The 144,179-nt window shown below is 39.8% G+C and overlaps 2 protein-coding genes across 3 annotated transcripts; one reads left to right on the top strand and one right to left on the bottom strand.

The window, feature by feature from the left end:
- The first annotated feature begins 39,172 nt into the window (after positions 1-39,172).
- Positions 39,173-93,694, top strand: LOC131233007 (aminopeptidase M1-like). The gene is made up of 19 exons (XM_058229560.1): positions 39,173-39,521; positions 39,624-39,772; positions 41,249-41,351; positions 42,818-43,004; positions 43,083-43,176; positions 43,423-43,576; positions 44,481-44,585; positions 44,684-44,800; positions 50,028-50,141; positions 54,144-54,326; positions 57,951-58,278; positions 58,367-58,488; positions 58,625-58,722; positions 68,762-68,939; positions 69,027-69,141; positions 69,228-69,295; positions 69,388-69,465; positions 92,000-92,077; positions 92,990-93,694. Exons 1-19 carry the CDS (start codon positions 39,282-39,284, stop codon positions 93,173-93,175), a joined length of 2,697 nt encoding a protein of 898 aa, XP_058085543.1. The 5' UTR covers positions 39,173-39,281; the 3' UTR covers positions 93,176-93,694.
- A 19,870-nt stretch (positions 93,695-113,564) lies between these two features.
- Positions 113,565-129,635, bottom strand: LOC131232654 ((S)-coclaurine N-methyltransferase-like). Of its 2 annotated transcripts, XM_058229044.1 has the most exons (8): positions 129,402-129,635; positions 127,381-127,489; positions 120,250-120,474; positions 115,010-115,109; positions 114,808-114,918; positions 114,381-114,470; positions 114,104-114,162; positions 113,565-114,005 (listed from the first exon to the last, which is right to left on the bottom strand). In XM_058229044.1, the coding sequence occupies exons 1-8, from the start codon at positions 129,589-129,591 to the stop codon at positions 113,810-113,812; spliced, it is 1,080 nt and encodes a 359-aa protein (XP_058085027.1). In that variant the 5' UTR covers positions 129,592-129,635; the 3' UTR covers positions 113,565-113,809. The 2 variants fall into 2 exon arrangements, with proteins under 2 accessions (XP_058085027.1, XP_058085028.1); XM_058229045.1 differs by lacking the exon at positions 114,381-114,470.
- Between the last annotated feature and the right edge of the window lie 14,544 nt (positions 129,636-144,179).

The following is a 144,179-nucleotide window of genomic DNA, read 5'->3' as shown; positions in this document are numbered from 1 at the left end:
TACACATACATGTAATATATTAGTTATAACATATATTATAGCAGATCCTTCCACAAGAGAGTTGTCATACATACAACAATCATGTATTTTAGATTAATAGTCATGGCAAGCATAAATCATAATTCCATATACATTCAGACATTTCAACAAACACTTGGAATGTATTAAAATCAACATAGTTACACATGTGTAATATACGGAAAACATCGTATCTAAGCATACGTGATAGCAATCAAGTCAGTCATAAATCATTAACTGACATTAAAAGCCTTGAAAACCATAACCTAAACATTTATAGTCCGCACCTTTCACCGATAGACTCATAACGAACTCAGTTTAAACACTAAGTCTTCGCCTACGGCACAACGGCATCCTATAGCATGAAATAGGTTAGCTACTTCACCATTTACTCTACTTGAATCCCTAAAACAGATTAGGGTTAGGATTTTTTACTTAAGAACGGAGTTGGAATCACCGGAATAGTGATACAGACAGGGTGGTTATGCACGTGGAGCGATGGGATCGAATCCCAGGAACTCTGTCCCACTTTCTCTCTCACTTTCTCTCTCTTTCCGTCTCTCTTTGCTCCCTTCTCTCTCCTAGGGTTGCGAATTCGTATGTGAAGGGAGAGAGAGGGTTTAAGGCCCTTATATAGGCCCAGAACTGATGGGAATGGCCCCAGGGCCATGGTATACTTAGGTTATAGCCAAAGACTGGCCGTTTCGGTCTAACGAAGTTGATCTGGAGGCCCCTTTTCTTCATACAGTTGAGAGTAAGCCCCCTGACGATGGATCTACGTAAAGTTAAGATCTCGGTCCGATCGGATCAGTGGATCGATCGCGGAGGACCTGTTTCAATTCAATGGTCACCGATACTCGATCAGGGCCACAAGTATACTGACGCGTGCTGGAAATTTTTCCTGACCCAAGGGTGTATTTGGGTCAGAATCTGACGGTCTGAATCCTTAAAATTGGACTACAAGTGAATGGCTCAATTCACTTAAGTTTCAGTTCATATCCTAAAGATATTCTCGTTTCTCACACACTTCGCTCCGGTTCAAGTTGTGCGTTTCTAGACACTATCTGGTTTTGATGTTTGAGATGGTAGTCAAGCTCAACAAGGTGGTCATAACTGTATGGGTTCATAGTATTCGGACTTTCGACGTGTGGTACAGGTCTGATACGGAGTTTCGGTGTGCTCCCTAGAGCAATCGAGTTTTGAGATTAATCCTAGGTTTTTAGGTAATGTAGCGTTAGCGATTCTACTCATTTTTTGTCTTTCAGATCGTATGTAAAGTGGTTAGTGCTAATTTCACAGGTAATCTAGTTTAACACTTGGTTAATTCATGTCTAATTTCTAAAGGATTTGGTCCTTAGTGATTTCTGCCTGAGGCGGTATTTGGGTCTTTCTACGGATTTTTTTTGGGACATTACACTCGACCAGTCGAGTTAATAGTGCTCATCCAGTCGAGACCCTGGCTCAACTAGTCGAGGGTTATGCAGATTTGTGCGGATTTTGTGCGGAGTACGTAAATTAGAGGTGGTTTCGTAGAAGTGCGAAAGAGAAGTTGCCTAAACTATAAATAGGGGTCCCTAGGGCTTTTCTAGGACATTGAGAAGGTTTTATAAAGCTATTGTGTTAAGGGTTTTTCACGACCAAGGTGAGAGAGGGAGAGCGAGAGAGAAAGGGAGAGAGAGGAAGCTTATGGAAGGGAGTTTTCACAGTCGATGTCTCAGCGCTTTTACGTCCTCGTGATCGGTGATATCTCTTCATTTTTCATTATTCTCTTATTTTTTATCCACTCCTGCGTGAGTGAAGAAGGTTTGATCCAAGCGGTGTGTCTTGTGATCGGTTGTAACGTTTTACATAATGAATTGTTACTTTGGACTAGGTCCCATGGTTTTTACCTCTTCAAGAGTTTTCCATGTAAAAATCTCTTGTGTCGTGTGGTTTATACTTTAATTTATTTCATTGCTTTATTATCTTATAATTTTGGTATTTTGGGAGGCGAGATCCTAAGGTTTTTGTGCAACGCCCCCAACAGTTGGTTGGAGGGAGTGATCCATGACCACATTAAGGTTTATCGACCTTGATTTTAATATAATATTCATTTGTTGTTGTCTTCGTAATCTTGTGTATTTTAGATACGAGCTCTTGGTATATAATTATGTTGCTCACAAGGACACATTTTGAGTCTTCACCCTTGTACGAGAATTTCTCTTTTTTAAAAACTCACTCTTCTCATAAAAGCATAGGATGATGTAGAGAGCCAAATATGGGCATACTTGAAAAAAATGATTTTTTTATGAATAAGAAAATAAAAAAATAATATATATATATATGATGGGGTTTTTTTCACCCGTCGTCGACCGGTCGTGAGCCCTGCTCGACCGATCCTGGGCTGGTGTTCGACCAGTCGTGGGTTCATGCCCTGACACGACTCAAAGTCTAGCCAGTGTGGACTAATTTTCTCTGAGGTGCTCGACCAGTCGTGGGTGGTTCATGACCGGTCATAGGTGGCGCTCGACCGGTCGTGGGTGGCGCACGACCAGTCGTGGTTACACAGATTCGTTCCATGATTTTGCGCGAATTTCATGTCGTAAGTCCTTTCACAACTGGGATGCGGAAAGGAGTTTCCTAAAACTTTAAATAGGAGTTCCTAGGGCTTTTTAGGTATGACAAGAGGGTTTCCTAAAGCTTTACAAGGGATTTACTAAAGGGTTTAGGGGCTATCAAAGGTGTGAGAGAGAGGAAGCTTATAGAATGGAGATTATGCTCGTGGAGGTTCTCTACTATGCAATCTATATCTCAGTGCTTCTATATCCTCGTAATCGGTGAGATCTCTCTGTTCTTTCTTTGTTTCTCTTATTGTTGAAGAAGGTTATCACGTTCTACTTCATAGTGGATTGTTGATCTGGACGAGGTCCCGTGGTTTTTACCTCTTTGAGGGTTTTCCACGTAAAAATCTCTTGTATGGTGTGTGGTTTATACTTTAATTTATTTCATTGCTTTATTATCCATAATTCTGGTTTATTTTGGGAGGCTAGATCCTAAGGTTTTGTGCAAGGCCCCCAACAAAGTGGTATCAGAGCTAAGTTCATTGAACGGGTAGGATCGGTTTTAAATTATGGAAGGTGGCTCATCAAGGATGATCAGCCTCAATGGTTCTAACTAGATCATATGGAAGGCTAAGATGGAGGACTTGCTTTATTGCAAGGACCTATATTCTCCAATTTTAGGCATATCAGCAAAATCCAAGGATATGTTTGATGATGATTGGAAGAAGATGGACCGAAAGGCGGTGGAGTTTATTAGATAATGGTTGGATGATTCAGTGTTCCACCATGTGTCTACGGAAACCTCAACCGCTAGCCTATTGCTAAAATTAGAAGGGTTGTATGAGAGGAAGACAGTTGGTAACAAAATTTTTCTGATAAGGCGACTTGTGAATCTCAAGTTCAAGGATGGTGGTTCTGTGGCCGAGCACATGAATGAGGTCAGCAATATAGTGAACAAACTCTCCTCTGAAGATGGTCCTGGATGATGAATTGCAGGCACTACTTTTACTTAGTTCATTGTCTAATAGTTGGGAGACATTGGTGGTATCTCTAAGTAACTCCATGCCAGACGGAAAGATATCCATGGAACAGGTAACTAGCTGCCTCTTCAATGAAGAGACAAGGAGGAAGTCTCAGGGGTCTACTCAACAAGAGGCTCTTATGACACAAGAACGGGGAAGAGGAAAGAACAGGAAGGGCGGGAAGGCCTGAGATAAATCAAGAGGTAAGTTGAGTAACAGAAAAGATGTTGATTACTGGAATTGTAGCAAGAAGGGCCACTACAAGCATGAATGTCATGGTAAGAAGAACGATAAGAAAGGAAAAGGAAAGGAGAAGGAAGATGAATCAAATTCCACTGTGATCGCTTCAGATGGCGACGTTGTAGTTAATTTTTCAGCAGATCACGATGTATGTCTCACGGCTACGAGTCAGGACACCGATGGGTGATTGACTTGGGAGTTTCTTTTTATGTGACTCCACGCAGGGACTTCTTGACAAGCTACAAGTCAGGTGACTATGGGACTATGAAGATGGAGAATTCTGGCATATCGAAGATCATAGGAGTCGGTAATATTTGTGTGAAGACCGATGTGGGCTGCACATTAGTTCTCAGGGATGTGAGGTATATCCCAAACCTTTGGTTCAACTTGATGTCGATAGGAAGGTTGGATGATGATGGCTATGAAAGTCGTTTTGCTGGTGGGCGCTGGAAGCTCATCAAGGGTTCGTTGATCGTGCAAGGGTGGGTTGAACGCAGTAGAAGATTCAGCTATTGACATGTGGCACAGGCGTCTAGGCCACATGAGTGAAAAAGGGCTTCAGGTACTAACAAAGAAGCGGCTCCTTCCAGACGTGACAGGTATACCTCTCAAAACTTGTCTTGATTGTTTATCAGGGAAACAATATAAAGTTTCATTTATTAAAACCACTTCTCATGTTAATAAAGTGCATGCATTAGATTTGGTTTATTCTGATGTTTGTAGTCCTATGAGGACAAAAACCTTGGGTGGGGCATTGTATTTTATTACTTTTATAGATTATGCATCTAGGAGGGTTTGGGTTTATGCTTTGAAATCCAAGGACGGGGTCTTTGGTGTGTTTAAATTATTTCATGTTATGGTCGAGAGAGAGACAGGTAGATCATTGAAGTGCATCCGCACTGACAATAGTGGTGAATATATTGGCGACTTTCATGAATATTGTAAGTCCCTGAGTATACGGCATGAACAGACGGTTCCTAACACCCCCCAGCATAATGGTGTAGCTGAGCGAATGAATCGCACCATTATTGAGAGAATAAGATGCATGTTATCCCATGCAAAATTACCCAAGACGTTCTACGGAGAAGCAATGCACACAGCGGTATATTTGATAAATAGGTCTCCATCAGCCCCGTTGAATGGAGAAGTGCTTAAGAAGGTGTGGACTAGACATGATCCATCATACAGTCATCTCAGGGTGTTTGGATGCAGGGCATCCGTTCACATACCAAAGGACGAGAGATCCAAGCTTGATATGAAGATCAAGCAGTGTGTGTTCTTAGGGTACAGCAATGAAAAATTCAGTTACAGATTGAAGGATTCAAACGAGAGGAAGCCCGTTAGGAGCAGAGATGTGATTTTCTTTTAAGATCAGTGTATAGAAGACATTGGTAAGCCAGAGAAGAACCAGCCCAGTTCAGGTGAGCTAGACGATATAAATCCGGTTATTCCTCCCGTGATGCCTGATGACGGGGGAGTACAGTAAGGTGCAGAGGACGAGGGAGTTCCTTTAGAAGATGGACCAGGGGAGCAGCCCCCACTTGATCCACCTGTTTAGCCACAGGTGAGGAGGTCATCTAGGGACAGACAGTCATCCAAGAGGTACTCGCTGCATAAGTACATTATGCTAACTGATGGGGGAGAGCCAGAAGATTATTCTGAGGCCCTAGCCGACTAGCATAAGGGGGAGTGGTTGAAAGCTATGCAAGAGGAGATGAAATCCTTGCATAAGAACCACACCTATGATATGGTGAAATTTTCTAAGGGCAAGAAAGCTTTGAGCAACAAATGGGTGTTCAGAAAGAAGGTTGAGCAGAAGAATTCACAGACGAGGTTCAAGGCCAAACTTATGGTGAAAGGGTTTGGTCAAAGGAAAGGCATAGACTTCGAGGAGATATTCTCACTAGTGGTGAAGATGACATCCATACGGGTGTTGCTTGGGTTGGCGATTATCATGGATCTGGAGATAGAGCAGTTTGATATTAAAACTGTCTTCCTCCATGGTGACCTGGAAGAAGAGATCTACATACACCAACCAGAGGGGTTCAAAGTCAAGGGCAAAGAGCATATAGTGTGTAGGCTGAGGAAGAGCTCGTATGGGCTGAAACAAGCTCTAAGGCAATGGTACAAGAAGTTTGACTCGTTCATGTTACAGCATGGGTATGGCAGAACGGAGTCGAACCACTGTGTGTTCACGTGCAAGTTCTCAGATGGTGATTTCTTAGTTCTGTTGCTATACATTGATGACATGCTCATCATGGGAAAAGACATCAAGAAGATCGACAGGCTGAAACAGGAGTTGGGCAAGTCTTTTGCAATGAAAGACTTTGGCCCGGCTAGACAGATCCTAGGAATGGAGATAGCCCGTGACAGAAGCAGCAGGAAGCTTTGGCTATCACAAGAGCGGTATATTGAGAAAGTCTTAGAGCGCTTCAATATGAATGCAGCGAAGCCGGTCAGTACTCTACTGGATGGTCACTTCAGATTGAGCGACAGGCAGTATCCCAAGACGAAGGCAGAGGTGGAAGAGATGCAGAAGATACCCTACGTGTCAGCTGTAAGAAGTTTAATGTATGATATGGTATGTACACGCCCAGATATAGCATATGCGGTTGGTGTTGTCAACCGGTATCTTGCCAATCTTGGCAAAGATCATTGGGCAGCGGTGAAATGGATACTGCGGTATCTACGAGACTCATCCATGTTGAGCCTATGCTATAGTGACGGTAAACCTGTGTTAGAGGGCTACACATATGCAGATATGGCAGGTGACATAGACTCCAGGAAGTCTACATCGGGGTTCATGTTCACGTTTGCAGGGGGAGCGGTTTCCTGGCAGAGCAAGCTATAGAAGGTCGTAGCATTGTCGACGACAGAGGCTGAGTACATTGCAGTCACAGAGGCATGTAAAGAGATGCTTTGGATGAAGAGGTTCCTACAGGAACTTAACCTAAAGCAGGAGGAGCACGTGGTCTATTGCGATAGTCAGAGTGTTATACACTTGGGCAAGAATCCAAGTAAGCATTTTAAGTCGAAGCACATAGAGATTCGGTACTACTGGATCAGGGATACTTTGGAACAGAAGGTGTTATAGCTTGAGAAGGTCCACATGGACGATAATGGGTCAGACATGATGGCCAAGGCTTTGCTCAAGGGCAAGTTTGAGGTTTGTAGAAACTAGGCTGGCTTGAAGAAGGTGAATCCCTCCTGGGTCAAAAAGGGGAAGATTTTATGGGGGTTTTTTGACCCGTCATCAACAAGTCATGGGCCCTGCTCGACCGGTCGTGGGCTGGTGTTCGACCAGTCGTGGGTTCGTGCCCTGACACGACTCAAAGTCCAGCGAGTGCGGACTAATTTTCTCCAGGGTGCTCGACTGGTCGTGAGTGGTTTAAGACCGATCGTAGGTGGCGCTCGACCGGTCGTGGGTGGCGCACGACCAATCGTGGTTACGCAGATTCATTCCGTGATTTTGTATGGATTTCGTGTCGCAAGTCCTTTCGCAACTGGGATGCGGAAAGGAGTTTCCTAAAACTTTAAATAGGAGTTCCTAGGGCTTTTTAGGTATGACAAGATGGTTTCTTATAGCTTTACAAGGGATTTGCTAAAGGGTTTAAGGGCTATTAAAGGTGAGAGAGAGAGGAAAAGAGAAAGAGGAAGCTTATAGAAGGGAGATTATGCTCGTGGAGGTTATCTACTTTGCAATCTATATCTCAGTGCTTCTATGACCTCGTAATCGGTGAGATCTCTCCATTTTTTCTTTGTTTCTCTTATTGTTTATCCACTCCTATGTGAGTGAAGAAGGTTGTAATGTTCTACTTCATAGTGGATTGTTGATCTAGACACGGTCCCGTGGTTTTTACCTCTTTGAGGGTTTTCCACGTAAAAATCTCTCATGTGGTGTGTGGTTATGCTTTGATTTATTTTATTACTTTATTATCCATAATTCTGGTTTGTTTTGGGAGGCTAGATCCTAAGGTTTTATGTAAGGCCCCCAACAATACACACACACACACACACACACACACACACACACACACACACACACACACACACACACTGGTTAGCTTTGGATACAAGTAAGCAATCGTACTAGTTGATACATGTAAGATCACGGTTGGAAAGAGCGATCACTCTTTTTACAAGTGAGCGATTGCTATTGACAAAAGTTGGCATGAGGTTTAGGTGTTTTCTATTGTTTTCAATGTTCCTCCATTAAAACAAAACTACAACTATTTATCTTCTTATTTGTTATGCCGATAGAGTAGTCGTTACACTGGGGAGCAGTCGGACCAAGTAGATAGTACCCTGATGGTCAGTTTTTCAAGAAGAGAATGCTGGAGTGAGTAAGCATGCCGAAGAGTAGTGGTAGAAGAAGTTGCTGGAGAGTTGTCAGAAAAATTGTGGGGCCCATCGAGAGAGCTTCGAAGATGATTAAGCTTTTTCCTTCGAAAAATGGCATTTTGGCTTCAGTCGGTATCTGTGGGGCCTACTATACTGTGTTGGGTCATCATCTACGAGGCCCACTATGAGGTATGTGTCCAATCTACACTGTCCATCCATTTTGCCATTTAAAGTTAGGGCATGAGCCAAAGAATGAGGCATATTTAACTCACAAGTAGACCACACCTCAAGAAAAGTGGGGATTGAATGCCCACCATTGAAAACTTTAGTGCCATAGAGGGTTTGGATCAAGTTGAAATTTGCATCTTCTCCTCATCCAGATATGTGTGACCTTATGAATAGGTTGGATGGCTCCAAACATGGACCAAAGGTAGGTTTCAACAGTCCACATTATACATACCACGGCCCAATAAATCATCTCTTTGTTGCACTCGATGCCATGGGCAGTTTCATCCCATTAAAAATAATAAAAAATTAAAGAGTAGTTATGAGTCTATAAAAGTAATGTTTAAAAAAGGATATTTATTTTGGGGCTCCGACCACATCCTGGGTCGACTTAGGGAGAAAACCCTTAAATAAAAAGAAAAAAGAACCTAGCATCATGGAGTAGAAGCATTGATTTTTCAGCACTGATTAGTTCTTGAACAAAGCATTCATGAACAAATGTTTTCATGGGAGCAATGGCATGGTTGAATTTGGTTTTTCATACCCTAATATTTTCAAGTTGTCCATAGATAGTTTTTGTGCTGTTGAGTATTATTGTTCATGAGATGACCAAGTTCTCATATCGATTATCAATGCATCCCATGCTATAAATTTTGATTAATATGGTATGCTTGATGCTTGATTATCTCATTGAAGAGGCCTGATCCACCATAAAGCTTTGTTCTTTAAGCTTAACCTACAACGCAATATCTAGACTCACCATGATGTGCGAATGACATCAAATACGTTTGTCATGTGTGGCCCCCTTGTGTCTCCTTGGCATAAAAAATCTAGATGATCAAATGTTTGACTATCCACATGCAGTGTTTTAAATATTGACGATATTGGCCGATATATCCTATGATATATCTTGTATCTCACCCGTGCGATCTGTACAAAACACACAAGTAGTGGGATATATCCCACATGTTCTTTTTGGTGAGCTTTTTTTTTATCCTTTTTTTCTGTAAATAATGTTAAATTGGTGTCAAATTGTCACAATGCGTGAAAAATCATGGATTGGGAGCTTCAATTTTGAGATTTGGAGGAGAAGGCCAAGTTATAGAAATTTAAAAAAAAAAATCAAAAATTCTCAATTTCTTGTAAATTAGTTGCAATCTTTGTGTCCAAACATAAAATCAAACATATATGTAGCCCAGTCTAGTGATTCTTCTTTTGCTTTTGAATGTATTGCTTGTTTTTCCATACATCTTCTTATATATATAAATTATATGCATAGACTTTGAATATACCTGCATCAATTCAGTTAGATAATATATAAATAGATTTTGGGTCCTTACTCATGAGATCATGGGTTTGAATACCTATTGTGGTGAGTGCAGGGTGTGAGTGCGTGTGTAAAAAAAAGAAAAAGAAAAGACCCCATACAAAGAAAACCTATTGTATGCACTTGTTTTTTGTAATGTTTTGATTTATAACTATGTATTGATGTCTTTTTTAACAATCACTAAAGTTTCATTGAAAAATTCCACAAATTTCCCAATAATTCGCCATGTTTCCAACAACAACAATACATTACACGATACAACTAATATATCCCATGCGATAATCGATACATATTCATATCCCAAGTGTGTGATACGTAGCGCGATACCGATATTTCAAACATTGTCCACATGTATGGTAGCCAACACATGCACAGGCGTACATTCCTATGTTAAAATAATAATAATAATAATAAAGAAGAAGAAGAAAGAGCTTTTAAGTCTCTAAAACCCAATCACTTTAGGAATCCTGATATTAATAGGCTAAGATAAGAAACGGAAATCCTAGTAAATTTGATTTATACCGTTGGAGAGAACTAAGAGAGATTCTTGACCCTTTGTATATTAAACTCGAAAACATGTGAGGCTTCCTAACTCTAGCACACATATAAGAGGAAAAAAAATAGGGAAAAGGTGAACCAAGGTATGTGCTTGATCCCTATATCTATTTATGGTTTTCTTTTGATTGTCTGCATGTGTTTCAAGGTTCTAAACTTGGAACCATAATCATTCATCATGTTCCTGTTAAGTGTTTAACATCCAAAACTGTGGTGGCTACACCATATAAAACCATGCCTAAAACCTCTAAAATCATGTGGTGTGGGCCAATAGAGTTTTGAAATGGCTTTATTTTTGGGATGTCCATTTGTCCTAGTGGAACACGTCTTATTAATAGATTGGGTGTTGATATAGGTGGACCCTACACATAATTTCAAAGGTTTTTAATGGTGGGCATCCCCATCCCAATTGTTCCGTGTGGTGTGGCCCACTTGAATTTTGGATCCTCCTAATCTTTAGGTTCAAAGAGAACATGAGGGGAGGATACATGATATAAGGATCCATGTCCTTTGTACATCATGTTGGGCCCCACACATTATGTTGTAGGTTCTTGTTTGGATTGGTAGAAAACCTTTAAAAAAAATTTTGAATCCCCTTATTTTCCTTATCATTTCCTTTTCCAGATTTTCCTCAAAAAACAAGTACAACCCTTTCATACAAATAAATGTCAAATATATATTTTCACTGTTATGATGGACAACTCTTGTTGTTTGGACCTTTTAGCATTTCCTTTGAAAACATCAAATCCAAACCAAGCAATGCATTAGCCATTGAATTATATTGTTTTCAAGAATGTAGATTTACAATTAGGGTTCAGTTAGGCGTTTGACCCACAGCACAAGGCTGTGAGTTAAGGGTCCAACCATGCTTACAATTAGGTGTTGCACGTGGCACCGGTTTAGCTAGTTAGGATTAGAGTTGGGCTGGACCCGACTCGTCGAACTCAATCAAATCCTACTCGACCCGAACCGAATGGCAGAGTCGGGTTCGGATCGAGTAGCACTATCCCAATCTGAAACCCAACCAAGTCGAGTTCAAGTTACATAGTAACTCGACCCGACCCAAACTGAAACTCGATCCGGTCGAACTTGACCTGATCCGAAACCCGACTCGATCCGGTTGTCAGGTAGTATATAAACAAAAATTTTCTTTTCTTTTCCTCTACCTTAACCCTACCCACTACAACCGATCGAAGCAACCTGATCTGAAACCATTTCCAGCACAGTAGCAGTGGTCTAGTCGTTCCTCCTCCTCCTCCTCCTCCTCCTCTCTCTCTCTCTCTCCTCTCCTGTCCACTTCCTCCCTCCACCCGTCCTGCAGCAATCCAGCTTGAATCTCGATTAAGGTAAATTATATTTTTTTTATTAATTCCTAATATGTCGGCCAAGCTCGCTGGTGCATCCCTCCTGGCCTGGCTCGGGTGCGGACCATGTGGTGCAGTCAGGCTCCCTGTGGTGTGTCCGACCTAGCTCGGGTGCATCCAGGCTAAAACCTAACCCTTAACCGTAATCTCTAACACCAAACCCCAATCCCTAAACCTAAAACCTAACCCTAACCCTAAACCCTAAACGCTACCTTACCCTAACCCTAACCCTAAACTCTAAACCTTAATCCATAATATTAATCCCTAATCCCTAAACACTAAAACCTAACCCTAAACCCTAATCCCCAAACCCAAACCCAATCCCTAAACCTAAACCCTAAACCTAAAACCTAACCCTAAACCCTAATCCCTAATCCTTAAACACTACCTTATCATAACCCTAACCCTAACCTTGACCCTAAACTCTAAACCCTAATCCATAACATTAATCCCTAATCCCTAAACTTAAATCCTAAACACTAAAACCTAACCTTAAACCCTAAAACCTAATCCATAAAATATAAACCCTACGTTCCTACCTAATCCCTAAACCTAAACCCTAAACCTAACCCTAAACCCTAAATCCTAAAGTTAAACCCTAACCCTAATCTCTAAACCCTAAATTCTAAATTGCTAATGTGTTTTATTTATTTGAATTAAACAATTAGTAGTTAATTTTTTAGAAATATGGTTTACATTGCTTATTGCTTAGCTTATTATCGTGCATTAGATAGCTTAATATGTATGTATTATATTGTTTTTTTGCTTAGCTTATTCTTGTGCATTATATAGTTAGCTTAATATGTATGGATTACATTGTTTTTTTCTTAGCTTATTATTGTGACTTATGAGTTAAATAATTAGTTGCCCATTTGAGAATTTTTATGTGGTCAAACATAGATATAGTGTATTTTTAGTGGCATGAAAATCGCTTGAATTATATCATTTTGGACAATTCAAGGTTAGATAGATAGTATGCTTTCATATAACTTATTTAAATGCTCAGGCCTGATCTACGCTCCATCTCCTCATTTCTCTCTAGATATGTTTTTGAATGAAAGTTTTATTTGTCTGTATGTGTATATTGTTTATTTACTTTTGATTTTTTATAGTGTTTATTTACTTTGTTCATTTTATAGACATGGTCTATTTACTTTGGATGAAATGAAGATATAAAAATCACCATGATTCAGAGTTCAAGCAAGCCACACTACACTAACCTAGTAGTATTGGGAGCAATTTTACATTGTTTCCATTAGTGTGGCACATATGAGTTTTTAGTTGGGGTTATCTTCTGTATGAACGGTCCAAGTAATGGTTCTCACCTAACGGACAGTGTGGATTTTACGTATACAATTTGGATAGAACGAGGGTCTTTTATGTGCTTAGGGAAATAAGCTTGGGGAATTAAGCTCACCTAATGAATGGGTTGGATGACATATAAAGAATATGGTGGACTCCACATTTCATCTGTAAGTTGTCCCTACCCAATGTACCTAATTGCTCCCCACCTAGCTTCCCCCACAGGAAGTTACTACTAAAGCTTTGTCAAGCAATTCGCGTCCCATAATTACAGTACATTACGATATGTGGCCCACAGTTCAATGGTCCAATGTATTGATATCATACGTCTCAACATGGATGATGCTTCATGAAATCTCCCAAATTGAAATATCTTAACCTTAGATCTGTGATATTTTAACAGTTGAACAAGGACTGCTGTTTAATTTCTTTATTAACCATTTATTTGCTTGCCATCAATTGAATGGCTAAAATTTTCAAATACGAGATTTGCTAACATCATGTTTGGTCTAATCAACAATGAACCTATAAAACCTCGTCCATTCCGTACCATTTTCTATGCTTATGTGCATGATGATCGATGTCATTGACGAAACCTAAACTAGTCATGCATAGTGCACACCCAACTGACCGAAACCCCAAGGCCTCGAAACCTATTTCATATCGATCGCCCTATCGCCGTGATCGCGGAGGTACCACCCATGCATCTATACGACGCTCCGCTAGTGAGATACACCACGAAGAATCATTAGTGTATCATGTACACATGATGCCATATACTCCAATCCACACACGTGCACAACACATGCCATGCACACATGCACCATGCCACACATGAGTGAGAGAATCTCTACCCATGTGTGTGATATCACCCTCCCATACCATCCCTCTCTCGTGTACACCCCAAAGTCAACTCTTCTTCATACCATATATTATATATGACATCATCACACCATAACATCCCCTGTCCCTTTAATACACCATTAAGTCCTAATCATGCACAATTTCCATAATCTAGCCTAAGCTAACCATAATCACATTAACCTAAACTAACCACATTTTTATCCATTTCTCTACAAATACTCCTCAATCCTTCAACATTTTCACCCTTTCCTACCATAAGAGAGAGAGAGAGAGTGAGAGATGTGATCTTGGTGGGCCACTGTCACGCCCCGAACTCGGAGACCAGGCTCACAAAATTTTCGATCGCCGAATTCGGCGCCGACGGCCTCCGTAGTACCCCATTCTCGGCTCCCAGCGCCCATTCGTCAGGTTCCGATCCTGAGATGCTAGGAGGAGGATTTTTAACATCAGTTTGATTCATAATAAGCATAACCAAAAGCATAACCCACAAACAACAACCAAAAGCTGCATCACATTTTCACTATGATAAAAAAATTTATAAGTATAAAGCGCATAAAAGGAAATACAATGATGGTGAACAAAAAGCTCCAAGATGATCTGCTAAGCACTCCTGCCTTAACGCTGCCGCGGTCCAACGTCACCTGCATGCAACGGTCGTGCATAAGCTTATGAAAAGCTTAGAGGGTGATGAAAGTGTGTGTACAATGTAGTAATATAATTATGCAATATCAGAGTAATGCGAAACATGCTGATGAATCCATGCATACAATTGGCCGTACCAAGGTCATGCGATGCAAGGCATGAATGATGTCAGCCATACAAACGCCATGCAATGCGAGATGTAACTCAAGCATATGAATCCTCATCTAAGTCAACATATCAATACAGTTCAACTCTAGAATATCACCGGAGTCTAGTACACTCCAAGCCAAACTGTCGCCCCATCGCATGCAACAAGGTAAGTGAAAGATACCTTACTATCTGTCTACTAATATTAGGCCCGACTCATCGATAGTGGGACCCATTCCTCGAGCTGGTCAAACTCAGCCTAGCTTTGCCCCCTCCTCTCGGGCAAGTAAGGCCACACCCCCTTCCAATTGACCACGATACAGTGGAAAGCGCAGCCTTCTGGTAATCGGCACTCGGTGCTCATGCACCCACTCAGTCTAGACGTTGGAGCAACCTCGTAGTACCATAAGGGTTTAGGGACTTTCACCCAGGGACATCTATGGCACCCCATATAAAATAAGATTTTCAGTATCCAATCCTGCCAACCATGATATGCCTGTAGAGGCTATGGTCGTGATGTCGCTAGGGCATACGGTACACATGTCACACAATGCAGAATGCATGAATCACACTATCCAGTCATATAGTAAATATGCGCGTACCGCGTGCTCATGTGGGCAACACCCCTTACCAGGGAGTCCATAACAATCTGGGTTAACCCACGAAGAGAATGGGCCTAACAAGGCTTAAGGGAAGGTCAAAATGAGGACATCTAATCATCATTGCCTATCAATGTGGACATCTAACCAACATTGCTCACAAGGAGTGGCTGACATAAGAAATTCATACACAATGTAACAGCCGCACATACATCACATTGGACCTCGCTCATAGGCCTCACATAACTCGCATCGGACCGATCAAATGGGCCGATCGAATGGGCTGATCAAAAGGGCCGATTCAAATGGGCCGAATCGATGGGCCAAATGTATATTAAACCGGGCCGCACCAATGGGCTAAATGTATATCAAATCGGGCCACACCAATGGGCCAAATGTATATCAAATCGGGCCCACCCTTATGTATATTTGAGATCCGACCTATTCATAAGTTAACATAGAGATAAATGAAGTGAAAACAATATCAGCTTAATTGGAAACTACCATGGGCCTTAGAAGTTTGAACAGTGGATGTGACTGTCCACTATTTAAATGGTGGGGTCCACTTGAACTTTGGATCTGACTCACTCATTTTCTCATGCCATAAAATGAACTCACAAGTGGTTGGATGGTATGGATACAACACATGCGTCATGGTGGGCCCCACCACCCAAACAGTGGGTCGTAAAGATAAAACACATACATCCTGGTGGGGCTTGCACGTCGAATAGCAATGGGACCCACAGAGCTGGACGGTGTGGATTGTATCCACATGTGCAAGAGGTCCCACGGACCTAGTTGACGCCAAGGGAGCAGCTACATAGCTGCTGTGTGTGCAACTTGCTGCCTTAAAAAGAGCAGAGGTGGGTCCCACGTAGGGCCCACCACAACATGTAATATAAAATATATATATATATATATTTAATATATTAAAAATGTCAGCTATTGTACATGTATCTTTTCTACATATAAAGGGAGAGGTGGGTCCCACGTAGGGCCCACCCTCATAAATGTATAATATATATATATATATATATAAAACATATATATATTATAATATATAACATATTATATTATATATTAATATAATATAATATAATATATTAATATTATATTTAATATATCCCCATGTCCAGGCCCTGGATGACTTGGACATACACATACATCATGGTAGCCCCACACGTGGGGTGGGTCCCACCGTCTAGGTGTGGCCCATCTAAATGGGTGGACGACATGGGTGGGTCCCACGGACCCCACCGTCCGTACACACTTCACTGCTAGCCACCCATACTAGGGAATCAATGCCAAGACCTCAGCGTTGAAACAAGGTATCTTTCACCCAGTCTACCACTAGAGCTATAGATCTAGGTGTGGATAAATGCATCAAGGAGGGCCCCACACGGACGTGGGTCCCACCGTCCAAGGGCAGTGGACGGTTTGGATAAAACACATACACCATGGTGTGGCCCATAGAAAGGGATGGAGGGCATGGATTGGTTCCATGGACCCCATTGTCAGCCCACACTTCACTGTTAGTACACTCACTGTCAGTCCACGCTTCACTGCTAACCCACATCCAGCGTCCATAGACGCTGGACAATGTGAATACAACACAGGCATCATGGTGGGTCCCACATGGACGTGGCCCACCTGATTGGATCAATCTAATATTTGTGTTTTTCCTTCCGTCCATGTCCGGTAACAGGTTAGACGGTGTAGATCCAACTCATCCATCGAGTGGGTCCCATGAAGGTGAATGGCATGGATAAAATATATACTTCATGGTGGGCCATAATCATAGAAAGAGAGAGAGAGAGAGAGAGAGAGAGAGAGAGAGAGAGAAAAGAGAGAAAGAGAGATCGGAGATAACGGAGGGGCCTCGCCACAATGGGCCCCTCTTGGATACAAGCATACATCAAAGTGGGTCCCACCATATATGGGCCCTTAGATCACAAAAGACAAATATAAAAGGAATAAAAATGTGGGTTTAAGATCACCCACCGTCCACTTCTCCTTGGTTCAGTGGAAAGGTAGTCGCTTAAGCTTCGATTTCAACGGAGGATGATGAAGTTTTGATGGTTGAGATGGAAGATGAGAGGGTAGGAAGTGGGCCACATACAAAACTCTCTCATGGAGGTTTGGGAGAGCTTGGACGTGTGATGTTTTGGGTTGCTTGGAAAATGGTTTGAGCATGAGAGAGAGGGTTATAAAGAGAGAAAGAGAGAGATGGGTGATGGAGTAATGGATATGGTGAGTGACGGGTGTGTAAGAACTTTTGGACTTTAGGGGTAGATGGTGTAAGTAGGGTATGGGGTGTGTAAGAACTTTTTGACTTATGGGGTTGCTTGGGGATGAATGTGAGGTGATGTGTACTTGACATATACTTGACCATTGATGGGATTGATTGATTGATGGATGTGACATTAGGTAGAGATTCTCTTGGGTTTAGCAACGCGCGGTGTTTTCCTCGAACTGAACGCGGGCCCACATCTCCTAGCCAGGGTATCTGATCGACGCGCGAGAAGTGGCATTGGAACCGTGGCGATGGCGCAATCGCATGGTATAAGTGCCGACTTTGGTTTACAGGACTCAGCTTAGGATCGTACGCAAACGTTGGATACAGGTCGAGGGTTGCCGAAATTTGACAGAGAGGATCGCGGGAACCTATGGAATGGTATGGACTAAGATATGGGTCTTACAGCTCTCCCCTCCTAATAAAAATTTTGTCCTCGAAAATTATACAATCATCGCAACTAGACATAACTCATGAGGAATAAGAAACATAACATCATCATATAAAATCAAAAACAGCATACAGAATACAACACATAATCAATCATCAAAAAAATGGGGATAGTGCTCTCGAATCTCGGTCTCGTATTCCCAAGAAGCCTCCTCAACAGAATGGTGACCCCGCTGAACCTTCACCAACGGAATGACCTTGGTCCGGAGGACTTGCTCCTTCTGATCAAGGATGCGAACTGGCTGTTCAATATAGGAGCGTCCTCACGAACCTCTAACGGCTACCAATCAATAACAATAATGATGTCTGACCCACACTTCCTCAACATAGAGACATGGAAAACATTGTGGATGCCAGACAACTGAGATGGCAAGGCAAGCCGATAGGCCACGGCGCCAACGTGCCCGGTGATCTCAAAAGGTCCTATAAATCTCAGGGCAAGCTTGCCCTTCGCTCCAAATCGAACTACGCCCTTCATGGGCGAGACCTTGAGATACACAGGTCCCCTACAGCAAACTCCAAGGGACAACGCCAGTGATCAATAAAACTCTTCTGCCGGCTCTGAGCTGTGCGCATCCTCTGCCTGATGATATCGATAGTCTCTGATGTTTGCAGCATAAGCTCGGGACCTAGGAGATGGCGCTCTCCAACCTCGGTGATCTGTATAGTTTGCCATATAGTGCCTCAAAAGGAGTCATGCTGATAGTCACCTGATAGCTGTTATTGTATACGAACTCAGCCAATCGCAGATGCTCATCCCAACTACCCCCGAAATCAATTGTGCCAGCCTAAAGCATATCTTCAAGGATCTGATTGACCCTCTCAGCTGACCATCAGTCTGCGGATGGTATGCGGTGCTGAGCTGCAAATCAGTCCCCATCGCTCTGTGGAAGCTCCCCAAAAATAAGACGTGAACCTCGGGTCTCAGTCAGAAATGATTGAGACTAAAACGCCATGCAGTCTCACAATCTCCTCGATAAATAACCTCGTAAGCCGGTCCATAGACCAAATCGCACGCATCATAAGGAAATGTGTCGACTTCGTCAGACAATCCACAACAACCCAGATGGCATCATGACTACACTGAGTCCTCGGCAAGCACATAATAAAATCTGTCGATACGTGCTCCCACTTTCACATCGGGACACTCAACGGCTGCAATAGACTAGGAGGTCTCTGATGATCGGCCTTAACACGCTGGCACGTGTCACACTCGGCCACAAAACTAGCGATCTGGATCTTCATCCCCGCCCAAAAATACTGTCACCTCATGTCACGGTACATCTTCGTCAAGCCCGGGTGGATAGAAAACTGTGATCGATATGCCTCGATCATAAGGTCTCTGCGTAACTCAGGAACATCCGGGGCACATAATCGGCCTCTGAAGCGAAGCCCACCATTAAAACCAATCTGCTAATTTGACTAACTCTCAGATGTCGCCTCATTCATATAACTCTGTAAGGACTCATTAACCTGCTGAGCCTCGATCACCCTTGCGACAAAAGAGGGTTGAATCGACAGGCTCGATAACTGCACGATAGAAGACTACAGGACGAACTCAAAATCATACACTACGATATCCTTGAGTATCATCCATTCCCAGACCATCACATGCGCTACCAGGCCGCGTGGCTGACAGTTGAGGGCATCTGCCACCACGTTCACCTTGCCCGGATGATACTGAAGATTGAAATCATAGTCCTTCAGGAGCTCCATCCAGCGCCTCTGTCTCATGTTCAATTCAGACTGTGAGAAAAGGTACTTCAAGCTCTTATGGTCAGAAAAGAGCTCGAACCTAACCCCATAGAGATAATGCCTCCACACCTTTAGTGTGAAGACAACTGCTGCCAGCTCCAAATCATGCGTGGGGTAGTTCAGCTCATGGACCTTGAGCTGATGAGATGCGAAGGCTACTGGCCTCCCGTGCTATATCAGGACGGCACCCAAACCAATATGTGAGGCATCAGTAAATACAACAAATCCATCACTCCTCGAGGGAAGAGTGAGGATAGGGGCGGACGTCAGACGGTCCTGCAGCTCTGCGAATGCTTGCTCACATGCATCGCCCCAAACAAAATCTGTGCCTTTCCGAGTCAACCTGGTCAACGGGGCTGCGATATGGGAGAAGCCCTCAATGAAACGTCGGTAGTATCCCGCTAAACCAAGGAAACTGCGGAACTCGGACGCAGTCATGGGCTGGTCCCACTGACGCAATGCCTTGACCTTCGAGGGGTTCACTTCGACACCCTCCCTCGTCACCACGTGACCGAGAAATTTCACCTCCTCTTACCAAAACTCGTACTTCTCCAACTTCGTATACAGCTGGTGTGCGTGGAGGGTCTGCAATGCAACCTCTAAATGCTGCAATGCGTGGAGGTGATTTGTTCTTGACATGTACTTGAGCATTAATGGGATTGATTGATTGATGGATGTGACATTGAGTAAAGATTCTCTTAGGTTTAGCAACGCGCAGCGTTTTTCTCAAACTGAACGTAGGCCCACATCCCCTGGCCAGGGTATCGGATCGGCGCGCAAGACGCGACATTGGAACCACGGTAACGGCTCGGTCGCTAGGGTATAAGTCTCAGGTCTAGCCGACTTTGGTTTACAGGACTCGGCTTAGGATCGCCCGCAAACGTTGAATATAGGTCGAGGGTTGCCAGAATTCAATTGGGAGGATCGCGGGAACCTATGGAATGGTACGGACTAAGATACAGGTCTTACAGCCACTATCAACTCTATCAATCTCATCCCTTCCATCCATCTCAACCATCCATCTAATCCATCAAGGTGAGTATACCCACACCACTCATTCTTATTTTATTTTCATTGTGTTTATATATGGTGGAGATGATGTTGATGATAATGAAGTGAATAATGGTGTGGATGTATTGGAGAAAAAATATAATATATATATATATATTAAACTTCATGTGGGACCCATTGATAATGGGCCCCACTAGAATTTTTTCATCCCATCCAAACCCCTCCAAGTAAGGCCCATTAGGCTAGCCACACACACATACCCTTGCACACACATTTCACATCACACCACGAACAAATAAATAAATAAAACTATAGAGAGGGAGAGACGCTACTGCCAGTGTCCGAAGACCTGCTTTAAAAATGGGTAAGGGGGTTGTGGGACCACAACAGGCCCCACCCATGATGTATGTATTTGATCCACACCGTTCATTCAATTTTTCAGCTCATTTTAACCCTTGAACCGAAAAATGAAGCCAATCCAAATCTCTAGTAGGCCACACCACTAAAAACATCATTATAATAGTGATATTTTCTATCAAAACTGTTAGGGCCCGCTGTGATGTTTCTGTATGCTAAAAAAATTAAATATTGGGCTTACTGGACCCGTTACGAGCCAGAAAACTGATAGATGGAGTGGATCTTCTAATGTTGGGCCCACCTATGAAAAACCTCAAAATAAAAATAAATAAACCAAAGGGGCTAGATGCCATTGCTTACAGCGCCTAGAAGACGTCCTGCTGCTTGGATAGGCAGGGACCGTGGGTCCCACCACAGGCCCAACTGTGATGTATGTCGAACATCAGCACCGTGCATTTGATGGGTCCCCTTTAGAAAATAGAATAGCCAAAAGTCAGCCGTACATGGAACTCAGGTAGCCCACACCATCTAAAAATATGTGAAGACTTGGTTAAAACAAATAAAAGCATTTTCTGGGGTCCACCTAAAATTTGGATGCATCTTAAAATTGGTTTAACCCCTTAACCAAGTGGGACACACACAATGGATGGACTGGATCTCTCAAGTGGCCCACCTTGATGAGAAATATACATAAAAAAATAAAATAAAAATAAAACAGAAAAAAAAGGAGTATGGAGGAGGTGACCTCCACCCTGGACATTGTACGTCCAGAGAGGGCGGTCCCTGTCCACTTTTGGGGTAAAGTTTTGTGGGGCTGATCATGGACAGACCATGATGTATGTGCTAAATCCACATCGTTCATCCATCTTACTAGCCTCATTCATTGCATGGTCCCAAAAATCAGGCCGATTAGAAGCTCATGCATGCCATGCCACTTGGACAGTGGAAATTGTATTCAAAATGCTCAGATTTTTCTGGGGCCCACCTTGGTGATGAAAGGTATATTTGGGCCATTCATCTACTCCTTTAAACTGTTTTAAGACATGAGCGAAAGAATGAGGCAGATCTACGCCTTAGGTGGACCACACTATAAGAAACAGTGGGATTGAAAATCCCTACCATTAAATCCCTTGAGTTCTGCCATGATGTGTAACTGCCACCAAAGTTGGGCAGTCATTGGATAGTGGAGCCAACTTGATACATGTATTTTATATCCAGGTCGTTCATCATTTAGACCATCCATGTGTTGTGGGTCCCACCCGATGTATGTACCTTATAGCCATGCCATTCATCTAGTGGGTGGTATCAACTACGATGTTGTGTTTTGTACAGACTATTCATGGGGTAGACCCCACCATGTCAATGGGACCCACAATTATACAAAATATAATGATAATAATAATAATAAGGAAAGGGAATAGCATGCTTACCAATGAAAACTTCCCTGGACATAACGTGATGCATATGGAGCCCACCTACGTACATGTGTTATATACCCACACCGCTTATCTTTTCCAGTCACTTGGGAAGTGGGCCCACCTCCTGCCCATGGACACAAGATGAAGTAGAACTCAATTTTAGGTGGGCCACTCTGCAAGTAGAAACAGTGATAACAACCATTGGAAATTCTCTCCCCCCCCCCCCCCCCAATATGCTGGGACACTTCCTTGACCATGGACTCCACCTTGTAATATGATGTAGATTCATGCCATTCATTGGTTTATCCTTATTATTTTAGGGTATGGTCCTATAGGCTAGTCAAATCCAAATCTCATGCCACGGGAGCAATATTGATCACTTGTCCACCGTTAAATATTTCCTAGAGCTATAGTAATGTTTGTGAGAAATCTATCCATCTAACCTTTTTAACCAATCATGGGCCACCTAATATACATGTTTTACCAGTCATTCATCTATTTTGTTAGATCATTTTAGAGTGTGGGGCTGCCTGTATATTTATTGCAATCTAAGTTGTTTTCATGGTACCCATTGTAATAGTTATTCCTCATTTAGACTGTTAGTTGGTAGAAATCATGTGGATCACTACACCATAGGAATTTGGGATTTTAGGTGGCCCAACTAGCCATGTGAATTGGTGAAAGTTGTGTGGGCCACCACACCATGTGAGTGCGTGATTTTTATAGCCCACCTAACTGTATGAAATTAGGGCAATTGTGTGACTACTTGTCTAAGTAGATTTATGATTATTGTGGCCCCTAACCATAAGATCACTGACGGGATGAATGGTAGCTAGATTTGGCAAAATTATGTTGAATATGTAGCTCATAAATCTTATCATCATGTGTGACGTGGATACCCGTAAATCATGTGGGTATATGGAGAATGTGTGGCCCAACCATATGATCATGTGGTGCTTAGGTGACTACTAAACTCTATGAAATTGTGGTACTTACCGCCTGACCATGTGAAAGTTTAGTAAAGTGGTTGCCCCATTATGTGAGCTATGATGTAATGAAAGTGTGTAACCATCTAACCTCAAGTCCTTTATTATGACAAGTAGATTGACATTTGTGTGGCCTCTCAACTATATGGACTTCTGATAACGGAGTGGCCATAAGACGATGTGAGCATATGAGAATCATGTGGTTACTCAGACTTTTGAACTATGTTGATGGTGTAATCCCTTGGGTATGTGAACTTAGGATGTGTGTCAAATTGATTGTTAGGCCCATCTTGTTAATAGTATTGGGCTTGATTTGTGGACTCCACTAATATGTTCACAATGGCATTAGAGTGGTGGGCCTATTAGCCTTAAAGCCTACCTTGAGTGGACGCCTTGTGGGCCCATTAGCGGTAAACCTATCGGGCACATAGGTTACTTTCTCTTACTAAGAACATAAGACTCCATGAGAAGTGTATATTGGGCCTATGTTTGGGCTTCTTGATAAGTGCATGAGAGTCCTTGTGATGTATGTATGCCAAGTCCCATTTGGGGCCTTGTGAATAAGTTATGATTGAGTCATCAAATGAACCATTTGTGGAAATCAAATGGACCACCCAATAAGCCAGAAGATTAGGATGTAGCGACTCACTAACTGGCCCATTCAAGTGTGGCAATGAACTGGGCCTTAGTCCACTTGAGATGATAGCTAGACTTGTTGAGATGTTGGATTGAAATCGAATTATGAATATAGTGATGATATGTGTGCGGTGATTGTGTGATGTGATACATGTAGTTTGATACAATGATTGTATGTTATAATGCTAGCTTATGTTCAAATGTTATGGATCTTTATATGTGGATTTGATACATGTTATGGTATGTGCTCATTCCCTGCACATGTTTGATAGATAGTCTGTTGTGGTGACATTGTATGAGGTTTCGGCCATGTGATTGGTGCCGAGTGATGGATTGATCCTAGTTGTGCTATTGTGTGGTTGGTGCACACTTGTGACGTGGAAGTGTGGACACTCGCATAGCCTCATGATCATGAAGGAGAGTGCACATTATACCACTGTTTTGCTATGTTGGTACTGTGATCATTTTTGATTGGTTTGATGATATTTGTGCATATTGCATCTGCACGCACGTATACATGTACATGCATCATGGATGAGGAGTGCATGGTGTGCATAGTTTAATCATGCGGAGATCATATGCATGTGGCAGAGGATGTTGGTGCAGGGTGCACATGATGGAATATGTGGTAAAGGATGTTGGTGCGAGGTGCACATGATGGAGTATATGCGGATATTATCTGGTCTGAGAGACCGTGGTCTTGGTCCCTGGGTTGAAATCTCTAAGTGAATATATCGGGCACAATCCCTATGTTGAAGTCCCTAAGTGAATATATCGGGCACAGTCACTTAGTTGAAGTCCCTAAAGCTCACTTGATGCTATATTGTAATTTATGTTTATGTCGATGTTGATATTACATGTATATCCCTTCCACGATGAGCGTAGATTGCAGATTAGATGTGGTTGGCAGAGGAGCCCGATTGGTATCAGGGTTGCCTCATATGCATATGTGGCTTACATGCATAGCATTGCTTGAGTGCAATTATATTGCATAGTGTGCTTGTGGATTATCATTGTATTTTGCATATCATCCTCATGAGATGGATTGAACACCACAATAACATCGTGGTTATACTGATGAGACCACCACAGTGGCATCGTGGTTGGTATTTGTGGGCACCGAAAATTTGAGTTTCTTATACTGGGTCCCAAACCCTTAGGTGAAATTCCCTAAACCTCGAGCGGTGCCCTCGAGCCTCATCATCGAGACCAGGCGGATGCCAGAGGTCACCTGGTGCCAAAGACCATAGTAGGCCTAACTCCCGTCGATGTGGTCGGGTGAGAAAAAGTTCGACCACGCCTAGTTGAAGAGTTGGAGCGAATGTGGTTGGGTTTGACTAGCCCTCGAAGTGAGTCCACTACTAGCGTGTCGGGTGGGTATTGGCATGGTTATAGGCCCCGCACTAACAAGGCAGGTATGCGAGACATCTATTCAACAAGTTTCAGACCTGTTCTGGATACTAGGCCCTGATGATTCCCAGTATGATAATTGTATTGTCATGTGGACTTTTAGAGGAGGATTTGCATGCCTGCATACATCCAGCATACCTTTGCATACCATCACTTGCATTGCATCCTATCCTCTTGGCTTTATGCAGCATTACTTGGTCATTATACTTCAGCTTGTTTACCCTGATATTTTGATTGTTACTGCATGCTTGTACACTACGCACACACGAGTGTACTCACTAGGCTTTTTGCCTAAGCCTCCTATTTCCCTTTTTTTTCAGGGCAGGAGTAGCTTAGAGGACATAGCTTTCTCGATGTGTTGTATCTATCTTGTGATTTGGTAATATTGACGTTGTGTACCTTTTAGAAAAGCATTATACTTGTAACCATCAGGATTTATAATGGAGATTGTTGCTTTGTATTGTGATTACGGATCATCATGCTCAGGTATTATTATTTTTTTTAAAGCTGTAAAAAATCTTCCTATTAGTGCACCGAACTTGGGACTTGGTGTATGGAAGTCGAGTGTCGGATTCGAGGCATTATGAAAGTTGTCCATCCCCGAATTGGGAGCGTGACAGAACCTTATAGCATGAAATGTTTCGATCTATCGACATTAAATTGACGGTGAAAATAAAATGTTAATGGTAAAAAATGCAGTGAGATAAACTATAGAAAAGCTACCTGATCGGATTGTCTCCTGAGTTTGTTAAAACTCACTTGAACATGAAAACAAAATGTTAATGGTAAAAAATGCAGTGAGATAAACTATAGAAAAGATACTTGATCGGATTGTCTCCTGAGTTTTGTTTTTAAACAGTAAGCCATCCATCCTAGTTCCAGTAAATGGGTGGACCCGATCAATACATGACCCGGCTACGTGTTATGTGGAGAGATGGGTATACCATAGTCCAATTCTTCCTACTCTACTGTATCATCTTTTTCGAATGGCTAGCCAGCCAGCTCGATGACCCAATCTGAATCAGTGCCAACTCGATCCGACTCAGTATTTCTGACCGGGTCGGACTCAGTTTGGGTTAGCCCAGCCTAGACTCGGATCGAGTCAGGCATGCCGGACTCGGTACCGAGTCAGATCAAGTTCGGGTCAAGCATTTTTAAAAACTAGATCGAGCCAGGTTGGACCTAACTCGATCTAACTCGACTCGATGCCCACCTCTAGCTAGGATTAAGGTGTTAGTTCCACGATATGATATTCTTTGAATGACTATCTTTATCTAAAAAGATGATAATGAGATGCATTGAATGGTATACTGACTAGGCGAACAGTTGTGAGTGAAAGCGTGTGATGATGCGTATAAGGGGTCGTTTGGCACCATGGATTTGGGGGGGATCCTCGGTTGTTTGGCACCGTAAAGTAACCGAGGGTTTCAAATCCAAGGTGAAAGCTTAGATTACATCTAAAATCTTTCCAAGAGTTGCATGTGTAACATATGTATCACTAGACTATTAATCTATTGGACACATGACTCACTAATGATATTCAAAAATAATTAGATTATCAATTGTATCACTATAATTGCTTTAATATGATGATCAGAGATGCCTAAACATTGTCCATGTAAATCAACGGTTAAAAATCGTTGGTTAGTCACTCGGACGTTATCTTGTGCTTGTGGCCCATTCGAGACTTAGAATTTCATCATTTTCAGGCAAAGTATATATTTCAGCAGATTTATTACAACTATTGTGTCAAACATTACATATTTTCACTAATTAGAGATATTAAAGTCAATTTAGTAATTAAATTCAAACCCTTGTAAATATACTATGCATAACTACTTTTGGATTAAAGTTGATTATGAATTTAGGGTGTAAAACATAATAAGAGGATTTCAAATTCAGGGGGTTCCAAACCAATGCTCCCAAACGGGCCCTAACATGCATATGATTAACTGCCCAATCAACCACAATATAGTAAACGATCTATAAATCCTAGGCAATCCATTCCAATACTTTCTCACAATTTCCAACTTCATCCTGCCATTCCCTTTGGCATCTATTTCTGCCTTCTTTTTAGCTATCCTTTCTGTGGAGCATTTCTAATGTATATCAATGTCCAATACTTGAACATGGGTTCCAACGCTTAGAAGTGCAAATATTGAATATTAGATCTATAATTTCATTCCACACTTAGAATGTTGCTGGAGAGTTGTTAGAAAAATGGTGGGGTTCATCGAGAGATCTTCGAAGATGATTCGGCTTTTTCCTCTAAAAAGTTGAAAAATGGCATTTTGGCTTTGGTCTATCTATAGGGGTTGGCTATACCTTGTTGGGTCATCATCTATGAGGCTCACTATGAGATATGTCTTATCTAAACCGTCCATTTGTTTTGCCTTTTAAAGTTAGGACATGAGTGAAAAAATGAGAAATATCCAATTCACATGTCAATCACAGCTCAAAAACAGTGGGGATTAAACACCCACAATTGAGAACTTATGGGGCCACAGAGGGTTGGGATCATCCTTAAGAAAATTTGCAAATTCATTTCTTTGCTGTTGCTAGAATTTCGAAAAAAAAAAAAAAAAATTTAAAATCGAGGGGCAACAAATCTAACTAATGATATTGACTAGTTTATTCAATATTTGAACCCACCAATTTGCATTCCTACGTCTCTCCCAATCTCCTCATTTCCCCAAGAATAACACCATTCTTTCTTTCTTTCTTTCTTTTTTCCAACAGATATATATATATATATATATATATATATATATATATATATATATATATATATATATATATATATATATATATATATATATTGTAACGCCTTAAAAATCGGGAGTTGAGCAGGTACCCAACTCCCGAGTTTTAACGCATCACTTATGCAACATACATAATGATGATTTGATGTTGTCCATGTTAGTGCATAAAGCATGAATGAGATTAAGCTAAATCAGTAGATCATACTCTAGGGACAGTTGAATTTACACAAGCGGAAGACTGTGATAAGTAGATACAATATATATGCCATTGTAGGTCCCCAAAGTATGAACACATTGCCAGGTTAAATAGTTACAAGTATTGATTTAAAATACAAAATGTCAAAAAAGTGGTAGTATACAAAGTATTAGCCCTGAAGCCCCCTCGATTCAAAACGGTCTACGTAAATCCGCTTGAATACTGCATATATGAGAATGCCTCCTCGCCATCCTCAAAGTTTGGCTTCGCCTTGCAGGCAACACCATCATCTGAACCTACAACAGGGTCTGGTTGGTGTATACAACACCATCCCGTAACATGAGAGTGAGTGATCAACTCAGTGGAACAATAAAGCAAAGGTTAACATGTTATCAATTTAGTCAAGCAGTAATGATAATCCAATACAAGAAAATATCCCTAAGTACTGTGATTAATGCAAGAATGATATGAAATAATGATGCATGCCCTCGCCTACGCTCCCTTAGTGACTTCATCTCACGATCGCGTATGAAACACTTCCTCAGTGCTTGACCTACTACGCCAAACGCACACGTAATGCAGTGCATGAGCGTAATTACCAAGTTCTTATTAATCCTTTTCATACAGTAGGATTGAGAAGCTAATGTACCTCCCTTATATCAATTCCTAAACAATGATCCATTCTAGGGTCGTCAGTCCTAGCAATTCTCATACGATGTTGTAGTTCTAGGTTACTGCAAAGGGCTCGTCACCTTATCAGTGCAGGCCTAGTTTGTACTCTAGTTGCTACGGAAAGACTCGTCGCCTCAACGCAGTCTCAGAGTACACTCGAGGTCACTGCCACCCACACCCTACCAACTGACAGTCTATTTTCGAAGGTTCGTCACCAACCCGACTGGGGACCACAGCCAGGCTGCGTAAGGGTAGGCCGACAGCTCGAATACAGTATCCCATACTACCATATTCTACTCATGAGTTTGGATTGCTCACTGGTCACTACGAGGAGGCTCGTCACCCCAGCATAGGCCGACAGCTCGACCACGGTGTCCTATACCACCATGCCCGACTCATGAGTTTTAACGGATCGAGGTACCAAAGTTAAAGGAGTTTTTCACTGGTAAGTTTGGTACCTTAGATTCAAGCAGTAACGTCCATATATGGTGAACATACATCGGGTCAATCGGGTTACTTGACGAGCTCGACTGGTACGAGAGCACGTTGACTTGATTGACATGGAGTGCGTAAGCATTCCGCATGGCCTAACCACTGCCATCAAACGACATACGACTTAGATTCGTCGAACGTATCCATCGTGGCTAAATCAATTCAGCCACCCATCGTAAACCATCACTGATTGCCTGGACAACATCGTAGCCCTAATCACACTTCAAATACAATAGGCATTCATATGTACTAGTCAAAAGAGTATGTAGCAACAAATTTAAATATAAATCTCATATAAGCATTTAAACAAGCACCTGGAGTACATGTTAATATACATAGACATTTATCCATAAAACACGTAGTAATAAGATAGGTTATATGAAGGAAATTGTAACTATAGATAAGGGAATTGAGAATCATATCTCAACACCCTAATTAAAGACATTTCAACTAGTGTTTTCTCATTCAGGCATTTTAACAAATACTTAAACTATAAATATTACATACTTGAAATAAATTAGTTAAAACACATATTGTAGTAAATCCTTCCACATAGGAATTGCCACACGCACAACTATCATGTAGCCTCAAACATAAATAATGGCAAACACAAATCATAATTCCATACTCATTCAAACATTTCAACAAACACTTGGAATGTATTAAAGTCAACATAGTTTACATATATGTGTAATATACGGGAAACATCGTATCTAAGCATATGAGATAGCAATCAAGTCAGTCTTAAATCATTACTGACATTGAAAGCCTTGAAAACCATAACCTAAACATTTATAGTCTGCACCTTTCGCCGGTAGACTCGTATCGAACTCAATTTAAAAGTTAAGTCTTTGTTTACGGCACAACGGCTACCTGATTCATGAAATAGGTTAGCTATTTCGCATATTTCTCTTTTTGGATATCTATATCAGTTTAGGGTTAGGATTTCTTACCCAAAAACGGAGTTAAAATATACGGTGTAACAATGTGGGAGGGTGAATCGAGGCGTGGAGTAGTAGAACAGAAGGACGACAGCAAACTCCAAGGATCTCCCTTCGATCTCCACTCTTTTCTCTCCATTTCTCTCTTCTCTCTCCTAGGGTTTGGAGAAATTCGTATGGGAGAGAGAGAGGTGGGTTTAAGGGCTATTTATAAGCCCAGAATCAATGTCAATGGCCCCAGGGCCATGGTATACTTATGTTATAGCCAAATAATGGCTATTTCAGTCCAACAGAGCACTTCTGAAGGCCCCTTTTCTACGTGCGGTCGGACTTAAGCTCCCTGACATTGGATCTAGGTCAAGCTAAGTTTTTGGTCCGATCGGGTTTACAGATCGACCGTGGCGGACCAGTTTCAGTTCAACGGTCAGGGTCACGGTCACTCGATCAGGGCCACAAGTACACTGCCATGTATGGGATATTTTCTCTGATCCGAGGGTGTACTTGGGTCAAATTCTGTCGGTTTGAATCCTTATATTTGGCCCACCAGCGACACAACTCAGATTACTTAAATTCAGATTTTATTTATAAAGATATTCACGTTTCTCACACACTTTGCTCCGGGCTCAAGTTGTGCATTTCTAGACAGAATTAAGACTTGATTTTCGAGGGCGTTGTCAAGTCCAGTAATGCGGTCATAACTGTATAGTTTTGCAGTTATCGGACTTTTGACGTGCGATCCAGGTCCGATACGAAGTTTCGGTGCGCTCCCGAGAGCAATCGGGTTTAGGGATGGATTCTAGATTTCAGGGTAATATAGTGTCAATGATACTGCACGGTTTGGGTCTTGCAGATCATATTTAAAGTGATTAGTGCTAATTTCATAAGTACTCTAGTTTAACACTTGCTAATATTAACCTAATTTCTAAAGGTTTTGGTGCTAGGTGATTTCTGCCTGAGGTGGTACTCGGGTCCTTTGTAGTTTGTATAGAAAGTGATCGAAGCTATTAATACTTTACTAAATTATGCCTTAATTACAACAGAATAAGGTCCTAGGGCAGTTCTATGTCCAAGAACGTCCATTGCCAAGTTGGGAAAAAATCCGGGTTGTTATATATATATATATATATATATATATATATATATATAGAGAGAGAGAGAGAGAGAGAGAGAGAGAGAGAGAGTCATGCTCCTCTGCGCACCTACGCACGTGCGCACCTTTGCACACGTGTCATGGGTGTCTAATCTGAACGGTCCATGTGATGCGGAATCCCATGAAACCCCATGTGACAAATTTTCACCCTGATCTAAAATTCTAGTGGGCCATAGTAAAGAGAAATGCAACTCAAGGGAGGAAACTGTTTTCATTTTTCATGGCACATCAAAGTTTTAGATCAAAGTAAAACTTGGTCCTAGGGGGTTTCACGAGGTGCTGCTTCACATGAACGGTTCAGATTTTGGATCCACATTACGTATGGTGGGTTCTCCAAAAAGTTTGTATGTAGAACATACGAATTGGTTCGCAGGTGAGTGTTTCCATGTATATATATAGGAAACGCTCACCTGCGAACCAGTTCGTACGTACTACGTACGAACTTTTTTGAGAACCCATCATATGTGATGTGGATCCGAAATCTGAACCGTTCATGTGAAGCAGCACCTCCTGAAACCCCTAGGGCCCAAGTTTTACTTTGATCTAAAACTTTGATGGGCCATGAAAAATGAAAACAGTTTCCTCCCTTGATTTGCATTTCTATTTGCTATGGCCCACCAGAATATTATATCAGGGTGAAAATTTGCCCCATGGGGTTTTATGAGATTCCGCATCACATGGACCGTTCAGATTAGACAACTATGGCACGTGTACAAAGGTGCGCACGTGCGTAGGTGCGCAGGGGAGCATGCCTCATATATATATATATATATATATATATATATGCTCTTGAAAATTATGGATGTGGCATCCATGTAAGTCAAGCTAAACCATCCAAATCATCAGACCCTTTGTACATGGGTCATAAAACAAAATCACATTGATTCGACAAAATTCATTGAACTCCGAACATCAATTATATTTTAGATTATTACTACAAATTCATTGGGAGTTTGAATTTTACAAAATAATGCATCTGGGAATGAAAACATGGTGAGCATCTTTCAAGGGATGAAATAACAGAATTGTTCTCATTTTTTCTTTAAAAAGGAAGTTGGTGTAGGTGTATGACATCCAACCCATCCAACATATGAATCCTATCATGAAAACCAGATGAATGAAAATTGTGGCAGATCCAACCCAAAAGTGGGCTACAACATTTTTTTTTTAAAAAAAACCAACATTAACCAAGAACAAAATTCACATGCATCCCATCTTATGATTCAATGGATCAGATTTTTTGACCGAATCATCATCATGGTAAGATGCATATATTGGAAGGGTTGCATATCATACACAACCCACGTGGGCCCCATAACTCACTAATTTAACACTTTTTAAAGAAAAAATAAATATGGGTGTATTATAGTAATTTTGTTTTCCAAAATCACTATCCCATAAATAGTTGGTGGAGGCATTATTTGATAAAATAAGGATCACATTATATTTTTCTTTAATTGTGATGTTGACTAACTGGCCGATTATTAATAAGTTATGGGCCATTTGAAGTGACCTATGATTTTGACGGTTCACCTTGAGTCAGGCATATGCCATGTTTATAATTCCTGAGTGCGTGAATCAAATTACATGGCAGTCCAATCAAAGGTTTTCCCTTTGTTCTTTCTCAATGTGTTATATGGTTATGATTTAATGATGTGTCCCTTGGGGTGGAATCTATGTCCAAGATCCAGGCAAATGTTACACATGTCAGTGGGCCATTCATCATGTAGTGCACACTATTAATATACCATATTAAAAACAAAAACTAAGGTTGTATACCCATCAAGTGTTAGATATTTTTTTCATAACTACTTATTTTTTTCTCATACAATTTTAGCCTGCTTGATTAGCCAACTAACATTATTTTTGGTCCATGACATGTTGAGAATGTATACTACCTAATAAATGACCCTGATCTCTGACACATGCTGTCCACCTGGATCTTTGGCATGTATTCCCGCCCATTATACAGGGCCCAATGAATTGACTTAACTTGGTACGCGGGCGTAGAATCAGATGCGGCTTACTTTTTTAAAGAAATGTTCCAATCCCATAAACTTTAATATATCTGATAAGGATCCATGTCAAATTTATATGGACGAGGAATATGTAAATCAAATCAACCTTTTCAAATGATGGGATCCACTTTTGATGGGTTATGATCCCAAAATCGGATTGATTGACCTTTTAATGGGTTATGATCTCAAAATCAGATTGATTGAACGGTTCGATCCTATTACTTATGGACATTGTTTGTTTTGTTCATGCGTTGACATTCAATATTAGGTCTGTGGCCCATCTAAGCTGATGCATGCAATTGAGATAGTTTATTCTGCATTGAATGCCTGCCATGTGTCCTTGGTTGTATGCCTGTCCAGTCAATTGCACACGTCCATTGAATTTAGATTGTTGGACCTTTTTTCCGTGACCGTCCATTTTTCCCATACCAGTTCTCAATCAGGCTTATATTATTTATGTTCGGTCCAAATAATGGTGCTTTACTTGATGGATGGAGTAGATTTTACATATAAAACATAGTGGATCCCACAGAGCGGCTCTGCCTTAAAATGAGTTTTGCAGGGACTCGGACTCAGTAGTGACCCTCTAATACCGAGATATTGGCGGTGGTCGGTGCTATGGCCCCACCATGATGTACGTGTTTTATCCAATTTGTTCGTCCATTTTACTGCTCATTTTAAGGCATGAGCCCAAAAATAAGGCAGATTTAAATCTCAAGTAGACCACACCACAGGAAACAGTGGTGATTGAATGCCCACCGTTAAAACACCACAGGCGCCAAAGGGGGATCTCCAACTCGTAAACGGATTGGCTATTCCCCTGGTGGTCGGTGCTATGTGGGCCCCACCATGATGTATGTGTTTCATCCATTCCGTTCATACATTTTTATGGATCATTTTAGGATTTGATCCCAAAAATGAGATGGATATAAATCTTAGGTGGACCACGCCACAGGAAAACAATAGTGATTGGATATCCACCATTAAAATCCTCCTAAGGCCCGCTGTACTGTTCATATGACATCCCATATGTTGATTGGGTCATACAGACCCACGCGAAGGGAAAAAACAAATATCAGCTTGATACAAAACTCTCATGACCCCCAAAAAGTTTTTAATAGCCTACACTAATTCAACACGGCTTCCTGTAACGTGGTCTACTTGATATTAGGATATATCTCTTTTTTTTATTTTTTTCTTTTTTTTGGTATCATACCATAAAATGATCTGGAAAAATATATGGATGGCATGGATGAAATATATACATCATGGTGGGGCCCACAGAGCACTGGCAAGGGGACGTGGATTGGCTAGGTACGGGAAGTAGAGGTGGGCAACTTGGGCCCGATCTAGTGGATCCGACCCGACCAGACCCGACTCGGTACCGTTCCGAACAAAACCGACGATCTGATCAGGCCTGATCGATTCCGATCATCCAGATCCGATGTTATTTCGAGTCAAGTTCGGATAACACTGTATCCGGACAGATTCGGTCTAGTAACCCGGACCGAATGGGTCCGACTCGACCCGAACAGACTCGACCCGGAACGACATTGGGTATGCATAATACATTGATGTCTGAGCTGCTGTAGTTACGTGTCATGAGAAGGGAAGCGGATTGCATACCGAGTAACTCAGTACGGTAAGCGTACGAGTAAACTCCGTGGGCCCCGATGTCATTCATGCATTATATCCACTCCGTCCATCTCTTTTAAAACATAATTTTAGGACTTTATCCCAAAAATGGAGTATATACAAACCTCAGATGGACCACACCACTGGAAACAGTGTGAATTGAACATCTGCTATTGAAATATTTTTGGGGACAACAGAAGTTTTAGATCAAGTTAATATTTATGTTTTCCCTTCATCCATGTCTTTCTGATATTATGAACAAGTTGGATGACAAATAAACATCACTGGGGGCCTTAGAAAGTTTTCAACCATTGAAATCAATACTTCCACCTTTTCCAGTGGTATGGTCCACTTGTGGTTTATATATGAATCAATTTTGAGTTAAACACATAAATTGATATGTAAAAATGAATGAACGGCGTGGATAAACCACATACATTTGAGGTGGGCCCAGTTGAGTTTACTTAGTACGATAAGAGCGTACTGAGTAACTCAGTATGCAATCCGATTTCCGTGAGGAGACGACCAACGAGTACCGACGACCTGATGCTCCTCGAGCTCCGAGTCGTACGAACAGTTCAAAGGATGTCAAAGTTACATGGGCCCCACAGTGATGTATTTATTATATCTATACAGTTCATATACTTTTAGAGATCGTTAAAGGACATTATCCAAAAAAATGAATAATATCAAAAGATCATCTCGACCACACCACAAATAGCAGCAGAGAATGATTTTCGCCGTTAAACAATTCGTGTGGTCTACTTGATAGTTAGATCTGTCTTATTTTTCGTCTCAAGCCTTAATATGAGGTCACCTAATGAATGGACAGTTTGGATATAACACATACCCCATAATTAAACCCACACAACTCACTAATATATATACAAAATCAAAATTGTGCATGTACTTGAAAAGCAAGCCTTGAACTTCCTTGTCGTGCACGTAAAGTAATTAATGTCCAGTGAAAATATGAGTATGAAGGTGAAAAGCTCCTTCAGAGTCATGTGAGGCCCACCTTGATGTATATGTTTTATCTAAGCCGTTCATCCATTTTGACATATCAATTTATGCCTTGATAAAAAAAAATAGCATATATTAAAGGTTGAAGTGGACCACATTATATGAAAAGTTAAATTAAATTCATACATATCTGAATTGTATCCAACTCAATCCGACTCAGTTTCTCTGACTGAGTCGGACCCAGTTCGGGTAAGGCGAATCATGTATCGGATCTGTTTGGTTCAGGTGACCCGGATTTGATTCCGGATTTGATCGAGTTCGAGTCAAACCATTGCCATTTCGGATCTGATCGGGTTAAACCCAATCCGTTCCGATCCGGACCGATGCCCACCTCTAATGGGAAGTGATGTGATCAAGTTTTGTGGGGGCCACCATGATGTATGTGTTGTATCCACACCATCCATCCATTTTGTGAGATCATTTTCGAACGTTAGCAAAAGAATGAGAGATACAAAGCTCAAGTGGACCCCACCCTAGAAAGCGGCGAGGACAGTGACACCTACTATTGAAAGCTTTGTAGGCCCACCATATATTTATTTGAGAACGAACCTGTTCATATGTTAACACAGACATGGGTGAAGGGAAAAAACAAATATCAGCCTGATTGAAAACTTTTGTGGCTCCTAAGAAAATTTTAATGGTACGAGTTCAATCCTCACCGTGTTTTATGTGGTGGGGTCTACTTGAGCTTTGGATCTGCCTTGTTCTTTGGGTCATGCTCTAAAATGATCACTCCAAATAGATGGATAGTGTGGATATAACAGATATCATGGTGGGCCGATAGAACTTGATGATGTCACTTGGTAAGAGTAAGTTTTGATCAAACATTCTCTTAGAAGTGGAATTAATGGATGGCTGGATGCGGATTTCCTGTAAAAAATAAAAATAAAATTTTAAACAGATTTAAGTAGATTTGGTGTGGCCTTTGGTGGGCCATCTTTATAAATGTGTTTCATATCCATATCACCCATTGATTTTTTCAAATTATTTAACGTTATCTCAAAAATTTAAAAATTATAATGAGTAGGGATCACCTATGTCGAAGGCACGATAAAATTCAGTGCCATGGCTTCTTATTGATCCACGTCACCACAGATGACTCTAGTTAACAAGATACACCGGATTTCTCTCTCAATAAATTGCTTGCTGCACACCACAACTTTTAGTGTGGGGAACTTTTTGTGGCCCCACAATGATTTATGCTTTAGATCCACAATGTCCATCAATTTTTATAGATCATTCTAAAGCATGGGCCCAAAAATGAGGCACATCCAAAGCTTAAGTGGATTACACTATAGAAAGTAGTGGAGATTAAATGACTACCGTTGAAACCTTTTTAGAGCCCACTGTAAGGTTTATTTGCCATCTAACCTCTTCATAGGGTCACACGTACTTAGATGAAGGTAAAACACAAATATTAGCTTAACCAGAGCCTTTTATGGCCTTGAGAAGTTTTCAATAGTAGGCATCCAATACCTACAATTTGTATAGTGTGGCCTACTTGAGCCCTGGATCTGCCTCATTTTCTAAGTCACACCTTAAAATGGCATGGAAAATGGATGGATGGTGTGGATTTGATACATACATCATGAGAGGTCCCACAAAAGTTCCACATGTCAACACTTCTGATTTTCTTGTGTTGACATGGAATGTGATGCACAGAGGAGCGGATTAGGTGAGAGGGCACCCTCACCTGGTGTGCCCCTGACTATGGTGGCCACCTTGATGTGTGTTCTGTATCCACCTAATCTATTCTTTTTCCTAAATCATTTTATGGTATTATGCAAAAAATAAAGCAGATTGAATTATCAGGTGGACCATACCATAGGAAATAATGGTGATCTGCCATTAATGGGCCACAAAAGTTTTGGTTCAGGTTGACATTTGTCTTTTTTACCTAAACCCATGATCATGTGAACTTATCAATAGATTTGATGGCAAATAAAAGCTACGGAAGCATCAATTTGTGCCCTAAGAAGTTTTTAATGGTAGGGTATTCAATCACCACCGTTGGACTATAGTCCATCTAATAAGTAGGTCTTCTTAAATTTTGCGCTAAAATAATCTAAACAAATAATGTACGGAGTGGATATAGAATACGCACATCAAGGTCGGCCTCATGGTAGTCTTGGGTGAGGCTGGAGTCTCGCCTAATCGGCTCCCTTGCACCACGGTGCAAGCAATAGAGTTTCTTTATTTCCTAAGTCCACATCATCCATCTTAATTTTTAAATCATTAAATAATACGAGCCCAAACAAATGCAGATACAAAGCTAAAGTGAACCATGCTGCTGAAAATAGCAACAATGGATGTTATAATTGAAAACGTTTTAAGGGCACGGAAGGCTCTATCTGATATTTGTACTTTAACTTCATGTATGTGTGATCCTGGGAACAAGTAAGGCGGAAAATAAGCCTCTCAGTTGGTCCTAGAAATGTTTCAATGGTAGTTTGTTCAATCACTGTTGCTTTTTGTGGTGTGGTCCACTTGAGCTTTGAATGAGCCTCATTATTGGCGTCATGCTCTAGAATGACATGTAAAAATTGGTGAACGGTGTGGGTATAACACAAATCGTAGCGGGCTTAGAAAAGTTTCACATGTTAAAAACTGTGTTGGTTGGTGAGGGAGAAAATTGGCATTTATTGTGAGCCGGTGTCATCGACAGTAACGTGGACCAAGGAAAATCGAAGGCTCATAATACATGAATGGCCCCACGGTACACCGTCTTGGATAAGCCCCGGGAGCGCCTAATCCGCTCCCGCTCGGATGCAAGTCCAAAGTCACGCGCAAGCACTCGGACGAGTGGACTCTCGAATTAGAAGCAGAACACGAAGTAGAGCATTTTAAAAAGGGCGGAAGCAGAGCGCAAGGAAAGGAAGCAGAGCGAGCGATGGCGGAGACTCAGAAATCCGAGCTGCAGCAGTTCAGAGGCCAGTCTCGGCTGCCGAAATTCGTTGCCCCGAAACGTTACGACCTCAAGCTCAGACCCGATCTCTCCGCCTGCAAATTCACCGGCACTGTCGATATCGATGTCGACGTCACTGCTGAGACCAGATTCATCGTCCTCAATGCTGCCGATCTCTCCATCGACGATGGATCAGTCTGGTTCAAGACTCGACAATCTGACAAGGCAAGAACTGAAAAAAAGCTCTTTTTTTTTCCCTCTTTGATTCCATTGCTGTAGAAAGATGAGATTGATATGATGATGATTTGTTTTCTGCGGATGGCTCAGGAAGTTTATCGTCCTTTGGAAGTCTTCTTGGTTGAAGATGATGAGATCTTGGTGCTTGCATTCGATGTATTTCTTCCTGTCGGGGAAGGGATTCTGGGGATTGGATTCTCGGGAACCTTGAATGACCAGATGAAAGGATTCTACAGAAGGTAATCTTCTCTGCTGCTGATGGTTCCAGTCGGAATGGGACGGAGAATGTCCAATTCCCGCCCATGAGCTAAAGAACTGGGTCCACGCCCTGCCCGGCCCAGCAGGGGAGCTGAGGAATTGCACTTGCACGATACGCTTAGGAAGCAAAATAGATAGCTTGCAGGAGGAACCACGTAGTCTGTTTATAAAAAAAGATTATTTGAAGCTAGGTATAGCTGGTGAAGGATTTGGACTCGTTTTATGTCTTTGTTTCTTGAATCACACCTAACTTTTTTATTTATTTATTTATTTTGTTTTTGAAAATTTGGAATTTGAAATGTCATACCAATTGATCCCTTGACCTTCCATGTGGTGGGATTAGCTGAGTACCCGTTTTAACAGCTTATGACTGGCTGTTTATGTATTTTTGAATTGCACCGTGTTCTGTTAATATATTTTATCAGTATCAAATTATCAATACATAGGATATCGATAAAATGTGAAAATGGTTTTAAAGATAATAGATAAAAGTTCAAATTAGCTATATTAGATTCTGAATGTATCGACTGCATATTCTGGTGCTGGCATGTTTATGTTATATAATATCAGAATAAATAATGATTATCAGAAATACGTTATGATGCTATCGGCTTTCTACCAGTTTTCATTGATTATGCAAACTAGTAGAAATGATAAATGTCAATTGTTTGGTTGATGTGATATTGTGCTATGAACCTAGTGGGGCTAATAACTGATATAATGAGGGGCTAATTTGTAAACACCTCCACTCTGGTTTCAGACAATTGTAAACGCCTCCCCTCTGGTTTATTGCAAGTACCTCCCCACTGCTGGAGATGTTATAGGAATCTGCACCAAATGACAAAAATACCTGTGTCTAGGAATTTGTTTTGCCCACCTGTGAGGTCCCCTGTTCTGTATAAATGGTACCCAACCCGTTTCCCAGGGTCCCTCCACCATGGATAGCGCCAGTGGACACCAAAAAAAATCATCATAATCAAATCATTGGGTGAGCCACACCCACCCCGAAACCTCCAAATTTATGTACTACCCGATGTTTGGATCAACCTGATTTTTGGGGTTTCCCATTTTCATGGTAGAGTAACCATGCTGAATGGGTAGGATGATACACACTCACTATGGTAGGCTAGTACCTTAGATAGGGTTAAAATAGTCAAATTCTCAAAGATAACATTTCTAGTAGACCATGTGGGGGAATTTGCAACAAATTTGTAAACCAAAGGGGAGGTACTTGCAATAATCAAAACTAGAGGAGAGGTGTTTAAAATTGTTAGAAACCAGAGGGAAGGCGTTTATAATTATCTCAGTAATGATGGGTTCCCACTGAGGTTGTGCCTCGCGCATTGGGGAGGTACTAAAAACAACAGTTTCAAATGGTTGTGTAGAATACTAAGTTGAAATGATTATATATGATCATTCTCCTTGTTATGATTTAGGATTGTTTTATTTTTCTCCAGTATTTATGAGCATAACGGGGAGAAGAAGAACATGGCAGTTACACAATTTGAGCCTGCAGATGCACGCCGATGTTTTCCATGTTGGGATGAACCTGCTGTTAAGGTAATTGTTGACTTGTTAGTTATTTTAGTGAATTAATGCTTATTTGTTTGCTATTTACATTCTTTGGTTTTCATAATTTTAATAGTGAGTCACAGACTATCAGAATTGTTAGTAGATTAGTGTTCTCCATGAGCAGTATTTGGTAGATATGTCATTATCTTATAGGTAAGATATTATCTTTGAGATAGGCATACATCTGTATGTATAGTTGCCCCTATGTATAAATATAGTTATCATTCAATGAATACGAAATATAAAGTATTTGCTATAATGTAGTCCCTAATTTAACATGGTATCATAGCCATTATAGGCTTTGGTGCTAATCTTAGCCGTTGAATCTCCCTTTTGATCCATCTCTGTTGGCAACCATCAAGGAGATCCCAGATCTGAAATTCCACCACTTCCAACCCCCAAACCCATCTCTGTATGGCAATGCCTTGTTCGTCCGATCTGTCGTCGGTGTCTTCTCCACCCAAATCACTGTATCATCATCTTCATCCTCCCTGTAAGCCACATAAACCCACCATCATCAGCAACCCTGTATATCTCACCACCCATTGGAAGTGTTGTAGCCACCTAACGAGCCAACAATTCAAATCCCAGCCATTGGAAGTGCTGCTAGATCCTTCAATAGGCACCGAAAGTGCCAATGGTTCACATCCCAGAAGTCATCAAACATGCGGTCAACCTCTCCCAGAGCGTCTGGAATTATCTTCTCTCATGCGACTAGCTGCTACTCAGATTTCATCACCGTGAAGTTTTCTTTTCTTCTGGAGTAAATGTTGTCCCGGGGAGGGGGGAGCGGGGGAGAGTAGATTACCGTTACCTAAGATTAGTATCCAGTATATATGTTATTATCTTAGAGATGAGATGGATATTATCTATGAGATCTGTGTACATCCGTGTGTACAACTATAACCTCCATTTATAACTATCATGGTATACAAAAACGATTATGTAATGACTATTACCGTTATGTGTTACGGTGCTGAAACAGCTATCACAGAAAAAACTGCCTGTAATGCCCTTGTAATGGTCCCGTAACAGTCTCAAAAAAGTTTTTTCCAAAAAAATGAGAAAGGTTGTAATGGCTGTAATGGCCTGTATCGTTATGGTAATGGCAGTGGCCGTTAGGGCCACCGTTTCCGTTATGGAACACCATGATAACTATGGTTCTTTTTCAATGAACAAGAAATATACAACATTTTTCACAATGTAGTCCCTAATTTAACAAAAGGGAAATAAAAATAAATAAATGAAAGGAAAAAAGCAGAATGGTGAGTACTATTTGAATTTAGAATCTTCTACTGCCGCTTTATACCTTGATCGCAGTTTCCTCTTTTCTGAAAACTCCCATCCGTTCATAGGGAGGTCTTATGGTGTATATGTAATTGATGAAATCTTTTCATGAATATAGGTTTTTTTTTTTTCCCTGTCCCTTTATTTTGCTAACATATTCTGTTCAGGCTACGTTCAAGATAACATTGGAGGTCCCCTCAGAGCTGATAGCATTGTCCAATATGCCAGTCATTCAAGAAAAGCTTGATGGGCAACTGAAGACGGTTTCTTTCCAGGAGTCACCAATTATGTCAACTTATTTGGTGGCTGTTGTTGTTGGTTTGTTTGATTACATAGAAGACTTGACACCCAAGGGTATGCACTCGTATTGAACACTTTTGTTTCCTATGATGTGGCTACCCATTTCCTGATTAATGTTATTTGCATGTTCAGGGACTAAGGTTCGTGTATACTGTCAGATTGGTAAGGCAAATCAAGGGAAATTTGCTTTGGATGTTGCTGTCAGGACACTTGATCTCTATGAAAAGTAGGTTTGTCTTTTTTATACTAATTCTTCTTCATACGTTGAGATCATTGAGTTACTGTTAATTGATCATTACAATCATTTTCTTACAAACTTTGGTGGATTTCTGGAGCCAACTGGACTCAAACGGAAACTAATAATCATGTTGTTCTCTTTTTGGAGTTCTATTATAATTTTCTTGAGTTTTTTTCTAGTGCTGGGGTGGATGTGCTTTGATTTCCATGATCTAACGTTTTATTGGAATGTCAGTTATTTTTCCATGCCATATTCACTACCCAAGCTGGATATGATTGCAATACCTGATTTTGCTGCTGGGGCTATGGAGAACTATGGTTTGGTTACATATCGTGAAACAGCTCTGCTCTATGATGATAAAAATTCTGCGGCTGCAAACAAGCAAAGGGTAATGTGTATATGTTTAATGACATGTGATAGTTCTAGAATCTGTTCCTTACCATGTTATGGAGATCCTTCAGCTATTATTCTATGAAACTGAAGATTGGTTTCCGTGGAGTATTTATTATTTTCTATGAAACTTTCTTTTACAAGTTCTTCGGACTCCAAGCTGCTTCATTATGTTGATTGATCTTTTTTGCTTGACTTCTTTGGGACATGTGATGTGTTTGTTTTAAAAAGCTTACGCTATGTAGTGTGTAGCTTATGCTATGTAGTGTAGCTTCGCCTTCATGCTTTTTAGCTCATGAAAATAGCCTAAGTCACATGTAGCTTATGCTACATGGTAATTAGCACATGCGGCACACCATGTAAACTATGCTACACGCTACATAGCTTATGCTTCTTCTTCTTCTTCTTCTTCTTCTTCTTTTTTTGCAAGTTACACTGTGAGTTATTTTTTTACTAAAACATTAAAATCAATTAACGTTTTCAATGGTTTGTTACATCTTTCTATTCTCAATATAAATTAGTTAATTTTATAATGATTTTAGTAATATAATTAATGGTATTAAATCAGTTCCTTTTCCATTTTGTTGTCTTTATGCTAAATCTTTTGCCTATTTTTCCTATTATTTAAGGCTGTGTTGCACCAAATATCATGAAATTTTGTTAAATTTTATTAATAATCAGTCTAATTTGGTGCAATGAAATTTCATGATATTTGGTTCAACCAAGGGCAACCTTAATAGAAAACCTAGAAGTGGCATTCAACTTATGCTTCATGTTTCATAAGGATGAACGCTATGCTGCATGCTATTCACTATTTTAAACTTTGCCACAAATTGATTTGCACTGGCAGTTTGACTTGAAGTTTACACAAACTATTTCATCATGGCTATCTTTCTCTACAGGTTGCAATTGTTGTAGCGCATGAACTTGCACATCAATGGTTTGGAAATCTCGTAACAATGGAATGGTGGACACATTTGTGGCTTAATGAGGGGTTCGCGACATGGGTACTTCTCATGGGTTCCTTCCTCTCTTGCATTAGTGTTTGGTTGACATAGCATAATCTCATGGATGATTTAGTCAATTGCTGGCTGCTTCATTTCAGGTGAGCTATTTGGCAACTGATTGCTTGTTTCCTGAATGGAAAATTTGGACGCAATTTCTAGATGAAACTACTGAGGGCCTAAGGCTGGACGGGCTAGCAGAATCACACCCTATTGAGGTTAGAAGTATTAATCGTGGTCATTATTTCATTTATTTGATGTTGTCTCTCTTAAGGAACCATAAACTCTCATTTGCTTTGAATAAGATATTTTGGCATAGCTTTGGGATTTTTGCCTTATCATGCTCGTTCTAGAAGCTTAATTTTGCTTGCATTTTTGTACATAATTGGGCATAGAGCTCTTTACTTGACTCCACCTGACCCAACTTGATCCAACCCAAGATGGGTTAGGGTTGGGAATATGGTGGATTAGGTTGGGGAGCTTGTGTTGGGTGTTTGGTTGGACAATGGGTTGATATAGGTAGAGGTTAGGTTGGGCTCGGGTCGATCCTCGACCACATCCACCCAACTTGCATTCCTGGTCTGGAGTGTGTGTGGGAGGTGGGACTTTGGTATCATTAGGTTTTCCTATTAAAAGTGACTCGGGCGTAGGGTGATGGGAAGTATGATCATGGAGTTTTTACATGGAATTCTAAGGAATGCACTCGAGGACCTACCTCTTGGGGTGCATCTTGTATTCCTGTAAAGAGATGTGTGTGCTTGTGTGTGTTTATGTAGTCATGTGAAGTACCATACCCCCATATGTGTCAAATCACCACTTGCTCTAAAAGCTCGAGCCTTTAGAGGATGGCGTATCAATGTATATCAAGGGACTTTAACAATATGATTATTGATAATAGCCTTTAGAGGATGGCGTGTCAATGTATATCAAGGGACTTTAACAATATGATTATTGATAATATAAGGCCGATCCCCCTCCCCCTGCCTTCTCATCTTCCTTTGCTACTTGGATCAATAATCAAGCTGATCTAGTTATGAAAAAAATATTCGAATTTCTCATTATGGCGGAATGTGAGTCCATGTAAGTGGACAAATGCATGTAAAGAAATATCTTTGAAATGTGAAATCAATATAACATTTGGCAATTTCCATTTGAACCACATATAAATGCCAAAAAGATTGCAATGAAGTGGTAAGTGAGGCTAAACTTAGGGCTTATGATGATCTTTACAATAGATTGGGGACAAGAGAAGGTGAGTAAGATGTCTTCAAACTTGTAAAAATGAGAGAGAGAGAGAGAGAGAGAGAGAGAGAGAGAGAGAGAGAGAGAGAGAGAGAGAGAGAGACCTAGATCATGTTAAATGCATTAAGAGCGACGACTAGAGGGTACTAGTCAAGGACATTGAGATCAATGAAAGGTGGAGAAGCTATTTTTATAACTTGTTAAATTGCAATCAGTTTGAGAGGATAGAGTTAAAAGGAACCATGCACTCAAATAATGTCAGAGTCCATAGATATTTTCATAGGATTAGGATATTTTGAAGTGAAAGAAGCTTTTAGAAAGATGAAAACAAGAAAGGCCGTTGGACCAGATGGTGTAACAATAGAGGTTTGGAAGTGTATGGGAAACTAGGTTATTTTGATTGACAAAGTTGTTCAACAGGATTGTAGGGTTGAAGAAAATACTAGACGAATGGAGGAAAGCACCGTGGTCCGTATTTATAAGAATAAAGGAGACGTACAGAGTTGTAGTAACTACCGTGGGATTAAACTCATGAGCCATACTATGTACCTTCGAGAAAGAGTGATTAACAAAGACTAAGGCATGAGACGGATGTATAAGAAAATTAGTTTGGTTTCATGTTAGGGTGGTCTACTACTGAAGCTATTTTCCTACTTAGACAATTGTTGGAGATTATAGGGAGAGGAGGAAGGATCTCCACATGGTCTTTACTAACTTGGGGAAAACTTATGATGGGGTCCCTAGAGAATTAATCTAGTGGGTGTTGGGAGAGAAAGGAGTTTCAAGATGATATATTTGCGTGAATAAGGATATAATATGAGGGAGCAATAACAAATGTGAGGACCACTAGCGGAGAGACAAGTGAGTTCCCACTTACTATAGGCTTGCACCATGGGTCGGCATTGAGCCCGTACCTTTTCGCATTGGTTATGGACGAATTAACAAGGTATTTGTAGGAAGATATACTATGTTGGTTGTAGATAACATAGTTTTGATTGGCAAGATGAGGGAGGGCATAAACAGAAAGTTAGATTTATGGAGTGGTGTTTTAGAATCTAAAATTAGTTGGACTAAACCAGAATATGTGGAGTGCAATTCTAATAACATGAGTGGGAACAAGGTGTTAGTAAACTTCTTTTATGATGAAGTTTCACAAAAATGACCACTTCCAATATCTTAGGTCAATAATTCAAGATAGTGGAGAGATTGAGAAGGATTTTGCCCATAGAATTCAAACAAGGTGGAACAACTGGAGATGTGCCTCTGGAGTTTTATGTGATCATCATGTACCACTCAAACTGAAAGTGAAATCTTATAAGATGGCAATAAGGCTAGCCATGCTTTATGGGAAGGAATGCTAGGCAGTTAAGGAATGTGTCCATGGGATGAGAGTAGTTAAGTGGGGATATTGATGGATGAGTGGCAAGACAAGGAAGAATAGAATTAGAAATGAATGCATTCAGGGGTACATAGAAGTAGCACCAATAGGTAACAAGATGAGGGAAGGTATATTTAGATGGTTTGGTCATCTGCAAGGAAGACCAAGAATTGTGCTAGTCAAGGCCTGTTTGATTTTGAGGGAATAGGGAAATACCTTTGAAAAAGGTCATTATTACCATTTCCCCTGTTTGAAATTTCAAATGCATTTTTGTCTCGAAAATTGGTCCGAAAAAGCTGACTTGCATTTGTGGACCCCATTGCAATGTGCATGACATATCCATACCGTCCATCTGTTTTATCAGAAGATTTTAGGGCCTAGGTCCAAAATTGAGACAAAACAATACTCAATTGGCCCATATCACAGGAAACAATGGCCTTAAACATCCGCCATTAAAAGTTATTTTGTTTATTGGGCCCATGTTAATGTTTATTTGTCATCTAACTTGTTCATGAGGTCATAAAAACATTGATAAGGGGTAAACACAAATATCAGCTTCAGCCAAAACTTCTACGGGCCACATAAATTTTTATACGGCAAGCATTCAATTTCCACTGTTTCCTGTGGTGTGGTCCACCGGAGCTTTGGATCTGACTCATTTTTGGGTTCATGGCCTAAATGAGGCTGTCGTATAGGATGAACGGTGTTGATACATCACGTACGTTACAGTGGGCCCTATATTTATTTGGCAGCCATCCTCGATTTTAACGCCAAAAAGCTAAGTAGTCAACGTAGGCGCAGGAAACGATGGGGTAATCCCCTGGTAAGTAATTATTACTTATTAACCAGGTAATTACCGTTTACTTCAAAAATCAAACAGGCCCTTAGAAGCAGTGAGTTTGTAAAAGTCGAAGGCTCTAAAAGGGCAGGAGAAGGCTCAAAAGGATATGGATGGAGGTAGCAAGAAACAACTTGATGACCTATGGTCGAACTGAACTTAAGGCAATTGATAGAGTGGAATGAAAGAAAAGGATTCATGTAGCTGACCCCAACTAGTTGGGATAAGGCTTAGATGATGATGATGATCAGTCTATCAGAAACTCTACATGGAGAGTGCAGGGTAATTTTGTCACGAAGTAATTAATTGAAGAAGAAACACAGCTAATAGTAGTATGAATATTAATAACAACTACAACCAAATCTAGAAGAGAATAGGTCCACAACTAGAGATCACAGTAGGATGACAAGAAATAGTGCACCAGATGTAGTAAATAATGCAACGACTTCTGATTGCATTGGGCAAGAACAAAAACAAATTGTAAACAACATGAGCTCCATTGGTAATATTTGATTGAGATTATGGCCTGTGTTGGTAGATAAGTCATGTTGGCCTTCTCCAAATAGATAACACACCCACCCACCGACCCACACACACCCCTTCTACTTGAGGGGAGGCTTCAACTCTCCCATCATGGACATGGTATATAGAGAAAACTGTAGAGGAAGGAAACTGGAGGAAATAGAATATCCAACTAGAGGCATGTTTGTTCATGATGAGTGGTCTACCCTTGAAAGCCCAATTACATTGTTGGAGCTAGGGGTGGGAATGAGGGTCCATTCAAATTATGGTCGGACCCATATCTCTGAAATTGTCCAATCATGTTCATCTATTGCAGTATCAGGATTAAACGATCCTACCATTCATTGTGCTTCTGTTCACTTGTGTTATAGACTTACAATGCATATACTTATATTTGGTGTCCACATGGATGGCAAATATGTGAACCCACAGGGACTGGTACGTGCCAAGTGGATCGTCAAGTCCATTTCCATGAAGTGGGTCCCCTAGCCCACAAAGTCAACACTCCATGGGTCTATGAGATTTGAGATTAACAATGGGTCCCACGTAAGTCCCATCTCAAAGAGTGAATCCCACAAATTTCATCGCCAAAATTTTGAGGCCCACATCATTATAGATGGGCTAGTTCCTTGAAAAAGTGAATGATTATATATGGATACATGTTCTAATTGGGAAGAGAGATCAACAACAACAACATCTTCTAAGCCATATCCCAACTAATTGGGTTTGGCTAGAAATAGAGATCAACATAACATGCATTTTTTCCTATGAGATTTGAGATTAACAATGGGTCCCACGTAAGTCCCATCTCAAAGAGTGAATCCCACAAATTTCATCGCCAAAATTTTGAGGCCCACATCATTATAGATGGGCTAGTTCCTTGAAAAAGTGAATGATTATATATGGATACATGTTCTAATTGGGAAGAGAGATCAACAACAACAACATCTTCTAAGCCATATCCCAACTAAATCTGATGGTTGCAAAGCATGCATTAGATGAGATGCCATTGTAACACAGGCAGGCAACATAGGCAAGCAAAAAGGCAATGAGTGGTAGGATCTTTGTAATCATAATGATGAGCGGTAGGATCTTTGTAATCATAATACTTTGGATGATGCCAGATCATACCATTTGTGGAGTTCAGAATCGAGGGCTTCCGAGATCAGGATTTGAACATAGATGGGTAGGGCACACTTGGTCACGACTCATACCCCTTTATCTACCCATAGATGGACCATGGGTGGGTCATGGTGTCACATGAGGCTCGTGCTTCTTATCTTTGCTCATGTCTACTTCATTCTTGATATGTTTCAAATTGTGACAAGCTTATGTAAGTGCTGTCTGCTTTGGCTTTTCCTGTCTTCTGTTGACTGCCTACCTGTTTCGTTAACTCTAGGAACTGCAATTCATTATGGGTTGCTATTGTTTGATCTTGTCTCTAACTATAGAGTTTATTTTTTAGGTGGAGATAAACCATGCTCGTGAGATTGATGAAATTTTCGATGCAATAAGCTACAGGAAAGGGGCCTCCCTGATTCGGATGTTGCAGAGTTATCTTGGTGCTGATTGCTTTCAGGTTGAGACATTTGGTTTTTTATGCTTCCAACTTTCCAAATTGTTGAATAAATCTGTTGGTTCTATTTCCTTAGGGCACATCATGTGTCAAGGGTAAATGTATTAGGCACTCGTATCTGGTTTGTAAGGTACGAGGGATGGGGAGATCATCTTACCATGCTCTGCTGCTAATTACTAGGGATTTTTTTTTTTTTTTTTTGAAAGGTAACACTACCAGGGATTGAACCCTGGATAACTCACACATACTACACTGTCTCTACCAACTCATCTAACAAGCAGGAGACTAATTACTAGGGATCATAATATAATTCTTTAGATCATATTAAAATAACAGGTTTTGTACTGATTACTAGTGCATAAGGCAATTCTTGTCCTTTAGAAGGTAGAAATGGAGTAAGATCTTGTCGGATAAGAAAAATACCCTCCTCTTTTACTGATTTCATGTGATCAGAAGATTCTCTCCTTCAGGAGGCAAAGCAATATGTTTTCGACCTTGAGATGTCATAAATGAGAACCTATGCTTACACTTAGATAATTTGACAGTTGTGAACTGTGATCATCAGGATAGGGGGAATGGGAGGGAGTCGCTCCACATAATTGAGCATTTTGTTGATGAATACAGTTGAGGAGCATAATAGGAAAACCAGATCTAGTCCCTCATAATCTGTACCAGAGGAATTGTTCTTTAGGAGGCAAGGTCTGTTTATTTTGATGTATGAGTTCTTCCTTGATAGATGCTTGGAGGCAAGATCTGTTTTAAAATTTGATGTATCATAGAGGAGTTCCTAGGCAGATGCATGGAGCCAAGATCTGCTTTAAAATTTGATGTATCAATATCATGGAGGAGTTTGTAGGTAGATGCTTAGCTAATTCAACTAAACTATGTAATTTTGGCCAAGAGGCCTTAGCCTTTTTAAGCCATTTGGTATGAATGACCCCATAGCTCATAAGCACATAAGTATGGATAATTGGTATGAATTTCTCTCATTGACATTCACCTTAGGTCTCCAAGGGCATCATATGATGAAGCCTTTCTAACACATTAATTGATTCTCTTAAAAAGTTGTGGAAAACCTTATGCTTTTCAAAGTGGTTGCAGTTAGAGCTTATTATTAGCAATTTTCTTTTTTAAATTCATATTCTTTTCAACCAATACGGCATAGGTACACCGAATGACAAAACTTCCATTCTACCAGACTTCTCTCTTGACTCTTGGCAATTGGCATACATGCAAAACGAATTTGGTGATCATGGATTCCATGGTTAGAATTTGAAGACTCATATTCAGACCAATCCCTCCATCTTTCAAGCAACATGAATTATCTCCGACATTGGACAACAATCCTTCTAGTTTATCATCTAAACACATGAAATGCTTGACTTGTTATGTAAAACAAATGCCTAAGCTATCAAATATCTCATTGTCTCTTACGCATGTAATCCATTACTTATATCATAGAAATCCGGACCAATTATAAGAGGAGCCCCATTCAGTTTTACAGTGTCATGGTCCTTCCCTCCCACTACCTGAACCGATAACAACTGTTTTAGAAGTTGGAACATAATGGGAGGGAGTGATATTGTTAATTAATTCTGTCAGTTAACTGCTTAATCCATCAGTTCACCGGTTAATAGCCACCAAAATATCTCAAACTAGACACTGAAGGACTGATTTCAAGTATTTCCAAAACATTGATGTATTCAACAATTGGCTTAAAGAACCTATTTTGCTATTTTACAACCTATCACCCATTCAGAGGACCTTGAGTTTGGTCATTTCTTCATGTGAAATATGAATGACTATTGACAAAATTTTGGTGCTTATGCAATTTATACTCTGTTGGGTACATTTTTAGTTTGATTGGGCTTTATAGGACCATGGGATGCTTAATATATTTTGCTACATCAGTAGAGTTGCAGAAGGTCCACCCTAAAAGCCTTGGAAATGCACCAACTTCTTTGATAAAACCAGAAAATGAGAGTTTGTGTCACCTTGAAACCTTTTGTGTTTGTCTTGATTACTATCAATTGTATCTTTCTTCACATTTTGGAAGAAAGGCAGCTTGATGCATCAACCATGAGTAATTTCATGGTGAGGCAGTAACGTTTTGTCTACTGTTTTTGTATGGTGGTGGATGATTTTTGTTTATGGTACAGTCTAAATTACTTGCTAGAGATTAAACCTTCCTGTCCTTTACTCAGTTCATATCAGATGTAACATATAAGAATGGATCTCCTTTACTTCGTATCAGATGTAACATGAAAGAATCTCCTTCCATTTCCATGCACATCTTTGTTGAAATCCAGCAAATACATTCTTTGCAGGTGCTCATGAGTATCTGATGAACCATCAAGGAAGAATATTTTGCAATCAACGTCTTTATTGTCTGCTTGAATTGCTGCTCTGGAATGTTGAAAGATTTCTATGGAAAACAATTTCCATATTGTCTGCTATTTTTTTTTTTTTTTTGGTTAACAACATTAAATGTTTAGTGATTTTCAACTTGGCGGTATTCATGGATTGATGCTATACCAAATCACCATTTGCTTTCTGGTTCTTACTGTTTGGAGGCAATCCATTAAACATAGTTTGGAGCATTTAGTTCTCAAATTAAACTCATGGATTACCATACTGTCAATTACAAAACAAAAGAACATGTGGTTTGGAGCATTTAGTTCTCAAATTAAACTCATGGGTTACCATACGGTCAATTACAAAACAAAAGAATTCCATGGTTGAAAACTTTGTATTTTTGGAAAATAAGGTGATATAGAAATTGTGTATTAGGAAAATTTCCATAAAGAAGGAAAAAAAGTTGTGGGGTATGCAGAAAAAGCTCTAAACCATCATAACTTTTTTAATGTGAATAGAAAAAGATTTTTTTGGAAGAATCATTTTGGATTTTGCTTTTTTTTTTTTTTTTTTCCATTCATAAATATTAGCACTTGACCAACTATTTAGGTGTTCTATTCTGAAAAATTGTGAATAATGCATGAATTTCTTGGAAAACATCAGATTTTTTGTTGGGTACAAACATATAGTGTCTTCCTTATGGAAGAACATTGCATGTAGTTCACCTGTATTGCCCTATAGCATTGCATGTTGGTCACCTGTATTGCCCTAATGAATACTTGTCCCAGCCATAGGGAAGCTCTGCTTGGTACCAATGCACCAGCTGGTCCCAAGCGAGGTATAGGGGGGTTGAAATCAGTTGGGCAGCCAGTCATCAACTTTGCAAGTAAATCATGAGAATTAGTTTTGATCGTTGAAACGTAATTTCTTAAAGCTGATAATAATTATATGCGTGTTTCTATATTCTTGACAAAAAAGTCATGTCATATTGCTCAATATGTATCATTTTGAGAGGGGGGAATACTTATTCCTTGGATAAACTAGTCCTCTATTCTAAACATTTTTCCCTGAGAATGGAACTGAACTGATAGCCCCTTGCAAAAATTACAATTGCTTATTTTAAGCAGTGGAATGGAAGTCACAATTCTTTTGATAAGAGTATCCTGATCTTACAAGATGGAGAGTTCAATTAACCATATCAGCCACTCACATTATACAGTACTTTTTACTTATTTATATATATGTTGTGGTGGGGTGCGTAAGACCTGTATTGGTTAGCAGATTCTATATGTAGACTGTAGAGATAGATGATTATTTAGCAGATGAGTTTACCAACATGATTGGGAAACAAAGGTCGAATGTGCAAATTGGGCTTGACAAATATCCATGCACCTTCTTGAGCGGGAATCCTAGATCACTATAATGATGACCTCAGAAAGTTGAATGACTGAATTTGTTAGTAAACTAATTTTGTAATGATGTCAACAATGTGCAAAAAAGTTCATATGCATGATGTATTTAACTTCTTTTGTTTTGCTAATCACATCATTAATTTTTTTTCCCTTTGGTATATTATATTTGAAATGGTATGTCATATTTAGGGACCTGCTCTCATGATGATTCACATATATTGTGTTTTCATTTAACTAGAGATCGTTGGCATCATATATAAAAAGATATGCTTGCTCGAATGCAAAGACAGAAGATCTGTGGGCTGTTCTTGAGGAGGAATCTGGTGAACCCGTGACCATGCTAATGAATTCTTGGACAAAGCAAAAAGGATATCCAGTTGTCGATGTAAAAATCAATGATAAAAACTTGGAATTTGAGCAGGTTTGTTCTTTGATTTCTTGTATTTGGTCAATTCATAAAATGACAGTAGCTGTACTAAAATGTTGTTGTCTCCCTACAATATGATTTGAGTGTTGTACTATTTATAGTTTAGTCATGAAATCCTGCTTAAATATTCACATCGTCCTTGTATGCTTGTTGGCTATCTTGTAAATTTTGATGATGCATACATGACTTTAGATTCTAGAAACCTAGAAGCTCCAATATCATGAAGTCATGGTCATCTGCATTTGATAATAAATTAGTTCAGTAAATGGACATAAAATGATCCGCTTTACGAAGTAGCTCAGCCACTCCTTGTATGCACGTGTAATGCCCAAGTCCAAGATACATGCCTTTTTTTACTTTTCTTTTTGTTCCTTTTTTTTTTTTTTTTTGGTGGGAATGGCGTACAAGATACATTTGTCAGTAACCGAATGAAAGAATTTAGAGAGACTATGAGGATTGAGGTGGGCCTAGTTAGCATGCTAGGACAAGTTACTGACCATGGACCATCTTAAGAATAGGGGTGAGCCTTGCGAAACAGCTTCCCGCAATGTTGTTCATGTGAAGAATCTGTGATCATTTGCTCGTTCTCTGCCCCTTCATGGCAGGAAGAGCTCCATCCTTGCCAAAGTTAACATGAGTTGGGTGTTCCCTCGCTCTGCGCGTGGCTTGCTGGGCGGCTGGGTTGCATCATCATGGGGACCCTTGGTCAGGTGTTGTGGAGCATGTCTGTCCTTTCTATAAGTGGCTCATATGGTTGGAAAGAAATTCAAGTATATTTGAAGGCAAGGCTTGCAATGGGAATCAAGTGCTGAGAAAGATGATTTGGCAGGTGATTATAGCTGGACCAACGTTGACCCTAGGTTCAATGGGTTGTCCTCTGTTCTGTTTAGAAATTGGAAGGAATTCTCATCTGTGGCCCGCACAATAGAAAGGTGGCCGCATCTTGGTTGCCCCCATAGCCCGGCTGTTATAAAGCTAACGTCGATGATCGCTCATTTGGGAACCATGTACTGGTCTGGATGTGTGAGTTAGTTTGCGATGGTGGTAGAGGAACGGTGATTCAGTTTTCAGGGCCAATTGGGATTTCGGAGTCGAATTGGTCAAAGGCAGCGGCTCTGCTGCAGATGCTAAAACTGATTATTCTGCATTATCTCTTCTCAATATCTATTGGATTTCCCTCGAATGCAATTTCGTGGGAGAGAGGAGGTTCAACAGACATGATGGAAGAGATTAGTGATCTTCGTTTTAATCATGCCTTCTCCTTCACCTCAATTCCTAGATATGCTAACATTGAGGCTGATGTCTTTGCTAAACAAGAGTGACTGGACTGAATTTGTGGATCGAGGGCCCCTGTTAATTGTGCTGCAGTTGCTGGCATCTGAGTTGGTTGATAATCCCTGTAGGGTCAGATGCTTCGATCTGTTCGTTTGTTTTGTGAGTGTTTCCTCCTTGGATCTGGACTGAAACAATGTAACTAGCAAGAATGGTATAAAATGAGTAGGTGGTTTGTCAAAACAGCACTTGACCGATCTCGACTTCCAACTAGTGTCTTTTATCTTTGAGCTTTCTTCTGTCATCATTATTAACATAGCATTGTTCGAGCTATTTTGGGTTAGCTTTACAAATTCAATTTATCCAAAAGTTCCTTCCTAAGGCATTGTCTTCTGTAAGTGAGAAAGCTTTCATATCCCTTCTCATGACCTCCATCCGTGTCCTCTCAGGCCTTCTTCTCATTCTCCTTTCAGGTGCTTCCGCTCTAGTGAAGTCCCTTACTGGAGCCATTCCTTTTTTCTTAGCACATGCCCAAACTATCTCGATTCGCTCTCCATCAGTTTATCTCTGATGGGGGCTACTTGTTGGGTTGTGTTTGAGTAAGACTTGGTGATTATGGGATCTATATGGAGGCAACTCTACAGGATCGGCAAAGACATCTGTAAAACTTGATAACAAAGTTTACAGATGCAATAGATATTTAGGTGCAGCAGTCTCGTCAATTTTGAAAGGTTACATGAGCAATTGAGCATCTCCCGGCCTTTCTTGTGGATCATCTTGACATCTTCTGTATTCCATGGCTGCTTCTTTTTCAAGCGCTTCCTGTGTTCAGCTTTTGTATTAGACTGCATCACCTTGAGAGGTCCCACAGGATTGGGTCTCGTGTAAGCTTATTATCCAGTTTTATAAATATGTATCTTGACGATATATTTCTTGATTATGATCCTTTGAATTAATTGCAAAGTAGAAGGATCTAATAATTTGACAGCGGAGCTCTTTCATTTGTCTAATTTTGTCTGATGTATACTTAGTCTCTCCTTCATTCAAGTTTTGATATATTTGACACCCCACATACATCAGAAATCAGAACTTAAGGAGAAGCTCCTCTCATTTTCTTCATTCTTCAGAAAAGGAAAACAAAGGCACAAAAGCACTCTATCTTGGTCATAGTGGAGGGAATACAGCAATAAGAGTTCACAATGATGATGGAGAGATGAAACTTCAAAGGAGATCATGGAATGGCACACTTGAGTGCTGAGGAGATCTAGGAAGGATGACAAATAATGATAAATATGAACAAACGACATTGCTAGTGGTGATAATTTAAGAAGTCCATGATGGGACTAACTTCAAATGACATGATGGATTGATTGTAGTAGTTACAGACTCAAGCTGTGTGGCTTGTTTTGTTCCTTCAATGGTGAGGATCAATGGTCCGGGACTATCTCTGCAAACAATATTTTAAATTCAGCAAACAATCTGGAAATGTAAAAGGTAGCTTTGATTTACCGATAAAGGAGGTGGCTTTCACCTAATACGATAGGATTTTGCTAAAACATTTCTGACAAGTATCCTATAGTATCCAGTACCGGTATCATATTATGGTGTGTTGACATGATACGTTAGCATATACTAGTATCAGGTTATCATAGAGACACTAATAACACACTTGGCTCCCCTTTGGACGCGCCCTTCAAAGGGGCATTTGAGGCTTAAACCCCAAGCAAAACTGGGGTGATGTGAGTCTGGATGCACTTTGCAAATCCCATTTCACTATCCTGCTTGAGAAATTAGGCACTAAAATGCTGACTCGATGTAATCCAATCAGAGATTGGTTTTCGTTGAGTTGCCTAAAAAGTAAGTGTGATGCCCCTTTTCACACGAGTGTGTAATCAGGCCTGTACTGTAAAGGTACATCAAAGTGGTTTTCATTTTATTCAGAGCAACACTCAAACTTATGTCCATAGGGTAATGAAAATCTAACAAAAAGATCAATAAACATAACAATAGAAGCATAAATAAGGAAAGCATTTATCCGCCACTCATAACCTTAGTGTTTCGATTGGGTGGCACCTCATTAGCTGTGCTTATAACAGCCATAAAAATATCCTATGATGCTGAAAACAATTTTCTTTTCTTTATTCCTTTTAAAAATAAAATAAAATTGAAAGATGATGTTGCTGAAAGAATGTTTATGTGATAATTCTAGCACAATGTTCCCTATTCATTTTTTGGCTGTTGTTTTGCCTGCATAAGCATGGAAGCGTCTTGTTCAATACACATCATGATTCTTTGATTTATCTTTGCATTTCATTTTTCCTTCTAAATTAGTTTTATTGATTGCAGTCACAATTCCTGTCAAGTGGACTCCTTGGGGATGGACAATGGATTATTCCCATTACATTATGTTGTGGTTCATATGATACCCGCAAGAATTTCCGTTTGCAAACTAAATCTGATAGGTTAGAGATATTGGAGCTTGTGGGTTCTTCCAGTGAAAGCTTGACAGAAAATAGGAACCAAGGGAAAGGAGATGAGAAAAATCCGGAACGTTTTTGGTATAAAATTAACGTTGAACAGACAGGTTTCTATCGGGTGAAATATGATGATCAACTTGCTGCCAGACTTAGATACGCGATAGAGGCCAGCTGTCTGTCTGCAACAGATAGATTTGGTAAATTGCTATTTTCACATCATTTTTCTTCTGACTTTTTTCTTTTAGTAGTGAGGCTAACTTGCATTCATAATGTTCTCAATTTCAGGCATTTTGGATGATTCATATGCCCTGTGTATGGCTTGTAAGCAGACATTGTCTTCTTTGCTTTCTTTGATGGATGCTTATAGAGAGGAGCTGGATTATACCGTTCTGTCATGCTTGATTGCTGTAATGTTTCAAGAATCAAGACTTTTATATACATACATACATACATACATACATACATACATACATATACATATATATATTATGTTCTCTTAGTCTTTCCTTCAACTACCTTGTTTCTCATTTCCCTTCTCGACAGATATGTAGCAAAATTGCCAAGATCGCAGCCGATGCCACTCCTGAATCATCAGATGACATCAAAAAGTTTTTCATCAATCTTCTCCAGTTTTCTGCAGAGTAAGTGTTCGAGATTATTCTCAATGATGCAGTGCAATTTTGATTCAATTTATGACCATATGACACACTTCACAATCTCTACTATGAAATGTAGAGTTGCTCTTTTTTCATGTTGTTCGTAGGCCTTATTGGATTGGATTCTATGGTTTCTTCTCATTTTTGGATTTGAGATTTGAAACAGGGGAGATTTGAAATCCATGGATTTCACAAATCCGTGCCCAAAATCCCTCACCCTGAAACTGCCCCTTAGCATAATTACCGGCACCTTCGGAGGGTTTATCTGAAGTTAAATACTTTAGTTTCCCTTTCTTAGTTAAGACAAGTGGCACAAATTGACCATCGTTGATGGTTGTATCCATTTGATTTGATTGAAGTGATCTGGATCCGAGGAATATCTGACGGGCCGAACACCATAACCTTATTGTCAACTTTTCCTTCTATAATAACATGTAAATCAATCTGATACTGAAAGCATGAAACTTATGTTGAAAGCAAGTTTCCAGAAACTCCTCAAATAAGAAAATGCTGCCAACAATCAAAAACATGCTGTCAATGAGCTGCCAGAGACACCTCAATTTATTCCGTGATGGTAACAGTGGCTGTAACGGCCACCACTGTTACCTTTACGTTATGGAGTGTAATGACTGTTGTGGGGGCCGTAATTGTTAGAGGTTTAAGGTCCCTTGATAGACATTGATACGCCATCCTCTGATGGCTCGAGCTTTTAGAGAAAGTGGTTGTTTGACAGTAACAACCAGTAAGTTCTTTTTTTCTTTTTATTGAAAAAATTCCGAAAAACCTGTATTGGTCCCGTAATGGACTGTTATGGGGCCTTTACGGCCTTTATGAGGGGCGTAACGGGCTGTTACGAGGGGCTATAATGGCCTTTACGGGTCATTTTTTTCCGTAAAGGCTGTTACAACCTTTACGACCCCATAACGTGTCGGTTGCCACCATTACTTTTACGTAACGGCCTTTACGGCACACCATGCCTCAATTCGAAAATGGCTGCCAGAAACACATCAATTGAAAACGGGCTGTTGGGGACAACTCTAATTACTTGACTATTGAAACAAGCTGTTAATGGGCTGTCAGAGCCAACTTCAATCATGTGGCCGTCACACTATCTATATGACACACCTGCTCCCACACCAGTAATTCTAGCAGGGGTACTTTGAATCAACTGGACCATGCTTGCCACACTAATACCTTTAATGAAGGCAACCAACATGATGTCTACATGCTTGAGGAAAAAACCAAAAACTCCTATAAGGAACCAACCTTGGGAGATTTGATTTCAACCAATGTTTTAAATATCGACGATATCGGCCGATATATCCCACAATATATCTTGTATCCCAGCTGTGCGATACAAAATGCACAGGTAGTGTCGATATATCCCACATGTTCAATCCGGTGAGCATTTTCAATTTTCAACCTTTTTTTTTTTTTTTTGAAATTATGTTAAATCAGTGTCAAATGGTTATAAATCCAATGGTTCTTCATGTTTTGCATGAGAAATCATGGAGTTGGAGCTTTGATTTTGATATCCATTGGTTCTTTATGTTCTTCCTGTTTTTTTTTTTTTCTTGAAAATTTCCTTTAACCAACTGTCAATGAAGACTGATTTCGAAATATTTAGGAGTATTTGATGAAATGATCATCACTTACACTCTAATTTCGAAATTTGAGTGTAGGTAGTCCGATTTGGAGAAAATTCAAAATTTCCCCAATTTCTCTCAAATTGCTTGCAATGTTGCACTCCAAACATGAAATCAAGCATGTATGTGCGCTGATCTGCTGATTTGTTAAGTCTTTGTCATTTAAAAAAAAAATAAAAATCATTTTTTAATTAAAATTAATAAAATTTATTAACATATTATTTTTTTTTGAAATTTCCCTTCAACTTGTTGTCAATTGAGATTAATTTCAAAGTATTTAGGAATGTTTGATGAAATGATCATAATATACACTCTAAATGTTATGCATTCAATTTGAATATAGTTACATTAGTTTAGTTAGACAGTGCATAGCTTGGGACCCTATACAAAGGAAACCCATTGTGTGCACTTCTTGTTTGAGATGTTATGATGTAAAATTAAGGTCTTTTTTAACAATCACTGACGTTTCATTAAAAAATTCAACCATTTTACGAATGTTTCGCCATGTTTCCCAAAAAGTGCGATAAATTACCCGATACAAACGATATATCCTATGTGGTAACCAATACATATTTGTATACTAAGGATGCGATACGTAACACGATACCGATATTTTGAACACTGGTTTCTACCCGGGTCCAGGCCGACACAGGCTAGGGCTGGACCAATAAAAATTATAAGCCAAATGATGTCAAAGGGAAATAGAAATCAATCACACATGCATAAGAATCAGTCCCTAATCCAAGGGATTCCCCAATTTCAATTCAAGGAACCCTAGGGTAAAAAAAAAAGAGGCAAATAAATTAGGGCTAATGCAAATTAAGGCTAGGGTTTAGGAAATAGGAATGAAAAGAGGAAAACCAAAGGAAACCCTAACCCGGAGAAAGCTCCTGCGTGCAGATGGTAACCCGGAGCTAACGCACGTGCGCGGGTGGGTTGGCCGCACATGTGATGGAAGTCCGCCTCCCCAAAGTGACACCTATGCCTTGGTTGGCCAGGGGAGACCTCCAATCCCTCCAAGTTTGATGACGATCCGACGTAAGGTCGAGGCGTAGTGCTCCGCCGAAGTTTCAGCCCTCCTACAGGTTCAGATTATGGAAATGGCTGTAGGGGGATGAATAACTGCAAAGGCTAGGAATTTCAATGAAATAATGATGATAAAAGATGAGGTATATGGATGGGAGAGGGTAGGGACGGATGGGGATAGACGTGGCTTCACACCACGTAGTTAGCCTTTCGAAAAGGGAGGGCTTCGCAACTATTTTTGAATTCTTCCACAACTCACGAAGAGAGTAGAAAAATAAAGCAGATTTTTTTTTTTTTTTTATTTATTAAGCTTGAATGAATGAAAAGAACTACAAGGGGTGCCTATTTATAGGGAAAATCCTATATCTCAAAACTCGCACTATATGCGTAACCTATTACTTGGCGGTGAAGTAAAGTAAAATAAAAATCAAACAAAGAAATCCAAAGCGTTCACGATGTTCTAAATAATAACAATAAGCAAAACCTAAAATATGACATCAATCCGACGAATGGGCCGCGATCATGAGGTCTCATGATGGGCTTTTCTTGACTATCGGGCCTACCTTTTTGAACCAAAACTTCGTCTTCTAGCTAGGAGGCCCTCCTTGGACGCCGTCATCGAAGCAGATCGATGGTGGGGCCCTCCTGCGTACGTACGTGCGTAGGAGGGGTGGCGTGTGTGCGCGTACGTGTAGGTGGCGTGCGCACGATATCCTCATTAGTTACGTAACCGATTTTAAATACCATGACATAGGTATGTTGATATATCCCACCCGTTCTATCCAATGAGCATTTTTTGTTTTCAATCCTTTTTTTTTTTTTTTTTGGTGAATCATGTTAAATCAGTGTCAAATGGTTCCGGAAAATTGGAAAAATTTGAATTTCTCAAATTCTCGCAAGTCAGTTGCAATCATTGTGTCCAAACACAAAATCAAACATGTATGTAATCTGATCTAGTGATTCTTGGTAATTTGTTTTTTTTTTTTTTAATATATATATTTTTAATTAAAAATGTACTTTTTTGGAAATTCCACTTCGATCAACGGTCAATTGGCCCCCATTTCAGATTATTCAGGAGTGTTTGATGGAATCACCATTACACTCTATAAAAGTCAATGGAGGCAAAGTCATAGAAGCTGAACCCCTCCAAATTAGGCAAGGAGATATTCTGATATTCCAGGAATCCTAGCCCGCGGTTAAAGCGGACTTGCTGGAGCTAACAGCAGAGATTTTCGGGACAATTCAGAAAAAAAGGTGGATAAGAGAAGCATTGGGTCACGTGGGTAGATCCATAAGCCTATCTTTCGGGGACCATCCCGAAGACTTCATTGCCTTGCATCGAGTCGCGCGGGAGACCGCTACCCAGCCCTCCTCCCCCTAGAAGATCTCCTCACAGATTAGGTAAATCCAGGACCTCTTAGAAATCTCTTCAGAAGGACAAAGTAGGTCAGAATAAGGTAAGACACCGAGGAAGTTCTGTTTCGTAATGGTGTTCCTTTCTTGGAATGTTAGGGGTATGGGTTCAAGACGCAAGAGGGCTCTGATCAGAGACACGATTGATCGTAGCAAGGCGGAGGTAGTCTGTCTTCAAGAAACAAAGGTATCCAGCTTCAACAACTCTCTGATCCGTAGTATTTGGAAGGCAAATAATGTGGAATGGGTAGCTCTTGACACTTCAGGTAGCGCGGGCGGCATCCTAATCGCGTGGAATTCAGCAAAGTGGTCAAAAATTCAGTGTTCGACAGGGGTTTTCTCGGTCTCTATTGTTCTCAAAGACACTAGTTCAGACTTCACAACTCTCTTTACTTCAGTTTATGGTCCTAATCTTGAGGCCAAAAGATCCCTATTATGGGATGACCTCTCCTCAGCCAAACATCTCTTCCCAGGCCTGTGGTGCATTGGAGGCGATTTCAACATCACTCGGTTTGCAGAAGATAGATCAAAGAAGGGGCCCATATCAGCAGCCATGAGATCCTTCTCTAGCTGGATTAATGATCAAGGTCTGGTGGACCTTCCCATATCTGGAGCCAAATATACTTGGTCCAATGAGAGAATCAATCCGTCTATGGCCAAATTAGATAGATTCTTAGTCTCCACCGAATGGTTAGATCTTTTCCTGTCTCTATCTCAGCATCCTCTTGCCAGACCAACCTCCGACCACAGTCCCAATATTCTCTCCTCCGTTGAGGATAATTGGGGCCGAAACCATTCAAATTTGATATGGGCTGGCTGAAGATAGAGGGTTTTAAGGACCTCATTTCAGCTTGGTGGTCCGAACTAAGTGTGGAGGGCTATGCAGGTTTTAAACTAATCAAAAAACTGAAGCTCCTCAAGCTTAAAATTAAGGAATGGAAAACAACCGAGCTGTGGAAGAGAAACTCAGAAACGAACAACATTCTGGCGGAAATCCAGTCCATTGACTCCAGGGCAGAGGTGTCGCAATTATCGGCAGACCAAAGGGTCAGAAGACTTCAGCTTATTCACTCTCGTATTGCAGAACAAGAAATATCCTGGAGGCTAAAATCCAGAAGCAGGTGGGTTAAGGAAGGCGACAAAAACACAAAATTCTTCCACTCCTTTGCTTCAGCTCGTGCTAGATACAACAAGATTCATGGCCTTATCATAGATGGCTCTAAGTCGGAAGATAAAGATGCAATTGCTGAGGAGTCCATTCGCCATTTCTCCTCCCGCTATCGGGATGATGGTTGGATTAGACCGCAGCTGGACAATGTCCAGTTTGATCGCATTTCAGTTGAAGATGTGGCCTTTCTTGAATCTCCGATAACAGCCGAAGAGGTTAAGGGTTCTTTAGATGGCTTGGAAGGTGATAAAGTTCCCGGGCCCGATGGCTTCCCAATTGCCTTTTTTCTTCTTTTCTGGGAAATTCTAAAGGGAGATGTGATGGCGTATATTGCTGAATTTCAAGATAGAGGGCACTTGTCTAGAGAATTGGGGGCTACTTTCATAGCTCTTATCCCCAAATCCCCGGGTGCAAACTCTCTCCTAGAATTTAGACCGATCAGTCTCATAGGTGCTCCGTATAAAATCCTTGCACAGGTCCTCGCTAATCGGCTGAAAGGTGTTCTTGGGAAAATCATCTCCGAAAATCAAAGTGCTTTCATCCTTGGCAGGCAGATCATTGACAGCGCTCTCATTGCAGCGGGATGTTTGGACTCAGCATAGATCAGGGGACAGGGGCCTTCTTCTCAAGCTGGACATAGAAAAAGCATATGATCACGTCAACTGGTCCTTCCTTGATTATATGCTACGTCGGTTGGGTTTTGGCAAGAACTGGTCAGATTGGATGGGGGAATGCGTTCAATCAGCCCACTATTTAGTCCTTATAAATGGCTCGCCCAAAGGATTCTTCAACAGCTCCAGAGGATTGCGGCAAGGAGATCCACTATCTCCTTTTCTATTTTTAATTGTTGCTGAAGCTTTCTCTAGAATGCTATCTAAAGGTCAGCTAGCAGGTATCATCAAAGGATTCAAGGTGAGAGGCCTGAATCTCCCCATCACGCACATTCAGTTCGCAAATGACATGTTAATATTCAATGAAGCCAAAGATAATCTCATCAGCAACCTTCGGTCGATCATCTTATGCTTTGAGGCAGTTTCAGGTCTTAAAGTCAATCTCTCAGAGTCTAGAATTTTCGGGGTGAATATGGAAGAATCAGATTTACAAATATTTGCTGATATGTTTCAATGCTCTAAAGGTAAGCTTCCTTCCACTTTTGTCGGGCTTCCCCTAAGTATTGGTAAGACTCCATTAAGTTCGTGGGACAAGGTGATCGAAAGGTTCGGGAAGCATCTCGCCACCTGGAAGTGCAGATATCTTTCATTGGGATGTGGGCTTACATTGATTAATTCAGCCCTCTCTAATCTGCCTTTATACTTCCATGTCAGTTTATAAATGTCCAGGGTCAGTTTTGTCCCGCTTGGAAAGACTTAGAAGAAATTTCTTATGGCATGGTAAAGAAGAAAAGAAAATCCATTTGATTAAATGGAATGAAGTCTGCAAACACATAAAAGAAGGGGGCGCAGGAGTGAAAGACTTAAAAAACTATGAACATGGCTCTTCTTGGCAAATGGACTTGGAGGTTAGGTATGCAAGATGGGACACTTTGGAATTCCCTCATCAAAAGCAAGTACGGGAGATCGGCGGGTGGATGGTGGACCAAAGACTCGGGATACAAAGTTTCAGCCATTTGGAAGGGGATCTTATCGGCAAAAAGGGAGGTCCTCAAAGGTATAGGCATGGCAATTGGTAATGGGCATTCAATCAGGTCTGGGAAGACATTTGGGTGGGAGATTCTACTTTGAAAGTTGAGTTCCCAAACATTTATCGTCTAGTTTCGAACCAAGCTATTTCGGTGGTTGAATGCTATTTTAGGCTGGGGGACATTGGCGCTTGGGGCATCATCTGTTGCCGTAACTTACATGATCGAGAGATAGAAGAATTCGCGAGTCTTCTCAGCTGCATCTCCAACTTTATCCCTGCTTCAGCTCAGGAGGACACCCTCATGTGGATATATGACAAGTCCAAGCAGTTCTCGGTCAAATCCCTCTATCTCTCTATAGCAGCAAACCCTTCAGGGTTAGATTCGCATATGTTGGGCAAAATCTGGAAGTTCAAAGTGCCCCCAAAGATCTCAGTTTTCGGTTGGTTAGTTGGGAAGAAGAAAGTTCTAACTGTCGACAATCTGAGAAAGAGGGATATGTACATCCCTAATATCTGCCTATGCTGTATGGCGAATGAGGAATCAGCGGACCATCTTTTTATTCATTGCCGGTACACAGTCAAATCTGGTCGGACCTCCTCAGCTCTTTCAATATGGTGTGGTGCTTCCCATTCTCAACTAAAGATTTGATCAAGGCTTGGCTCGGCCCTTACTTGGGAAAACAGAAAACTATGGCTTGGAGAATGGGTTTGCTGGCAGTTTGGTGGTCGGTTTGGGAAGAAAGAAATGGGAGAGCTTTCCGTGACACTTCAAAACCTTTGGATCTCGGCTTCCATAGAGTGCAACTCCTCCTAGCAGATTGGGGAATAGTCCATCCCAGCTCTTAATCAGCCTTTCGAGTTGTCTTAGTTTCCTCTTCTCTCTCTCTCTCTCTCTCTCTCTCTCTCTCTCTCTCTCTCTCTCTCTCTCTTCTTCTTCTTCTTCTTTTTTTTTTTTTTTTTTTTTTTTTTTTTTTTTTGGTTTTTCTGGGAGGCTGCTCTTTTCCTGCTATCTCAGCGGGAGAGCTCTTCCTTTCTTTTGTACATCCTTCTGGTTTCTAATACAATTGCGTAACTTAAAAAAAAAAAACACTATAATTTTGGGATGCAGGGGAAGATTGGCTAATTTGCCAAAAATTGGACAAAAGTAGAATTTTTTCCAATTTCTCTCAAATCATAGAGGATGATTACCGACGTTATGTTAAAGTGTATCTTCATTGGTATTATTCTACTATAACTTGGGCATAGTATTGTTGGTTACTTGGGCATAGTATTGTTGGTTTGTGGAGCAACAATACTATGCCCAGCCTCGTCAAGATGGAGATGATGATTTTAAGTCAGCGCAAATCTATGTGGGTCTGAGCCACAACCACACACATTATTCACGAGTATATTTCTACTTTTCTATTTCTTTTTCATTTGCTTTTGAATGCATGGCTTGTGTTTTCATACATGTCTTTTTACATTTATAAATTATATGAATAAACTTTGAATATACTTGCATCTGTTCAGTCAAACAATGCATAGATTATGACCTCATACAAAGGAAACCAATTATGTGCACTTGTTTTTGTGATGTTTTAATTTCTAAGTGTGTATTGATGTCTTTTTAAACAATCTCTGAAGTTTCATTGAAAAATTCGACCAATTTCCCAATGTGTTCCCATGTTTCCCAACAACAATGATACATTTCGCGATACAACCGATATTTCCTTTGCGACAAGCAATATGTATCCATATCGCAAGGGTATGATACATTGCGCAATAACGATATGGAAAACATTGCTTTCAACAATGAAAACATAAAAGAACACAGAGAGGAAGGGAGGGAGCTGAGGGGAGATAGAAGAAGAAAAGGACAGTGAGCCGTAACCCACAATATGACTCCAAGGGGGTGCCATGCCACACGTACAGTCAATAGGTGCTAACCCCCAGCCCTTCTGATTGGAGATTCTCTCCCTGTTGTAATCAGACTTCTTTTTTATAATAAAATTCACACCATAGCCTAAAAAAATCTCCCAATTCCTGTTTCCTAACCTGAAATCCCCATTCTAAAACAGTAAGCACCAAACCAAACTCCAAATGCAGAATCAGAAACCTGAGGCCTGAATTAGTTGCAGAATCCTTCTAACTAGGGTTGCTCCTGCTTTGGACTCGTTCGTGCTCCTACTTCCGCTTCCTAGTTGGATTTACTCGTTAACACTTTGAAACAGACACTTTCTTGCTCCCGCACCTGAATCTGTTGCTGCTTCTGTTCACGCTTTGTGCAACTAAAGCCTGAATCATGTGAACTTCGAGGAAATGAGGAACAATCTCAGAAAGATATTGGCAATGGTCTTGCTTGTTGTTGTAGAAAGCATATTGACAACAACTATCTCAGTCTAAAAACAAATGATGCCAACTTCAGGGATATGATGAGGAATATTAACTTACCTGTTGAGAAGTATTGGTCGCCCATATGCATGGTGCTTAAAATATGGGCATCTTTAAACATGATTTTCCACTGGTACCAGTGACCACCATGGTTGAATCAAGGTACTTGCTGAGTGACAAGCTAAGATCAAAAGCTAGAAAATCTCTGTCCACCTCAAAAAGCTTCTTCATCAGGTTCTTCTGAGCACTGAAAAGGGAGAACAAGCAAAAATGGGGGGAAAGAAGAAAAGGAAAGAGTAACCCTTCTACCAGCTTCTCTAACTAATGGAGAAAAATGGAAAAGTGAAGTGCAGCAACAAAACCTTGTCAGAGATTACCTTAGCTATTTCTGTTACATTCTGGAAAGATATGCTCACAGTAGTTCCATAAAAAAACGAATAATAAAGAGGTGTTATTATTTCACTCTAGAATGGTTCCTTCAACCTAATGATACAAAACCTGGAAGAAGCCAAAATTAGGCATCTTATAAATGTATGACCACATACTTGAATGCTTGTCTGTTTACTTTTTATCTAATCAGTACCTCCTAAAGTATTTTTTTTTAAAACTGATAATACCTCCTAACGTATTTTAGAACAAGGTTGCATTGTTAAACTTTGTTCCTATTAGTAGTTGCCGTGCATTTTGCAGCATTAAATCCCTTTGTTTATTCTTTACAGTTTCCATCCTTGAAATGGTTCCTGATGGACTTTCCATGTAGGAAGTTAGGTTGGCAACCCAATTCTGGTGAGAACCACTTGGATGCAATGTTGAGAGGGGAGCTCTTGACTGCACTTGCCCTGTTTGGGCATGACATAACACTGACTGAAGCAGTGAGACGGTTTTACACATTTGTAGATGACAGAAATACATCACTGCTCCCTGCTGACACAAGAAAGGTTGGTTGGATTGAAATACATAGATTCAATCTTTATATCATTCCATTTGCATGTGCCTGTTGATGTCATTGTCAAATGTATTTGTAGGCGGCATATGTTGCTGTAATGCAGACCGTCACAACATCAAACAGATCTGGATATGAATCTCTTCTAAAAGTTTATAGAGAGACTGATCTAAGCCAAGAGAAAGTGCGCATTCTAAGTACGTCAAGACCTATATGAATTATAAGGAAATTGATTGGGTCCATTTTACTTCTTGGCGATAATCTCTCATATCATTCTTTGTAGGTTCACTAGCATCTTGTCACGATCCAGATATCATCCTCGAAGCTCTGAACTTTTTGTTGTCCTCTGAGGTATCTCAGTTTGTTTTCTCATTGATCCATGAGTAATCTCCCAGTAATCTCCCACGAATTTCCTGAGTGAAGGTTCTTGTAACTGATTTCAGGTCCGAAGTCAAGATGTAGTTTTTGGACTTGCAGGAATAAGTAGAGAGGGGCGTGAAATTGCATGGAGATGGCTGAAGGTACTCATTTCCCTTATGAATTTACCTTAATGTGGATGCCATTACTGTTAAATGGCATTCATGGAAACATGTTATTCCGTTGTCTTTGTTTCCTTATCATTGATTATTGTCTATTTCAATGTGCATCTGCTATACCATGGACTACTCTATTTCAAAGTGTATTTGTGTTTGTTTACTGCAGAAACCGTCTCATAGCTATTGGAGCTTCCTACCTTGCAATCACGATATTCACAATAAATTGAACATCATGCTATCGGCATGTGCCAATGATGATATCATCCATACAGTTTTATTTATTATTATTATTATTATTTTTGTATTGCTTTAAAATATCATATCGCTAACCTGCGATGTGAATAATATTGGCTGATACCTCATTGATACTTGGAATTGGTTCGACACAGGTCAAAAGTTCAAGCATTAGCATTGTCTCCTCTTTCTGAACACTGTGACATCAACCTTGATAAACTGGTTATTGTTATTAGCGAGAGAAACCATCTGAGTCCTACTCTACCACACATGCCAATCTGGCATATGTTCCATCAGATGGTTCCTATCATGTATTGTATGTCACCTAGAAATCATTTTGATCCAGTAATAAGATGGCCATGCATGTACATTAGATGTGGACATTGGTGAATTTTTAAGAACCATCTAGTTTTCATACATGAGGCCACTGTTTGACCAGCCTGGCATGATTGCAGTCCATGAGACTGCATCAGATGAGCTCCTGGATTAGCACACATGTGCAACATTTACATGTGCTGGGACAGAAAGTTTTGGATGGCTACCATAGCTTTTCTTTTTGAGTAGCCATATCTTTCCTTTTATTTTGTTTATATTTTGATCTTCTCCCTATTTTAAAGCATGGACAACTGTCCCCTTGTAGCAACCTCCTGGTCTCTCTTGAAAGTAAAAATCCAAATGCATGCTTCTCTCTCATGAAGGAAAAAAAGAAGTCAACAGAATACCATTCAAGCACTCGCTATCTCTTTCTCCATCTCTCAAGTGGGACCACCATGAGTCTGTTGTGGTTAAAAACTAGGCAAGACTGCATTTGGAACATATCTGATTTCAACAAATAGGCCCCATGTGCATGAGAAAAATAGATGTTTATATAAAACTGTTGGAACATATATGAGTTTGTAAATAGAAAACACCATTATTGCTCCTTTTTCATTGAGATGTTATGTGTTACTGAATGTATTTGATGTTTTATGAACATTGTAAAATATATGCATTTTTAATTGATTACAACTCAAAGCGTGTACAACTTATGCACTAGTGTTGGGGGGCACTGCTGCTGAGCCTTATATACAGATTCTCGATGAGTTTTCTGGGGATTGGGATTCCCTTAAGAGGAAAGTCACTTCAATAGTTCAACCTACCCTGTAGTCGGGCTTGTTTTTCAATGAGTTTTGTTGAAATATAAACATTGTACACTAGATGAATAAGTCAGATAGTGCAGTTGAATAGGGATTATAATTTAGTTGAATAATGGATTGGGCTTGGGCCTAACCTTCATGTTTTTGGCACAATACCCCATGTGGAAGGATATAAATAAATAAAGTATTATGGGTTAGGATTTTGCAACACACAAAACCTACACCCTCTCCACCTGCTCTCTCTCTCTCTCTCTCTCTCTCTCTCTCTCCCCTTCTTTCTTCCTTTTTATTTCCCTTCTTTTGATATCAGAACAAGGAGTTCTGATCAGCCATTAATGTTTCCTTCAATCTCTCTTACCTCCCTTTCAAAAGAAAAGCGAGAGTAGTTCTTCCTGTTTCTGCTGATCGCCATTTATGAAGTCACCGTTTCTCTTTAGAGGGCGAGTTGAGTTCTCACTTTATTTTATTTTATTTTATTTTATTTTTTAAAAGATGGAATAAGCACATTTAAAGATCTAAACCACAACCAGTTGGGTCGCTGAAATCAAATCCTGTTTGGATTGTTGAAATCAGATCCAATTGAGATCTTCAACCAATGGCTACTCTCAGTTGCTTTGGTGCTGGGATGTCTGTTTGATTGGCTTGCTGATTGCTGTGACCATTCAGATCAGTGGGTTATCTCTATCCGGTTCTTATCTGCCTCTGTTAAAGATTAGATCTCTCTGCTTGTGCCCACGCTGTCGATCAGTGTCTGCTCATAATCCTAACAGGTCGGATCATTATTTGTCTTGGCTGGGTCTTGGTGATCTCTCTCTCTCTCTCTCTCTCTCTCTCTCTCTCTCTCTCTCTCTGCAATCAGATATTGTGATTCTCGTCTGTGGATGATCTACACCCTTGATTTGTCATCTCTGAGAACGATTTGGTCTATCTAGGTACTCCATAAAGCAGTTCCAGATCTATTGTCTTAGATCTTCTAATTACAACTTTTTTCAATCATTGATCTCTGGTGGGGCACCCTGCGGCTGCAACCTTGCTGGCCTCCTCGCAGTTCACAATCATTGGCCCATTTCTCCAGTCAGGACTGATGCTAGTTTGGTCGTTTACTGGCGCATCTTGGCGGGCCATCTTGTGATAAAAAGTGGGCCATCATCGTGGACCCTCATCTATTGCTGACACCATGTCCAGCACTCCGCACCTGCAGAGCATCTCAAATCCTGTGTTTACTACAATGGTGGGCTACCCATTCTCTTGGATTTAATGTGTTGTTGCTGAAACACGTGCAGTGCTCTTTCTCTACCTGTTGTGGGATTACACTGAACATGTGCTGATGTTGCTGAGCTGCTGAGTTGCTGAAACACATGCTGATGTTGCTGGTTGAACACGTGCTGTGCTTCTCCACATGTTGTGGGATTATGTTGAACATGTGCTGATGTTGCTGGGTTGCTGAAACATGTGTTGATGCTGATGTTGCCGCCGCCACGTTGCAATGTTTGGAGACCATTAGTTTTTTGAATCGTGATTTGTGTTGCTACTTCTATTTCGCTGTGGGTTTATGATTGGTACTTCTATTTTGCTGCGGGCTTGTGATCGGTGCTTCTATTTTGCTATGTGCCTGTGATCGTCACTGTGGGACTGATTGTTTGCAGCAGATTGATTTGGCCCCTGCCCGGATCTGATCTTCATTGTGACCCATCTCTTGCTATTGCTGATATTAAGTGGACTGTTGAACACCTTTGTGTTTCAAGCAGACGAAGTGTGATTCTGAAAATTATACCTCTCCGTTGAGTAAACAAAAAAGGCAACGTTACACAAGAGCTCACCACTCTACAATTGATACTGAAGAATTTATGACTAGCAGAGATCTCGAGAAGCTTGTCTGACCAAACACAAATGGAGGGTCTCTTCATTCCCATACAACCTTTCTCTCCAATTCAGGTAATGCACTGGCTGCATTTTCTGGTTCTTCATCACCTTGGTTGATTGATTCATGGGCTATTGATCACGTGATAGGTAATCCATCTCTCTTTACCTCGGTTGATACATCCCACCAGTGCCCTCCTGTTTTCTTCGGATGGCTCACCATCCACTGTTATTGGGAAAGGAGTTATCATGCTTGCCACAAACATCTCCCTACCATCTGCTCTTTATGCCCCCAAATTCCCTCTCAACTTGCTTTCTGCGAGTCGATTAACTAAGAACCTCAATTGTTCTATAACCTTCTACTCTTCACATTGTGTTTTCAGACCTCAGAACGAAGGCGTCTGTTGGTAGGGGACGTGAGTTGGGCGGCCTCTACTACCTAGATCCAAAGGGATTTGGAGCAGCCTTCAGTGCGCGTAATGTCACACCTCTACAGTGGCACGCACAACATGGTCAACCCCTTCTTAGGTTCTCTTAGAAAATTTATTCTTGAGTTGTCACATGTTTACTTCATTAAACTATGAGGCATTTCAATTGGCAAAACATAGTCGCTCTAGTTATGTCCCAAGGGTTATCAATCGTTGCCATGCACCATTCTCTTTGATCCACTCTGATGTGTGGGGTCCCATTAAGATCCCCAGTGTGCTTCACCTTTATTGATGGATTTTCTCGTATGACGTGGGGTTTTTCTTACGTGATCATTTGGAGGTCTTTAGCATGTTTAAAACATTTCATGCTGAATTCAAGACTCAGTTTCAAATAGAAATCCAATGTCTACAAATTGACAATGCATTAGCTTGTCTCAACCATTTCATGAGTATTTAACCTCCGCCGCTATCACTTATCAAACTTCTTGTACCTACACGTCCCAACAAAACGGTGACCGAAAGAAAAAAACTGCCACCTTCTTAAGGTTATACGATCCTTGCTAGCCTTTATGAATGTTCCAAAACACTTCTGGAGCTTCACTGTACCTACCGCTTGTTAATTAATAGGTAGTCCTGCATTCTTCATGGCCAATCACCATTTTATCCTTTTTCCCAGCCAACCACTATTTTCCTTGTCTCTTTGTGTGTTTGGATGTATCGTACCTGTCTAGAAACATCATCTGTGTCCTAACAAACTTGACACTCGGGCAACCGGGGCAACCAAATGCATCTTTCTTGGCTAGTCTAGGACATAAAAGGGATACAAATGCTTTGATCCATCCACTAGCCGCCTTCACACTAGTGTAGATGCTTCTTTCTTCGAGAATATCCCTTATTATCTTGCATCCGCTGTTCATGTTGTCAGTGAAAAATCGATAATTTTGCCGATAATATTAGTGTTGCCAAGCTAGCATCACCAAAACCCCTCAGTTTCATATCTCTTCCAATTGTTGGTGATTTTTTCGTTTTCGCTATAAAAAGTGATAAATTTGCTATAAAGCTACCTACCCTTCCTCACTAGCTACACCCATTCTAGGATAAAAAGGCTGATGTTATTGGGAGTTTCAGGGAGTGCGTTAATAGAAAAAAAAAAGAAAAAAGAAAAATCTTTCAGATCTGTGTAAGGGATTGGTTTTCGGTACCCGTAGAAGAGGATTCAGAATTCAGAAATGAGCCAATCAATCGATCATGCACCGTTGTTCTGTAGGTACGAAAAAATCTCCAACTTCCTTATTTTTCTTCGAATAGATGATAGATTTGAAAAAGAATGGCAATTTCGGCGAAGATTTTGCATATATTTGTGGATATTTGGTAGATTTTTGAGAATATTTGAGGATTTAAACCCTCTTTCAGGTATCCCAAAATGGCTTCTGAATCCTCTTTTTACAGGGATGATGAGTGTGCAACGTGTGGTTATGACTCTACTCCACCTTCTCGCTGCTCTGTGGGCCCACTATGATTAACGTGTTTTATCCGCACCGTCCATATATTTTGAAAGATCATTTAAAGCCATTAGCCGAAAAATGAGTCAGATCCACATTTCAAGTGGACCACACCAAAGGAAACAATGGTGATGGAACGCTTACCATTGAAAACTTCTTCGAGCCCCCTATAATGTTTATTTGCCATCCAATCACTTGATTGGGTCACACAGATCTAGATGAAGGGAAAACATAAATATTAGCTTGATTGAAACTTTTGTGGCCCCCAAGAAGTTTTTAATGATGGCCATTCAATGACTCTAATTTCCTGTGGTGTGGTCCACCTCAAATTGGGATCTGCATCATTTTTTGGTCAATGCCCTAAAATGATCTTCCAAAATGAATGGGCGGTGTAGATATACAACTTATTTCACCTAGGTGGGCCCTACGATCAGGATCCCACCCAACTCACTGATCCGTCTTCACGCGGATTGCGTGCTGAATCCTTTGGGAGAAGTTTCCAGCCACAGGAAGCTAGGTGGGGCCCACCGTGATGTTTGTCATAAATCCACCCCGTCCATCCATTTTTCCAGATCATGTTAGGACATGGGCCCAAAAATGAGGTAAATCCAATACTCAAGTGGGCTGCGTATTGGATTTGCCTCATTTTTGGGCCCATGTCCTAACATGATTTGGAAAAATGAATGGACGGGGCGGATTTATCACAAACTTCACGGTGGGCCCCACTTAGCTTCCTGTGGCTGGAAACTCCTCCCAAAGGATTCAGTGGGCTGCACGGAGGGGCAAAAAAGTTTTGGATCTATCCCCTACTTTTATCGAACACTCATTCCTATCTATTTATAGAAAGATCTTCGTCAAATTCCGGGCTTTGCCTCTTTTTTTTTTTTTGTTTTTTTTTGTTCGAGGAATTCCTAATATCCAAGGCAACTTCCCACAAGCACCCCACCCCATATGACTATAAGGGAGGGAGCTGTTCGCCTTTTGAATCAAGTAGTAGGGGCTTCATAGCAACTTTCATTCTAAAGGAAACCGAAGAACCTTTAGTCAATAGGAGCCACTTTCTAGGTTTATGGATGAAGGAAGCTAAACTCCATCAAACTCCACAATCAATATCAACATCAACAAACGAGAGAGAGAGAGAGAGAGAGAGAGAGAGAGAGAGAGAGAGAGAGGTGGCTCTCCTAGGGTTTGAAGGGTTTTTGTCTTCAAGCTCAAGTTCTTACAGCTGGGGAGCGGTATGGAAAGCTCAAAATGGGAAGAAGTTCGTCCCAAAAAATTTAGGCGCAATCACTATACTATATTCACAGCCAACATCTCCTTTGATACATCCATATCAGACCTTCATAGTGTATTCGGGAGATTTGGGAGAATAGTAGATATATACCAACCATGGGACCACAAACTATGACGACCTAGAGGATTTGCTTTCATTCGATTCCGTTTGGAGCAAGATACCCTCTCAGCATTGGAATCCCTAAATGGACGAATGGTCGACGGGCAAGGTGTTTCGTAATGGTAACGATGGCCGTAACGGCCCCCACCGTTACCTTTATGATACGGGGCATAACGGTTGTTACGGTCCCGTAACGACCGTTACGGTCTCTCTTATTTATTTATTTATTGAAAACACCCCCCTGAAAAACCTGTATCTGCCCTGTAATGTTGATTAAAAAGTATGAAAAACCTTTATATGTCCCGAAATAGACCATTACGGGTCTATTATGGTCTTTATAGGGGATATAACGTGCCGTTAACGGCAATTATAGGTCAATTTTTTCCATAACGGCTGTTATGACTGTTACGACCCTGTAACGTGTAACGGTTGCCACCGTTACCTTTACGTAACGACCTTTATGGCCCTGTAACAGCCTTTACGGCACACCCTGTCGACGGGAGGACCCTAACAGTGGAAAAAGCTAGGAACAGAGCTCCACTCGACCCCTCTTCCTTCCCTCAAGAGATCACCAAGGATCTCCCTAACCCCCCTGCCCAACTTCAACATCGTCTCCCTCCTAGGAATCATCATCCTTCGGTCTAGGGCCATGATAAAAGGTTGTACTCAGAAGTAACCAAGATCGGGAACCTTCAGCACACAACAGGTGCTTGCTATAATTACCAAGTCAACCATTTAGCCAACACGGATTCGAAAGGCCTATCAGGTGTTCGACGGAATGACTCTATGAGTCTAGGTTCAGAAAGGGCCTCAGGCCGTGTTGCAGAAGACCAGTTATCTGGAAGATCTCCTCACATAGGTCCTACACCTCAAATCCCGATTGTCAAGGTAGGGGGTAAGGACGTTGTAGACAGAATTCAACAACTTAAGCTCGCTTTGGTTGCTCGAGTCGACTCCCTGGATATTCATCTCATCCATTTGGTGCAAAGTTTAAACAACTCCAGGTACGGTTCCTGGGCCATCGATGTTTCGCACCTCAACCGAGATCATTTCCTCCTTGTCACTGATCTCTTTCTACTCAGATATCTCTCTCCATGGCAGGATGGGCCTGGCTAAGGTGGAAGCTTGGACCCCTAATTTCGGGCTGGCACAGGAGGGCATCTGGATTCGGTTTTACGGAATCCCAGCGCACGCTTGGCTCGAATATGTTTTTCTAGCATTGGGCAACACTTTCGACAGAGTCATTGAAATCGATAGATGTTCGCTCCTTGGTCTGGTTCAAGTTGCTGCTAGAGTTAAGATCGCCATTTCCCCGGGGTTGGACCCCCACCGCACCAAGCAACCGATCATGGCAGGGAAGTCGTTTCTAGTGTGCCCACTCCTTAAGCTGTTAGATCATACGAATAATGCTGAAGAGATGAAGATGTACTCTAGTCATCCAACTCCAGTTTCCACGAGGCAATGGGTGGAACAAGCCTTCTACCACTCGGCCTCCCCCCTAGCTCAGGAACCTACCCCCCTATTGTCTCCGGCCCTCTCACTTCCGTTTCATCTCCTCAGGCCCCCTAGATTGATTCTTCTAGTGGATTGGATAATGTCAGGGCCCGTCTCTGAAGCCGAGAATGGAATGGCTTCTCCTGCGTCCCCAATCTCAGATATAATTCTTGCTCAGCTTCGTCTTACACCAAGATCAACCATTCATGATCAGACGCATATTATGGACCCAGTTCAACAGACCCCTTCAGTTGATCATCCCAACAAAATTCCATTGCCCTCCACAACTCACCAGACCCTAACTCTAGCGTGCTGCTTTCCCACTCCTCCTAGACCATCTACGAAGGCTCTCTTGGAAGGGCACAACCCTCTGAAGCTAGGAGACAACTTCGAGGAAGATGACGATGATTCCCAGGTGGCTACCTGGAGCTCTTACTCTCCCCCAGCTATTATCAGGAAAGATTCCATTGTAGGAGGAAAGATTGCAGTGGATCTTTCACATTATTTCATCCCGGCCACTATCTCCACTTCAGAAGTCTGTTCTGGATCACACGGATCTTCTCCAATATCCCCTAACTCGCTCAAGGAAGCTGATCAATTGATCAATCTTCACCCCTCGCCAGCCTCCAAGGATCCCAACCTATCCATTGTTCCCGACACAAATGAAGTCCAACCCTCACCTAATCCTTCCAACATCCTTCAAGGAGTTGATCCTACTCCTCCAGATCGTCAAATCCCTGCTATCTCTATCCAGAATCCTGAGAAGCTTCAGCCAAGCCAGTCGGGATTATTGCAGAAGACCCATCCTTCGGATTTTTGGTGTAAGGCCTCCTCATCCAAAGTAGAATTCGGCAACACGGATTGGTATGGTAGGCTTAGAAGCCTCAAGTGCCAGGGCCTGATATTATTTAAGTCCACCCATGGATAGTGTCCTCATATGGAATGCCCGTGGGGTGGGCAATTCTCCCACCATTCGTACTTTAAAAAGCATTTCCAGACAATACCACCTGGCCATTATTGCAATCCTTGAGCCCATGCTTTGGGATGAAAAACGAGTCAGAATTGGCTTAAAATTGGGTTTCCACTCCTACCCTAACGGAGCTCAAGGAGGCAAAATCTAGGTCTTTCATGCCCCTTTTCTTACAACAGATTGTGTGGACTCCAATCAAATGATCTCTCTTAGTGGAGACCAATGTTTTAAATATCGCTATCGCATAATGTATCGCACCCTTGGGATACGGATACATGTCAGTTATCGCATGGGATATATCGGTTGTATCGTGTAATGTATCGTTGTTGTTGGGAAACATGGGAACATTGGGAAATTGGTCGAATTTTTTAGGGAAACTTCAAGGATTGTTGAAAAAGACATCCATACATACACACTTAGAAATCAAAACATTAAAAAAAAAAAAAAAGTGCACATAATAGGGGTTTCCTTTGTATGGGCTCCTAAACTCCTCATACATGCACTGTCCAACTTAACTGATGCAAATATATTTAAAGTCTATTCATATAATTTATAAACGTAAGAAGACACTTATGGAAACACAAGCAATACATTCAAAAGCAAAAGAAGAATCACTAGATCATATTACATACATGTTTGATTTTTTTGTTTGGATACAAAGATTGCAAGCAACTGATTTGCGAGAAATTGAGAAATTTTGATTTTTCTCAATTTTCTGCAACTTGCCCCATCTCGCCCAAATCTCGAAATTGAAGCTCCAAATCCATGATTTTTCATGAAAAACATGAAGAGTCATAGACTCGTAACCATTTGACACCGATTTAACATGATTTATAGCAAAAAAAAAAGGATCGAAAATCTAAAATGCTCATTGGATCGAATAGGTGGAATATATCGGCACTGCTTGTGCATTTCGTATCGCATAAGTGGGATACAAGATATATCATGGGATATATCAGCCAATATCGTCGATATTTAAAACACTGGTGGAGACAGTTAGATTATCGTTTGTGTACGCCAAATGCTCTAGATTCATGAGAAGAGATCTCTGGGAGGAATTAGTGACCCAGGGCCTGGGAGTCTCCACACCGTGGGCTGTGTGGTGACTTCAATGCAGTCCTATCATCAGAAGAGAGACTCGGGGCAACCTCTTTTGATTCCATGAGTCCAGCTGAATTTGCAGAGGGTCTGGTTAGAGTGGGACTTCAAGATGCTCACTATTTCGGCAATAGATTTACTTGGTGCAGCAACCAAAGGGGCCAACCACGAGTCTGGGCAAGACTTGATAGAATTTGCTGCAATGATCGTTGGTTCCAGGCCTTTCCTGAATTCCAAGTTAAACATCTTCCTTGGCGAAATTTAGACCACGCCCCGTTACTCCTTGCTTTCCTAACCCCTCATCCAATAGCCCCCAAACCTTTCAAGTTCCAGTGTATGTGGACTACACACGAGGGGTATAAAGACATCGTTAACAGAGTTTGGGCCAGCCACTCTCCTGGTAATCCGATTCAAGCGCTGATCGACAAGCTGAAAAACATTAAAGGGGCACTCAAGACTTGGAACAAGGAGGTCTTTGGTGACCTCTTCAGGAACCTTAAATCTGCCGAAGAAGAATTACGCATTGCCGAAGATTCTACGCAGGGTTCTGCTGATCCTAACCACCTGCATAACCACTTCAGGCTAGAGATAAAATGGCCCATCTTGAACTCTGTGAAGAAATATTTTGGAAACAGAAATCCAGAACCCATTGGCTGAAGGAGGGGGACCGGAACACTAAGTTCTTTCGTGCCAGTGTTACAGCCAAGATCAGGAGGGCCAAGATTCAGGAAATTGAGCAGGAAGATGGTGTGGTTCTGTTTGATATTGGCGACATGAAGAATGCAGCCATTTCCTTCTTTCGAAATCTATTGTAGGAGGACCAGGAAGCTCATATGGGAGACCTCCTTCAGTCCATCCCCCATTTGGTGACGCAGGAGCAAAATCAGGACCTCCTATTGGAGCAGACGATGAACGAGGTGTGTGAGGCAGTCATGGCCCTTCCGTTGGATGGAGCCTCGGGTCCAAATGGCTTCTCTGGTGCCTTCTTCCAAGCGAGCTAGGAGACTGTGTGCCATGATATCCTGGAAGTGGCAAAATTTTTCTTAAAAGGAGGCAACCTTCCGAGGAGTCTCACCTCAACCTTCCTTTATCTAATCCCCAAGATAAGCTTACCCAAATTTTTTTCTGATTTTAGACCGATCAGTTTGTGTAACTGTTTGTATAAAATCTTCTCTAAAATCATTGCGGTGAGATTGGGGAGGATTCTTCCCAACATCATCTCACTCGAACAAGGTGCTTGTGTAGGGGAGATCTATAGTGGATAATTGTGCCCTGGCCCAGGAGATCTTTCGTGATATAAATAGAAAAACTCGTGGAGGGAACATCCTACTGAAACTGGATATGGAAAAAGCCTATGATAGGCTCAACTGGTCCTTTTTGAAGGAGGTTCTATCAAAGTTCTGATTTGGTAGTGATTGGATAGCCTTGGTGGAGAGATGTTGGTCCAACTCATGGTTCTCTATAATCATCAACGGAGAATTGGCGGGCTTCTTTTAGTCAACAAGAGGTCTTTGCTAGGGAGATCCTATGTCGCTGGGCCTCTTCATTCTTGCCGCGGAAGTTCTAAGTAAGGGCTTCGACCAGATCATGGTGAGAGGTTTCGCTCAACCCTTCAAAACCTCCAAGAATTGCCCCCTGGTATCGCATCTCCTTGTTGCTAATGATACCATCCTTTTCGCCAATGGTAGTCGAAGATCTCTCACAATTATCTCCACTTTCCTAAAAGAGTATGAGATTGGCTGGGTTAGAAAATCAATTGCATGGAAAGCTTCTTCATTCCCCCATCGACCCAATCAGAAGCCCGCAACAGAGCTGCAACTAGCATTCTCGGTTTTAGGAAAGTGGAGGCTCCATTTTCGTATCTGGGAGTGCCCATCTTCAAAGGCAGACCAAAGAAGATTTACTTCACCAGCCTGATTGAAAGAATTTAGAGACGAATTGACGGTTGGAAGAGCAGGATTCTCTCCCAAGCGGGTAGGCTCACTTTGGTGAACCACATCCTATCCAGCATGCTCATTCACATGCTAGTAGCTTTAGTTGTCCCTGTGACCATCCTGAATATCCTACAAGGCTCGTTTTCTAACTTCTTCTGGGGGTAAGAAGGAAATAAGAAAACTGGGCTTCTTGGAAGAATATGGCTCTTCCAAAATTTGAAGGTGGGCTGGGTCTGAGAAGCCTGAAATCAGTGATGGAAGCTTTCAAAATGAAGTTCGCCTGGTCGATCAGTAATAGGGGTTCGGATAACTGCTGGAGAAAATTCGTGAAGGAAAAGTATGCAGCGGATATTCAGACGGAGGTGGCCTGAGCCGTCATAGATCAACTTCACCTCTCTGGAAGCGCATCTGTAAGTTGATCCCTAAAGTGGCAGATAACTCCTGCTGGATTGTGGGCTGGGGAAATCTTGAATTTTGGGACAGAAACTGGTCGTGTATGGGTTGTTTGCACAATTTCAGATAGGGGCCATTGAGTGAGGCCCTTCAGAACTTGAAGGTGAAGGATGTGATCAGTCCTTTGGGTTGGAATTCAACTTTTGTAGTGGCAAACTTCCTACCACAAAAGATTATAGATCACATTGCAGCAGAGGGGATCTGCACGTCCTCCAATGAAGACACTTGAATCTGTCAGGGCTCTAACAGTGGGAAATTCTTAGTGGGCCAGGCGTGGCATTCTATCAGACCAAGGGCTGAGGAAAGACAATGGGCTAAGTGGGTTTGGCATGCCAAACTTCCCCTAAAGATGTCCCTTCTCACCTGGAAGATTCTGCGTAAGGCGATCCAGTGGACAACTGCATCCAAAGGAAAGGGGTCCATCTCTGCTCAAGATGTCACTGTTGCCCCCCTCTCGAAGTCCCAGACTGTGAATCAATTGATCATTTATTCTTCCTCGGCGGCACGGCCTCTCAAGTGTGGGATCATTTCGGCATCATTTTTAACATGTGCCACATCTCTAGGTCCCCTCCCGCAGTCAGAGCCATCCAATGGTGGGCCTCCTCTCCCACCTCTAAACCTATCCTTCTCCTCAAAGGGCTCATCCCTGTATCTTCTGGGAGCTCTGGTTGGCTAGGAACAGAGCTATATTTGACAACCAGGAGATGCGGGCTTCCGATGTCATTGCCAACATTATTCGCTGGATTCACCTTATGGGCACCGCCCTCCCTAGGCCCAAGTGTTTCAAGCTTCCTTTTCGTCTCTCTCTCAGCATGCTAGGAGTCAGCCCCCTGCCTCTCAATCAGCCTACTCCCGTGATAGTGAAATGGAAGAGGCCTAGATCGGATTGGATCAAGATCGATGTAGACGGTTCGGTGAGGGGTAACCCGGGCCAGTCGGGTGGGGGAGGTGTGGGAAGAAACCATCATGGGAAATTCCTTTTCGCCTTTGCCATCGGGTATGGACTAGGATCTAACTTCAAGGCGGAGATGAGTGTGGTTGTAGATGGGATCTCTTAGGCAATTCGGTTGGGTTTTTCGAAGCTGGAGGTGGCGAACTATTCTAGCTCAGTGGTGTCTGCCTTGTCCGGACTTTCCACGGATCCCCGGTCCACGTGGTACTGGAGAAGAAGGATCGAAGCCTTGAGAAGAGGAGTGGAGTCTCAATTTCTCGTCCCTTGAGAGGCAAACGCAGTAGCTGACGGGCTGGCTAGATTGGCCAACCTGGACTAGTCCTCTTCCTTTTTCAACTGACTTGATGCTCTCCTAGCCACCTCTAGAGGACAGATCTTCCTCGACAAGGTCAGTTTGGGCTACATTCAGGATGTCTAATCTTTGTTTTTCCTTTCTACATGATAGGGGGGCCAGCCCCTTTTGTTTTCTGGCCCTTGCGAACCCATACGTGTATAGCTTCGGCTTTGTTCATCAATGAATACAATCAATCCTTTAAAAAAAAAAAAAAAAAAGTGGGCTGCACGACGGGAAACTATGGGTAGGGAAATGCTTACCATTGAAACCTCCCTAGGGTCCACTGTGATGTTTATATGTCATACATACCGTTCATAAGGCCGTTCCTAGTGGGATAAACTGAAAGTACAAAAAGTATAACCTGGTTCAAAACTTTGTGGCCCCACGAATGTTTCAATGATGGGGGTTCAATTCTCGCTGTTTCCTGTCATGCGGTCCACTTCAATTATGAAAAAAACTAATGGAAGGAGTAGATTTCTCACGGACATTTCTGTGTGCCCCACCTAGGTTCCCCAGGAATCCTGGGAAGACTTTGGTAGGCAATTTGTGTCCGATTTTAGGGCACGGATTGGGTACTACCGCCACTAGTGCCTATCTAGACACGAATAGTCCTGTTAGGGCTCTGTGGGGCCTGTTGTGATACGTGTGTTTTATCTAAGCCGTCTATCCATTTTGAAAGATCATTTTATGGGATGAGCCCAAAAAAGAGGTAGATTAAAGTCTCGAGTGGACCACACCACGGGAAGTAGTCGTGACAATGACCCTACTGTTGAAACTTTTCTAAGGCCCACTGTGATGCTTCTTTGCCATCCAACCTGTTCATAAGGTCACATAGACCTAGATGAATGGAAAACATAAATATCAGCTTGATCCAAAACTTGTGGCCCCAAAGAGGTTTTTAGCAGTTGGCATTTAATCCTCATTGTTTCCTGTAGCGTGGTCCACTTTGGCATTCGATCTACCTCATTTTTGGTCTCATCACATAAAATGATTTTTCAAAATAGATGGACAGCGTGGATAAAACACACACATCATGGTGGGCCCTACGGTGCCCCTGACATGACTGTCTGTCTCTAGCTAGGTCCTAGCGGGGGTAGTACCAATTTCCCGCTCTGATTTTGGGGGGCGTGACTTCAGTTGATCCACCAACGTAGGTGTATCTTGAATGTGGGGCCCACCTTGATCTATATTACTTGCATCCATGCCATCCATCCGTTTTGAAACCTCATTTTATGGTATGATACATCACGGTGGGCCCCACACTCAGGGATCCACCTATGGGAGCTGAGTAGTTGCGGACCCAGCCTCACCCAATACGGTGTGACCTGTACTGTAGGGCCCACCTTGATGTATGAATTGTACATCCACACTGTCTGTCCATTTTGACAAATCCATTTAGGGCATGAGCCAAAAAATAAAGCAAATCCAAATCTCAAGTGGACTATACTGGAAACAGTGGCGGTTGAACGCTTCACCATGAAAAACTTCATAGGGTCCACCGTAACATTTATGTAATGCTTATTTGCTATCCAACTTCTTTATGAGGTCACAAAGACCTGGATGAAGGGACCATACAAATACCAACTTTATGCAAAAACTTTTGTGGGCCACAAGGTCTTTAATGGTCAATCATCACTGTTTCCCATTGGTTCATCCGATAGTCCCAATTTGTATTGGTTATGGACCAAAAGCCACCTTGATCAAAAATTGTACTTCATAAAATTTTCCTATTAAATGTGGGCCATTGGACAATGAGGAAGAAAAAAGAAAATCATGACTGTTGCTTTTCATTTCATTTGTCTATCTTAGCATTTGTAATGCATTCTTTTTGTAATTATTTTATTCCTAAACATGCAAATATGTTTATTTAGGCATGTCCTACAGTTTCACTGAAAAATTTCACCATTTCCCCCATGTTTCTCCCTTTTCCCCCCACATTTCTGGTTATTGGCAATATTATTGGCAATAACGATATAATATCTTTATCTCTGGCCAGTGAAACTTGTAGCAATACCGACAACTCGAACATTGCTTGCATCAACTCATGAGCGGGAGTGATCTAGTGAACTCCTTTCAATTCCAAGACCACTGTGGTGCCTGACCTCCCCAACAATTTCTCTTGCCTCAATGCTTCAAGGTGATAGGGAAGACTTGCTTAACTCATGTACTCTATGGACATCCTCTTCTGTTGAGGTTCCTCCTTTACCCACAACTCAGTTTAATATTGATTTGTGAATCACCCTCCGAAAAGGTATGCACTTTTGTACCTTAAATCTTGTGTCCAACTCTGTGTCTTACCATCATCTTACTCCATCTTCCAAAGCCTTTTCTTTACCCCTGTCGTGAGGTGGTTCCTACCTCATACCATGATGTGCTAGCACATCTTGGATGGCAAAAAGCTGTGGAAGAAGAGATGTCCACAATGCATCGAACTAGAATATGGACATCGGTCTCTCTACCTCTTGGAAAGCGAGCAGTTGGTTGCAAATGGGTATACACCATAAAATACCTAGCCGATAGCTCCATCGAATGCTTAAAAAGTATGCTTGGTTGCTAAGGGCTACATTCAAACGGCTGGGCTGGATTATGAGGAAACATTTCTCCTGTTGCTAAACTTAAGTCTGTCCGAGTTTTGCTTTCTATGGTAGAAAATAGGTCTTAGCCGCTTTATCAATTAGGCGTAAAAAATGCCTTCCGCAACGGTGATCTGACTAAGGAAGTATACATGGAGCAACCTCCTAGGTTTGTTGCTCAAGAAGAAAAAAGGAAAAAGTGTGTAAGCTAAAAAAATTATTCTATGGACTTAACCGGTCTCCAAGAGCATGGTTCGAGAAGTTCGGTCACATATATCTTTGGGATTCCATAGGCATCATGTGGATCATTCTGTATTTGTAAAATGGACAACCAGAGAGATGGTGGTTTTATTGGTCTATATTGATGACATAATTATCATTGGTGATGACAAAGATGGCATATCAGAAGTCAAGAACCATGTTAAAGAAAATTTTCAGATGAAATATCTTGGTCTTCTTAAGTACTTTCTGGGAATTGAGGTTAGAGCTGGGCAGAAATGGACTGATCCGACCCGACCCGACCCGATCCGATCCAAACCGATTCGAACTGAAGGCCAGGATCGGGTCGAATCGGGTTGGCCCAGTCAAATCCGACCATAAATCAGATCGGGTTCGGATTAATAGTCAACTCGAACCGATCCGATCTGGAATCCAATCCGAATGGATCCGATTCGATTCGATTCGATCCGCACATTTTTTATTCAATACTATTCCTTGTAATGTTGTCCACTTGAGATTGGGTTATACCTCCTTTTTTTTAAATACTATAAAATAATCTAGAAAAATAGATGGACGGCATGGATGAAATAAATACATCATGGTGGGGTCCACAGAGCACCGACTACCCACCATTGGCCGTTGGCAGGGGGAGTACCCAATCTGTCTTCTCACCCACATAGAGCCACGAGTTCTGAGACTTTGACGGACGTGGATTTCAAGTGAAAGCCTTTCATTCTTGCGTGGGATGCAAGGTGGGTCCCACCGTGATGTTTGTGATAAATCCACACCGTCCATCGGTTTCGGGAGCTCATTTTAGGACATGCTGCCAAAAATGAATTGTATCCAAAAGTCAAGTGGCCCTTATGAGATTTAATAACCACCTTCGTCATTTTTTCCTCTCGTCCGGCACACTCAAGCTTTGGATCCACTTATTTTTTAGTATCATGTCCTAAAATGAGCTCTCACAACTGATGAACAATGTGGATTTCTTACAAATATCACTATGGGCCCACATAGCATCCCAATGTAGAAATCTCGTCCCAATAAAAGAATTCATACGCCGGATTGACGGGTGTACCACAATCCACGCACCAGGCGAGACATTAGCAAGTTCTGTGGGTCCCATCACGAGATATGTGTTATATCTAAACTATCCATCCATTCAGAGTGCTTGTCGTAAGGCTTGATCTAAAAAGTAAGACAAATCTAAAGATCAAGTGGACCACACTGCAAAAAGCAGTGGGGGTTGAACGTCTACCATTGAAACTCTTTTAGGGCCAAAAAGATTCGATCCGAACCATACCTAACCCGATCTGACTCGATTTTTCTGACCGAGTCGGACTCGATTCGGGTCAGGCTAGTAGCTCAACGGATCGGATCGAGTCAGAGACTCGGACTCGGTCCCGGATCGGATTGAGTTCGGGTTGGGGAGCTGAAATTTCGGACCGAGTCGAGTTGGGCCCAATCCGGTCCGACTCAACTCGATGCCCACCTCTAATTGAGGTAGCCTGGTCTGTAACTGGAATAAACCTGTCTTGGAGGAAATATATATTGGGCTTGTTGGAAGAAACAAGATTATTGGAAAGTTAATCTTGTGATCCCCAAATAAAGAAAATGTCTGATGAAGGGAAACTATTTTTAGATCCAAAAGGTACATATGACTAATCGGTAAACTTATATATTTGATTGTCACTCACCCCATCATTTCATTTGTTGGAGTTGTGAGTCGATTTATGCATCAATTGAAAGTTCAATATTGAGATGTTGTCGTATGTAACCTTTGATATCTGAAAAAATGCTCCAGGTCGAGTCCTTTGTTTAGATCAAATGGACATCTCAAAGTAGAATCCTAGGTAGATGCTGATCAGATAGGAAATCCACATCAGGATATTACCTTCATCGGAGAAAATCTGGTCACGTGGAGAAGGAAGAAGCTGATTGTGGTTGCCAGATCAAGTGCAGAAGCTGAGTATCGTGCTATGGGTCATGCCGTTTGCGAACTTCTATAGGTACAATCGCTCCTCTAGGAATAGTCTCTCCTCTAGGAACTTGAAATCTTCAAAGAAGAACCTATGACTCTCTATTGTGACAATCAAGCAGCGTCTCACATTGCCAACAATCTAGTCTTCCATGAGCATACAAAGCACATAGAAGTGGATTGTCATTTTATTAGAGAAAAGGTAGTCTCCAAGGAAATTGTTACAAAACATGTTCCACCAAGAGAGCAATTAGCAGATATTTCTACCAAAGCTTTGGGGCACTTACAAGGGTTGAGCATTTGTAACAAGTTGGGGCATGATTGATATATATGTTCCATCTTGAGGGGGAATGTTGAAATATAAACATGACACCCTAGATGAATAAGTCAGGTAGTGCAGTTGAATAGGGAATAGAATTTAGTTGAATAATGGATTGGGCTTGGGCATAACCTTCATGTTTGAGGCACAAGACCCCCCCACCCCTACACGTATTGTAAACAGTGTGGAAGGATATAAATAAAGTATTATGGGTTACGGTTTTTCAACACATAAAACCTACACCTACACCTTTACCTACACGTTCTCTCTCTCTCTCTCTCTCCCTCTCTCTCTCTCTCTCTCTCTCTCTCTCTCTCTCTCCTCTTCTTGTTTGTTTTCTTTTGAGTTTCTAGGGATTGGGATTGCTTTAAGGGTAAACGTCACTTCAGTGGTTCAACCTCCCCCACACTCGAGCCCATTTTCTCAAGGAGTTCTCTAGGCATTGGGATTGCTTTAAGGGGAAATATCACTTCAATGGTTTAACCTACTCTCTACTTGGGCTTGTTTCACCCTTGATCGACTCCCTACTCGAGACTCTTTCATCCTAAGGGACCTAATTCCAGCATGGAGCCCCTGATCTTGGGTCACCCTTCTTGCCTTGTAGACCTCCTAATTGCCTCTTGACTATGTGTTCACCGTGATAAGCTATTCCTTAGTCCATTTGTTAAGACTGTTAATCTTGGATGTTCTTGACAATGTCCCCGCCTTTAGTGCTCATTGTTATCTACCATCTTAGAGGTCCGTGTCCCGAAGACCCTTGATGTCATGGATATTTGTCGTTACCAACCTTAGTCGCCGCTTGCCTTATCCAGGCAGGCACCCACGTCCACGACACCTTATATCTTTCCTTTCACTTAGACCATGTTGATGTTCACAGAGGGTCGTTGACTCAACCACATGGTCTGGGCTCCCCCTTGTCATGGCAATTTGGACTACATTGAGATTGAGGGATTGGTGGGTTTGTTAGATCATTTGCAGCGCCAACCCCCTCCATATCTAACAGGGATGGTTCAATCTGGAGACTAAAAAGGTCAGGTAGATGCTTCGTTAGATATTTCTATTTGGCTATTCACTCTCATAGGCCAAGGGAATCTTGTGAGCCAACAGATTTCATGGTCATACTCATACCATGGCAAGGTGTTCCATATCCATTATGATACGCCCATAAAGGCCAATACGTATAGGTAACGACCATGATCGTTACGCGATACAGGGGTGAAACGGGGCAGTTGGTTTTTTGGGACCGTATCAGCCGTTATGGTGGCCGTAAGGGTCGTTACGGTGCATACCGACTGTTACCCCCATAATGGTCGAAAAACGACAACTTTTTTTCTATTTTAATTTATTTTCTCCTCATTTTAACCACTCTTACTATAGTTTTTAAGATTAAAACAATAGATTGAAGTGATTTGAGCGAATAAAAGCTCCAATGGCCTTTTTTTTTTTTCAAAAATTTGAAAAAGTAATATTTATATATTTTTTCTGATTTCTAGTTCTAATGCTTGATTGTGATGTCTAAACATTAGAGACATATAATAATGTTCACAAATTCACTAAACAGCCCGATCCAACAATATCACCAAAGAGTGGACCATTACACTACCATAAACTTGTTAAAAATTAAATTAAATAATGAATACATATTTGGAATATTTACATTATTCTGGATTTTCTAGATATTTTTGCATAATTTTTTAGGCAAAAGAAATTTTCAATCGTTACGGGGTTTGTAAAGGTCGTTATACCCCCGTATCGGGTGTTACAACCAATACCTGTATCAAGCGTTACAGCCGATACCCGTATCGATAATGGTGGTGACCGTTACGACCACCATTACTGATACAGAATACCTTGTACCATGGCCTTAGGTTGGTCATACCATTGTCACAATTACATGCATTTTATGTTGTTCAAATGCCGATCGGTAGATCATTTACTCGTACACTCTACCCTTTTGCTAGGGCTATTTGGTGGAGTTTTTGTAACATGTGGCGTGCAGTAGGACGTGTTATGTAGGACAACGAACCACTTGCTCTAAAAGCTTGAACTGATAGAGCGTGACGAATCAATCCCTACATCTCATAGCCCAGGCCCCACATCTCATGTGTTAGGTTCTCGGCCAAAGGCCACCCCACTCGAGCTCGGTGTGAAAATGCCCTTGCATTAATCACCCCTGGTGAGGTGTCTCGAACATGAGACCTCCCGCTCTAATACCATTTTGATGCAGGACAACTAACCAGTTGCTCTAAAAGCTTGAATTGATAGAGAATAGTGAATTAATCCCTTTATTTCATAGCCTAGGCCCCACATCCCATGGGTCAGGTCCTCAGCCGGACCCCCCTCGAGGGCCCCACATCACATGGGTTCCACCTCACATGGGCAGCCCACCTCGAGTGAGCCCCTGCATTCTACAGGCCACCCCACTCGAGCCTGGTGTGAAAATTTCCCTGCATTAACGTGGTTCTAAAAGGAGAGTTTTGTTGAATCTCGCTCTCCTCGCGGGCTTGTGGTCAATTTTGGCGAAGCACCGTAATAGATGCTTTCGTAGTTCATCACATAGTGTTGAGTCGTTACAAGATGTAGAGCATTTCTTGTTTCCTTCAGTCTGTTCTAGTTAAATCTCTCTCTCTCTCTCTCTCTCTCTCTCTCTCTCTCTCTCTCCCTCTCTCAAAAATTAATTAATTAATTAACTAAAAAGGTAAAATAAATAAAAGATTTTCTTTGTTGTAGTTAGTTGGGCCATGCATGATCCTGAATTTAGATGGATCTCTTTCTCCGATCTTCTGAGGGATTAAATTCTACAAATCAAGATGCGCTTTAATTTGATGACCAATTCAGCAAAGGTATTGATGCTTAGGGTGTAGTTTCTGTATGTTGCTTGTTTGTGAGGGATGATTTCTCATCATACCTTTGCTGTTTGGTGATGTATCTTTTTCATTTTGTTGACTATAAAAAATTCATCGTCATTCAAAAGAATAAAAGAAAAGAAAAGGAAAACAGATATGAAAAGAAAACCAACAGTCGATTGGTTTCCTTACTCATTTCTTTCTTTTCATATCATTTCACAGTTGGTGAGAACAAAACTGAAGCCGACATTGAATTTGACCTTGCCTACCAGTATATTATGGTTTTGATTTCATTCGATGCATAGAATACAAATTGATTTTGAACATTTAGTTTAATGAAAAGGAAATGACAAAACACAGTGATGGTTCCCAGCATTATGAAAGAGAATGTAGCCCTCAAATTGCAGTTATGTTCCTTCCAAACCCAACTTCAAAGCAAAGCTATGGAAATCTGCAGTGTTGACCCTCAAATGAATGCTAAGGGAATCATGATTTGGTCTCTTCCACTATAAGACTAATGGCAACTCAATTTTATCGTGCATCCAAATACACCGTCAACATTGAAAAGTGCTTGACAATATTTCTTTCTTAGAAACAGAGCAACTTCTGGGGACATTTCAGATAGCAAAACTCACTTTTTAAGTCTTCGAACTAATGCAGCAGTAGAGGGGAAAGGGGGGAAATTAAATCGGCTGTTTTTTTTTTTTCGTCTCTTTACATTTTCTAGAGGGCCTCCAAAATGCATCCATCATATTTTGATTGGTCTTAACAGTTACCATTCATGGTTGGGATGCAGGATAATTGGGATCACATCTCCAATACTTGGGGCTCTGGATTTCTAATAACCCGTTTCATCGGTGCCATCGTATCACCGGTTTGTTACCATACTCAAATGTCCTTTCTTCCTTATGCATTTCTTTCTCTGTATGGTATTTATAGAAGAAGATTCAAGGATATCATTTTGCAGCTGACTTGGTGGTACATGCCAACCTTTTTGTTGCATCCCCAGTGATTTATTTGAATGAGATAGTATTCGGTGAATATTGTATCTCACTCGAAAAAGTTGCAGGGAAATGGGGATGCACTGACAACCTTTTTTTTTTTTTTCTTCCCTTTTTTGGTTCTAGAAACTAGAAAGTTTATAAGGTAAGACAACCAGGTACCGAACCCTGGATCACTCACACACTACACCAGCAATGCACTCCCAACTATTATGGGGCATGTTTGATGTACAGAGATGCACCAATGCTCTCCGAGCACTATAAGTTACATTGCTCCTAGTTGCATTGGGACACATAGTTCGATTCATTGATCTGGACTGTTCATTAGGTCTAACAACTTTTTATGGGCTACCATGCAATCATCACACAATTTGACCAATATTAACCAGTAGATCAATGGCCTTTAATATGAACGGTCAAGATCATTTACAAAAAAGCCCAACCAACATTTCAATCCATCCATTTGTTAGGATCCATCATGGATTGCTTATGATTCTAAAGAATCACTTTTGCTCGGCAATCATAATCATCCCTTCCATAGCTTGGAAAAAGGATGTCTATAGAAAATAAGGTCAAATCAGTGATGGATTGGATCATCCAATCAGTGCTAGTGGCCCATAAAAAAATGTTCTGGACTTAATGGACAGTTCAGATTGATTGATTGAACCGTCCTAGGGAACTGACGCAACTGGAAGCACTGGAGCATCTCGCTTTGATGTATGTAGAAAAAGATTTCTTTTAGTAGCACCCAGCCTCACTAGTCTCCTACTTTCCAATGTTCTCAGTTTTGTTCAGACAAGAAGGCAGATGAAGTCAATGAATTTTTTGCAAGCCGAATGAAGCCCTCAATGGCTAGGACTCTGAAGCAGAGCATCGAGCGGGTCCGGATCAATGCCAAATGGGTCCAAAGTATAAAGGACGAGAAATGCCTAGGAGAGGTCATTAAAGAGCTTGCACACCGGAAGTACTAGAGAGGGTTGCCTTTCATTCTGTTTCAGTGGTCTTCACTAGAATGATAGACAAGTATAGTAAATGTGCACAGGATTCACCATGAGTTGGTGTGCACATTATTTCCCACCATCCAAAGAGGCTTGTTGGGCATCTATTAACATTTCAAAATTCTAATTGTCGAGGATTTTGGAATGTCTATTAAGATTCCCACCCATACCATGGATAGATGGTGAGAGGATGTGATCACCAACCCTCTGCACACTGTGTGCGCACAATCATTTCCGCATATAATAAAAGAACACTGTTATACAGTCGATATGCATGTTTAGCGCCTCAATCATAAAAATCCCACTAGCGGCTTTCTGGTGTCTGATGTCCTATACTCGAAGTCGAATTTTAGATTGTTTGTGCCTGTTTTTACATGAACTGGTCAGGTGTGAAACATGCACATTTGATGTTGCTCAACATTCGTTCTACTCTGCACAGCGTTTCTCGGAGTTGAACATGATGAAATAAGAGATTGAAAGCTTTTGTTTAAATGGTTTGTTTGGAAATTTACTAAAAAGCTAATAATAGGTTTTTCTCTATTAAGAGAAATTTGTTGAAGTGAATGGTAGGCTTTTGCGTGTGTTTTTAATGTGGCTAATTTAATTGAGTTGAAGATTGCTAGAATCATAGTTCTAGAACGCTCAATTCAAAACTTGGCCGAGTCCACTTGACTCGGCAAGATTTGAGGCCTAGTCATTTAGGGAACTCGGTTCTTGATATGACTTGACCCAATTCAGGAAGACTTGTCGACTCACTTGTCTTGCTGTGACTCACGCCGACTTAAACTGAGTTCCCATCGGTCAACTTGACGTGACTCGGTGACTCAAACTGAGTCACTCAGTTTGCTCGATGATGAAAGTGGAGGGAAGGATCAAACCTCTGCCATCCAGTGAGACGGGGTCGTTCTACGTGTTGCTGTCATTTTCTCAGTTTTATAATACTTGTACTGATTCTAGCTATTTTAAGTATTTACTGCCATTCCTAGTAATTTTGTTTTATATAATTATTAATTTATAGTGGTCATGTTCTATCCGTCCAGAGAGCACAGAGGGCGGCAAGAAAACTACTCTTAGAGTATAATAGCCAACAACATAATGAAAATGGACGTGTAACTGTGTGCAGTGACCAGAACCTCACAGCACATAAGCAGATGCTATGCAGACCCGCTGGTGCTCGATGGACTGGACCTGATTTGAATGAGTCTGGGTCCATTTATTGGACCTGTTAAGAAATGGGTTCGGTTTGGATCTCACTTTTTGGCCCAGTAAATTCATGACTAGTCAGGTTTGGGTGAGTATATGTGCTGGATCTGGTTAAAGTCAAATTGCGTTGGGTCTAGTCAGGTCTGGGTCTGGTATTTTTAATAGTAAAATTTTGTGTGTGTGTGTGTGTGTGTGTATATATATATATGTGTGTGTGTGTGTGTGTGTATTGATTTTTTTTTTTTGTTAGCGTGTTAGTACACCCACTGTATATAATCCAGTAAGAGTGCCGGTTTTACACACCATATGCATATCAAAGCGGCACATGTTTGAGTGATCTAATCCATCCATGAGGTGGGCCAAACCATTTAAATGGTCTTATTTGTTCTGGACCCAATTCAAAACCTAGATCCGTAGACCCAATGGGTACCGGATGCCCAAAGCCAATCGGATCCAAGTCCAGGTCACTAGAACTGGACCCAAAGGAATTGGACGTACGGGTGCTGTAGAACACAACCTGAACCCTTCCAGGTAAGGTCAAACTGGATATGGTATATAATCTTTAAAAGCATTCTTTTAGCAAATAATTAATTTTCAGGGTTGTTTTGGTGTTATTTTGCATACTTGTTTTCTTCTTGCAAGTATTCTCTTTTAGGATAAAGGACTCTTGTTAGCGGGAGAAATTGGGCATCTCAAAAACCATGACCATACAACGGGAAGAGGAATGAAACCCAAAAAAAAAAAAAAAAAGGAAGAAGAAGAAAGAAACAAGAGAGGTAGAAGAGTTTTACTTGTCAAGCTGCAGATTTCAGCCAGTTTAGTTTGATTTTGTAGCCTTCAAGAAAAAAGGATTTATAATGACCTCAAATTGGCTTTTTCAAAGTATTGTAGGACCCAACTTCGTTTAGTAAACGCAGCAAGAGTATAGTTTTTTTTTCCCATCATCATTATCATCTAAAGCCTTATCCCAGCTAATTAGGTCAGGCACACAAATCATGTTATGCATGCAATTCCACTCTATCAAGGACCACACATCTTTAGTTAAATCATAAATCCTCAAGTCTTTTCTTACTACCCCAACCATAATTTTTTGGCCTTGCCTTTTCCCTTTCAAAACCTTCAACTTAAACCGTCTCACTCCTGATTGATGCTATTCTTAGTTTTCCTTGCACATGGCTAAACCATTTAAGTCTTATCTTTCCTCACCTTATTAGCTATTAGTGTTACTTTTAAGATTACTAGAATGTGTTCTTTTATAATTCTATCCTTGTATTTCCACTCTTCCGTCTCAGCATCCTCATTTCTGGTATACTCGTCCTATGCACATGTTGTTTCTTGACTACCCAACATTCTATCCCATAAAAAAATGACTGGCCTTATAGCTTTCTTACAAAATTTTCACTTCAGTAACTTGATGTAGGCGATTGCATAAAACTCCAAAGGCACATCTCTTCTTCATCCACCTAGTTTTAATTCCATGAGCAACATTCTCCTCAATCTTTCTATCTCTTAAATAATTGACAGACAATATTGAAAATAGTCCTTTTCGATATCTCTTGGTCAATAATTGGAACTAGTTCTTTATATTCCATTCCTTATACTCTATTTTTGTCCAACTAATTTTAAAATCTTTAGATTCTAAGGCATCTCTCCACGGTTCTAACTTTATCTTTATCTATTCCATGTCATCAATCAATTCTATGTAACCTATAAACAATATACACTATGAGATTTCTTCCTGTAAATGACTTGTTTACTCATACACAACCTATGGAAAGGGTAGGGGGTTAATGCCAATGCCTGGTGCAAACCTACTGTAATTGAAAACTCACTCATCTCTCTACTGTAGTCATCATATTTATTATCACACACACACACACACACACAAAACCTACAAAAAATATATACCGTGAGATCTCTTCCAGTAAATGATTTGTTACCTCATTCACAACCTATGTAAAAGGGTCGGGGCTTAATGCCAACATCCACCGGATTAACTCTTTTAGGACTCTATTATATGCTTTCTTGAAGTCAATAAGGATCATGTGGAAATCCTCCATCCTCACTCTATATTTCTCCATTATTTTTCAAGAAGGAATATAGCCTCAGTTGCCAACCTTCCTAGCATGAAACCAAGCTGATTTTTAATACATTTGTCTCATGCCGTAATCTTTACTTAATTAATGTTTCGAATGCTAGATCAATCTAAGGGAGGGTGTAAGCCTAAGATGTCATTCCATTACAAACCCCTGTTGGGAAGGGAATCTCACCTATTTCTGTCAACATATAACATTTGAGAAGATTAACTCCCAATTCCAATAAATAATTCTCTTATTATTATATAGAAAGTCATCTATATAGATTTCTATTTAATCATTGCAATGTGTGAGTAGGTAGTTCCATAGGTGACTCATTGTGTCCTTAGCTACACTCTTCTTATGTATAAGAGGATGAGATTGAGTGTCGCTAATTTAGTGTATTATGACGAAAGACCATTGATTGGCCAGACTCGATTACGTTAGGAAAGCGGCTTGATCGATCACAAATTATACATCTATGTGAGTAAGATCCCGTGACAGCCATACCAAGTTTTTAGAATTATAAATATATACTTGTATACTTATCTGCCGACAGTATCGAGTTTTTGATAGACCTTTCCAAATGAAATTATTATTTTGTGTGTGTGTGTGTGTGTGTGTGTGTGTGTATATATATATATATATATTACTTTAAAATTATTCAAATCAAAGTTTGTGAAAACTGAGTTTTCAGAATAACTCGATGAGTTGAATAAGTGCGTATGTTGGTCGAGTATTCCCGATCGAGAATTAACTCCATCCAGTGTGGTCATGTGAAATAGGATAGGCATTGTAAAGCTTTGCTTATTGAGTACTAGTTAGGTGATCATGTAGTACTTAAACACCTATGAGAAGATAATAGTGTTCCAATTGGTCCCATGCCTTTGATTTTTTTAATCGCGATGTTTGGTTTTAGTTGTTATGAGACGAGTTAAATGGACTATTTTCTTTGTGCTTATCCTATAATGTGATTGAGTGTGAGATGTTGGACATAAGCCTGTGGGGCTCACTTATGGGCAATCACTAGTGGGTGGGTCCCATGAGATTTAACCTCTTTTTTATTAATCATTTTTCTTTATTTCGTCTGAAGTTGAATTATAAATTTAACTTTAAACGAATATTTAGATGAGGAGATAAGGATAAGATTAGATAATCTTTGTCACATCCAAACTCCCGGTCCTTCCCTATAAATGGAAAGAGGTCTTCTCATAAAAATCATATTAAAAAACAACAAGAGCACAAAGAAAAAAAATGAAAGATTAATATTTCCCATCTAGATTGTCCCTTAAAAAATCTAAGCCGTAAATCGTGATCCAAGGCTATCTATACCATAGAATTAGCGGGGTGTTAGACCCATCTGCTCCAATAGTAGTTAGGTGGATCGCTAGACCTAAACCGTTCATCTTCAGCTTTGTGGAGGTCCCATATCGTGCAGACTGTCGGATCCTAAGGGCCCACTCTTCCGCATAGACTTTCAAATCCTATAGTGGTAGAAGGTTAAATGTGGAATCTAGTGATAATGGAAGAGTAATGGTCATATTTGGTGATATCTGATGACCAGTGGTCTCATCTTGTGGTAATGGACAATAAATGGTAGGTTCTCATAATAATTGATGATTAACAATCATATCTAACAATACTAGATGACCAAAAGTTGTATCTAGATCAATAGTTGAATCTAATAATGATAGACAAAAAAAATATATATATATTTTGCACAAGACAATCTTGATACCAAGGAGTACCTACATGGGGCAATTCATGCCCATGATAATGATTTGTGGAGGCATTCTTAGTGTGTCTTTTACTGCTAGGATTGACTAATATATGCTAGTTTGAAATACTTCCTTCCCGGTCCATCTTACTGGGCCATTAAATGAATCACTTGAATTGCTTGATTAATATAAATGCGATAATTTGGCCCACTCATCATAGGTCCCCTAGATGAAAGTCACATACATGACATATATATAGAACTAAGAGAACTATTGTTATTTTGAATAATGTGCAATTAGCATACCTCATCATCCAAGGTTTTGAAAATTGGTTGCAGTATAGGCGTATCACTCGTTGTATAACTGTATTAGCCATCCTTCTCGAACTATGATGGTAAATCAATAAAAATGAAAAAAATATGGACCATAATGGCTCCTTATTGGTCATGCAAACCAATATGGGGTATATTGGCACCATTATGTATGGTGCATAACAGTGTGTTAGTGCTACGCCTATAAAACTCCATTTCGTTTTATTTTATTTTATTTTTTTCCACTTTTCACTTTATTTTTTTCTAAAAATATAAGAGTTGTTGGGTATTAGATTCAACCATAATGTTGCCTAAATAAAAAGGAAAAAAAAAAAGACTCGAGTGCAAATAGAAGGCATAACATGATTTTGATTCCTTTTGAGGAAAATCGAAAAACTCATTAAACCACTTATTATGGTTTTCTCTTCTTTTTGTTAATATGCCTTTATTTACCAAAATCATGTTTGATTTGTTTTTTTATTGGGGCCTATATCCTTTATTTGAATCAAGGCTCTTAATAAGATGAATAGTAAATGTGTAGCCAAAATGTGTGGTCAAATTATGTAGGCAATCTTAGAATTTAAGAATTAGAAGGCTATTAGATACTTAACTTTCAACATGTAGCCTAAAAGACATCATCCTCACCGAAGAATAGAGGTGGGCATCGGTCCTGATCGGATCGGATTAGGTTCAACTCGACCTGATCCGAAATTCTACAGGCTTGACCCGAATCCGATCCGATCCGTGCCCGGATCTGGGTCACATAATTCGGACAGATTCGTTGCATGATTTTTGTGACTCGAACAGTGTCCGACTCGGTTAGAAAAACCAGGTCGGATCAGGTTGAGTAGAATTTAGATATATAAATTTAATTAAATTGTTTCATGTGATGTGGTCTATTTTAATCTTTAATATAATTACTTTTTGTACTCAATGGTTAAAATAATATGTAAAAATTTATGAACGGCTTAGATAAAACATACACATCAAGGTGGGACCCACATGGGTATGAAAAAACTTCCAATCTAAACGTATACTGTATACAGCGTTTTTTACTTTTTGAATCTTGACGTGCAGTGCACGAAATTCAAACTACTTTCACACGAGCAGAGCTGTACAGGGTGAGCAAGGTTCATAGATATAATCATAGGGTATGTGTTATATCAAAACCGTTCATCTATTTTCTAAGCTTGTCTTAAGGCTTGAGACAAAAAATAAGACGGATCTAACTATCGAGTGGACCACACGAATGGTTTAACAGTGAAAATCATTCTCTACCGCTATTTGTGGTGTGGGCCACATGATCTTTGGATTTTTTTTTTTTTGCATAATACTCTATAATTATTTCTAAAATTATATGAACGGTGTAGATATGATAGATACATCACTGTGGGGCCCATAACTTTGATCTCCTTTGAACCGTTGTATAGCACGGAGCTCGAGGAGCGCCTGCAGCTCGAGGCGGCCAGAGGTATTACAGCTGGAAACGGACTGGCTACTCCCCTGGCCACCGGACGTCCGTGCTCTGTGGGCCCCACCTTGATGTATGTATTTCATCCATGCCCTCCATCTATTTTTATAGATCCTTTTAAGTCGTTAGAAAAAAAACTAGGTATATTGAAATCTCAAGTGGACCACATTATAGAAAACAGTGTTGAATGAATTTTGACCACTAAAAACGTTATGTACGCCATAAAACTTTTCGATCAAGCTGATATATATTTTTTTCCTTCATCTGGGTCCCCCATGACTTGATCAACATATTTTATGAAATCTATATGTTTTATCTACATCGTCCATCCATTTTTAAGAAAATTAGGGTAAAAAATAAAACATATATTGCATACTACCCACTCACCTATCGGTTCGGGTTTGTTCGGTGCGGTTCGAGTCCATCGGTTCGGGTATCCGGGTCGAGTCGGTCCGGACAGAGGTCTATCCGAACCTTACCCGAAAAAAAATCGGATCTGGAAACTACAACCCGATCAGGCCCGATCTTGGCCGTCGGTTCTGTTCGGAACGGGCCTGATCGGGTCGGATCTGGTCAGATCCGCCGGATCGGGTCACAAATGCACACCTCTACCGAAGAATGACCTAGTACATGATCAAATACATTGTTGAAATAAAAAGAAAGGAAATTCGTATTTTGGATCCTTCTAATTTTTTAAAAGTAATATTTGTTAGATTTTTTTTTTCTAAAAAATCAACCATGATGCCTGTATCACATCGTCCGATATACTACGTTGATACATTTATGAAAACCTCATCATCATCACTTGTAGATTAGTATTTGTAGTTAAGCTATCCAAACATATACAATAAAGGAAGTGATTTAGGTTGACATGTAATGCAATCTATTTTCTTCTGAATAAGAAAGTGTAAAATTATTAAATTAAGTGTAACGTCTCGAAAAAATCCGTGCAAAGACCCGAGTACCATCTAAGGTAGAAATCACTAAGAACCGAATCCTTTAGAAATTAGACAAAAATTAATTAAGTAGCAAACTGAATTAATTAGTAGATTAACTTGAACTGCTTTTTATACGAACTGCAAGACCTAAAACTAGTAGAATCGCTAACTCTACTTTACCTAAAAACGTAGGATCAATTTCGAAACCTAGTTACTCTCGGGAGCATATTGAAACTCCGTAACGAACCTAGACCGTGTGTTGAAAGTCCGATTACCGCGAAACTATACGGTTATGACTGTCTTACTGGGCTTGACAACCATCTCGGGAATTAAGTCCAAATAGTACCCAGAAACGCACAACTTGAGCTTAGAGCGAAGTGTGTGAGAAACGTTAATATCTTTAGAAAACAGACTCAAACTTAAGTAAATTGGGCCGTTCGCTTGCAGGCTAAATTTAAGGTTTCAGACCGTCAGAATCCAACCCTACTACACCCTCGGATTAGGAAAATTTTTCAACACATGTTAGTTACTTGTGACCCCGATCGAGTAACGATAACCATTGAACTGAAACTGGTCCTCCGTGGTCGATATACAAATTCGATCAAACCGAAACTTTAACCTGACATAGATCCATTGTCAGGGAACTTTCTCTGGACCGTATGCAGAAAATGAGCCTCCAGATGAGCTCCGTTGGCCCGAAACAACCACTCTTTGGCTATAACTTAAGTATACCATGGCCTTGGGGCCATTGTCATCATTTTGAGCCTATATAAGGGCTTTAACCCACCCCTCTCTCATTCTATACGAATTTTCAAATCCTAAGAGAGAGAAGAGAGAAAAAGAGAAAGAAAGAGTGAGGAGAAGAGAGAGACAGAGTGAGAAATAGTTGCTGGGATTCGATCCCATAACTCCACGTGCCGAATCATCCTACCTGTATCGCTATATCGGCGATTTCGACCCCGTTCTCGGGTAAGAAATCCTAAACCTAATCTGTTTTAGGTATCCAAATAGACAGATCGGTGAAATAGCTAACCTATTTCATGTTATAGGTTGCCGTTGTGCCATAGACAAAGGCATAGTGTTCAAACTGAGTTCGATACGAGTTTATCGACAGAAGGTGCAGACTATAAACGTTTAGGTTATGGTTTTCAAGGCTTTCAATGTCAGTTAATGATTTATGACTGACTTGATTGCTATCACATATGCTTAGATGCGATGTTTTCCGCGTATTACATTATATATGAATTTTGTGATGATTAGAATATTTTTATATAATGCATGGTTTACTCCACCAACATTTATTGCTAACTCTAATTAAGGATAAATGGTTCAAATTTATACTGAATTTTAAAGGTTAACACTCGAGTTTTTAGAAAACGAGTCATATACTCAGGTTTCGAGAATCGGGGCATTATAGAATGTCATTATGGAAATAATATACATTCATCTTGATAATTGTATCACTACAGTTTTGAAATAGCCTTCGCATGCGTTCATAACAAAATGTATCATTTTAATGTATTATCAGCGTCTTTAAGAATATAACTAGAGCATCTAGTTTTGGTCAACTGGCAATAACCTGTTTAGACAACAAAGTTGTCATATTTGAAACTTTTCTATAACGCCCTAAAAATTGGGGGTCGAGTAAAAGCTCAACTCCCGAGTTCCAACGCACCACTTATACAACATAAATAATGATAATTAAATGTTGTCCATATTAGTGCATTAAACATGAGTGAGATTGTACCAAATCAACATATCATACTCCAAAGACAGTTAAATTACGCAAGCAGAAGACTATGATAAATATATAGAGCATATAAGTGATTGTAAGTCCCCAGAGTATGAATGTCACCAGGTTAAATAATTCAATATACAATGGAAGCTAAGGTACCTCTCTTTATATCATTGACCTAAACAATGATCCATATAGGGTCATCAATCCTAGTTAGTCGCATACAATGGCAGTTCCAGGTCGCTACGGAGAGGCTCGTCACCTTAGCGCAGGCCTAGTTGATACTCGAAGTCACTACGGAAAGGCTCGTCACCTTAGCGTAGTCCTAGTGTATACTCGAGGTCACTACGAGAGGCTCGTCACCTAATCGTAGGCTGACAGCTCGAATACAGTGTCTCATACCACCGTATTCGGCTCACGAGTTTGGTTTGCTCACTGGACACTATGGGGAGGCTTGTCACCCCAGCGTAGGCCGACAGCTCGACCACGGTGTCCTATACCACCATGCCCGGCTCATGAGTCTTAGCGGATCATTGTACCAAGGTTAAACGGGCTTTACACTGGTAAGTGGTACCTTAGATTCAAACAGTAGCGTCCATACATGGTGAACATACATTAGTCAATTGGGTTACTTGACAAGCTTGAATGGTACGAGCGTATGTTGAATTAATCGACATGGAGCACATACGCACTCCTTGTGGCCTAACCACTGTCGATAATCACCATACAACTCGGATTCATCGAACGTATCTGTCCTAGTTAAAACAGTTCGGCCACCGATCGTAAACCATTACCGATTACCCAATCACACTCCAAAGCAATCGCATTCACATATGATAATCAAAGACAGCATGTGACAACCAATCCAAATATAAATCTCATTTGAGCATTTCAACCAACACATGGTGTACATGTTATCATACAAAGGCATTTCGACCATAAAACACGTAGTAACGATATAGGTTATATAGTTCATATATAATGTAATACGCGGAAAACATCGCATCTAAGCATATGTGATGGCAATCAAGTCTGTGAGACCCGTACCCTATACCGTACTGTTCTGGAGGATTACACGGTCCTCCTGGTCAATTTCTGGCGACTCGTGATCTGTAATCGGTAGTTGCCCCTGACCCTGAGTCATATCCCATTTTTTAGAGTCGGATCGACCCGATACCTATACCCTAGCGACTGCGCCGTCGCTGCGGTTCCGATGCCGCGTCTCGCGTGCCGAGGTGATACCTAGGCTAGGAGTTGTGGGCCTGAGAATAAATCGAGGAAACACCGCAGGCAACGTGTGCACTATTTCCAGGAAGATTCCTGGTTGAGAGAATGAAATCTCTACCTATACCCTCCTCTTTCCACCAAGTCAACCAAGACCTTACCTTTCCCATACTTTTTATGCCAACAAGGCAATGCTACCCATACCCCATCTCATCTCATGCCCAAAAAGTCAATTAGCCCCATCTCTCACCCATACACTCCATGTCACTCATTCCTCTCTCTCTCTCTCTCTCTCTCTCTTTCTCTTTCACTTTCCCATTTTTCAAGCAAGCACCGTCCAAGGCATGAGAGCTCCATGTGAGAGCTTTGTGTGGCCCACTTCTTACCTCTCATCTCCTCCATCCAACTGTCCAGACTCCATCATTCTCCGTCAAAGTCGAAGTCGAGGAGCTTAGCTTGCCATTGATCTAAGAAGAAGCAAAAAAAGGTGGGTGCTCATGCCTTAGATCTCAATATTTGATGAAAAATCCATTTGTGATGGGACTTATTTGCATGTATGTGATTGTAAGTGGAGAGGGGCCCATAGTGGCAGGGCCCCTCTATCTCACTATGTCTCTCTCTTGTAATGGGTGTGGTTCACTTGATCTCTACCATACAAAGTTGTATGGGCTCACCTAGAGGGATCTAGCTGGTGAGCCACGTGTAAGTGGACCCACCTTGATGGACGTACTGTCGTCCATGGAGTAACGTCCAGCAGCGGAGGCTACTGGACTGGGTGAAAGGAAACATGCATCAGCTTTAATTCAAAAGCTGGAGGGTCACACTCATATGGACCCTATCTTGATGTATGCATCTGATCTGAACCGTCCACCCTTTTTCCCATTTCATTTTAGGCATTGAGCCGAAAAATAAAGCCAATCCGAATATCTGGTGGGCTATAATGTAAGAAACAGTGGTTTTGGGTGATTTAGAATGTTAAGGCCCGCCGTGATGTTTAATATACCCAAAAATATTTCATATTGGACTCATTACATCTGTTACGAACCGGGGAAACTAGTAGCCGGTGTGGATTTTACTAACGTGGGCCCTACCTATCAAAATCCTTTAAAAAAAATGATGAAAAGCTCCAGACGTTGTTGCTGTCACGCTGCAGCAAGCAGCGTCCAGAGGACGCCGTGCTTGTGCTTGGAATGAATGGGCAGGATCAGTGGGCCCCACCTTAGGCCCTACCATGATGTGTGTTGAACATCAATACCGTGTATTTGATAGGTTCCTTTTTATCAACTGGTAAATTCAAAATTCAGCCGCACAAGGAACTCAGTTGGCCCACACTACTGGAAACAGTGGAGACATTGATGTCCACCATTGAAACCTTTCCAGGCCCATCTTGATGCTTATTTTGCATCTCATCTGTTCACAGGGTCATGTAGACTTACACGTGGGGAAATACAAATGGCAACTTGGTGCTATCTTGGTGGGCCCTACATGTGGGACCCACCTTGATGAAATACATATCCACACCGTCCGAAGCGTACAATGAAGTGTGATCTGACAGTGGGGTGTCCTAACTAGCCAACGACAAAAAAAATAAAATAATAATAGTATTAATATATATATATATATATATATATATATATATATATATATATATATATATATATATATATATTGTAAGAGACATGGTGGTGGCCCCACACGTGGGACCTACCTGTACCGTTTGCAGCAGCCCCTGGCTGCATCGTACAACAGCTATATTGCTGTTGTACTAGTGTCAGTAGGGTCTGTGGGACTCGTATGATGCATGGACTCATCCATGTCGTCCGTCCATTTGGATGGCCACACCATGATGCATGCGTTGTATCCACCGTTCATCAGGTTGGGACGGTGGGACCCACCAGGCATGGGAAGGCGGGTTGGCTGGGTACCTCACGCCAGTTATATAGCTGGTGTATCGACGCCACCAAGCTCCGTGAGTCCTGCTGCTGTACGACGTCAACAAGTTCCGCAGGCCCCTTATTGATGTATGTGTTTTATCTACACCGTCCACTGTTTGGACGGTGGGACCCACCATGATGCATGTGTTGTATCTGTCCGTTTAAACATTTTGAGATATCATTTTATGGCATGGGTGAAAGGATGAGTCAGATCTAAAGTTTAAGTGGATCCCACCAATTAAATAGTGAGCAATGACATCCACCGTCCAACCTTCTTAGGAGTCACAGTAATTTCCAATCAAGCTGATGCTTGGTTTTCACTTCATTTATATCTATGCTAACTTATGAATAGGTCGGATCTCAAAAATGAATGTTACGATGGGCCCAACTTGATGTACATAAGGCCCATTGTTGCGGCCCATCATGATGTATTTTGACCCATGGTGAGGCCCACCCGTTTGTATTGTTAGGCCCATGTAATAAGTCTCACTTGATATATGAGGCCTAGTATTAAGGCCCATGGGCGAGGCCTAATATGGTGTATTCAAGGCCCATTGTGATGTATTCGAGGCCTATGGGCAAGGCCAATTGTGATGTATTCATGGCCTATGGGCAAGGCCAATTGTGATGTATTCATGGCTTATGGGCAAGGCCAATTGTGATGTGTATTAGGCCCTTATCGTGATGCCCATTGTGACAAGTACTAGGCCCATGACGTGTGGCCCATTTGATGTATTCGAGACCTAGATACGTAGCCCATTTGATGCATATGAGACCCATGTGTAGGGCCCACATGTCATCTATTTGAGGCCCATGAGCAGGACCCACCTGTTGTGTATATGTGGCCCTTGAGTAAGGCCCATTGCTATGTATATTAGGCCTTTGAGAGAGGCCATGGGCCCACTGCTTGGGAGCGATGTTGGTTAAATATTCACATTGATGGGCAATGATGGTTTAATGTCCACATTGTGACCTTGCATTGGGCTTTGTTAGGCCCATTCTTACCGACTCCGATTGCCGTGACCGATTTGCTAATTTTGATTATCAATCGATTCGATTGTCGTGACCGATTTGCCGATTCTGATTATCGATTGATCCTGATTGTCGTGGCCGATTGCCGATTTCGATTAATGAGACCGATTTACCGATTCCGATTATCAATCGATTCCAATTGATGTGACCGATTACCGACTCCGATTGCCGTGATCGATTTGCGAATTCTGATTATCGATCGATTCGATTGTCGTGACCGATTTGCCGATTCTAATTATCGATTGATCCCAATCGTTAAGGCCAAGTATCAAGGCCGATTCCGATTGTCGAGGCCGAGTTCGAGTGTCGATTTTAATTGTCGAGACCTATATGGTATATATGCGACTCGTAGTTGAGGCCCATTGTGTTGCATTTGAGGGCCAGGCGATGGAGCCCATTATGATGTATGTTAGGTCCAGGAGAAAGGCCCATTGTGATGTATTCATGGCCCATGATGCATCGCCCATTTGATGTATTCGAGACCCATATGTAGGGCCCATATGTCATGTATTTGAGGCCCACGAGCAGGGCCCACCTGTTGTGTATATATAACCCTTGAGTAAGGCCCATTGTGTTGAATATCAGGCCTTTGTGTGAGGCCGTAGGCCCATTATATGTTTGGCTCTACGTGGGCCATTCCTTGGGGGCAATGTTGGTTAAATATCCACATTGTCGAGGTCGATTGTCGATGCCGGTTGTTAATACCAATTATGAGTATGTGACAGCATAGCATCACGATACATGCCCATACGCATCATCTGTATGTTTGTTATGAGATGTGGTTGATCATTGCATATGTCATTAAGCATGTTGTTATGAGACTCCCTGATATGCAGAGGTTATCTCACATGAGCGCGCGGTATGCGCAAGATTGATGCATGACTAGATTGTATGACTCATACATCTCGCATTATGATTACTGTATGCCCTAGCGACATCAGGGTCGTAGCCTCCACAGGCATATCGTGGATGGCCAAATGGGACACCGAAAATATTTGGTTTTAGCATACGGGCACTATAAATGTCCCTGGGTGCAAATCCCTAAACCTCCGTGGCTAGGAGACGCCCCAACATCGAGACCGAGTGGATACATGAGCGCCCGAGTGCCGAATACCAGGAGGCCGCGTCTCCCACTGTGTCGTGGTCGGTTGGGAGGGGGTGTGGCCTTAGCCGCCCGAGGGTAGGGGGCAATATTAGGCTGAGTTTGACCAGCTTGTGAATGGGTCCGCTATCGACATGCCGGATAGGTATTGGCAGACTATTGGCCAGGCAGATAGTGAGGTTTCTTACGCTCACTTGGACTGTGCGGCTGGGAGAGCAGCAGTGCCATTTGGAGTGTACCAAACCCCGGTGATGATCCCAGAGATGAACCATACTGATATGTGGACTTAGTGAGTAGGAGTTGCATACTCATTCATTCATTCATCATTCACTATCCACTTGGGCTAGTGGTGTGCAACTATTTGTTACGTGTACCTTCGCAATGGCCAGGATTTCGGTTAGGGTGCGCGACTAACCTCAGATCAGGAGTTTACCACATTGGGTCTGACTATCCAAATTAGGTATGGGACTAGTTTGGATAGAAGTCCATTGTGATGGACCCCATAGCCTATAATACTACGTACTACCATCCCGACTTCACACTCCAGCATGGTCATTCCATTTGCACTACATGTTCCATTACATCCGCGGCATATGGTATGGCTGACGCTGTTTATTTTACTTATCAGGAATGTATATTGCATTGCATCCTCTGTATCTAATATTTGGCTCTCTACGACTCTTCGTTTGCATCACTGATTTGTATTGTGTATCTTAGTATTGTATGATTTATGCACTTACCAGTATTTCCGCTTACTTTGTTATTGTGTGCTTTTTGACGTTGTCAGTATTTCTGTTTACTCTGATACTTCCTGCTCTTGTCAGTATTTCTGCTTACTCTGATAATTCATGATCTTGTTCGTGTATCTGTTTATTATGATATTGTACGATTTATGGATTACCAGAATTTTCGGTATTATATGATGATGACATTGTATTGAATACTTGGCACTTATCTTGTGCACACACTTACACCACCCTCTAAGCTTTCTATAAGCTTATGCACGATAGATGCATGCAGGAGATGTTAGGTTGCAGCATTGTTGAGCTTGGAGCGTGCGGCGGTCTTCTGGAGCTTGATTTTTGATTTATGTATTTTCCTTTCAGCATTGTACTCAAATGATTATATTAGTGGATATGTGTTGTTGATGTTGCCTTTATGAATTGGGTGATCTTGTGGTTATGCTTATTACGAGTTAAATGTACAAAAAAAAATAAAAATCCTCCTTGTAGGATCCTAGGGTCGGAATCTGGCATATGGATACTAGGAGCCGGGGAATGGGGTACTACATATATATGTAATATGTTGAAACATCCTAACTACACACATATGATAGCACTCAAGTCAGTCATAAATCATTAACTGACATTGAAAGCCTTGAAAACCATAACCTAAACATTTATAGTCTGCACCTTTCACCGGTAGACTCGTAACGAACTCAGTTTAAAAGCTAAATCTTTGTCTACGACACCACAAGTTTAGCTATTCCACCATCTGCTCTATTTGAATCTCCAAAACAGGTTATGGTTAGGATTTCTTATCCAAGAACGGATTCAAAATTGCCGGAATGGCGATATAGACGTGGTAGTTAAGTACGTGGAGTGGCGGGGTTAAATCTCAGGAACAAACGCCGACTCTCTCTCTCTCTCTTTCCTTCTCTTTTCTCTCTTCTCTCTCTTAGGGTTTTCCAAATTCGTATGGAATGAGAGAGAGAGAGAGGGTTTAAGGCCCTTATATAGGCCCAGAAGTGATGGGAATGGCCCTAGGGCCATGTTATACTTAGGTTATAGCTAAATAGGGACTATTCCGATCCAACAGAGCACTTCTGGAGGCCTTGTTTCTGCGTGCGGTCGGACTTAAGCTCCTTGATATTGGATCTAGGTCGAGTTAAGTTTTCGGTCCGATCGGATTTACAGATCGACCGTGGCGGACCAGTTTCAGTTCAACGGTCACCGATACTCGATCAGGGCCACAAGTGTACTGACATGTGTTGGAAATTTTTCTTGATCCGAGGGTATAATTGGGTCAGATTCCGATGGTCTGAATCCTTAGATTTGTCCTGCAAGTGAAACGACTCAATTCACTTTAGTCCCAGTTCATTTCCTAAAGATATTCGCGTTTCTTACACATTATGCTCCGGGCTCAAGTTGTGCATTTCGGGATACTATCTGGACTCGATTTCTAAGTTGGTAGTCAAGTCCAACAAAGCAGTCATAACTGTATAGTTTCGCGATAATCGGACTTTCGACGCACGGTCCAGGTCTGATATGAAGTTTCAAGGTGCTCCCGTGAGCAATTGGGTTTAGAGATGGATCCTAAGTTTTTAGATAATGTAGCGCTAGCGGTTCTACTCATTTTGGGTCTTACAGTTCATATTTAAAGTGGTTCAAGCTAATTCTACTGATTATTCAGTTTAGTACTTAACTAAATTATACCCTAATTACGACAGAATAAGGTCCTAGGGAAGTTCTACGCCCCTTTCTGACACTTTTAATTAGTATATTATTTTAATTATTTTTTTAATAATTTATCATCAAGTCTAATCCATCTCTACCAAATTTCATTAGGTTTTGTGTTGTAGAAAAATTCTAAAAATTCTAGAAGCAGCAGTTATCCAAACTAATAATTTTTAAATAGTTGTCACAACGACCCATATTTAACTATATTAAAATTTTTATTATATTTTTTTACTTATTTTTATATAAAACTAGACTTATTAAGCTTCAATCTGACTTTTGAATCACCTAAATTGAAATTACAATGAGGGAGATATGACTTTTTGAAGTTAGGCTAAAAAATAACAGAAAATGGCAGAAAACGGGCCTCCCGGTCCGCTGGGCGGCGAGGCCTCGTAGTCACGGCGATGCCATCACTACTCGATGTCTTATCTGGTGGTGGTTTTACCACCCAATCTTTGAAATGGGTGTATCTTTCAAACCGAAATGAGTTACGCGACATGCAATATATGATTTTAGGGTAGGAGAAGCTGCTCTATCTAAATAACCTATTTATTTTGTGAGATTCCATGAGGTTAATGATCAAAAGCCCATTTTATTTATTTATTTACTGTTTATAGTAAGTTTTAGTTTAAGTATTGTTCTTCCTCACCTAAACTTTAGGATTCATGTCTAATATAAAAGTACTAGGAAAAATTTGAAGAATAAGGTGGTGAAAGGTGAGATTTTGAAGAAAATGGGTAAAAAAGGGATTTTGAACTTTGGGATTTAATTTTGAGAAGTTAATAAAGTGTTAGGATCGACCCATTGCCTAAGGATGTCTAACTCTAAGTTGGCAAAAATCTGGGGTGTTACATCTCTCTTCCCTTTTCTTCCTCTTGCTCCTATTGCTGGAATGTTTAGTAAGAAGACTGGTCCAGATGGATGTCTGGATGGGACCAGACGTGCTCAAAACGCAGTCCGAACCCAACTGAGTCGAGCCCACTCTGCTTGACAGCAATAATCCTTCTCTCCCTCTCATTTTCTCTTCCTCTCTTTCCGCCTTCTTCTTCTGCTTCTCTTTTCCTTTCTTCTTGCCAAACAATGCAGCTGGACTCATCCAACAACTTAGTCGAGCCAGAACTTAGCTACTGAGTCGGCAGCAGTAGTAGCCCCCGACTCTCTCTCCCTCTCTTCATTTCTACACAACCAGCAGCACCTTTGGCGTGAGCCAGACCCACTCCAGACTCAGCAACGGGTCAGACTCGGCTAGCAAGCTTGAAGGTTGCGGAAACGCTCCAGCAATGAGCCCACCTTTGACCTTCTCCTCTACCTTTTTTTCTTTCCTTTTTACTAAAGGCCCAACAATGGTAGTTGGATGCTCGAGGGCTTGCGCGAACTCAAATTCGGACAGGTCCAGTTCGAGTCTCTGTGCGGAAGCGAGTTGACGGCAAGAAAATCAACGCTCGCTCTCTCTTTCTATTCTCAGTTTTAGGGAACGGGTTACCCTAATAGGTAGCTATTTGTAAGCCCTGATGGTTTTCCCTAGGGTTAACAGATGCTAACTGCTCAATCTGATACCGTTCGTATTATTAGTATTATCATTATTATTTTCATTTGAACTAAAACATCTCGACAATACTGATCGTGTGAATCCTAGGTGCATGCCCATAAGACATCCATACGAGTGTGTTTCTGGCATGATGGTCCATCTGATGGACGTCCCAGATCACAAAATGGGGCCCACCAGGAGGTGGTGGTTTTTTCCAGCTAACGGAGAAGTTAACATGGTCGATAATGACAAAATTTTAACGGACGGGTGATTTAGTGATCTAATGCATATGGATGGTGTGGATTCATCCTCTGATAATAGTGGGACCCTTCAGATGGATGGTGATCCATGTTTTTGCTTAATGGCTCGAGTTCAGCTCGTGGTGGCGGCGGAAACCCTTTTTTACTATTGAAAATCCCTAGCATGGAGGGCTAAGATCACTTGGAACGCATGGCTAGGATGGAATGGAGCAGAGGCATGCGGATTGCTAGCATGGAAAGCAGAAAGAAACGATTCTTTCCGTTTTCAGAAAGAATGGTTGCACACAGCCCTTTTTCACCAATGTTTGTGTGCACACATATGCGATCCAATGGGTGGATCAACCATCATTCTGGTCGTCCATATCTTCCAAATGAAATGGATGGTTTGGATCAAGCATATGCCTAATCGTGGTGGGCCACAACGCTCACAAACGGACGTCCGTTTAAATACTATTGGGCGGGAGAATTACGAAAGGAAGGAAATTTCTTTCTTTTTTTTTTTTGCATTTCACAGGTCAGACCAGTTTTGACCGGGTGACCATCTTGGTATGGTGTGGGTACATGCACAGGTTGTGCGCATGCATCACAGGTGGGCTCCACCTTGATGCTTCATTTCACAATCTAGTCCGTCCATCAGGTTCTATGACCCATGATAGGCTAACATCCCAAAATGAGGCAAATTTGAAGCTCATATGGTCTAGATTGAATGTATTTCAAATCTTGCATGTTCACTAAAACAAACTTAATGATTAGATTTTTGACTATTGATTCCTGCTAATCCGATGGTCCGATTGTTTCCTAGGCATGATCATCGTTGATCTGAGGGTTTTAGGGGCCCAAAGACAATCCGCCTAATGATTTATGGTTGGATTTGAGGCCCAATTCCTGCAATACAATCTTATATTCTTCATGACCCATTTCTAGGGTTAAGGATTGATGGATCCGATGATCTAGAGTTTAAGTATACACAATGCATGGTTCGAATCATCTTTAATGGGTCCTACATGCCCATTACCGACACTTCCACGGTCAAATCTGGCGATCCAACAACGTAAGTGTCTCAGACTTACTCCTTAATAGTTTTAGGTGTCCTAAAGTTAATAGAAGTGAAGATCTAACCATTGATCACACGCTCAGAGGGTCGAATGGCTCGATCTACAGATAGAGATCCTTCCAATAGCCAGATTTAAGTCAGGACAAGGGCGGATGTTTAGACGAATCGGCTCTGTGCTTATAGTAAGTTAAGTCCTCATGGTAACACTCGAGTACTGAAAAGTACGGGGTGTTACACATTCATAGTGTGCAAAACATCACATAGCCTTATAGGCCAATTGAAGAATATAAGAGTTTTGGAGACAATCACACATGAGAATGAATGTAAACCAAAGGATTCAAGCATATTATTATTTAAATTGGAATGTTGTACTCCAATAGCTTGTCTACATGCCATTTCCTGAAACATTTCTTATTATTGTTCATTCATTGCACTAAACAAAGAAAAGTATGAACGACCAAAGCAATCCACAAGAAAAATATTGGTAACTTAGTCCTCACTTTGCCAGAGGGTATTGGCCTCCACCTGAAATGTGATAGAACCATCCAACAATGAGAGTTTCATCATCTCTTCTTGAATAAAACATGAGAAACCATCCATTCTTCCCCTCCATTATATGCACATAGCTCACTTCCAGCCATGCAGAAGCCCCGCCAATAGTTAATAAGCTTCACAACATTTTCCTTACTACCAGAGAATGACTTCATTATTTCTTTTGCTGTATCCATATTATCATCCAATCCCTTCAACCACTCTTCCCTATAAGAAAATGAAATTAAAGTTGTCTTATCCTTCATATCTATCAACAAAAACAATCATGTCAAAAAGAAAAAAAAAATCATTTTTTTCTTTCATACATAGTACGTGCGAAATGTTTCCCATTAAGAATCCAATGGTTGACAACTGACACATCATCCTGCAATCATATAAGGTGTTAACAAGAAACTTAGATATAATATATTGTTTAAGTCATCTAAGTAAAAGTGATAGTCATGTAGTAGAATTCAAATTTTATGTTGTGATCATTTGATAGTCTATTATCTTTATCGGACTAGACATACAAACTAATGTAAGTAAAATTTGAAAAGAATATAACTTGCAACTAATAGATTTCTATCGCACATTCAATCTCACCTGAAAATATAGAAAAAAGGAGGCTGATGGCATAATCAGTGTCCCAGCAGGGAAGACATATTCCGAGTACCAATCTTCTTCATCAATAGGCTATAAGACTCTTGCACAATAGGCACATACGATGAATATATTATCTGTCTAATTGCAACAAAAAATAAATCAAGAAAATTAACATAAAGTTGTAGCATAGAATAAATGAGTCAAGGAACTTCATGGATGGTATGTGAAATATTATTTGATCGATGTAAGATAAATTTAAAAAATATCATATTTGACTATAAACATTGGTTAAAAATGTTTTATAATGACGACTTAAAAATATATATATTACGGATAAGCAATAAGAACTTTACGCTCATGAAGGTTGAATAAGTGAGAAGAGCCGATTACTTGTAATAGTATGATAGCTAATGTCTTGGGAGAATACCTCATATTGGTAAGCAAACATCTTGTGGCATGCATGTTCTAAGAAAAGAAGGCCATCAGGTATCATCCACCTAGATATCTTCCTCAAAAGTAGCTCATAATTCTTCATGTGCTGAGGAAGTTGAATAAAATTAAGAGCTAGCTTACTTAACCCCAATTGCATAAAAATCATTCTAGTTTTAAGATAAGAGAGGCTTACATACCTCAAATAGTCCAATAACTAGTATCCTATCAAATGTAGACTCCATTTCAAGTACAGTTATGTCTGCTAATATAATCTCGACGTTTGATAGTTGAAGGTTCCTAGGATTAGAAAAGCAACAAGTGGTTCCATATAAGTTCTTCAAAAGAATTATCTACAAACACAAAAATTACTTAGTAATAACCAACCTAATCTATTAACATATTTAATAATATGAAATAGTGAGCAAAATAGATTGCATCAACTATTGGATGTTAGATGTATCATTATGATGAAAGAATGCAAAGATATTGTCACCCAGATTGTTTTAATCATTAAAAAAAAAACTAACTAGAGAATTTATCTCTTGATTTTTTTTAATTATTACTTGGAACTGAAATTACTATTCCAAACAATTATGCAGACTAACTTCAATTGTATCATATATTAAAGATAAAGGTTTGCGTTGTATTATAGTGCAAATAGTTGTTGTGAGGTACATTGTGATGTGTTGATGATATCCACTCTAACAATTTTGTAAACCATTACTCATTTAGTCATGGGTCAAAATTTTTTGCTAATCCATGATTCAAGTGGGCCACATGTGTAAGAAGAGTTGAGAGGGGATGCTCACCCTTGATTCTCATAGAGGGCCCACTATATCATGTATATGTCAACCAATATATGAAAACAAAACACCTACCCTAAATGATACGATGTATAAAAAAATAGCTATTCTGAAACTTGGGTGGAGCCCAGTGAAAATTGATGTTGAGCATCCCCTCTCATCTTTTCATATCATGTGGACCACATGAGTCATAGATTATCCTAATTTTCGAGTTCATGGATAAACGATTGATGACGTGCATGATGGTTGGAGTAGATGTCATGAATACATTACGAATGAGGCTTTGCAACTCATTTGCACTATAATTATAATGAAAATGTTTACACTAGATCGTGACCCTGAGATATAATGTAATGTTTATTTTTAACCATTTTTAACATTGTAATGCAAACATATGCATTTTTAAGAGGAAAAAGAATTTAAGAAAAAATTAGTTTTTTATCGGGACCTAGTTATATGGGAGATAGAATAAACAGATGTCGTAGAAATGATAGAAGAACAACCAACAAGTTTAACTCATGAGGAAAATTATAACAACTAGAAAAATAAAAATAATATATAGAAGTTAGCCTCTACTCAATAATTTGACAAATGTTTATGTTCCTATTGATTTTTCATAAATATATTTATATAAATCTTATATTTAGCTTAATACCTCCTATAAGTATCTAGACTTAATATAATTAACTTGTATTTAATTCTTAGAAGAAATAGATGAAGGGTCTCATGCAATTTGTTAAAGAAAGAATATTATGGAGCAAAAGTAATAAATTGTTTTGTTAAAATACAAGATAAGTTGGTTATCATGACTAGTGTCAAGCACAAGCTTGGAATTTATATCTATATGTTAATAAATAGGCTTAAGAATAGTCTAAAAATAACCATAATCAAAAGACTAGATCAATCATCTAACAACAGTGGCAATAAGGTGCATTAAATTCTTAAAAGCTTAGAATAATATAGTGACAACTCAAATTGCTTGACCAAAAACTAGATAGATTATGTAGAAATGATTAACATGTCCTTGATGAATAATGACTATGTGGTTGATTACGAACTAAATACAGATGATTGATTTTATGATGTCTTCTTCATAAAAGCTAGATAATATGACTTAATATTGTTACTGTAGAGCAAGTATACTATCAATACTTGGAGGTTACACAACAATCTCTTGTTAACCACAAATAGGTTCAATAAAGGTCAATGGGGATGAAACTTCCATAGATGTATATTTTGAATAGAAATTTAAGAGGGAGAGAGGGAGAGAGAGAGAGAGAGGGATGGAAAAAAAATTATACATTAGTATAATGTGACCAACACAATGTCAATAAGAATATAAAGCATAAAAAGTATAGTGCTTCACACATTTACATAAACCTACACATGCATACATATATTTCTCTACACCCCTCAAGCTAGAGCATGAATACCAATCATGGCGAGGTTGTGACACATGTTGCAAAAGTTGATGAGGACTGAAGTCTTTTTTAAAAAATTAATAAAATACTTATTTTTTCATTATTTTACATAGGACATGTAAACATTTTGGGAAGACACTCATGGTAACTAGGATTTAGCGATGTGATAGTTGCCAAATTATCACAATGAATCATTATTAGCAGAAACACAATAATGCTTGGCCCAATTAATAATATTTTCAACTAAAGGAGTTCACACACTCAATATGTCAAGACTTGATATTCAACATTCACACAAAAGTAAACAATAATCGGTTGTCTTTTACTCTTCTATAATCTGATTCCTACCCACTAAAGTACAAAAGTTAGAAGTATATCTATTTGAAAGGGATCCTGTATCACTTTATATATTTCTTCAACTTGGGTAAAACCATTCTTGGAGTAAATGATTCCTATACCAAGTAACCAATTGAGAAAGTTCGAGATACAATAAACAATATTTAAGTGACATATGTGAGGTGCATGCATAGATTTAATTACATACTGACAGCATATATAGGTGATATTAAGGCTAGAGTCTTTATGTATATAAGCTTCCTAACTTACTATTAACACAATACAACATTTAGCAGTAACTCACCACTATCAAGTTAGAAGTGGTGATTAGTATCCACTAGTCGAGCTCCCTATTGGATGTTTTTAAATAATATGAAAGTGTAAAGTTTTTTTAATATAAATTTTACAAGCCTTATATGAATCCTCATGTGAACCCGTTGATTGTAATCAACTTATGCACTAGACTATTAGATAACCCTTATTTATAATAAACCTATGTAATAGTCTATTACATTACACCTGTGGGATTTTTGTGTTCTCATTGCCAATCCCAAGCCTGGATAAAATGAGGGTTATGCTAGGTTGGTAGCCAATGCTAAACTTGTGCCATTACTTTAATTGGGATAAGGATTAGATGATAATGGTGATGATGATGATGATTATTATGATGATATGGATCACCATATGGATTAAATTTTAAAATTATATAACTAAAAGATGTGATTTTACCTCATCTTTATATCCCTTAATGGTATGATGAAAGAAAATGTTAATCCTCCAACATAAAAGGTATCTTTCCATTCTATCTCAATAAAAAAAAATAGAAGAAGAAGCTTTCTCACACCTCCATTATAAGGTAAGGGCATAGGCATATGAGAGATATCTAAGGTTAGACCTCACTTACACTTATGTGTGATGATGGGAGAGGAGAGAGGAATCTCTTTTCTCTTTCCCCTTCTCTCTCTTTTCTCTCTCCAAACATTTGATAGCTAGGGATATTCAGCTTTCTCTTCTTAGTCATTTGGATATAAAGAGTCAAAGTTTTTGAGGGATGCACCATTTATAGTACTTATCATCCTCACAGACTTTGAACTTTGCCTATCCATGTACCCATATTGACCAGATCCCTCCATTAGTAGTGACATCCATCATTGACCTATAAATCCCATTCAAGCCTAAATAATGGACAATAAGATCTTAACCATCGGATATTCATCAAGTTCAATAACAAGATTTTTAATGGTATAGTTTTAGTTATTTATTTTCGATTCCAACTGAGGAGATTGAACTCACGCAACCAAACTAGACCATCAGTTTAGTTCTCTCCAAGCCTCTTATCATAAGAACTTGAAGGACTATTAGGATATTGGGAAAAGAAAAGAAAAATAAATAAATCCATAAGCACTAATGAAATATGGATTTCATATTTGGGTTCTTATTTAAATAGAAAGTAGAATTCTCATATAGCTCTCACAATTGTCACCTAATATCTTGTGCATGAGAATTTGAATATGGTGTTTTTGTAGTTATTTCTTTTTGAAATTCAATATTTCATTTATTATACAAATACAATGAAATATTCTATCATGGAAAAGCTAATCCACTTTCTTTTCTTTTCTCATCATTCAAATATGTCCTTAAAGAGTTAAGTGAAAGAAACGCTGAATAGGTATGCATATACACCACATGCCTTGTTCGACTTTCCATTAAAACCAGACATTTATTAAAACATACTGATATCATTTAACCCTTGGTAAGAATAATTCTAATTTTTAATATATGCTAATATTAAGAGTCACATATTCATCATTTTTATTTTTTAGCAATTTTCATAAAAAGAATCATTTAGTAAGGGTATAAATATCTTTAAAATGGTTAGAAATGATTTTTAAAAAATGGCTGAACATTACCTTGAAATTTTTTACACCATTTAAACAAAATTAATTTAAACAAATCAATGATAAAAATGAACTTTTTGATGTTGTTAATCTTTATGTAGACCAATTTTGAAAACCAATTATTTATATATAAAAGATTTTGCTAACCTCCCCACCTTCATGGAGACATTTGTAACATCTACAAAGCTTTCGAATGACATGTTGGACAATCAATTATCAATTTGAACTGTCCATCATTTTCTTCACGTAGGGATAATTTATGACACAAAAAATATGCTAATTGGATGATCCTAATCATCCGGTCAATTATATTAAAAATAGATAGTTACAATTGATAGGATAAACAAAATAGGTTTAATCGTCATCTAGAACTATCTATCCAATAGGTCTCACTTTGTATTATTTATGATTCTAAAGTAACACTTTTCATTGATTATTCTAACATTGTGATTAATATGATAAAAATAATTAAAATGAATGGACCACAGGGCTAAGATCATCCAATTAGCATAATTCTTACACCGAGGCTTGCTCCCAACTGTATTATTGACTGAAGCATCCCACATGTCATTTACAAACTTTAGGGACGTTGCTTACGTCCCTAATGTCGTATGAACGTGGGGATGTTAGGAGAACCTATGCATACATACATACATATATTACACACATACAGACAGATGATGTAGATTTATATTAAAGTTACATACATACATACATATATTACACACACATATAGACAGACGATGCAGATTTATATTAGAGTTTTATTATTTCCTTTAAAATATAATGAGTATTAGTATATGCTAAATAAGAAATAACAATAAAGAATAGTAACAATTCTTATGAAAAGTAGACTTTAATATTGACATATTTAATGAGTACTAATAAAAAATGAAACATAGTACAACGAATGGGTAACATATTCAATGCAAGGAGCATATTTTTAAAAAAATCAATAGAGGTAAGTAACTAGTCTTACTTGCACTGTTCCTCTATAAAATGTTTTTGCGAAACTGAATAGGTAATACCCGTAACATGACAATTCTTATATTTTTGAGCAACATGCAAAGTAACTGCTCCCTGCCCACATCCAAGGTCAAGGACGCTTTGACCATCTTCTATTTGTGCCCTTTCACAGTATAAATCAAGCATTGCTATTTCGGCTTCATCCAATGTCGTTGATTCGTCCATAAAATAACAACAACTGTAATAAGAAAAATATGAAAAATAATTAGATGGATGGTTGAGCTTGAATTAATTTCAACTCGTAATGTATGATTTTCGATTTTTATTGGTGCCACAAGCAGAAGAGTAGATTCATATGAATAAATTAGAAACAAACTTCCGATATACAACATCAATGTTTAACGATTCAAGTTAATTTCAAAACTATTCATTGTTATGATTTAAAAATGCTCCAGTATTTTCAAAGCACTATAAGTTGTAATGCTCCTAATGTGATTCATCCATATAGACAATCTAATCGTTAAACTGCTTATTTTCAGTTCAGAACATATTTCATGGATTGTAATGTAAAATTTTCACAGCTTAAATGAACTAATCCATCATTGATTTGCCTTATTGTCTATAGCCATCCTTTTTCAAAGCTATGGATGGAAGGGTTGATCGCATAATAAAAGTAATTTTTCATAATCAGAAGCACTCCATGATGGGCCCTAAAAATAGATGGATCAAATTGTTTATTAGCCCTATTTTGTTTAAAGAATCTTGACTATTTATATTAAAGGTTGTTGATCAATGGTTAATGTTTGTTCGATTGGTGTAATGTCTTCATTGTAGCCCTGCATGGATTGGGCCTAATGAACAATATGGATCGTTGAATTGGACTGAATTAGATTGTCCAAGTGGACCAATACAACTAGGTGCATTATAAATTATAGTGCTTTGTGAGCATGGGAGCATCTCTCTCTCTCTCTCTCTCTCTCTCTCTCAACCCTATGTGTATGAAATCACATATTTTATAAATGAGTTAGTATCAATACACTATGTAGACTTGATACTTGAAGTTTTTTTATATCAAGTACTTCATAAAGAATTTAAAGAATTATATCACTTATAATTTTTTAACATAAGAATATATGAAAAATTAATGCTAATATTATTAATGAAATCGATCATCACCACTAATCATCACGGTTAATGACAAATCTGATAATCAACATTGATGATGGATTCAATCATTAGCCTGATGATGGATCCAATCACCAAAAATTCATGATTAAGGTGATAGATGGATCTGATTATTAATAATCCATTATCAATGTGATAAATGGGTTATGTACAAATATATACGTACACATGCGGTAAAAATATAGGCCCATGCAATATAATTCACGCAAACGTGCAATGCTAATGAAAAAACATTAATTAGGTTGAACACACGTTTTAGGCATTTTGGTAAATTGTAGAGCCCATCAATAACAATAAGATATGATTATAATATCAGAATCAATAATCACATAGTGCATATTTAAAATTTATTATTTAAATGTATTTATTATGACTCATACATCGATCATTGTCATCATAGGAGATTTGGGCCGTTAATATAAAAAATAACAGACCATGTCATTGGAAAGATCTTACCAAAAACACTTAATCACTACTTAGGTCAACTTGTAAATCAACTCACGAATGGTCGATTAAAGGCCCTTAAATAGATTCACTTAATCTTGACCATTAAAAGACTACGAGCTCTTATTTAGGCTGAGTTAAATATTTGAACAGCATCTCAGTGCGCCCTATAAATAATCAGGAAGGTAGCAATGGGTGGACATCCACTCTCAACCGTTGTCTTTGGTGTGGCCAACCTAAGTTAGAGATTGACTTGATTTTTAGGCCCATGGCCCACTATGGAAGGGTGCATCTAATTGATGGTGTGGAGTTTGACACACATCACAGTGGGCCAACAGATATATATGTGTGTGTATGTGTGTGTGTGTTCCTTAGAATCGATTCTCATAAGAACTTCATGAGAACTTTTCATATGTGATGTGTGCACAAAATATGGATGGTCCACTAGATGAGTCACCTCATGAAACCCACAGGGCTAACTAGGGGTGTACATCGAGTCGAACCGAGTCGAGCTGGCCTTAGCTCTACTCAGCTCAGCCACTAGCTGACCTCAGCTCAAACTCAGCTCTGCTCGGTCCTCGAGCTTGACTGGCCAACTCGGCTCGGTTTAGTTAGCAACTCGAGCCAAGATCGAGCCGAGTTTGTCATTGAGGCATTTTCAGAAACACCTAGACTGCACCTTCAAAATCTCCTGTATTTAAGATAACAGCAATGGTTTTACAGGTATTTTATCAAACACCTTCTAAGCAACATGAAAAAAGGGTGTTGGTTTCATATACATACCTTCCTAGCCACCAGCCACACTTCTTTGAGTCATTTCATCAAACACTTGGCGAGCAACATCAATATCAAAGTAACCGAGTCACCAAACTGGTTCGATCCGAGTTTGATTTGAGCTGGGTTTGATCTGAGTCAAGTCGAGTTGGGGACAGCTCAAACTCGGCTTGAACTCATTTTCGAGCTCAAAAAATCAGCTCGACTCGGCTCGAACTTAGCTTCGAACCGAGTCAAATCGAGTTTTTTTGAGTCGAGTCGAGCGAGCTAACCAAGCTAGCTCGGTTCGTGTACACCCCTAGGGCTAACCTTTTGGCTTGATCCAAAAATCTCGTGGGCCATAGAAAAGTGAGAGGCAAATTTAGGGCCTGAGGGTTTCCACTTTGCTATGGCCCACCAAATTTTTGGATCCAGCCAAAAAGTTAGCTTAGAGAGTTTCATGAGGTGACTCACCTAGTGGACTGTCTGAATTTTGCGCCCACATCACGTGTCTAAAGTTCTCATGAAGTTCCTATGAAAACCAATTTTTAAGAGAGCATTTGTGTGTGAGCCTCTCATGAGGTCGATTTCTGTGGGCCCCATCATGTATGTGTCAGACATCCACACTGTGCATTTGGTGGGTTCCTTGTAGTTTATGGGATGTCCTAAAAATCAACCATATCTGGAACTTGGGTGGGCCACACCATCGAAGACCATGTGTAATCATGCTTAAATTGTAAGGAGTTAAAAAAAAAAAGTTTTAAAGCAGTTAATGTTGCTAACCATGGGCATCACTATTCTCCCTCACCCCCATTTTCCCTTATTGACAACCATGGTTGCTGACAAGTTGGTGGTAGTGGCCATGGTTGGCTTCGTAAGACGATAAAGGGTGTGAGTTTTTCTTATAAAAATTAAAATTAAAAAAAAAAAAACAAACAAACAATGAAAATCAATATATGAAAAAATAGGTATTAAAGTTAATGACATTATATTAGAAAAATGACACTTATTTTGGTGTCACTTCACTTAAATCAAAGATCTATTGAAGCTACTTTAATATCACTTTAAAGGCTTGTGTTGGTGGGCCCATAAGATCTAATGGTATCTATATAATTTTAGGGACCTTTATGTAAAGTCGAAAATGGATGGCTTACATTCAGTAATCCACCTAACTATTATGAGATAAAAAATAAGCTAATCACCCATCAAATCTTATACTTACGATGATCATCGAACATAATCAACCATTTAAATTGTTTAAAAGCAACCTTATAAATAATTCATGCTGATTTTCTCATTGAAGATAACTCGAAGACATACTTTTATCAAATTAAGAAGATTAGAATGAGTTTGGATATAATACAACTTATCCCTATCATATATGAATTCTCTACTTGATCGCAATCTTCTCTCGTTTGAATTTGAATTTAAATTTTAAGAAAATGAGATTTTAAAGAATATTCTCCTAGAAATATTATGAGGAAAATTTGTGTTAAACTCACAAATTATTGGTTGCTCACAAGTGGGTCTCATGGGTTCATATTAAAAAAATTTATCTTATTAATGTTGGCAACAAGTGAGGGGAGATGAGATTAATGCTCTTCATAATATGCAAATCTAGAACTAATTAATCTTTATCCTAATGCTCTTCATAATACACACACCTGAAACTAGTTAATCTTTCCCTTAAAAGGTTTATAGCAATACACTGATGACCGTATAAGATTAAAATAAAATTAAATGATTTAGTTGATTATTATAGTGCTTATCTAGTTGCTAAGGGATATACAAAAGGATATGGAATTAGTTGTGAAAAAAATATTTGCTCCACTTGTTCGACCGACCTATGTCCACACTCGTATTATTGTCTTTCATTAGATGGTGACAATTGTTTTTAATGGATTGAAAAATGTCTTTCTTCATAGTGATCTCAGTAAAAAAATTTTATATAAAACCTCCCCTATCTTCTTTATCAGCCAAATTAAGTTTGTCGATTATGACATGCCTTTTATGGTTTAGAACAAGCACATTATGCCTAATTTAAGAAGTTTTGCTTATTTGTTATTGATGTTGGGTTTATTTAGAACTCACATGATTGAGTATTTTTTATTTGATACTCCACTATCAGTTTGTTCTTTTCTTTCTTTATATTGATAATGTGATGATCATTTGATATTATTCCAGTAATATTCATAATACTCAGGATTATCTACATTCCTTCTTTGAGATAAAAGATTCTAGTATATTTCCTTATTTTCTTGATGTTGAGGTTACTTCGTTTCTTGTGATTTTACATTTTCTCAAACTATATATTTGTCTAATATTACTCTATGACGCATTTTAACAAAAATAAAACTATAGATGCACCTATATAATTTATTATCAAATGCTACCCAATTAGGTGGGGAATTACTTTATGATTTTATACCCTACAACTAACTTGTTGATAGCTAGAATTATTTGACTATCAGCCATTTAGATATCATTTATGTTGTTCATTTTTTTAGTCAATTTATGTATGCTCCATAGACTTTATTTTATTGTGACACTTCAAAATTTGACTATATTTCAACACTATCTTTCAAGGATTATTCTTCACCTTAACTTCATTTCTTACGTTATCTATTTACCAAATTGTTAATTTATCTACATAATAAAGATTGTCCTAAACTAATGATTTTTTTTCTTGGTGGTTTTCTTAGTATTACATAAGAGTAGAAAGAAATTTCTTATTACTTGTTGCAATGTTGAAGTTGAATATCTTGTCGTTGCTCACACTATATCTGAAATTATTTGGCTATGTTCATTTCTTCCAAATATGAGTATTTCTTTCTTTTATGACATTATAAGTGTCATTTAGATCATTAATAATGATGTCTTTCATGAGCAGATAAAGTACATTAAGATTGACTATTGTTTTCTTCGCCGTAATTTTCTCAAAGGGACCATTACTCTTCATTGTGTTTCTCCCAAGCATCAACTTGCCGACTTACTAAAACCTACACTATCATGCAATTTCATTATATGCTATCCAAACTTTAGGGATTTCTCTTTAAGCCTTTTGAGTTTAAAGAGTGCATGTCTCCTATACCTTGTATATTTGATATGGTAGAATGAACATATCTCTACATTACCTAGTGGTAGGCATCACATGTATCTCTTTGTGCATAATCTCATGTATATTCTTATTGGGATTGAATAGAAATCTACATCTAGATTATAACAATCTTCATGATAGAGCATATTGTTTTCAAGATACAATTAATGCCATTATCAATTTATGTGATCAATTCTCACCCATTCAAGTACTACTCTTGCCTATATTACTTTCATGCTACAAATAATGATTTCCTGTTGTGTTTTTAAAATAAAAAATAAATTTTAAAAATAAAAGTTTATTTTAATAAATAAATAAATAAATATATTGATAATTAAAATTTTTCATAAATAGAGTGTGTAATTAGATGGTAAGAGAAAGGGTTTTTGCTTCTGCAACCAGGGTTCAAACTTCCTCAACTATTCACACTCGCACGCAGCGTGGGATGTAGGGCTACTTGGGCGCTTTATTAGGACGTGCGCATTGTCACATGAAGTCATGTCCTTTCATGATAGATAATTGTTTGTTGTGAATGGATATGTATTTCTTGAAGATGTACATTAGCATATCTTCAGGAATAACTTTATAACCCTTTAATTACTATAAATCCTGAATACTATAATCCAGAAGATAAATACTCTTCATTCTTAAGATAATATCATCTTCTATGCAAGTACTATCAATCTGACATATTGCTATGTTTTTTTCTACACGTCTTAAAGGCATATCAATGTTAAATCTAGAGTTTGTTCAACACTTAAAATGTGCAAATTTTTGTGTTGAAATTCGGATTGAGAGTCCATTGTATCATGAAAACAATTTGCAGATTTCCTATGCTTGCACTTGCTGGAACTACCAGAAAAATGGCCACAAATCTGTCTTGAGATATTGACTATTCAAGTTAAGTCTTGAACTCGATAGACCTGATCATCTCATTATCTTTTTCCTTTATCTTCCGTTGTATAGAAGTTTCTTTAATTTCTAACATTTCCTCCCTTAGGTAATCACTTCCTTGTATTGAGATTGAATAGAAATCTACATATACATTATGTTCTTGAGTAAGATGGGGAGGGAGAGAGAGGAGAGACTATAAGACGCAAAAAGTGCTCAATGGGTTTTGAGTTTCCTAACTTTTCATTTATTTATTGTTAGATTTTTTATAATAAACTTGAAGATACAAAAGTAACCTCATTGCTAAAGTTATTATATGAAATAAAGCACATAAACTCAGACTTCATTCTAATACATCATCTTAAGGACTTTGAGGAAAGATAATAGTATAAAACATGATAAACTACAATACCTATATAAAGTGGGCCACAAATGGCCATGTGAGATCATCAGGGTCCATCAACATATTACAACAATCTTCATGGTGGGGCCTACTATTTTCATACTAATCTTACATAAACACCCTTAATTGAAAAAGTTTGATACTATCAGCGTGATGGCACCCAAATGCAAATTAGTTCAATTTTGTTACAGTGTAATTCTCGGTGGAAACCGGAATCACTCAGCAATCGTCTCTACTACCTTATGTTTTATTATTTTCTTGCATTACATAAAATCCTAATACAATGAAATGCACGGTGCTCCGAGGTAGCACCCAAGATACACTCTAATCTATTTAACTAAGAAACTTTATAAGACTGCCTACTAACATACCTTCCTTTGACGGTCTTTCCAAACATTAACTTGAGGAAGGAAATTGGCACCTCATACATTTGTGAATCCAGCGTATCAGTCTCCGTACCAATATTCATGTGCCTTAGAGCTGGAAAATAGAACTTCCCATTAGATCAAAAATCCAAGAACACATGTTTAGAAATACAAGAATTAATGCTTTTGCGCAGCTTTGATGATAGTTCTATGCAGTTCCCTCATGATGGTACATGTGGCGAATGTGTGTGGTGATCTAGACCTTCGATCTAGTGACCCAACAGATAGGTGGGCTAATGGCTGAAATTTGCACTAATTGGACAATCTGGTTATTGAGAGTTTGCAGGTTGAATGTGTGGTTGCTTTATTTTGAGTTAACCATGCCTTCAACAGGCCACCATAGTCCATTCCCATTGCTTTTGAGATATGGCCTATCAAATCCACGGTCTGGATCTTCACACATGTTTCCCAGGTAAACCATGATGAGGGAGCTGCATATAACCATAACATGAGCCGACTGCTACTCTACTAGCATTCCTTTTTGAATTTCATGTGGCTGAGTTCTAAAATTAAGATAGATGATACATAAATAGGAAAATGATATAATAGTGTCACTGTGTCTTGGATTTGAGGTCAACACTCGGACAGTCCATCAATGGATCCAGACCGTTGATTAGTGCAACATGCATTTCCAAGGCCAGCATGAAAAAATTACACTAACCAGACCATTCTAAACATCCAATCAACAGCCAGAAAAATAGACGGCCAAGAACATTTATATAAAAAATAGGTCTAGTTAACAATTGAATACGATTTTGTGTTAGGGCCTCCTGTCGATCGCTTACAGTTTTAAAGCATCGTTTTGATCAGGTCATCCTAACCATCCCATCCATGGCTGGGAAAATGAACGGATATAAAGAAAAAGGCACATTGCGGATGGATTAGATCATCTGGTGTGACCTTTTCATCATACCACGAAAATGGATGCTGGAACTAATGAACGGTCTGGATCTATAAATGGACTGTCCAAGTGTCCGGATTGATTGTACTGAGTCAATTTAACCGTTCATAAGTATGAGCTTTGCTAAGCCCCATCTACACGCCACCACATGTGCCAGAGTGGCATATGGGCGTGATATCCAAGCCGTCCATCAGGTATTTCGCATCCATTTGACCCTCTGGTACAAAAATCAGGGAGGTCAGATCATCAGGTAGGCTATAATTTGAAGACTAAATAGACTGATGAAAAAAATATTAGCAAGTTCTTCTAAGCCGTCCATCTATTTTGAATTTTGTAGCCTACCTAACGAACGGCTAGCCTGATTTTCAGGCCAGACGGTATCCATGGTGTGATCTACATGATGAAGTGGCTGGAGATTCTGGCACATTTGGTAGCGTGTACATCAACTGCATATACACACGTGCGGCCTTTGCAAACCTATATGACTATGCGTGCATCCACAGCACTAAAAGCTCTCGGGCCCTAATGACCGTGGGACATACGGACACGGATTGGGTACTACCCCACCTGTCCTGACCTCATAACATGCAAGGCTCAAAGGGCCTTCCGTGATATATGGATTTCATCCACACCGTCCATCCATTTTTTTTTCATATTATTTTAATATATAACGCCAAAATCTAAAAGATCCAAGCTCAAGTGGACCACACCAGAGTAAGAAGTAGTGATCATGGCGCTCACCGTTGAAACCTTCCTGGGGGCATCGTGATGTTTAATTTCCATCCAACCCGTTCATAAGGTCACATACACGTGGATGAAGGGAAGACACAAATATCACCATTGATCAAAATTTCTACGGCTCCCAAGAGGTTTTTAATGCTGGATGTTCAATCTCAACCGTGTGGTCCACTTGAGACTTGGATCTTCCTATTTTTGTGTTTATTTTCTAAAATGGTATAGAAAAATGGATGGACGGTGTGGATAAAATCCATACATCATGGTGGGCCCCTCAGAGCCCTGACTGTACCGATAGGATTTGCACGAGAGAGAGAGAGAGAATTCTAACACTTAGCCAAGTCAAGGACTTGGGCGAGCTGCTGCTCATAAGTAGGTTTGTAACCCCATTTGAGACGTCTCTCTAGTTGAATCCTGATCAGCCTCCGGAGCTCTTCATCTGAGACTCTCCCTTCCTCCAGTCGCTTCAACAGCTCTTCCACGGCTGCCTTCTTTCCTTGATTAGCCTCCTCCCCACCCATTGAATGGTTGAGATCTTTCGAGAGAGAGAGAAAGAGTACCCCCACCTTTGTAGTGTGCTTCAAATGATACTTTGAGGGCATTATATAACTTAATATGGGGAGCGGATTAGGTGAGACGCCCGCAACCACCGAGGTGGGTGGGACCTCTGACTGTGGGGCCGACTGTGATGTATGTGACTACATCCACACCGTTCATCCATATTGAAAGCTCATTTTAAACCATGATTCAAAAAATGAAGTAGTTCCAAATCCCAGATGGACCATAATACAGGAAACAGTGGAGACCGATCATTAAAAACTTCTTGTGGGCCACAAAAGCTTTGGATCAAGATAATATTTTTGTGGTCTCTTCATCTGTGTGGAAAATAAACATTCCAGTGGAATCCATGAAATTTTTAATGGTGAAGATTCAATCACGATTGTTTCCTGTGGTGTCGTTTACCAAAGATTTTAATCAGCTTCATTTTTGGGATTATAGCCTAAAATGAGCTATCAAAATGGTTGGACGGTGTCGATTAAAGGCACATACATCACTGTCATCCTCACAGTCAGGGGTCCCACCCACCTCGGTGGATCCCGGGTCTCACCTAATCCGCTCCCCTAATATGGTGTTGCTAGAGCACCGGAGCACCTTACAGGGCATGTAGCTATGAATGATAGTTCAACACCATCTTGGAAACTATGGCGACTCATCCACTCTACAAATGGATCAGCTGTATTGCAATCCTGACCGCTCAAATCTCTGAACCAATTAAGTATGGAACATAACCTAAAAAATATAATAGGAAGATGATATCAATATCTGGTTTGCACTTGCATTTTGAACCACTCAATATTGTACCTTTGCCCATCCAATACCCATTCGTTGTTGGCTTGATCATTATGATTTTCAATATATGTTCCCCATCCACAATTTGGATGGTCCAGATAGCTGTACATGAGTGACACGTGTGAGAAGGATGAGTCACCACCATTTTAAGATGATGGTCAGCTATTAAGAAGTCTAAGCAGATTGTAAATGTAATGATAATGATAAGATTAATAATTGGATTTTTCCCTTATGCGGTTTGTCTCTTCGGATATGGACACTGAAATTATTACATTTAAACTAGAAATGGGCCGCCTGTTGTATGTTCGTTTGCTCCAAAACCGCTCACCGCATATCCCCTTACTTTTTTTTTAGTACTCGTGCAAATCCATCTCATTTTGCTAGGTGAGCCCACTTTTTTTAATGCTTGTGTAAATCCGAACTTTCTATTATTTCCCTGGTCTCATTTTAAGCCATAAAAAATGAGGGAGATAGAAAACACAAGTGAACCACAACACAAAAAATAGTGAGATTAAACAGCTACCATTGCAAGCTTCTTTGGGTCACTGAAGTTTTAGACCAAGCTTATATTTTTGTTTCACTTTTAATGTAGAAAATTTAAGTGGACCACAACACAAGAAATAGTGAGATTAAGCAGCTACCATGGCAAGCTTCTTTGGGGCATAGAAGTTTTGGACCAAGCTTATATTTTTGTTTTCCTTTCAGCCATGTTTGTGTGACCTTATCAATAAGTTGGATGACCCCACAAATGTGATGTGTGACATAAAAATTAACTATGATATGTAAGAAATTCAGGCTAAGATTATCAAATTAATTAACAATAATAAATCTTCACATCCCACAATAAAGTCAAACCATTTTCAAAATAATCAATCTAATAAGTTCTAAGGTATGTAGAAACCCTCACGCTTAGATTGTTTCATCATCAATGGGATCCTCTAATCTCAAATTAGGGCAAAATTAGATCTCTAAAATTGGAGAAAAGTGAGGATTAGGTAATTTAGGGTTAGGGTTCCAGATTAGGATGATTTATTAGGTTGAGAATTGAGAACTAATCTGGTCAATTTGGGGTTTGAATTTGATTTGAAGAATTTTGCAGAAAATATGAAAAATCAGAAAAAATAGAAAAAAAAAATCGTACCAAGTATCTAAATCGAGTGATCCAAAAGGAGTTTTGGAGTGAGGAGGAAGGCCTACCAGATGTATGAATCAATCCATGAAGAAAGGTCCCACATGTTTAAGCCGCACATGTGCCGCATGTGAGCGAGTAAGCTCACATGTGTGAGGGGAGCACATATGGGGTGGGAGCCACCTCCAATCTGGTCGGCCAAAGGAGGAATCTTGATCCTCCAAGTTTCGCCTCGATTCGATGTGCGGTGTAGTTATAGTGCTACGCCGAAGGTTGCGATCCTGCAATGGCGGACTGAATCTAGAAGATGCACTATTGCTGTTGGACTGTTTTGTTGGGTTGAACAAGCAACGTGAATGAAGGGGAAAGAGATGATGATGATAGGAATGGGTTGGGATGAGGCTTCGCACCTCAATAGTCTTTCCTTGATGAATAAGGGGAGGTTTCTTACCCTCTTATGGCTCACGTCTCCACACACACAAAGAGAAGAGAGAAAATTACATTTCCTTTTCTTATTTCCTGCCGCATAACTATAATGCCCCATCCCCTTGAGTTTATAAAGAAACCTAAGAGGAGAGAATGACTAAAGTATCCCTGCGCCAAGTGCGCATAAAAATGTCCACATAAAAATAATAAAAACCAAACAACTACTAATCAATCCAAGCCGACCATCAAAAACTAAAACATGAAAAATAGTAAAATCCAAAATCCTACAAAGTTTCATAGTGGTGGGCCACGATCATAACATGATGGACCATAATTGGGTCCACACTCTAGACTCTAACACTCTCAATACTCTTCCCACAAGTTGTGGGTCTTCAATCCATGTTGTCGGTAAGGTAGATCGTCGGTAGCGTCCTCCTCCTCCTCTCTTACGTGTGTAGTGAAGGTACTCCTGTGAGATGTCCCCATTAAAATGTTTCAACAGTGGGCATCACAAACATCATGGTGGGGCCCATAAAGGTAGGTAAGCACATGTCAACGTTAGAGTTGTGCTTTACCTTATAATTTGAGTAGAGATGTGACTTTTTCATGCATCCTTAATTTTGATCTGTCTCACTTTCGTGGTGATGCTTGTTGCAAATTTGAATCATCTATCATTTCTATCCTCTCATTTTAGAGGACGGACTCAAAATTCAATTGAAACCAATATAAAGGTAGGTCCCACTATAGGAAAAAGTGGTTTAATGGCTTACACTTGTTGAAACCATCGATGATCCATTTAAAAAAATAAAAAATTTAGACCATCCAAATGTGGAAATGACATTTCCAATGGTTCATAATGTCATTCTTAGTAGGCTTAACATAACAACTGATTTTTACCCATGATCTAAAATTTATGTGACCCCACAATGGTTTGAAGGGCTTGGGTTTAACATGCACTATTACCTACCATGAGGCCCACCTAAGCTTCAAATCTATATTATTTTTGGGCTCAAGCACTAAAATTATAGGAGGAAAATGGCGGATGCTTTAATTTTTCACAAAGAACATACTAGGCCCATTATCACAAACACCATTTCCCTAGCTAAATTTGATGCCTACTAAGAGATATACATTATCATGCAACCCATAATCTTAGTGGGTCCTACTTTCGTGATGCTTGTCACAAATCTTAACCATTCATCATTTTTGCCATCCGCGTGGGCCCAAATTGAAGCAGATCTAATGTAAAGGTGAGTCCCACGACAAGAAAAGTGGGTCAATGGCTTACCACCATTAAAACTATCAATAGTGCATTTTTTATTTTTTATTTTAGGTTTTTAGGCTATCAAAACGGTTAAAACGACATTCCTAACTATTCATAGGGTTATTGCCAATGGGCCATGTTAGGAATCAAAGGATGACTTAAGACCACTTTATTTATTTTAAAAGTTGTAGCTTACCTGATAAGTGAACCACCTCTAGTTTTGGCTAAGGGCATTTACACAGTGAGGATCGCATCCATAGATGACTTTACTCACACACACTACCACATTAGCACATGGATAAGTGTTGTTGATATTTCAATATCAGTCACGGGTTAGCGCGGGCGTGCCCGAATTGAATGTAGGGCTCAATTCAAACCGAATAGCTTGTGACCTCAAGCGCCAAGATAGGCAGATACATTGAAAATCAATCGTATATGACCGAGTTTTAATAAAATTGGTCACTTGTTCAACCATTTGTTATGTAACGTCCCAGATTTTCAATATTTTGAATTTTCATAAAAAAAAAAACCTTGAAACTTTTCATTATAATTAACTTATGTTGTCACTTACTGACCATTAACACTCAATGTTACCCTATACGCAGGTAACACCAATAAAGAACCGCACAAATCTGACTAATCAACCATAGTAAGCCAACGAGTCTAGCCGATCACTTAAACATCGAGTTTAACCACTTGATTTGCTCACAAAGAGCCCAAATTTAGCCAGCCTATCATTAACTAATTGAGACAATCACAAGTAAATAAAGACCTAATAAAATTTGAGATAACTAGTGGTCAGATCTTAATTAACAAACCAAACTGAAACAGTTATGTTTTTATCCTAAAAACCAATGGTTTAGGGTGATTATGATTGAATTATCATTTTCACTAGTTGGGAATAGGCTGCACAGTGAACTTAGCTAATCTAAACCTTAATCATTGCATACAACAAATCTCATTACCTAATTTATTCCAAAAATACCCCGATTATCCAAACAAACTCTAAACTGCTCGTTAGTGGGCCACTAAACCTGAGATATAGAAAAAAAACATTCTTCTTAGTGGGATCAACGTCCATCGTAGGACATCGAGCCGAGATCATATCTCAAATTGCGCAACTTGGACCCACAAGCTAAGTACATGGGATGTGTGAGTGGCTTAGGTGAAAACCTAGAATTTAAGTGAAACTAGCCCCCTTGCTCTTTGCTGAAGTTGTAACTTTTGGACCGTTAATTCATGACTAAAGTCGAGGTACTGACTAAAGACATTTTTCCTAAACATATCTGTATAATCACAGCCCCGATTGATCATCGGTGACCATCAATCTAAGTTAGGGCCTTCCTTGTTAATCAGCATGCCCGATCATCATATGTTTGTGTCCAAACATATATCGCCTTATGGAACACCTATCATATGGCTTAGATTGACCAATATGCCTTTTGTTGGATCCCGTTAGTGGGAAACAACCCCTTAAGGATTAATATAATCAATAAAGGACCATTAAGGCCATTTGCACCAACTCTAGCACTATATAAGGTCCTTGGTTGGGCACCCCGTCCTCCCTTACGAATTTCATTCCTAGAACAAGAGAAAAAATGATAAAGAAAGAAGAGAAAGAGGAGAAACGAGAAGAAAGAGCTTGCACATCCACCCTTTCATCCCCTCTCTAGTCGTCTCGCTGTAATCGGAGCCGTTGTCAAAGCTTTTTCGGCAACGATCGGAGATAAGTATTGAATCCCACTTGTAATTTAGGATTTAATAGTCATTTATCCCTAATCCCACAAGCTTGTATGCTTTCAATCATTTTCTCTAAAACCCTAATCCTACGAGCGTCGTGAATCAGGCATATCATTATAAAGGTGTGGACCATTATATCTAAGTAATCTTTCATCGACCCTTGAGGGTCTTAGTTAATGATTAGGTGCTTGTAGATGAATTTATGCATGCTAATATATTAACATTTTGATATTTCTATAATATATGATATTGGTTAGATATGGATACTCACATGCTTGAGGAAATATCTGAGTAGTGTAATGTGTTACTTTTTCGATGCTCACATGCTTAATTTAATGCTTAAGTGATTGTATCACTTTATGTATACTCATATGTTTGATTTAATGCTTTAATGAATGTAGTACCCTCTGGATGTTCACATGTTTGATGAAATACCTAGGTGGTTGTGCAGTAAAACATATGATATAATTTCACGATGTCATGTTTATTCCATAGTGATACTTAGGATTGCTATGATATTAGGTCAGTTGGTTAACCGTTTGAACTAAAGGGGCAGCCCGAGTTGGGGCAACCACGCTAGACTTGTTCAATCGATTCGGGTTGAACACGTACACCAATAGTAGTGAGACTACATGAGATACTTACACCTAATGCCGGTTGCGTCGGGATTCTCCCAGGTCAATCAAATTAGTCCACTAGTCGACCAATCATGTATGTTCACAATGTATGACATAACCAAACTGAATCTAAGATACCTCGTTTCCAGTGAATGAGTCCACTCATAACCGTTAGTGCAATACGATCCCACTAAGACTCATGAGCTGGGCATAGTGGTATGGGACACCGCGTCTGAGTTGTCGGCCTATGTTAGGGTGACGAGCCTCCCCATAGTGGCCAATGAGCACTAATGGAGGTGACATATTACTATTCGAACGGTACCCGTTAAATTATCCAGTTGATGGTTCCATGCTAGAGTACTGTTCGAATGACCCAGTGTGAATGGAATTGGGTGACAAACCCTTTCTTTTGTGGTAATTTAGTTTTATATGACAAGCCTGTACCTCGAAATTGAGTGATCGTACTTAGTGTTTAGGTAATGACCCATACCAAGTTGATCCTCATACCTTTGAGTATTATGTCATACCTTTCGAAATTTTAATTTATGAGATAAACAGGTAATACCTAAAGTTGTATTAAGTGACACTGGTGAGGAGTCGCTACATGCCACAACGAGCCACATGATCCGGATAAGGATTCATGATATAACGTTGGTATCCTAGCTTCGTTAATTTGCTGTGTAAATTGAAATTAATAATCACTCGACTAATCATACACATCAATCATATTGCACTAGAATAAGATGTTATAATTTGGCGTTGGACTCACTTGATGAGAGAGTGTTGGCATTTGTAAAATAGGCATTGAAGTCGCTTACAAGGGAGTTTTAGATTGTAAGGCGCATATATCATTCCATAACCTCATTCGTGCATTTAACAAGAATATTTAGGAAATGTTTAATGTCTTGTTTATCATTAATTGTGCTGATTAAGTTAATAACTTGTGTAACTTAGAACTAATGAAATCACTGAGTTAGTTACTCATTTCCACCTGGGACAGTATTTTAAAACACCAACCATGTAATATTTTTTATGCGGGTACTAGCAAGACTTCAGACAGGTAGGCATAAATCGTCTTGTGTCACTGTCATTATGTTTTGGAGGTTAGAGTGAAAACTGAAAACTTTATACTTTAATCATTTTGAGTATGTATATTGTGGCTTGTATAATCCATATTTGAGCGGACACCACTTTTTTATTGTACTTTGACTGTTGGCCTTATATTTATTGATTTTTATTATCTCTACCTCGCCCTGGATCTATTAATTTGAATTATGCTACTCTGATTGCTTGTGTGTAAAACGATTGTGAATTTGAATAAGCTCACATGTGCATTTTCATTAAGTTAACACTCGAGAACTCGGGATCGGAGTCTATATACTCGGATGCCGAGTGTCGGAGTGTTATAGCAGTGTTGCTTAAGATGATCAAGCGATAGTCAGATAGTGGGGTTCATCCTCTGAAAATGGGTCACACCTCTACCTTCCATACGAAATGACTTTTTTTTTAATATGAATAAAACAAAAAAGAAATTCCTACAATTGGTCATGGAAATCAACTGCAGAATGCTTCTCTAGATAGAGAACTTTGCTTGATGTTCGAATTGAATCCAGTGTATGAGCGTAGACTCAAATTACTGTTAAAGTTAACAGCTACTTGACTACTGCTACGGATTACACTAAGAAATGGAAATAGCAAGTAAATGTGAAGATTACACTAATGAATATAAATGACCGATAAAGATAAAGATTACACTAAGGAATGTAAATGACTGATAATTAAAAGATAGATTTGGTTTGGTTTGGTTGGTATGATACTATTTTTTCTGTTTAATTCATTTACTATTTATAGCCTTGAGTTGATCATCTCGATACTTCTCATGTTCTGACGGTTACTATAACCATTTGAGCATTACTGATCTTTTGAAACCATCCTTCTAAGCCTGCCACATGTCTTAGTAATTGCTCCAAGGTTCCTTACCAACTCGACTGCATTCCACCTAGCTGCTCGGTTGAACCCCTGAATGACTCTCAGCCGTAGTAAATAGGACACATGTTATAGCTTTGTACAGCTCTGTATCTTGTCATCCTGTCAGTTTTGATTCCATAATAGGCACTCTAAGCATCCTTGAAGACATTTAGCATACTATCTCTTTTTCTTACTATAACATGTGTCATTTCTAATTGGATTTTCCAAGAATGATCAGAAATAGGGTACAACATCCCCCCCCCCAATCACTTTACTTTTGGTAAAAGGTGAATGTGATGTTAATTCATTATTTGACATAGTAAATGTGATTGTTCAGCCATGTAAAAACACCACTTTTGGCCATCTTAGTCAAACTGGACCATTTTGATCAGAAAACATCAAAGTCGATTGACTTGCTACGACTTGGCCGAACTTGGCTATCTTGGTCGAAAAATAGCAAATTCGGCCTTCTTGATCAAATTTGGCAGTCTTGGTTAAAAAACGATAAATTCAACCATTTTGGTTAAATTCAGTCGTCTTAGTTGAGAGACAGCAAATTCGACCTTCTTGGTTGAACTTGGCCATCTTGATTGAGAGACAACAAATTCGATTGTCCTGGTCAAACTCAGCCGTCTTGATCGAAAAACAGCAAAATCAGCCATGACAATGGAGATTGTCGATCAATTCATTCTGAATAGGGCTTATGCTTGACCGAGGTAGTAATACGGCCGAGAACTTGACCTTCTACTTACTGAACCATTTGAATAATTTGGTCACGATTCAAATGGTGTGATTCAACCATTGGAGGTGGTTTAGGGCCTACCTGGTTTTGTCTTCAATGATATGGTGGATTTTCAATAAAGGATTTCCCTCATGTATATCTTGGTTTCCTTCTTCAGGGACAACATTCCTGACCTCCCGTTTCGGTCGCCTAAACTCAACAGGTGGCAGAAGATTTCACACTTCCTACATCGAAACAGGAATGGTATTCCACTACATGAGAGGTATCGATGGCGATTGAACCATATTACCAATAGAACTTCCTTCGGCATTATACTATGTTGTCGTGGGTATTGTTTCGGTGATGATGGCCATCAATTGATGCATGGCTTCAGTCCGGTTAGCCATCCATCTATTAACATTCTTAATTTGAACATGTAATTGCTTGGCTTGGGAATGTACCTACTATGCCTAAGCTCTCCCATATTTCTGTATATGTTGTTGAATACTTAGTTGTACATCCCAAAGTCCAACCATTATCTCTTTAAGAGAAATGGTCTAAGAGATCAATGCCCCTTCTTGGTTGATGGGACTGAGTGTCAGATTAGTTTTAAATTCAATGATTCAAGGGCTGTTTGAACCGGCATGTCCTTAGTTGGAGGTGGTGCGATTGGTGTCGAGGGTTTGACCCTAGAAATTGGATTGCTTCTTCTATTCATATTTTCGATTGATTAACTCGTAACGTAACACTAGTAAGTAAACCAAAGTGAGATTCCCACTGAGTGTGACAATAGATGTTGCTGCTATTTCAATCTCGGTTACGTGGTTAGTGCAAGTGTGCCAAAATTGAATATACGGCACAATTCAAACCGAACATCTTGCGACCCCAAGTGCCAAGATAGGAAAACTATCATCTAAGATCGTGATACCAAGTTCCTCAAAAACTTTTGGAGGCCTTTATGCCAGTGGTTTCACATCACCTTGCAGTTTAGCAGTGCTTATCACCCCAAATGGATGGATAGACAAAAGTGGTGAACCACGCGTAAGGAACTCCATACGTTGTATTTATGATGATAAGCCCTAACATTGAGATATTGTTCTTACTCAAGTGGAGTTCACCTTTAACAATAAAGAGAATTGGCCCACTAGTAAGTCTCCATTCAATGTTATGTATGTTTGTGTTCCCAAGCATACATTAAAGGTTCAAAAGAAGTTATAAGGGTCTAATGCCAAGTACAAGGAACATGCTGATAAACATCGATGCCATAAGTGTTTGAAGTGAGTGATCATATGCTAATTCACCTATGCAAGGAGTGGTTTCCAACTGGGACATATAACACGCGAAGGAATAAGAAGATACATCATGTTTTGATACTTAAGAAAATTTATGATAATGCCTATGTTGTTGATTTTTCTAAGGGCCTAAAGATCTCATGAACTTTCAGTTTGGTAGGCCTGTATGAGTATCATGAGTCGAGTCAATTGAATCATTCAAAGACAAGTTCTTTTCAAGTGGAGGGGGCTAATGTAGACCAGGCAGCAAATACATTCTTAGTACAACTGAACCAAAAGAAGTCTAAACGGAAGTTGACGTAGTCCATCAGAGTCGGGCCCGATCCTATATAGGATATGATGTAACTGGGCTACAGGCATGTCCAATTTGAAGAAATTCATCTCGAGTAGGAAGAAATTATTGTTCGAAGTGTGGACTGTAAATCAACATTGACTTTTGATCTATGCATCATCACAATACGCACGACCTATCGATATTTATGTAATGATGCTTCCGAGGCCAACTTCAATTCATCCATTTTGTAAGAAAACACATGCCTCTGGTTTAAAAATGCGGTTTTAAAACATATTTTTAAATTTTTAAAAATTTTTCATTTTCATCGTATCTCCTTATTTTTATAGTTTTAGGATTTCTGTCTTTTTTAGAAGTTGCTTGTAATAATGTTAAGAATGCTCCAATAAGATTTATCATTTTTATTTTTGTATAATTAAGTTTTGAGAGAGATTTTTCTATTTCAGGTAATTTTTAAATGAATTAGAGTTTTGAATCTTTCATATAAGCGATGTATTCGAGCAATTTAAGATTATTATGCAATAAAATTACTTGAATTTTTCCCTTCTTGTGGACTCAAAAACTTGACTTGTGGATGCAATGCCTTAATCACTTCATGAAGAAAATGATCTTATTCATTGTTATTTCACTCTCTTCCCTACATCTGGTATTTTAGGTTTTTTAAAAAATTAGGAAGGAATGGCTGAAGCAAAATTCTTGTGCTGAGAAATGTCCCTCCTCTTAATTATTATGAATAAACATTAAAATGGGTCAGGGCCCATAGTTAATTACAAAGGTTTCCAACATGGATATATTCAGAGAATGCCTACGGTGGTGGCCTTATGGTGGAAGCTCCATATCAATAAATGTGATTACTCATTGTGTCAAGAGCTACCTAATCATGTAAGTGATTATTTTAAGTAGTGTTTTCTGGGAGATATGCACATCGTTGAGCGTCTTAACAAACATCCATTTTAGGTAGTGTTTCTCAAGAGATGTGCATAGTATTAAGAATTTTAACAAACATTTCCTAGTGAGATTGAGATGTGAACAATACTTCCCAAAAATAGATTAGGCATGGATGGATTTCAATTGGGTTACTACATTGTAAGTAGCCTTGGCCTTAAATGCAATCCTTACAAACAATCCCTTTAGGATCATTTCAGTTCTTTTCTTTTTAGAAGCAACACTTGTTAGTTTTCTTATTACTTACCTCAACACATTCCAAGTAATGCAAAGGACTATTTGTTTGTCACAAGATGGAACTATCTGTCCCCTGAAGAAATTAGGATTCTAAGGAACTGATTGCCAGCGCCCAAGTGAGTTGGCCGAAGTGGCTTTTTCCTTTTGGGTAAACTAGGAACAATGAGCTAGGGGAGTAAACTGGGGAGCCAGGCTCCTTCCTTAAAGCACTAGAAGTTGGAGCCAACTGCTAGATTGAGGAACAAGGTTTCTTCCTTGCTTTACGACTAACTAATGGAAGTTGGGCCTTGACTTAGCTAAGGCGTGTTGCATGCTGACTATGAAAGATTTCTTTCTTTGGAAGACAATGGTAATGATGTTGGACTAGAGTGGAGAGCCGGAACTCATACCCCCATTGGTTAGTTAAAAGAATGGCCTAATCTGATTAGGGCATGCAGAACTACGATAGTCTCGAGTGCCACCCTTAAAACAAGGGTTGAGGTGGACACCATACTAATATATGTTGCCTCTTGCAAGAACGAAGGTGCAAGGGCATGTGTTAGATTGGAGATGATGGCATTAACATGAAATTTTCTATGCACATTGGAGTGTATTGTAATAGAATACATCAGGACTGTTGGGGGACCACAGAAGCACATAGAGATGAATTAAGTGATGTAATCCAAGCGCACCAATTAAGCACAATATAAACAAACCGATTTTAAGATGGAAAAACACTTTCAAAAAAAAACCATGGCACAAAGCGACAGATAATTACCATGAAAGTAGAAAGTACAAGAGTTTAGAGAATACACAATCTGAACAACCTCGAATCAACCCCAAGCTACACCCTTGAAACCCTAGAACGAATTGAAAAAGCTCTTAGATATATCCCAATCTCGATTATACCCCTATATATAGCTTTAGAAAGAATCACAATTGCCCAATCTCGATTACACCCCTATATAGCCTTAAGAAGAATCACAATCGAAATCGAAAATAAATCCCACAGATCCGCGACTATACGTAATTTTACGATACATTTGATGGCACCTTCGATGGGACTTCAATGTCATTGACAAATCGTCGATGGCATCGAACCCCACTTCAATGACATCGAACTAACACCAAAACAATCCAGAAACAGTACATAGAAAATCATATTTTCTCGATTGCACTTCGATGGGTCTTGATGGCATCGAACTTAAGTTTTGATAGCATCAAAACTAAGCTCGATGGCATCAAACAGGTACCCAAATAGTCCAGCAACCAACTGGAGAAATTTTAAATTTCTCGATGGCATCGAATGGTCTGTCGATGGCATCAACAAACCTAGTTTCTGAAATGATTTAAGACAAAAACAACAATTTCCACCATGTCTTCAATCTTTAATTATATAGCTTCTTGACTTCTTCTCTCATCTCTATCTTACTTCATAACTCCATCATTACTTCTCATGCACACTTTGTCCTCCTTTTATACTTTCGTCAAGCCCAGAGAAGTTGCATATAACTTCTCTACAAGAACCACCTTAGTGAGCATGTCTGCTAAATTCATGCTAGTGTAAATCTTCTCTAGAGTCACGCCTCCTTCCTTAATTAAGCACTTATCAAATAAAATGGTAATGAACATCAATATATTTAGTACGTGAGTGATAAACCGAGTTTTAGCCAAATTTATTGTGCGCTCACTATCACAATTAACAGTCATGGCCTCCTGTTAAAGCCCCAACTGATTTAACATGCCTCTTAACCAAACACCTTCCATGAATGCCTCTGTCACGACCATATATTCCGCTTCGATTATGGAAAGAGCCATCATAGACTGAAACTTCGACATCCAATTGATCGCTTTACCCACCAGCACAAACAAGTAACATGAAGTCGAATTTTTAGAATCTACACTGCCCACATAATCTGAATCTACATACTTAACTAACTTGGCCCCTGTTTTCTCAAAGGTTAAGATGTAGTCTTTTGTACCTCGAATGTATCGAAGTAGCCGTTTCACCACTTCCCAATGATGCTTTCTAGGGTTACACATGTATCTACTTACAATACCAACTGCATGTGAAATATCCGGTCTAGTACAAACAATGGCATACATCAAACAGTCAACTACATTTGAATGAGGCACACGAGACATATCCTATTTTTCTTCATCTATTTTAGGATATTGTTCTGAAGATAGCTTGAAATGAAACACATAGGGAACGCTAATTGGCTTTGCCTTGTCCATCCCATACTTGATCGATACCTTTTCCAGGTAATCATTTTGTGATAACCAAAGCTTGCTCCTCTTCTTGTCTCTGTGTATATCAATGCTAAGAACCTTGCAGCCTTCAAATCTTTCATCTTAATTATCCCTGATAATTGAGTCTTCATTACATTGATTTCAGATATGATATGACTGGCGATCAACATATCATTAACATACAATACGAAGATGATGAATTAACCATCACTTAGTGTCTTGAAATAGACACAGTGAACATACTCACTCCTAGTAAATTTCTGACACAACATGAAAGAATTAAATTTTTTATACCACTGTCTAGGCGACTATTTCAGGCCGTATAATAACATCTTTAACCTGCAAACCTTATTTTATGCCCCTTATACCACATAGCCTTCTAGTTGATTCATGAAAATCTGTTCTACCAATTCACCATGTAGGAATGCATTCTTCATGTCCATATGTTCCAGCTCGAGATCGTATTGAGCAACCAGCATCAACACGAATCTAATAGATAATTGCTTTACAACCAGCATGAATATCTCTGTGAGTCCATACCTTCTCTCCAAGCATAACCATTCGCTACCAACCACTCTTTATACCTATCATGTTTTTTTCTTGAAGATCCACTTGCACTCGATCGCTTTTCGGCCAACTGGAAGCTCCAGTAGCTCCCATGTATCGTTCTTATACAAGGAGTCCATCTCATCGTCCATTGTCATTTTTACTTTTTTGCATCAGGCTCATCAAGAACATCCTAAAAAGTAGAAGGATCCCCCTCATCTATAATGAGGGTGTCACGCCCTAAACTCGGAAACCGGGCTCACAAAATTTTCGATCGCCGAATCCGGCGCCGACAGCCTCCGTAGAACCCCATTCTCAGCTCTAGGTACCCATTTACCAGGTTCCGATCC

The sequence above is a fragment of the Magnolia sinica genome, chromosome 18 (assembly GCF_029962835.1).
Source record: "Magnolia sinica isolate HGM2019 chromosome 18, MsV1, whole genome shotgun sequence".
NCBI classification, from domain to species: domain Eukaryota; kingdom Viridiplantae; phylum Streptophyta; class Magnoliopsida; order Magnoliales; family Magnoliaceae; genus Magnolia; species Magnolia sinica.
The sequence above is the reverse complement of the archived record's forward strand: the minus strand, read 5'-3'. Positions and strand labels throughout refer to the sequence as shown.

What these genes read in the sequence shown, in the direction of transcription:
- LOC131232654 (XM_058229044.1), bottom strand. Translation starts at nt 129,591, where the DNA reads ATGGGTGGGGAGGAGGCTAATCAAGGAAAGAAGGCAGCCGTGGAAGAG. An exon ending in TTTATAGAGGAACAGTGCAA is followed by an intron (nt 115,110 to 120,249) that starts GTAAGACTAGTT and finishes TTCTAATCCTAG; the next exon opens with GAACCTTCAACTATCAAACG. An exon ending in TGTTTGCTTACCAATATGAG is followed by an intron (nt 114,471 to 114,807) that starts GTATTCTCCCAA and finishes AGAGTCTTATAG; the next exon opens with CCTATTGATGAAGAAGATTG.
- LOC131233007 (XM_058229560.1), top strand. Translation starts at nt 39,282, where the DNA reads ATGGCGGAGACTCAGAAATCCGAGCTGCAGCAGTTCAGAGGCCAGTCT. An exon ending in ATGAAAGGATTCTACAGAAG is followed by an intron (nt 39,773 to 41,248) that starts GTAATCTTCTCT and finishes ATTTTTCTCCAG; the next exon opens with TATTTATGAGCATAACGGGG. An exon ending in ACACTTGATCTCTATGAAAA is followed by an intron (nt 43,177 to 43,422) that starts GTAGGTTTGTCT and finishes TTGGAATGTCAG; the next exon opens with TTATTTTTCCATGCCATATT.